This window comes from Crocuta crocuta, unplaced genomic scaffold (assembly GCF_008692635.1).
Source record: "Crocuta crocuta isolate KB4526 unplaced genomic scaffold, BGI_CrCroc_1.0 scaffold64, whole genome shotgun sequence".
NCBI classification, from domain to species: Eukaryota; Metazoa; Chordata; class Mammalia; order Carnivora; family Hyaenidae; genus Crocuta; species Crocuta crocuta.
Genome location: NW_027530640.1, coordinates 15242917 through 15387095, shown reverse-complemented (window position 1 = coordinate 15387095; position 144179 = coordinate 15242917).

Sequence of the window (144179 nt, the reverse complement as noted above, 5' to 3'; positions counted from 1 at the left end):
TCGCTAAGTTTGAATTATTAGTGGTAAAGATTAATCCATAAACATGGCCTAAGCATGTGAAGTGAGAGGTAAAAATTTCCCTCCATCCTCAGTCCCTAAATAACTATCCTTATCAATCCCTTATAGATCTCCTAAGAAAATTTTAATGAATATACAGGCAGATGTATTTATATACTTTTTTACATAAATAAAATCATTTTATAAATGTCCTGCCACTTGTTTTCTTAGGATGGATGTGTTACAATGTCAGAAAATAGAGGTCTATCTTATTTATGAATTCCTAAATTACAGTTGCAGAGGCCCATGATTTATACATTTTTAAGGTCGCTGATAATTGTTTAATTGCTCCTCTCAACCGTGAGTTTAACTTTGAAAAAAGGGATTTTAGAACCTCCTCTAAGTGTAGCCAGAAAGGATGTGGAGTAGTGAGTCAGACAAAGCACGGAAACACTGAAGTGTGAAAGGGAATACAGTTTTGTGTGACAAAAGCCAAAAAGATGTTCGATTCTTCCCCATCTGATAAAATCAAGGCCACTGAGTTCTTAATGGGCCGTATTGAGTCACTGCAATATAGATTCACATTCACCCACATCCTGCCTGCTGGAGTGAGGCATGCCATTGAAAGCTCAGGCTCTCTGTGGCTGAGAATTCAGGAGCTCAGGAGGTACAGAGAGATGGAAACTCTCCCTCTAACTCTCTCTTCCCTTCCAAAAATCCTTCTGAACAAAATGGGAAAACAGTAAGGATGTCTCCATCATCGAAAGGTTAATATGGCACTTAGTGGTTTAGAAAGCACATTTTTCGTCCTGATAGGACTCCGGGAAAGCTGAAACTACAATGCTTCTGGTTACAAAACAGGCTGCCTTTAAACAGTGCCACTTAGCTGAAATAGCTGATTTGACCCCCAAAATAAACCTTTTATTCGTAGCTAGTACAAGCCATTTGTTAAGCAATAATTAGCTTTTCAGTTGGGTATTTGGGAGTCATGGAAACCCAGCTCCAGGAACCAGCAGGGATCTATTAGGGTTTGAATCCTTCAGGATGCTCTCTCTCATTCTTGGGTCAAAACCCACCATGTCAGAGAAGAAGGAACTCCACTTCGCTCAGAGCTTATTGAACATGGGCTCTGAGGAAAGAGATGAGTAAATATTTCTGCTCATCAGTCAAGAAGTCCTAAGTTAGCAAAGCTTTCTAGAAACGTTAGGAAACCCTTATAACTAGAGAACTGGTTTTCTGAAGCCACTTACTGCCCCTCTTGTGCATGTATGCACACCCACGCGCGCGCACACACACACACACGCACGCACACTTGCTCCACAAGTACCAAAGGTCATTCTTAACATTTTCTTGTGGTTTGAGTTCTGTTGCCAAATCAGCAGCAGTAAATGTTGGCACACAGGGGCACGCCACATTCTATGTCCGGTAGCCCTAGGTCTCCGTTGGGAAACACAGTTCCCTCAAGTGATAAGGGCTTTGCCTTGCAATAATGAGTGTTAAAAATAGATGTGTACCAGCAAAAGGAACAGCCATGGGAAGTGGGTTTTGGCATTTCCTTTGGTCATACGTGCATCTGTTACCCGCCAACTGATTTCTAGAATGTGATTACGGATAGCTTACAGTAACCATTTTACACCAAATATGTAATTAATACAAATATGTGACTCTTCAGAGGTACAGATGCAAACTATGAGGAAGAATCGAAGAAACTATCAGGATGATTCAGACCCTAAAACATAATAAATCAGCGTAAGTTATAGGCCTAAATATTCATGGAGTTCACCTCCCTTTGTTCCTCCCTTATTAATCGACATCCTTTCTGTTAGTGATCTCATTCAGAACCATAGAGGTAAGGCCATTACATGCTCGTGACTCCACAGCTCCATCTCCAGGCCTAGACCTTTCCACTGAGCTCAAGACTTCTGTAGCCATCTGCCCTTGACATCTCCAAATGATTGTGTAACTAGCGTCTCAAAACAGAACTTTGTAGGGTTTTCTTCCCCCAAGAACCTATTTCTCTCCTGATTTTCCATCAACAGGGTAAATGCTACCATTATTCACCCAGGTGCTCAAATTCACCCTTGATTCCACTTTTTCCCTCCTATGCAGTCCATCAGCAGGTTGACCTACATTATTCCATAACCAAGACTCCTCTTCTAGCCCAGGCCTCCATTTCTCACCCGGACTGCTAGCATATGCCTACTCTGGCTCCTGACTCCTAACAGCTCATTCTTTCCTGCTAGGATCCTGTCATGTCTCCCCATCATGCTCAGAATTGAGTGCAAATGCTGTGGAAGACCTGTGGTACTATGCAGTTTTCAGCTCCCACCTGTCTGCTCTCTCACTCCAGTGAGGCTCCTGTGGCCTTGTTTCTGTTCCTCAAATATACCAAGCTTGTCTCCTAGGGCATCTGCTGTTTCTTTCTGGAATGTTCTTCACCCAGATCTCCACAGGGCTAGTTCCCTTCATCACTGAGGTCTCATTATGACCACTGCCTCCTTAGGCCTTCCCTGAGGACGCCAATCTACATCACTCCTTTCACCTCTTGGTCCTTATCATATCTGTCACATCACCATTTTTTACTTCCAACATGGTTCCCAACAGCACCTGAAATTAATATTCCTTTTTAACTTTTGTTCTCCATTTAGAAGGTGAATTCTTTGGGGATGAGGGACTTTGGTGAGCTCCTGACTGAATTCCCAGAACCTTGCCTAAGTTGAATGAAACCTTGACTGACTTTGTAGACAGGGACAAAGACTGCCTCTGGCAGAATGAGGCTGTGCCACTCCAAATGAGAAACATCATTATGTATTTGATCTCTGCCTCGGGTAGGAGTTCTTCTTGTTAGAGAAATGAAGGTTCTAGGCAGGGCAACCTGATAAAATGAGGCAGTTGTGTTCTAAACTGAATGCAACTTGCAGCTTCATGTTTCTAGACACATAAAGAACCAGAAAGCTCATGACACATTTGTGTTTTCACTTATTTTGCAAACATTTATTGAAAGCCTGTTAATATGCAAAGACTGGGGTAGGTATTAAGAACTCAGTGGTAAATGAGATAGTAGTAGCCTCTGCTTTTGTGAAACTCATAGTCTGGTGTAGGAGACATGATTTACATTTAACTACACAAGTAAGTGTTTCATTATTTTGTGATGGGAAGTAGGAAGAAAACATTGGACGCCATGACAGGAAGACTTGTGTACTCTGGAGGGTCAAAGAAGGACTCCCTGAGAAAGAACCATCATGCTGGGTTGGCAGTGAGGAAAACTGGCAGAATACCAGGCCAGTCCTTGCCCCTGTCTCATTTTTCTTCTCCTTCCTTGTATTGGCAATGTCTTCACTAGAAAGGAGGGCATTTTCTTAACACAAGCAGCACGAGGTCGAGTGACCCCACTGCACGTAACAGTTGGTCCTGTGTGACCTGCCTTGGGCAGCAAGGGGGAAAGCAGATGACCCACCTGAGCCAGCTTATCTCTGATAAGCTCACCCTTGTCCTTGCACATCCTCACTGAAAATCACTATATAGCCAAGAACTTTTCTAGTCAGGAACAGTGCCTCCATGACCATGGAGGACAATATGGAGGACAATACCTCATTATTCCTCATTGCCTAGTATTTACTCAGAGCTTCATGTGTACCAGCTAATCTCCTAAGCATTTACTTTCCTAACCTCTTTCCATCTTCACCACCATTGTGGTAGCTACAGCCATTCATGTCCCTTTTCAGAAGAGAAAAAAAACAATATACCAAGAATGTCAACAACTCCCCTAAGGTTACATGAGAAAGTGACAAACCCAGAGTTAAAACCCAGGTCTGTTAGTATGTGCTTAGCCACCACTCTTAAGCCATTTCTCTGGTAGAACTCAAGCACTGGAAGCTTCTCTAGAGCAATCTGATTTACTCAAGGAGTTGAATGTGATATGCCTAGGGTCCTGCAATCACTGAGATCGTTTGGAATGGAAGGAGAAGCCTCATTTTTATTCAAGGCTTGGTATTACTTGATTTTCCCGGATGTGCACCCTCCAGAGTAAACTGTTTACTGGTTACATTTTGTACTTTCAAGGCACAGTGTACTTTGAAGATAAGACCTTATTTATTCTCAGAAAATTTATTTGAGTCAGAAACCATTGTGACCACTTTGCAGATAAGGCAACTGAGGCAGAGGAACAACAAACTGACATGGGCCAAATCTCCTAAATTGTACCAGAAGCCAGTGAGAAACTGCAGGTGCCTTCTCCCATGCTTTAGGCTGGTCCTCCAACATCTCTCTCTCTGACCTTCTGTATTCACAACATGAGGGACCTAGGCAAGGGCTTCTCTGTGAACTTCACTTTTCACCGGATTCACATTACCCAGTGTCAGCTGTTATGGTCCCCAGTTAGCTCTGCCTGTCCAACAAGGGGGCTCGTTTTTTTTGGTCAACACTCCTATGAGGAACCACTCTCCCTTGAGAGCCCAAGGTCAGCTCCCCAGCCAGGGGAGTGCAGTCCATGTGGAGCAGTACATGACCCTGCTGCACCCAAAGGGACAGGTGTAGTTTCCCAAAGGAAAATGAAGGTGTCATTAACAAAACCCACCTATGCCTGTCCCAAGGGATGTTCTTCGAGGTACTGGAGAACTTAAGCTTTCTCCAGACCTCGATGCGAGAAGCGCCAGGCATGTGTTTAGTAAGGTGAGCGATCCTGTGGAACAGGAAGGCATGAAAGGGCACTGCAAGGGAACAAAGGGAAATCTGAATTTGAGCATCTTGTTTGGGGTTCAAGGGAAGGCTCTGAGAGCGGAAGCCGACCATCTGGCTATTCTGCCAAATTTTCTTCTAACTCTTTGTTGCTTCTGCTCCAGAGTCTGCACCAGGTGGCTGTGTTCTCTGACTGTAGAGGGAAAGCTTATTTTTGGTTTTGGTTTTGAACTTTTCACACAAAGTTATTTATAAGGAAGATCCCTACTGTTACATCTATCATTAAGGAATGAAGGAAAGAAAAGTCTGGAGTAATTTGAGACCACATAGGTGAGAGGAAACAAATGTGATACATGTCACTTAGCCGGAAAGGCACTGGTGATGTTATGGAAGAAAACAGCAGAGGTCAGTCGCAGAGGTGCCCAGAGGACCAGCTCAGGCCCTCTGACATGTGACATGTCAGTCAGCACAGTGAGTCTTTTTAATGCAATTAATTGCCAACATTTAAAAGTTAAAGTATTTCATATAAGAAAATTTTGCATGGGAACATTAGGCTACAATTGAGGGGCATCTCTTCCCTCTGGACGCCATCTAAGTCCTCTGTCCTCGACATCTCTTTACACCTACTTTCCACTGAGGTTAGTTAGCTGCTAGGCTCTCCAGAGCCATCTCTGGTTGCAACCCCTGTTCTAGATGGTTCTTCTACAAGGAATAGCTGCAGCCACCAGGAATCAATGTAGACGTTTCTCTCAACTTCCATGCTCACCTTGGAAACTGAGCTACTCCTGAGACCGTTGTTAGAACTGGCATTAATTATCCTGTTATGCTTTGTCAGCCCTCACTTTGAGGAAGGGAGCTGACATCAGTCCCCAGACTGGCTGGAGAAAAAAAGATCCATTAGAGATGGTGTTCACATTTCACTTAGTGTTCTGCTGCCAGACCCAAGAGTTTAATACGAACTCTTAAAGGAAGGTGAGTCGGTGTATATGGCATGGAATGAGGTCTGCCAGGTAGAGGACATAGCCAGCTTCTAGGATCTGGCAAAGCCTGGAAGGGGCAAGGTGGAAGAAAAGATGTGGTGCTAAAACTACGAGTCCCACAGGGAACTACAGAATCATACAGAAAAGTAACAAGAAAGATATCTGCAGTATCTTTGCCCAAATGAGGGGCTTAACAGTTCTGTTTCTTGGTGAGCTTAAACAATTTAAGGAAATTAGTAGATGAATTTTAGATTGCAGAATGATTTTTTTTCAATAAATGAGTGCTTTCTTTGTATATTCATTCAACAAACATTTATTGAATACCTACTGTGTGTCAGGCACTGTCTTGGGGTTTAGAAAGGCTGAGCCTGGAGATGAGTGGGAATTTAGCTTTAACTTGTTATTTTTACTTCTTTAGTTTATCGATCTAAATTTTGGTCTATGTTTTCTCTAAATCTCTGTAGCATATTACTGTAAACTCCTAGAATAGTAACTTCAGGGTTTAAGTCAGAGTAGCCTTGGACACAGGTCACAGATTCATAGCGTGGGAGGAAAACCAGTCAAAAGCTTTGAGCACCACCCTGTATACAAATATTTGTTTATAAATTAGATACATGTAATATACATATAGTATGATATATGCTATATAACATATAGTTTATATATCATATCTTGTATAATATAAAATATAATAATTATACTATAATTATGTATGCAACATATAATATATATTAATATATAAGTATTATTTTAGAGTATGTTTATAACATTTACAAAGAAATGGACAATTTGAAAAGAATAAATTTTTAATTTACTTTATTTTTTAAGTTTATTTTTAAATTTTTTTTAATGTTTATTTATTTTTGAGAAAGAGACAGACTCAGAGTGTGAGCGGGGGAGGGTCAGAGAGAGAGGGTGACACAGAATCCTAAGCAGGCTCCAGGCTCTGAGCTGTCAGCACAGAGCCAGTTGCGGGGCACATGAACTGTGAGATCATGACCTGAGCCAAAGTTGGCTGCTTAACCGACTTGAGCCACCCAGGCGCCCCAAAGTTTATTTGTTTTTGAGAGCAAGACAGAGAGAGTGAGTGGGGAAGAGGCAGAGAGAGAGAGGGAGAGAGAGAGAATATCAAGCAGGCTCTGCACGGTCAGCACAGAGTCCAACGTGGAGATCATGACTTGAGATCATGACCTGAGCAGAAGTTGGATGCTTAACCGACTGAGAAACCCAAGTGCCCCATTACTGACTATTTTTTAAAATAGAAGCCCTCATATTTCCCTGCCATCCACAATGAAGGGTCTTGTGCCCTCTCTAGTGTGTAGCACCCCCTGGTGAAGCCTGGATGAAACCACCAGCTCCTAAAAATGTTGTGTGACTATATGGTCAGAGTAACAGCTGTTCACATCCACAGGAATTTGGCTGGTCTTCACTGATCCAGTAAGTGGAGGGTAGGTTGTCAGCTCCAAACCTTCCCAATGCAGACAAGATCCCAAATGATTGTCTGACCCACTTTACTCACAGAGCATTCACTGATCTTCCCAAAAAGTAAAGCTGTTTGTGGGACTCCATTGCTTGCAGCACTTTGGAGGCTGTCCTTGTGTTCAGTCATAAAGCACAGAACCCAGAAATGTCCTTCAAGGCCCTGCGTCTGCAGCCCCCTCACCTCATCTACCCCATGGCCTCCCCCAGGGGCTCCTTCTTCCCCAAAGGCCCTTCACTCATGTTGCCCCTTGGATGTCACTTCCTCAGCGTCCCTTCCTTGACCTTCTCATCCCAAGTCCACTCACCCATTAATATTCTCTCATCATATTTAAAATTTTTCCTTTATAGCAATTATAATAATTTAGAATCACAAATGTATTTGTCTTTTTCTGTTTGATGTGTACCTCCCCAGTAGCCTGTAAGCTCTCCAAAGAGGAGGAAGGTACTTGGGGCATTCATAGGCACTGTGTGTCCTAGTTGAGTGGATGGCATTTAGCATATGCTCAATAATAATTTATTAGAAGAAAAAAGGATAGGAAAGAAGGATGAAATGGATTCCTTTCTAAATATGTAAGCATGTATGCATATATTTTCAGAGAACTGAGAAAGAACAAGGAACTTGTTAATAGATTCTGGCAAAGAAATTCAGTGGGCTTCCTATTAATGCCCTCCAGTGAGACCAACCAGTAAATATGTCTGTTAGTACAGGATAAGAAAAAAAATAGATCAACTAGGGTAGGCCAGCAATTTTTTTAAGTCATCAAAAGAATTAATTCAGGTGTTCTTATGTTCTTGGCTCCTGATAGATACTAAAAAAAAAAAAAAAAAAAAAATTTAAAAAAGCTGTCAAAAGACAGAATGAATGTACAAATGATTCCACAAGGTGTAAGCAGCCAAGAAACATTAAATGCTAAAGTTATAAAAACAATATTCAATGATGATAAAACAGTTAAATAAAAATAGGAAAGAAGGGCTACCCAAATAGTAGAACATTAGAAGTACAATAGTAGTAAATATTTATATAAGGATTCCTTTGTACCAGGTACCACCTCATAAATTTTACATATATTAATTTATTTCATTCTCCTAGCCATCCTTAGAAGATAGGCTCTATTTTTATCCCCATTTTATAGACAAGGGAACTGAGGCACTGTGACTTCACATTGCACCACCAGTCTTGTAGACAGTAAGTGACAGCCTGGGGCACCTGGGTCCCATCCTCCAAAGGTCTCAAGTATTGTGCTGATACTGCTGCTTTTAACGACATGGAAATATGTACACATACTGTGACATCTGTTGTTGCAAAGAGCAAATTTATTTTCACCCATGGCCCATAAGAGCTTGATTCCAGATTTTTATTTGTGTGATATTTTAAAAGGGCTATTAATCTTTGAGGTTGACAGGAGTGTCTTGAAAAGGAAGACCACCCTGACTTCCCAGGGGTCGGTGAATGCCACCCAACATTATAAAGCGAAAGAAATTCATGCACTTAACAAATTTTGATTTTATATCTACTAAGTTGGAGTCACTGCTGGCACCTGGGGATTCAGCAGCTGTACAAATAGGCATCGTCCCTGTCCTCGAGAAGCTTCTGCTTGGGCAGCGGAGAGAGACAGTACACAAGTAAGTCCTCACTGATGACTGTTGTAAGAGCAGTTAGGGAAGAAGGGCCAGGGTGCAAGAGCTGGGGGAGGGCAGGCGTGGTGAGCAGCTGGGACAAGTGATCTCTGGAGCCTTTGTCTCAGCCCTTGGAATATGTCTGCCCCCCAGGCCAGAGGAGATGCCTCTTCACTCAAATCTTGCCCCTTCCCTTCCCCACCAGATGTGCAACTTTGGGCAAGTCCGGGTACATTCCAGTGCCTCCATTTCCATGTCTGTAAGATGTGGATAGTACAGTACTCATCTCATGACTGTAATGTGAGGATCAGATGAGACAATAATTGTGTAACACTAATGAAGTCTGGCTGCTATCACTATTCAGAGAAGTGTAATAGTATTATCAGAACAGAAATCTAAATAGAATAAAATTGGGATGATATCAAAGGGAGTATCGATAGGAGGGAACACTTTAAACATAGATGGATTTTCATACCAAATCACTAAGGGGTTTGCTGAAGCCCGTGTCAGATCTACCAAAACGACTGTCCCTGTATCTCTCTGTGCTCATCCTGGCTCCAAATTCCCAGAGTCACAGAGAGGAGGGTCTATTTTGGCTTCTCCCTGAAATTTAATTGAGTGTTGCTGGTCTTCCAGACACTGCACCCTGACGTTTCAGAGTTTAACAAAGTTACTTGGGGGCTTGTAGGAAGGGTCTTGGATCCCCCTCCACCTTTTGCTGGTTTTTCACGTATTATTAAGTGATGGTCACCGTCATTGTAATCCTAGATCCTTTTAAGTAAACTTGAAATTGAAATGTTCAAGTGTGGTATTTATTATTAGTTTAAACCACAGCAAAGGCATGTTTCCGTTTCGCCGTGGCTCAGTAACATGCTGCCTTGACGTTTATTTTGCCTGTGCCAGGTTTCTGGATGGAAGGCTTGCTTTTCTACATGAAATAGTAAAAGGTAGTAATGGAGGGAAACTCCTTGGAAGGAAACCCCTTCCTTCCAGGGTGGCATCCCAGCACCTTCTTGGGGTTGGCACAGTAGGCAGGGCTGGGGAAATACCCACTGCAGGGACTGCCAGGAGGTCAGGGTAGCAGAGCAGGGGGAGTATATCCCCACGCCTGAACAAAGAGAACTATTTACACCTCTCTGAAGCCATGGAGTCAAGTCTCTCCAGCCTGCTCAGGGGGCCTCCTGAACTTTGAAACTTGGACTGAGTCCAGTCACGAAGTACGGAAAGGCACTTTCTGCTATGCTTGCACGACCACCACTGTTTGGCCTCGCTTTCATCTTGGCTGAGAGACACAAGACAGGTTCTCGTAACTGCTCCCTGTGATTGCCGTGCTCACAAAATTGTTTACATGGAAATTAGGAGGATTTCAGAATCAAAGGGCATGTGGACGGTGTAATCAAGAACATGTCTTCGTGTCCACGGCTCTGTACCCATATGGTAACAATTCCATCTGGATGCTAATTCTAAGTTCCTTCGTGGCGTGTTTCATAGAGCTTGGTGTTATTGTCTGTTTAGGGTGCAGTTAGATCTCCATTTATATGAGACCACATTATTAGCCTTATGAGTAAGGAGAAAGATGGATCCTTTATAGGGGTTACCGAAAACACGCATGCACACATGCGCTGGTCAGATTCAAAAGTCACTAAAGATCTCTAGGAAGCGAATGCCAACTCTGAACCAGTAATCCCGAGTGCCCCACACAGACAGACATCTCCTAATCAGTGGGGCTTATGCCAGCCCGATGCCAGAGAGAAAGGACCAGAATCCACCAGATGCAAAGGATTTTGCCCTGGGAGCTACAGTCTCTCCTCCTCAGGCTCCTTCCCCTTTAAGCAAATCTGCCCTACAAAAGATATGTTTATTTGTATTTTCAGTTAAGTTGACTATTTATCCACATTTCCTGCCGATGAGTCATTTATGCAGTTTACTGAAAGACAAATTGAGAACCAAAGCACTGCAAAATTAAGGATCAAAGACGCAAAACTGACGTAAGCCCCAAATAGGTATGGGTTAAGAATTTAATCAGCAAACCGATCAGTCAGCACACCAGGACAAGATTGCCAGGGAGGCTGTGTTTTCAGGCTTTTTTTTGTTTTAAAATTTTTTTTTTTTTCCTGAAGTCAACACAGACTGCCCCTATGGAGCACCTTTGTTGGTTTTGCTCATCAGATGCTTGTAAATAAAGAATATACCAGTATTTGGTCAAGGAACCAAACCACATTTGCCTATGGTCCATGTGAGGAAAGACCCTGGGCTGCATGTGATGCCTGTGTAAAAGGTGTATAAGTTTTTCTCTGTAAAAGAGGTCCGAGTAGAGGGAGGACCAGAGAAGATTGCTTGGTTTACAGTGTGCAAGGGCAGAGAGAGGCATCAGTCTGTGGGGTGAGGCGGTTAGCTGTGCATCTGGGAAAGCAGACGTGTGATGCCCACATACAGCCTAAGTGGCTGGGGCTCCATTCCACACACAGACACCCGTTTGTCATTTTCTACTCCAGGACGCCCTTGACTGCAAAGCCAGATGATGAGTGTTATTTTCATCTCTTCCTCTGGACACATCTTATCCAGCTTTTTAAAAAATCAGTCAAAGAGGCAGATAATACATATCCACACAATTGCTTCACTAAAATATCTGAAATGATGAAAAACATCAGCAGAGAGCTTAGCAATGGATGCACATAACATGCATTTAGTGAGCAGCATGACCTGTGTTAATCAATCCACAAAACCATCCTGTGAAAGGCTTACCATTAGTACATCCTTTTCATAGATGAAGGAAATTGAGATGTGAGTTGGCCAATGTCCACAGCAAGTAAAGAGTGGTCCATTTTGACTTAAGGTTCAAGTTCTTAGCCACTATTGCTTTATTTCCCTTTGAAGGTGAATCATTTCTGTCTACATATCACTGTCTTATCATCTCTAATCCTTTGTATTTTGGAAAAAAAAAAAAGACAATTCTCCAAATTAAAAGCCTCTTACCACCACCTTAAATCCATAGTCCATAAAGCACACCTTTGATTTATCATTTACATTTTCTTTATAATGAACGTAGGAAAAACTCTGAACTTTTCATTTGACTGGTTGAAAGGCTGACTGATACATGTTCGTAGCATAACAGGTGAAGTTACACAGTCATTTTCCAGCCGCAGTCCTATCTCTGCTCTTGTGACCTCCAGCCTTTAAAGGACTGTCCCCTTGGAAAACCCACAAGGTTCTCTGGAATGCACACAATGCACCAAGTGCACAGCCATGGTTAGCAGGTATGTTCTCCCTGGTCTTAGGTGTTAAAGATGTCTCAGCTTCCCCGAACGGAAGAGACACTTCTGCTCCATTCTGTTTCTCCTTTTACAGAAACTACTTTCAGTTACCCCCTCTGCCCACCTCTTCCTTCAGTCTCATTCTTCTCAGCTTTCCATACTTCAACAAGTGTAATACCATCCAACTGCAGTAAAAATTGCACAAATTTCCAAGGTCAGGTAGTGCTTCTGACTTCACCAAGGGTTACAGAAAAGGATTAGCTTTGGAAGTCAATCCCTGTACTCTCCATTCTCTGTATCAGCTTGGGCCCCCACTGTGCTCCTACTGTCTGCAGACAATGACTAGTCTTGAAAGTGAGATAGCAGAATGACCCACATTAACCTTTATTTTCTAAAGCTCAGCTTAAAATATGTAGAACGGAATCAGTTACAGTGAACTTCCGGTTCGCAATCCAATAACCCGCTCTTCTTAAAGGTATATTCATCCAAAACCACCCCTCCTCAGCAGAGCATTTTTTTAAGCTCTCAGGAGCTCACTCTCTTCAACTCAGTGGGCCCCAGTTTGCCCATCTATAAAAATAAAGGAGTGGATTAAACAATTTATCCAGTCCTCCAGCTCTCAGGCACTTTGATTCTAATCTAGGTTTCCATTTTCCTACACTAGAGTTTCGATCCATCCATCCATTTATTCATTCATTCATTGAAAAGATGTGTATATGGAATGCCTGTTTTGCAGTAGACAGTGTTCTAGGCAGAGGGATCTGGTGATAAGCAGGATGAATAACATTTCTCCCCCATGGGGTTTATAACCTCCTCTCTTTCCTCTACCCCAGATAATATGAAAGTGTAAAGAAAACCCATAGTAGTGTTGACCCAATAATGTTGGATAATCACGTGAAATCTGAGTTCAAATTCTCTTACTACATGTATAACCTTGGGTAATTCACTTAAGCTCTCTGAGCCATTCTTTATATAGAAAAATGGAGACCAAAACCTACATCACGGAGTTGTTATAAAGAATAGAGATGTCTGCAAAGTGCCTATCATATAGTAAGTGCTCACTTATGATAGATGACATTGGTAGCACTGGGAGCAGTAAGAGCTATTAAAGCGCCCTCCATGTTTCCCTTGGGCTACTCTCCTTGTTTTTGTTTAACTGATGAGATTGTTGCCAGACAGAACATGTCCTCTAAATTAATCAGAACTTCCCTGCCTACCTGTGGAAGTGCATGGCCTTGCAATATAATTACCCAATGGGTTGTATCCTGTACGACATTTCTTGCTGTTGTAAAAAATTACCACAAATCTAGTGGCATAAAACAACACAAGTGTATTATCTTATAGTTCCGGAGGACAGAAGTTAGAAATGGATCTCATTGGGCTAAAATCAAGGTGTCAGCAGACCTGCATTCCTTCTACAGGCACTGGGGGGAAATCTGTTACCCTGACTTACCCAATCTCTGGAGACCTCCTTAGCTCACAGTCCCTTCATCCATCTTCAAATCAGCTGTCTACCATCTTCAGATCTCTGACTCTGAGTCCCCGCTACCTCCCTCCTGCATCCTGATGGCCCTTAAAGTGACCGTGGGCCCCCCTAGATAATCCAAGATTTTATTTCCCTATTCTACACTAGCTGATTAGCAGCCTTCCATCTGCAACCTTGATTCTCCTTTGTCATATGACCCAACACATTCCAGACTCTGGAAATCAGACTATGGACACCTGTGGGAGGTAACTATTCTGCCTACTACATCTTCCCTCCAGGTTCTCTCAGCCATCTCCATCTTTGCATTTCTGTTATTATTTCCCTAACTTTACCTCTAGTCCCCACTCTGTAGAAACCATACTAGTATGGAGGGTCCATTAGGAGCTCTCTGGGAAATAGACTCACTGTTAAACCATGAGTCAAGGGGCCTGAGCCCTGGGCAGTTCCTGGGTAGTGAGACAAATCTCCCCTGTTTCAGCCCTCTGGTGTTCCTCCCTACTCAAAACTCCTCATCTCCCACTGCTTCCTGACTAAAGTATGAACACTTACATCATCCTGGCCTGGAAGGACCTAACTCCATCACTGAGTACTCTGGACATCTAGTCTGCAGCACTCGCCACTTATTACAGTTATGCTTTTATGTGGCCAGTATCCTGAAATCCAGTTAAATTCTTAGAGCCAGCTCTTTAACATCAGATAACTTGGATTCAGATCTCAGTCCCACAACTTCTTCTAACTTGGGAATGTTATTTAACCTCTTTGAACTTCTGTGTTCCATCTAGGATAATACCTTTCCCAAAGGGCTTCTACGAGGATCAAATGATTTAATGCACATAAAATCCTAGCTCAGTACCTGGCAGATAAGTGTTTATTTAATAGAAACCATATAGCAGAGATCAGCAAACTTTTTCTGTTAAAAGCCAAATAGTGAACAATTTAGACTTTGTGGACCAGATAGTCTCTGTTGAAAATATTCAGCTTTACCATTATAGTGTGAAAGCAGCCACAGACAAAACAAATGTGCATAGTATGTTTCAATAAAATTTTATTTACAAAACAAGCAGAGGGCCATATTTGGTTTGCAGACCAGTTTGCTGACCCCTGCCTATATAGGCATATATCAGAGGTGCCCAATTAATGGTCCCTGGCTCACTGCTACCAAAATCAGTTAAACAAAGATAAGTGTTAAGAGTTCCAAAATTTTGATACACTATATGTGGCTTTGAACTCAGAGACTCCTAGTCCCTATCCACACTTGACTGACCTTCCAGGCCTTTTTAATGCCACATATTAATTTGTCTATCTGTGTGATAGGCCAACAGTGGCCACAAAGTCTCTGTTTTTCCTCCTATTGAGAGGTGGAATCTAATTCCCCTTGCCGTGAATCTGGGCTGGACTTAGTGATGTGTTTGACTAGTAAATGGTGGCAGAAGTGACATTTTGGGAGTTCTGAGGCTAGATCATAAGAAGACCTGAAGCATATGTCAATATAATTAAAAAAAAAAAAAAAGAAGGAGGAAGAGGAAGAAAGGAAGACAGCCCAGGGATAGCGCCAGCTGATCTCCCGGCCATAAACCAGCATCATGACAGGATCTGATCATGAGTGAAGAAGCCCCAGTGTTGCTATGTCATTGTCTTCCTGATTTCCTGACACACAAATTCTGAGCAAGATAAGTGGCCACTGTAAGTATCTAAGTTTTTAGGTGGTTGGTTCTCTAGCAATAGAAATTCAGCACAACTGGGAATTTCACTGTATGAGCATAGCAATTTTTGTCTGGTTTGCTCACTAGTGTTTCCCAATATTCTAGAACAGTGCCTGGCAATAAGATGTGTTCAATAAGTAATTGCTGAATAAGGGAATAAATGATGAATCCATTCCACCCACTTTGCCTGGCCAACTTCCCTGCAAACTTGAAGCGTCAGCTTAAATATCACTTTCTCCCAAAAGGCTTCCTCAGACTGCCCACCCTTTCCCCATTAGATCAGATTCCTCCATTCTTTGCCTCTTCCTTCATTATGCTAATCCCTGTTACAATTCACATAATGATTCTTTTAAGCACACGCTTAATGACTGTCTCCCTTCTAGAACATGAGCTCTCAGAGAGCTAAGGTGGGGCCTGTCATGTTTCCAACTCTACCTAGCATCCAGCAAGTGCCCAGGACCAATGAGGCACAAAGTAAATATTGTTAAATAAATGACAGAGGCTGCTATACAAAAAGATTTTTTCTAGAAAGTTCTGTGGATTTGTACAGATCCAGCCCCAAAGGCAGCATATATCATCATTGTCCATGAAAAGAATTTTAAAAAAGTTTTCAAAAAGTTTTAAAATATACAGGGGCTTTTCTTCTTGACCTTTACAATTTTTTTTTCTTTTTTTCTTTCTTTCTCTCTCTCTCTCTCTCTCTTTTTTTTTTTTTTTCTCAACTGCCTGACAGAGGTTTCTGCTTTCCCCACACCCCGAGCATCCCCACAGCTGCAGGCTGAGCCCGACTTATTCAGAGACACAGCTTCCTGTCACATGGGGGACTCCGGAATTAGTGGTTCTGCCACAGCTGAGCAGTCACAAGGGCCCGCTCCTCCTCAGGTGGATGCCAAGGTCCAAACTCTCCAACACCAGCTTCTATAGGTTCAGCCCCAGCTACCGAGTTGCGCTCTTCTCAGCAGGAAGAAGAGCAGACTGGTTCTTCACAGGCACCTATAGGGATAGGGTGACAAAGAGAAAGGTGGACTGAGTGCTGTGACAGGGCTTTCCGTGTGGGGGAATGTAGGAGAGAGTCCTGGAGTGCCAGTCGAGAGCCTGAGTGGGGAAAGTGCAGAGACCACTCAGGGTTAAAATAAATGCAATGCTTTGTGTTTATTTCAGTGCGGTTTATCTCCACAACAGATGCGTCGCCATCTGCTGAGGCCAGCTTCCCACCTCCATCAAGGGGATGGGTAAACTGTATCATTGATATTGCGGAGCTAATTTCAGTGTGCAGGTTAACTCTGCCATGGATGGCTTACTCACGTGAGTCAGGCATTTGAGAGCCCTGAGCCTCAGTTTCCTCACACGATGAAATGACCATAATGCCTATCTACTAGTGTTGTTGTTGGGATCTGGGATTCGTAAATAATAGTAATCACAGTATTGACAGATAACACTGAGTGAGCACTTACTATGTACGGACGTTGTATGATAATATGATAAACCCTAGGTACATAAAATTACTGAGTCCTCAAAACTCACTTCTGAGAGAGAGAGAGAGAGAGAGAGAGAGCACGCTTCTTATTCCCGTTTTGTAGTTGAGGAAACTGAGGCTGCAAAAAAATGGCTCCGCTATTTTCCCCGGGCATCTCAGCTGACACAGTGTCCCGGAATCCATACGACTTCCCCTTATCCTCGGGGTTCAGAGCTCAGACTCCACAGCCTGACAGCTCTGCAGCCTAGCAGCCAGATGACCTTCCTCTGTCCACTCATTCCCCAGCCTGGCCAAGCAGCCCTGTGGAGATGATTTCCCGGGCAGCATCGTGCTCATCTCCGGGGTTGCCCCGGCCACATGACTGGGTAGTAATTTATGGGGAGCTCAGTTCAGCAAGAATACAGCCACCTTCATAAAGCCTTCATTTCTACCCCATGGGTATATAAAGGCCCTGTTCTAAACTTGGCTTTTAATACACTTCACTGCTCCCCATACTTCAAGTTGGTCTTCTTCCAGACACAAGAGCTGAATATACTTTTTATACCTGCCCTTGTTATTCCGTCTTTCTGCAGAGGACTGGGAAGTGGGTGGGGCTCCCTGTGGCCAACAGAACTGCCGGGGCTCTCACCCCCAAAGGAATCTCGCCACAGGAGCAGGAGAATTGGGAGGATTATAAAGTAAAATTGTCCCCAGTGGTAAAAATCAGACCAAATAGCCAGTGCCTGCCTGGGTGTCTTCTCAGTAAACAGTCTGAAACCCTGTTTCCCCTGGAATTACCACCTTGTTGAAATTTGCTTTTGGTATTTACCAGATATTTTGAACACCTGGATGCGTTGCAGGAAACAGAACCCCACTAGGACACCCCAAGCTATGCCGGCCCCACCCTACCCAAAGGCCAAATTGCCCGCAGCCTAAAACCCAAGATTTCTCTGGAGCCAGAAAAGAGGTCTTTGGTCAACTTAAAAAGGCAAACGAGAAGGAAACCTCTGGACCAGATGATAATTGCAGATGATTCTGCTTTAAAAACAAACACAAATATTTTTCCTCACCATGCTTAGAAGGATACAGAAACGACGTGGTAGGCGCCATGCTAGGTGGATTTAATCCTTAGGGACTGAATTGCAGAATACACTCTGCCTCATTTGCAGATAAGGAAAGTAAGGCCCAGAGAGGTCAAGGAACTTGCCCACAGTCACAGAGCCTGTGAGGGCAGACAGGACTCAGATGTAGGTCTGTCTCACTCCAACGTCTAGTCTTCCTTTGTGCCTCTGCAACCCGGATTGATCACATCTCTTGGGCCAAGAAGTCCTTTGGCCCCTCCACACTCCTGCCAAGAAGCAGCTTCAAGGATTGTTTGAACAAAGGAGAAGCTGACAGTTTACTAGCAGAAGGATACCATGCACATTTTCTATCTGCCTGTGCAAGAAGGGACAGCTACGGGTGACAAAGGGAACGTTTCAGTCTAATAATTGGGCTTACTGTCTGCATGACAAGTATAACTGGTTTGACTGATGTTGTCGGTGAGCTGTTTCAGGGAGGGATAGGCCCAGTGTAGTGGTGGAAGCAACTAGTTAAATTAACTGAAGCTTCCTCTTTTCAAATTGTCACTGGGGCACCACATAGACAGAACCGAGATGTTCAGCTCTGAGGTTTTACACGTTGGCATAGGCTTTGCCACGTGACCAACTCACTGCCCAGAATCCTAGGTTTGACTTTGAAAGATCAAGTTGGAAGCCTTTTCCTTTATAGGAATGTTCAAAATGTTCAAGGCCACCTCTGTGCTGCTGAAGCGTGCCAGTCGTTCACCGCTCCCTGGGACGTTATATTCCTACCTAATGCCTCAGGCGGTATTTTGGAAACCATTGGATTTAATTTTTTTTTTTTAATTTGAGAGAGAGAGTGTGTGAGTGCACAAGCAGGAGAGAGGGGCAGAGAGAGGGAGAGAGAGAGAATCCCAAGCAGGCTCCATGCTCAATGCAGTGCCTGACACGGGGCTTGATTTCATGACCCTGGGATCATGATCTGACTCGAAGTCAAAACTAGGATGCCCCACCAACTAAGCCACCCTAGTGCCCCATGGATACCACTGGATTTTAAAATATAATTTTTATGTTTTAGCAAGAGTATGACATGAATACATGCTTGGTATACAAGTAAATTCAAATAGGGGCATCTGGTCATGATCTCACAGTTCCTGAGTTTGAGGCCTGCAGTGGGCTCTGTGCTGTCAACTTGGAGCCTGTTTCAGATTCTTTGTCTCTCTCTCTTTCTCTGCCCTTCCTCTACTCATGCTCTGATCCTTCTCTCTCTCTCTTAAAAATAATAAACATTAATTTTTTAAAAATTAAAAATAAATTCAAATAATACAGCAATATATAAAGTAAAAGTTAGTATCTCTTTAACACCTGCATGTCCCATTCCCAACTTTTTCCCCTTTCCCAGAAATAGAGGCTGTGAAAAGGTAAATAAGGAGATAGATGATAGCGTGTTATGTGTATGTGTGTGGGGTTTTTAAAAATTATAGTTGGTATCAGGCTATATAAATTATTCTATACCATGTTGTTTTCATTCAAGAGTCTCTTTTTATTCAGTATGTAGAGCTCTGTTTTATTCTTTTAAGCGGCTATACAGCATTCTGGAATTTACTGAACCATTTCCCTGTTGTTAGACATTTAGGTTGTTTACAGTTTGCTACTACTGCCAACAATGTGGTAATGAACTCACACTCTTACCCTCTATACTCTTCAGAATGTATCTGAGGGCGGATTCCTAGATTGCAGGACTTGCAGTGTATTTTCTTGTCCATTTTCCATTTTGATAGAAAAATGACCAAATTACTTGTCCCTCTCCTCAATAAAAAAATGAAAACAAAAACCATTACCAATTTCGTCCCCAACCAACAATACATAAAAGAAAATGAAAAATCGACAATACCGACACTTCCAGCCACTGCATGAGAGCCAGCTAAAACGGTATTCTTCGTACCAGAACTTCCCTGTAGCTGATAATAGAAGTTATCTCTGGTTCTGCAGAGGCATTTGGTGAGCAGTCCCCTTCCTTACCTTAGCTAGGCTCCACGGCCAGCCTGGGTTCTCTCCGTTCTGCGTTCTCCTGAGCTCTCATCTTTCCACATCATAACTGATGTATTTGTATTCCAGCCCCTCAGCTAGAGAATGACCTCCTCTGGGGAAGAAATGAAGCCTTAGCTCCCTTTGTATCCCCGGCACCTATCACAGCATCTGACATTGGCCAGTACTCTCGGGAGCTGTGGCTTGAATGAATGGCCTTAGGCAGGGAGGGAGAGGAGGAGTGGGAAGAAGAGAGCGGGAAGGAAGGTAGGCTGGTTCTCTGAAAGAGCTGTGAGATAGAGTAAAGCTCTCTATCAAGTGGAGAGACTCCAGCTTGAGAGTCCTGCAGTACCCTAGAAATCTGAACATCTGGAACCAGGGAGAGAATGTCTTTTACTTTTACCCAGCCACATACTTGACAGAGGTGACACAGCCCATCTCCATTCTAAGAGTGGCAAGATAAATGCAGGGTTTTTTGAGACAGAAAAGCCACATTCATTTTGTTGTTTTGAGTTATCTGAACACTTTACTCTCCTTTTCCTGCAGCTGTGTTAGATACCGGCAAAGCTGTGGGCGAGGGGGTGGGGGGTGGGGTGGGGAATGAAGAACAGAGCGGTTTTGGCTTTGACTCCACAGGTCTTTCCCAGGATCTGTTCTCTTAGCACTCAGAGGGTTTCCTATCACCACACTGTCTTCTTTCCCGCTTAGTTTTCTGGGGATCGTGCAAGCTTCCTGCCCACTCCTTCTTGCCTTAACTTTCTCTCCAATGCAGAGGAACCCCCTGAAGGGAATCCCGTCCTCATTATTTAAACAGCAGGAGAACTGCTTTGTCTTTTCCCTGCTGACACGCTGTCTACAGGACTTACAGGATATGCTTTATCAGGGACTCTTGAGCTGACGCAGGCGATCCAGGACATAGGTAAAATTTCCCGAATGCAGTCAAGTTCAAGAAACTGCTAGAGCCGCTCAGGCTGAACTTGCATAAACCATATCCAAGGCCCCTATGACTTAATGATCTCAAGTATAAGAGGAGAATCTGCACATAAAGGCTAACACCCCCACACAAGGGGAGGGAAAGGGAAAAAATGAAAGGAGGGGAGTAGATCCTAAAAGAAGGGCATGGAACTTCTAGTTGAGGACAAGGCAAAGCTGGCACATCTTATTTCATTCACCTGTAATGATGGATCCGCAGGCGGCACCTCCTCTGGGAATCCCTCTGGCATGCTAGTTTAAAAAGCTGCCTTAATGCAAACTAGCTGCCTGTGTGTCTGGAACGCTTGTTTTTCTGTTAATGACCAAATGTTTACTGTATCCACCAGCTGGCTCAGTACCCCAGGCCTCCGAGATGGCTGTAATGAAGCTGCAGCGTTGGTCATCAGCTTCCCTCAGCAATATTTAGTCCTTTCTGTTCATACCTACCAGCCCCTACCCACAGCGGCTTTCTCTTCAATGCACATTCCTCCACCGTGGCTGTTTCTGAATGTGACCTTCATGGTTGGAAGACCCCTATAGGAACTCTCAATATTTGTTTTTCTTGTTGTTTTCCTTTTTCAAATCCATTCATCGGTCAATGGACATTTAGGCTCTTTTTAAAATCAATTTAATTTTTAATTTTTTAAAATTTTATTTAAATCCAAGTTAGTGAATGTATAGTGGAGTAATGATTTCAGGAGTAGAACCCAGTGATTCATCATTTACATATAACACCCGCATTCATCCCAACAAGTGTCCACCTTAGTGCCCATCACGATTTAGTTCATCCCCCACCCACCTCCCTTCTAACAACCCTCAGTTTGTTCTCTGTATTTAACAGTCTCTTATGGTTTGCCTTACTCTCTTCTTCTTTCCTATTTTTCCTTCCCTTCCCCTATGTTCATCTCTCTTGTTTATTAAATTCTACATATGAGTGAAATCATATGATATTTATCTTTCTCTGACTGACTTATTTTGCTTAGTATAATACATTCTAGTTTCATCCACATTGTTGCAAATGGCAAGATTTCATTCTTTTTCACTGCTGAGTAATATTCCATCACACACACACACACACACACACACACACACCCCACATCTTCTATATCCATTCATCAGTCAATGGACATGTAGGCTCTTTCCATACTGTGGCTATTGTTGATAGTGCTGCTATAGACATTGGGTTGCATGTACCCCTTCGAATCAGCATTTTTGCATCCTTTGGATAAATACCTAGGGTAAATACTTAGCAGTGCAACTGCTGGGTCTAGGATAGCTCTATTTTTAATTTTTTGAGGACCTTCCATAGTCTTTTCTAGAGTGGCTGCACCAGTTTGCATTTCTACCAGTGGTGCAAGTGGTCCCCTTTCTCTGCATCCTCACCAACATCCGTTGTCCCTGAGTTGTTAATTTTAGCCATTCTGACAGGTGTGAGGTGATAGTATTTGAAAGCCAATTAGGAAATAAAAGCATTTTCTTATCTGGAATTTTCTGTCTGTCTTCTGTCTCCTGTGCTGCATACCACAAGCACTACCATGGCTCCTATGCAAGGACATCTTTCTAAATGCTATCCCCTACTTTCTGACTTTATAAATATATATATTATTTATATATACATATAATTGATAGAAATATGTAATGTACAATAATATAGCAATTATAATTATCAGCACTTTATGACCTATTTCGTTTCTCCAACTAGTAACACATTTGAACTTCCTCAAAACCAGAAGTTCCTAGCCACAACATTGAAAGACTTGTTATGTGTAACAAGTTCTTTTGGTAACATTTTCACAGCATCCAACTTAAACCAAGTTAAACAATAAAAGGAATATATTAGCTCCTACAATTAAGATAGGTAGGTAGGTAGGTAGGTAGGTAGGTAGATAGATATTTGATAAGTCCACCATTGTGTGGACCTCAGACATGTTTGTATACAGCTCAGCCCCTTTAATCTGCAATTCTGTGAGTTGTGCTGGCTTTGCCTCTAGCTCACTTCACTCATGGTAGCAAAATGACAGCAGCAGTCCTGAGTTTCATATCCATGCTGCACTGCATCTAGGAGAAAGAGCTTCTCTTCCTCACCCCAGCCCTCCACCTCAAGCATCCGACCACAGTCACAGCTTTCTCTACAGGGAAACATGGGTCACATGCCTTCCTCTGAACAAACAGAATGTTCACAGATTTCCTTAAGTCAACCGAGCCTACTCCTCGAACTGGGAATGGATTAGTAGCAAGCTAACCCCATGACTACTATGCCCTGGGGGAGGTGTGAAATGGGGATGAGGAGGCCGGCAGGAATGTCCCCCACACAGAAGGCACTGGAGGGAAAGGGGGAGAGTATCTTATCAGTGTCACAGTCCAGAGGTTTCTTTACTAATAATGTGAGTGAGCTGAGCATGTGACATATTATCTAACAGGTATGACTCAAAAGGTTGAGAATCCCCGTTCTAAACCATCAGCTACTCAACGGCAAGGATTGTTTTCTTTGTTGTTATAGCACATAACAGTTGTGAACTGAATTTACTCCTGGTCTCCCCTACTGCCCAGCTGCCCTCCTGTCTTCTCTCCTCTGTCAGTATCCTCATGTTTCCTCCCCCATCCTCTTTCCTAGACCCACATTCCATCTCCCCAAAGGTTTCCAATAAAGGAAAACAAATCTACTGTCCACCCCCACCACCCTTCTCTGCAGAATGTAGTTTGCGAAAAAGATTATGTTTAAATGTGTGATCAAGTGAAGTGACTTCAGGAAGAGGGTCTCATAGAGAACGATGTGTTTCCTGTGTAAACAGTAGAAGGCACCCATCCATGAACTTAGATGCTATTTGTGAAGCCACATGGCCAAACCTTTGGAGGTGCATAAGGCTTTGATGCAACTGGATTTCATAAAAGACAAAGTTTATTTAGGCTGAAAATGTGCCATTTTTCCTGCTATTTTAGGATGCACATTTCCTACTATTCGTGTAGAGGTGATGAGTTAAAGCTGAGCTACAGGTGTACTTTTTCAGTCCCCCTTGAGACAGGCACTTGACAAAAATCTGTTTGTAGAGTCTGGGGTATAATAAATGGCTTTGGATTTCTTCAACTCAAAGGAAGAAGCGCTGGTCTAAACAGGACTACATTGGGTACCTGGGTGGTTTAGTCTGTCACGTGTCCATCTCTTGATTTCAGCTCAGGTCATAATCCTAGGGTCATGGGATCTAGCCCTGCATCGGGCTCTGTGCTGAGTGTGGAGCCTGCTCAAGGTTCTCTCTTCCTCTGCCCCTCTACCCTGCTCATCCTCTCTTTCTCTTTCTAAAAAGAATTAAAATTAAATAAAACTTTAAAAACAAAAATAAACAGGACTAGACTATGATGTGTAGACATCATAAGCATGGACTGATGGTGGTGCTCTCTCTTCTTTAATCAAAAACAAAACAAATGCTTAACTAAACATACGAAATTTGCACACATGCAGAGATCACAATAACTTCATTTTGGCTTTACAAGTGGCAAAATGCTGAATATATTCAACTGATTTGAATTCTTCTCTCCTCTCCCTCCCCACACCTCTCTTTTAGTGTCCTTGCTTTGCTGGTGGGACTTTAAATATATGCCTACTCTATCTCTTGAAGAATCCAGCCATGGGTCTAGAAGGGAATCAGATAGATACTTTTGCCCCAGTGAGGTTAGCTATTCTAACCTGCTGAGCAAACTTTTCCTGGCAAAAATGAAAACACATAAAAACAGGTAGAAGCCTTAGAGAAGCTTAGTTCTACCAAAAGCAGTGTTGAGGTCACCAGAAGAATCCAGCCTCCCAGACACTAAACACTCCAGCTGCTGCTGTTGTGGTGACCTCATGGTAAGGAAATATTAGGACAACTCAAGAGTCCATGTCCTTCAGCCCCACAGGGGTGGAGACCCTATGCTCCCTCCGAAGCGAATCCTTCACCTTATGTGCACTTGACCCAATCCCCTTTAGCTACTCAAAGACAGTGCTTCAGCAGTCCTTCCTCCCTTGCTCACATCCTCAGAACTTTCTCCTTTATACTGGATCATTCATATCAGCCAACAAGAATGCCAGTTGTCTTATTCTTTCAAACTAATTCCTCCCCTCCCATGAAGTCTTGAATCCAGTCCAGCCATATATCTCCCACTCCCTCAGTCCATCAAAAGAGTCTCTTTGCGGTTATCAGTGACCTCCCATTACTAAATACAGAGGTCATTATTCGGCCTCGACATTGGTTCATAGGACACCAGTCTCTCTTGGTTTTCTTCTTACCTCCCCAGGCTCTCCTCCTCAGTATCCTTTGCTAGTCCCTCATCTTCTCTACAAAGTTGGATTGCCCCAGGGACTCCATTACTTCTCATTTTACACTCCCTCCCTTGATGATCTCATTTAACTCATGACTTTAATCTTATGTTAACAACTCCAAGAATTCTATCTCCAGCCCAGACCTCTCCCCTGCACCTCAAACTCATAATAAAGGCAACTCGACACTTCCATTTGAATGTCTCATAAATATGTTTTTAATTCAGTGTGTCCAAATGAAACTTTATTTTCCCCTTCCACTGACTCCCAGCCCTACCAAATCTGTTCCATCCTCAGTCTTCTCCATCTCAGTTGATGGAACCCCTTTTTGCTCAAGTCTAACCAATCCAGCAGCACATCTATATTGAAAATAGAGCCAGAGTCCAGCCTCTCCAGTTATTAATACCTGGTTCAGACCTCCCCAGGATTACTGCCACCACGTATCCACCTTGCCCCCTGTAGTCTATTTTCAACACAGTAGCCACATCAGTCCACAAAAATGAGATCATAGTCCTCCAGTGGCTCACTCATGGCAAAAGCAAAGGTCCCAAATATTTTGTCCCCCTTTATTTCCTGATTTCTCTCCTACTTCGTTCTCCGCTTAGTTACACTGCAGGTACTCTGGCCTTCCCTCTCTCTCCCAAGTACATGACAATTTTTTCACTCCCTACCAATCTTTGCTGAAATGTCACCTTCTTGATAAATTCTATCTGAGCATTCAACTTCAAAGTGAAACCTGCCCATCTCCCCCGACTCCTAACCTCCCTTATGTTGTTCTATTTTTTCCAAAGCACTTGTCACTTTCTTAACATGCTATATAATTACTTATTTTCAGTGCCTATTATTTATTGTCAGTCTCCTAGCAACCTATAGAGTGTAAGTCTGGGGGCAGGGAAATGTCTGTTTTATTCACTTTATATCCCAGGTGCCTAGTAGACCTAGTACAGTGCTTAGTACTTACTGGGTTCTCAGTAAATTGTAATTGATTTCTATTCTATAATCAACTGTTTTCACTTTATACATTGTGACTATTTTCTATAATTAATACTTTCTTATTAAGTTTTTCATTTTAATTTCAGTATAGTTCATACACAGTGTACTATTAGTTTCAGGTGTATGATTGAGTGATTCAACACTGCCTTACAATACCTAGTGCTCATCACAACACATATACTCCTTAATCTAATTCACCTATTTAGTGTTTTAGTATTCTTTGGGTAAATACCTACTAGTGCAATTACTGGATCATAGGGTACTTCTGTTTTTAACTTTTTGCAGAATCTCCATACTGCTTTCCACAGTGGCTGCGCCAGTTTGCATTCCTACCAACAGTTCATGATAGTTACTTTTTCTCTATATCCTCACCAGCACTTGTTTATTGTGCTTTTAATGTTAGCCATTCTGGCAGGTTGTATCTCATTATAGTTTTGATTTACATACCCCTGATGTGCATGATGAGCATCTTTTCATGTGTCTATTGGCCATGTCTATGTCTCCTTTGGAGAAATGTCTGTTCATATCTTCTGCCATTTTTTAATTTGATTACTTGTTGTTTTGGGTGTTGGCTTGTATAAGTTCTTTATATATTTTAGATACTAACCCTTTATTGAATATGTCATTGGCAAATATCTTCTCCCATTCAGCATGTTGTCCTTTAGTTTTGCTTATTGCTTCCTTCAATGTGCTGAAGTTTTTAATTTTGATGTAGTCCCAATAGTTTATTTTTTCTTTTATTGCCAGGAAGCATATCTAGAAAAATGTTGCTACCGCTGAGGTAATAGAAAGTATTGCCTATATTCTCTTCTCTGATTTTTATAGTTTCAGGTATCACATTTAGGTCTTTAATCCATTTTGATTTTATTTTTGTGTATGGTATAAGAAAGTGGTCCAGTTTCACTGTTTTGCATGTTGCTGTCCAGTTTTCCAAATATCTGTTAAAGAAACTATCTTTTTCCCATTGAATATTCTTGCCTCTTTTATTGAAGATTAATTGACCATATAATGATGGGTTTGTTTCTGGGCTTTCTAACTTGTATTATTGATCAGTGTGTCTATTTTTGTGCCAATACCATACTGTTTTGATTACTACAGCTTTGTAGTATAACGTGAAGTCTGAAATTGTGATGTCTGCACCTTTGTTTTCCTTTTGCAAGATTGTTTTGCTATTTTCAGGATCTTTCGTGGTTCCATAAAAATTTTAGGATTGTTTGTTCTAGTTCTGTGAAAAATGCTGTATTTTGGTATTTTGAAAGAGATTGCATTAAATCTGTAGATTGCTTTGAGTACTACAGACATCTTAACAATGTTTGTTTTTCCAATCCATGTATATGGAACGTCTTCATTTGTTTGTATCATCTTTAAATTCTTTCGTCAGTATTTTATAGTTTTCAGAGTACAAGTCTTTCACATCCTTGTTTATTCCTAGGTATTTTGTTATTTTTAGTAGAATTGTAAATGGGATTACTTTCTTAATTTCTATTTTTGTTTCTTCCTTATTAATGTTTAGAAAAGCAACAGATTTCTGTACATTGATTTTATATCCTGCAACTTCATTGAATTTATTTACCAGTTCTAGTAGGTTATTTTTTTGTGAAGTCTTTATGGTTTTCTATATATAATATCTTGTCCTGCAGAGAGTGAAAGTTTTAGTGCTTTGTTACCAACTTAGATACTTTTCATTCTTTCTTTTTGTCTTATTGCTGTGGCTGGGACTTCCAGTACTATGTTGAATAAAAATGGTACAAGTGGACATCCTTGTCCTGTTTCTGATTTTAGAGGAAAAGCTTTCAGTTTTTCAGTACTGAGTATGACGTTAGCTGTGGGTTTTTTACATATATCCTTTATAATGTTCTAGTATGTTCCCTTTAAACCTCTTTATTGAGGGTTTTTAATCATGAATAGATGTATTTTGTCAAGTACTTTTTCTGCATCTTTTAAAATGATCATATGGTTTTTATTCTTTGTCTTGGTAATGTGATGTATCATATTGATTCCCACATTGGCATCCTGGGAATAAATCCCACTTGATTGTGATGAATGATTTTTAATGTATTGTTAGATTAGGTTTGCTAATACTTTGTTGAGGATTTTTGCATTTGTGTTCATCGGAGATATTGGCCTACAGTTCCCTTTTTTATTTTTTAATGTCTTTATCTGGGTAATGCAGGCCTCATAAGATGAATTTGGAAGTTTTTCTTCCTATTCTATTTTTTGGAATAGTTTGAAAATAGGTATTAACTCTTTTTTAAATGTTTGATAGAATTCACTGTGAAGCCATCTGCTCCTGGGTTTGGTTTGTTAGGAGTTTTTTCATTACTGAGTCAATTTCATGGCTTATAATCAGTCTGTTAAAATCATCTATTCCTGATATATGACTAATAGTCTCATATTTTATTACATTTGATTCTATGTCCCATACTACATGTATGAGTGACATACATAAGACGCGAACTTCATGGCTTTGCCACTGCCGTGACAGTAAAAAATATTCATACTTGCTCTCTAAAAGGAAAGGACTTTCAAGCCCCATCTATTTAGGATGGCCTGAAGCATCACTCCTGTATTGGAATACCAGAAGATAATTAGCAGGGGATAATGAAACTTAGAACAAAACCAACAATCTGTTTCTTTCCAAATTGCAAAATTTGTAGTTCAGGCACTTTAGCAGTAGCATAATGGTTAAGAACCCAAGCTTTGGGGTCAGACTGCCTCATTTCTTTTCCTGGGCCCAGGATTTATGAGGCTTCCATTTTATCAGTTGCAACCCTGTCATTACTCTTTAAATTGTTTTTCCCAAAATAATTGAATGGAGGTGTAGTAGGCAGCATCATGGCTCCCAAAAGATGCCCTCATCCTAATCCTGAAACCTGTGACTTTGTTATTTTCCATGGCAACAGGGGTGTTGCAGATGGAATTAAGCTAGAAAGATTATCCTGGATTATCTGAATGGGTCCAGTGTCATCACATAGGGTGAAAAAAGCAGAAGTGGAAGAAAATGAATCAATCAGAAGAGGCGGAAAGAGCAATGACACATGGGAAAGATTCAACCCACTTTTCCCGGCTATGAAATGAAGGGGTGATGAGCCAAGGGATATGGGTTGCCTCTGATGGCTGAGAAAAACCATAGCCAGAGACCAACAAGGGAACCCAGCCCTAGAACTACATGGAAGTGAAATCCGACAGCCTGAATGAGCCTGGATGTGGATTTTCCCCCTAGTGCATGTCACTGATTGTGTACCATATACGCCAGTGTGTGACGTGACTAAAACAAGTGTGCTCACCCCCGGTTAGACACCATGCTGGAATCTTCACATGTGTCATCTCACTTAAAAACACAGGAGACTAGGGCACATATATAGCAAGACCTTTACAATCAGGATAGAAGGTCAAGAGTTGGATGGTGAAAGGGAAAAAAATTGCACTAGAAATCATGGCTGAGGTTACTCAATTTCACAATTTTACTTTTCACTAAAACCTATTAATTTTTATTATAAAATGATTTTAGTGGCAGCTGAGTGGCTCAGTTGGTTGAGCATCCAACTCTTGATTTCTGCTCAGATCATGATCCCTGGGTCATAGAATCAAATCCCTCATCAGGCTCCACACTGAGCATGGAGCCTGCTTGGGATTCTCTCTCTCTTATTCTCTGTCTCTCTCTCTCCTTTCCTCCCTCCCTCTGTCCCTTTCCCCCACTCACACTTTCTCTCTCTCTCTCTCTCTCTCTCTCAAATTAAAAAAAAAATTTGGGGTGTGGAGGGCACCTGGGTAAATCATGCGGTTAAGTGTCTTACTTAGGCTCAGGTCATGATCTCGCTGTTTGTGAGTCCAAGTTTGTGAGTCCAAGCCCCCTGTCAGGTGGGCTCTGTGCTGACAGCTAGGAGCCTGGAGCCTGCTTGGAAGTCCGTGTCTCTATCTCTCTCTGCCCCTCCTCCACTCATATCATTTCTCTCCCTCCCTTCCTCCCTCTCTCTCAATCTCTCCCTCTCTCTCTCTCTCAAAAATAAGCATTTACATTTTTTTAATTCTCAAAGATATAGAATAGAGAATAATATGACAAAAATCAATTTAATCATCTTACCGTGTTTTATTTAGATTAAAAAAAAAAAAAAAAAGAGCCCAAATGTGCTGTAGGCCTCCAGGTGCCCAGCGAGCTCTCCTCCCTTCCTTCCTTCCTCAGAGCTAACCACCTTCTAGAAGTGGTGGGAATGCTCTCTGTTCAGGTATCCCCAAGCTGACTACATATGCATGTACCCATATGGCATTACACAGTGTTGGTGTTTCAGCCTTACACAAACAGCAATGTGCTGTCCTTTGCATTCTGCAACTTGCCATTTCTACTCCACATTGTTTTCCATGCTTATCTATATTGATATCTGTAGATCTAAGTTATTTGTCTTAGCTGTTCGAACAGCATTCTATTGAATGAATTAACTATGGTTTATTTGCTCATTTACATACTAATAGACATTTAGCATGTCTCCGCATTTTTGCCGTTATAGGCGCTGCCATAATGAGCTCTATTGTTCGCGGATTGCTGTGTGCATGTGGAGACCGGCTCTAGTTTATATATCTGTCACTCACATCTCGGAGAGAACTCCTGCCACAGAGGTCACGTCCGTCTGTGCAGCTTCACACCTCCCTGCATTGCCGGTCGTTCTGGAAAGTACTTGTCCGGATCAACACGCCCACAGCAACACTTCAGAATTTCCCCACATCCTCACAGCAATCGTCATGATCAGACTTCTAAAACATTTCCCTGAGAGTTGTGAAATTGTTCTTTTAATTATAATTTCCTAATTATTAGGAAATAATAAAGAGGGTGACCATCTTTCCATATCTTAACTGGCCAGTTTCTCTCTTCTAGAAATTTCTTATTTGTATCTCTTGTCCATTCTTTTTTCTTAATTGAAAGTTTGTCTGTTTCTGGCTCATTTGTTGCTTACCACATAATCCAGAAATACATTCTTTGCTCATTTATCAATTTACGAGTATCAGGGCACCTGGGTAGCTCAGTTGGTTAAGCCTCTGACTCTTGATTTCAGCTCAGGTCATGATCTCACTGTTGTGAGATGGAGCCCCGTGTCTGTCTTTACGCTGATGGTGCAGAGCCTGCTTGGGATTCTTTCTCACCTTCTCTCTCTGCCCCTCTCCCCCGTGTGTGTGTGTGTGTGGGGGGGGTGCCTACTGTCTCAAAATAAATAAAAATAAATAAAAATTTAAAACATAAGAATTACAAATATCTTCTCCCAGTTGATTTCTTACTTAATTTTATTTTGGGTACCTTAAAAAAAACACGTAGAAACTGACTTTAGCACAGTCAAATGTATCAATCTTTTCTTTTGTGGTGTGTGCTTTTGGGGTCTTGTTGCTGAAACCCTCTCTACCATGAGAAGATTCTTTGAGGTGATTTTGAAGCTACCAAGGAGGGAGAAAGGTGAGAAGGGGGCCAGATTTGTAAGCTTTTCTGTCTCTGCTCCACTCAGAATAGCACCTCATATGTCTGTTTTATATTTGGACACCTGCATAGATTTGCATGGAAGAAATTTCTTGCTGTTAAAAAAAATGTCTAACTTTGAACATTGTTGCTTGCACAGAGATTCCTGTCTACCAAGACGAAAAGAGAAAGATCATGAGTTATGTGAACTCAGAAGAGAAAATAATAAGAAATATAATGAGCCATGTAGCTTTTGTTTGCTGGGAAAAGGAGGACAATGTCAGTGTGCTTAGAGAAGGAAGCTCTTAGTACTAAGTCCTAAGTGCAATGTACCCTATGGACACTGGCGAAGGAGGAACACAAAAAGAGCATAACGAGGGATGTCTGAGTGGCTCAGTCGGTTAAGCGTCCGACTTCGGCTCAGGTCATGATCTCACGGTGTGTGGGTTCGAGCCCCGCGTCAGGCTTGTGCTGACAGCCAGCTCAGAGCCTGGAGCCTGTTTCAGATTCTGTATCTCCCTCTCTCTCTGACCGTCCCCCGCTCATGCTGTCTGTCTGTCTCTTTCTCAGAAATAAAACATCAAAAATTTAAAAAGAGAGAGAGAAAGAGCATAATGAGCATTTTCAGAAGGTTCAGGAAGATTCTCATATGGCCTTGCTAACCAGCAGGAGACAAGGGGTTCATCTCAGAATACAGGGTCCTGTCAGGGCTTTTATGAAACAAGGAAATACACGTATTGTGGCCACAGGCCAAGTCACAGATCTGCTGTGAGCTTCACCTAAGAGCACTCATAGGTGCCTTGCATCTGGTGAAGCAAAGGGTCTAGCAGAGAGAGCCGTTCTCCCCTCACCAGGCATCCACTCTGGTTTTCAGCCTCTGCTCTTTCTTCCCCCTGGTTATGAGTAAGAGAACCTACTGTTCAATGAACTCAAATCCTTCATGTCTTGAAAGACGTGTGTTCAGCAGCCTACAAAGGTGCAATAAGCACACACCCATCACTTCTACCTTCCGGGTGATAAGCCTTTTCCCACCCACAAGTCCACATTTGTGAATTTAGTTCCTATTACTATATGGGAAAATCTGGCTCATTCTTTATTGTGGTGATGTCTGGAGAGCCTTTATTAGCTGGACAATCTGTTTGGAAACACTCATGTCTTCAGAGATATGTTTCTTTTTCTTTAAATTTTTAATGTTTATTTTTGAGAGAGACAGAGCGTGAATGGGGGAGGGGCAGAGACAGGGCTCCGAGCTGTCAGCACAGAGCCCGATGCAGGGCTCGAACTCACTAACAGTGAGTTCATGACCTCAGCTGAGGTCAGCGCTTAATCAACTGAGCCACCCAGTCGCCCTGCCCCTTCAGGAGATATGTTTTTCTATCCGGAGCCAAAGGGTAATGGCAAAAGAAACATTTTACTTTATTATTAACTTGGCTTCTTCTTTAACTCTTTTGCTCCTCCCACACATTTATATTTTTCCCATTTTTTTTCTTTTTTTTTTTGGAGGGATTTGTATTATGGTATCATTATACATTCTCTGTGCTTGGTCTCTATGATTCTGCTCCGCACTTTTTTTTTTTTGTAATCTGCTCAGATTTAAAATAATCTGTTTTCTCAAATAGGGTTAGCGCACATGATAATATGATTCCTGGCATCTTGCCACTGCCCCGTCACCCAGCTCTGTGGATTTAAGGCTTGCTTCTTCAGGAATGTGTGGAACTGTTCTGAAGAAAGATAAAGTAAAGAATTCAAAATGCTTCTCCCAAGAAAGGCATGCAGAGTGATTTTTCATACCTGTACAGTAAAGAGGCTGAGTGAAGCATTTCCTTTGAGCAGTAAGAGTATTAGAATTAAGTACTTCTCAGCCAGATTTTTCTGTCCTCACCCTGGAATAGGTATCACAGGAGCTTCCACTGTGTACTAATCTGTGGACACTTCCCCCCAAAAGTCTTTTCTTTCTCTGGGGCTGGACATTGAACCAAGCAAAACGAACATGAAGATTTCTCTCCAGATTGTAAGAGACCTATAGGCCCAGCTCTAAACCACTGTAGGGCAAACATACATGCAGCCTCACGTGTTTCTTCACAAAATACCGTGTATTTCAACTTCTATGCCATTCGAAGTATAAGGGAACTAGATTCACTCATTACTGTCAAGGTCTTGGTAGGCAGGAAACAGAATTCCACTCATAGGGTTTCATTGAAGAGTCTTTGATAAAGGAATTATTTATATGGTAAATAGAAACAGTAAAGGATGTGGAAGCTTCAGGGACTGCCAGGGAACAGCAAGGAGACATTTCCAGCCCTAGAGCTGGAGAGGAAGGGAAGACAAGGGTGTTGTGGAGCCTATTGAGACCTGGGGACAGGAGGACAGAGCTGCCTGGCAGGAGCTGTGGTCAAAGCAAGTGTGGCCAGATGGTAGTGGAAAGATAAAGAAGGAACAGTCACAAAATAGCCCAGCCCCTCTCCCTTTCTTCTTCTCATCTCTTCTCCCATTGACCAAACCCAATCAGCAAACCTGGCAGGCTCCGGAGCCAAGTTAGGGAGCCCATGGATCAGTCTCCTGGGACACAGAGAAGGGTAGAGAAATGCATAGTAAGAAAGGCATGGTTGCAAGTGGGCAGATGGAAAATGACCAGCCCTGGGGTTAAGAGGGAGCAGGTTTGAAATCTGCTCTAATTCGTCTTTTTTAAGGACAGTCTGATTCGTTTCATGAGACTTGGGGGTGTAAATGGTATAATGTGGGTTTGTGAAAAAGCACCTCAGTCTTGCTGAGACAGAGGAGTAGAGAGCCAGCTAGAGGTCTACTGACCTGTCAGGGTGATAAGTGTTTGAGCTAGAAGGGGCCTTTCAGAAAGCATCTACCACAACCACTGCTCTTTAGAAATAGGAAAAATGAAGTCTGTAATGTTTCTCCCTTCCTTCTTCCCTAACAAGACAAATATCTATTTGACTGCCTACTGTGTGCCAAGTACTTTCTCATGAGAATTCAACAGTGAGCAACACAGACTCCTGTTCTTGTAGAGCTCACCTTCTAATCAACAACAATAACAAAAATATGGGAGAAGTCAAAAGGGACTGTGTGCTACGATGAAAAATAAGGCAAGAGAAAGGGTGAGAGATCCATGGAGGACAAGAGATGGAGCTTCTCTTTTATTCCATAGATGTAGAAGACCTCTTCGGTTGGCATTATTTGAGCTGGGATCTGAAGAAGGTCAGGGTTGCGCCATGTGGACGTCCAGGGCAAGAGCATTCCAGACTGGTACCGGGAACAGGAAGTGTCAGGGCCCCGAGTGGAAGCCCCCTCGGCACAGAGCTCAGGGAGACAAGGAAGATGATAGGGGGTGACGCTGACAAGGCAGCCGTGAGCGAGAGCTGAGGAGCCTTGCAGGCTGTGTGGAACTTGGTTTCATTCCAGGGTGATGGGAAGCCATTGGAGGTATCAAGCCGAGCAGTAACATGGCTTATGTTTTGAAGCAGGGAGGCCACTGGTGAGGCTGTTCACAGTCGTCTGTTCACAGTCATCTGTTGGAGAGAGGGGGGGACTAGCATGGATGTGGTGGAGGTGGTGAAAAGTGGCTGGCTTCTGGATGTATTTGAACAGAGAGCCAATTCAGTTTGCTGCTGGAGGACCTGGAGAATAGTGACACACTGGAATCAACGATGACTCCAAGCTTTCTGGCTTGGGCATCAGGAAAGATGATGCTGACATTGCTGAGCTGGGAGAGGAGAAGGTTTGGTAGAGCAGGGATATAGACAGAAGCCTGGTGGGGGGCTTGGAAGGCATTAAAGTCTTGTTTGAATATCTTTGCTCAAAAATCCCCATATATGTCCACTAATATAGATGTGTGTGTGTGCACGCGTGTGCACATATGAAGCTTAGGACAGGGGTATAAATTTGGAGATAGTACTTAAAGTCAAGAAAAGGTGAAGTCATCTACAGCATAAGTGTAGCTATAAAACAGAACAAAACTTAGCACAGAGCCTGGAACACACTAATAATAATGCTAATGTTTATTATTATTATTATCATTATCATCACTAACACTCAGCACTATATGCCCTCCCATCATCATCATCATCATCATCATCATCATCATCATCACTATGTGCCAGGCATGGTGTTAAGCCTTCCACATACATTGTCTTATTTAATTTTCGGAGACTCTATGAGAAACTCACTATCATCCCCATTGTACATCTAACTAAAGCGAGGCATGCAGAGTTCATCAGCCTGCTGAAGTCACACAGCTAGAATGTGGGAAGCAAGCCCAGACAGTCTGACTCCAGTCAAAGCAGCCAGCCCCAGTGTCCAGAGCAAGTTTGTGGCAGACGATGTCTGATAAGCTTCTCTCTGTAGTACATTGCCTCTGCTGACGAAGTTCTTTCACTTCTGTGCAGTTACTCAAAATGCAGAATCACACTGGAACATAGCAGCATCCAGATAGCAAGCACACCCCCTGCTCAGCCCCAGTTTACAGAGTTAGTGTCATTTCTCCCTTCACTATTATGAAGTTCAACTCTGTTCCGAGGCCAGGGTCCTGAACCACATACCTTCAGTGCCTCACTGGTGCTCAGCACAGAACCTTACCCACAGAAGCTGCTCTTTCATTATGGACTGACTGACTCCATGTCCGCTATGGTTCTAGTAGCTGGTCTTGGGTGGTGAGGCAGAGACTGAAGAAAGAAATGTTACCCTCATGGCTGGGTATGTAAATGAGGGCCAAGAAGAAACCCACCTTTTGGAAGTCACACGAGACAGAAGACTTCCTAGGTATGTCTGTGACACGGTGGGCTGTCTAGGAGAAATCATTGCGACTGAGGACATGAACTGACAGGTGGTCAGTGCCCATGCTAGAGGCTCTGTTTGGTATCAGCCTCCCCTGGGGCATGCCATTCCCTACCCGAGTCAGGCTCCTCTCAAAGAATGATTTTTTTCTGTGTTTCATACCTAAGCAGGCAGCCTAGAATGCATCACTGTGAATCTCTACCGCCAGCCTTCAGATATGTAATGGAACCATAATTGGAACCTTTCAAAGAGACATTTGGGTGAAGAGACTTTCCGTCCTTGTTTGTAAATAAACTGCCATGAGCCATCTGAGAAAGACACAATGATAGCAATGTACCAAAATGCAGAGACACACACCTCAAAACGCCAATCTGTTCCACAGCAGCTGCATGATATATAACTTTGTCAACCTCCATTTCCCAAAGTAATCGGGAGTGTGGGGGAAGGGGAAGAGGTCAGGCTTCAGAACCAGGCAAGCCTGGGTCTGAATTTAGCCCTGATTTTCCCAGGTAGTGACTTTGGGCTGGGTGTTTAATTCCTTAGCACCTTGTCATTCTCATTATATTAAGTAGGGAAAGAGGGAGAATAATTCTTAGTTCATAGAGTTGCTGTGAGGATAGAACAAACAGGCATGGAAAGCACCCAAAACAGGAACTGGGCCATTGTATGGTATAGTATATGGTAGCTCTAGTGCTGTTGATGATAATGTTGATGGTGGTTGCTATGGTGATGATTCTGATGATGGCACGAGTAGACAGCATCCAACATAGGAGAGGCCTGGCCTCTGTGGGCTACAAACTGGAAGTCTGAGAGAGAATTTCTGCTTTACAGAAGAATGTTTCATGAGGTTTAACTAAAATGCTTGCAAAACTAACCACTGAATAAACTGTTTATTAGCAGCAATTAGAATACTCAACATTCGTTCACTGTTCACTTATGTGCCAGGCTGGCACCAAGCAGTGTATTTGTATTTCATTTAATCCTCATGACACTGGTTTTGAAGAACAAAGTATAATTAGTGCCGTGTCAGATTAGAAACCCAAGGCTCCGAAACGTTAAGTGTCTGATCCAAGGTTACACACAAGAACTGAAGGCCTGCCTCTGCAGAGCAGGAACTCAAGCCCAGGGCTATCCAATTCCATATCCATAGCTCATAACCACTGCACCGTATTGCCTGTGTTCTGACCAGATGTACAGTAGCTATTCTAAAAGGAGGGAGGTCAGGGTGCTCTGAGATGGTAGCCAGTATGTAGGGCTTATGCTGTTGGTTCTTATGAGAAATTTGCAGCCGTCGATAGAAGAGTGTTTGGGATACGTGTAAGGGTTTGAGCTGGAGAATACAAATAAGCAAATCAGGGAGATACCTTATTGACCCTGCATGGTAGTTTTGCACTTATGGGCAGGAGGTTTCACTTTGGAAATCCAGATGTTTCACTTTTCTTTGAAAGTGGGATGGTCTAGAAAAACTGGATCATATTCCAGAACGCCTTCAATTAACTGGAGGACTGCTACCTTGAGCTCAGGTATATTTTCTTCAGTTGGCCTAGTGCCCAGCACCCCTTATTTCTTTGGCCTGCACATTTTGCTTGTTTGTACACCTGACCTGACCCTGTAGATATGTGAAGAGTGGCCTGTTGTTGAAGCTCACACATGGAACAGGGCACAGCTCAAGTTGCAATTAACAGAGCAGAGATCCCTGCCCCATAAATGCCAACATTGAAGAAGGTGAGGACCCCAATGTCCTGTGGATCACCTCCATCAAGAGGCCATCTCTGCCCAAGGAAGATCAGCCTGTGGCCATAACAATGGGAATGTGTTCTGACCAGTTACACCATCAATCAAGGCGTCGCGGTCACCCAATGCCTGTGGTCCCTGGCCTACTTGCTGGCTAATGACCATTAGTTCCTTTCTGTCCCTTTCACAGTATTTCTGTTACTCTTTGTTTCTACTGTGGGCTTCCTCCTAAGAGTGTTTGAGAAGGCTATTTTTTTCTTGTTTAAAAATACCTCGTTTTCAACTCTTCACAATAGGTTCCCGAGTTCATGAGTGAGCAGAGCCCTACCAGCCAACAAGATAATATAAAACCTCCTGTAAACATTTTGTTGAAAAGAGGCAGGTGCAAAGAGAAGGAGAAGTAAGACATCATCTTATCTATATTGCACTTTACGATTTTCAGTACATAGTCACATCTCCTCTCTTGTTCGATCCTCAGAATAATCCGGCGAGGTGGGTAGAGTGGGAGTAATGTGTTCATTTTTCAAAGGCTACGGCTCAGAAGTGATGTGCTCTGAAAGGCTTAGTGATCAGTAGAAAGAGAAAGCAGACAAGTGCCCAGGCCTGACCGGGAATGAATCTCCACAGCATAACTCATCCCCTGTGTCACCAGTTAGTTGACCACCTTATCACGGACCTTTGCTCCGAGAGAACTGGAAGTGAAATGCACGGGCCAAGGATCTACTCATTTTACTGCCATTCTTTCTGTCTTTCCTTTTTCCCCTCTTTCCACCAGTGGCTATAGAGCACCCACTCTGCCAGGCACTGTGCCCGCCCCAGGCCATGCCATCGAGTCCATGTGCATAATGCCGAGAGAAGATGGCTCTAATGCTACAAGAGCACCACTTTGTAGTTGCATGGTTTTCATGACTTTCAAAGCCTTTTCACAGCAACCCTGTATGCTGAGTGTGTGACTCTTTCACAGATGGAATTTAGGCCCTGAAAAGCCACACGACATACAGCTAGTCAGCCACAGAGCAGAAACTCAAACCCGGTTCTTAATACTGTGGGCTCAGTGCTCTTTCTACTATTGACACTAGTAGCACCTAATAGTGCCTGGCACATAGTAGCCATTTAAGAAATGTTTGTGAAACATAAATGAACATCACAATGCTTCTCAAAATGACTAAGAAATCTAACATTAACTTTCCTCTTTCAAGGCCAAGAAAACAAGGCCTCACACGAATCTTGCAAACCTATTACTTAGTCAAAGCCAACAATGCCTGAAATTAATCACTATTATTTTCACCTAAAGCAACATATGAAGCTAGAGAGATAGAAAAAACACCTCAGCTGTGGCAGATAACTGCAGATAAAGCTTTTTCTTAGGTTTGTTGACATTCTTCTTTGCCCAAGGACAATCTGTTAAGAAGAAAATATTTTTCCCTATCTACTTCAAACTACATTCCGGACTCGAAGTCCAATATTGGATAGTAAGCGGTGAAGCAAATTGCTTAAACTTCTCAGGCTCTTTTTTCCCTAGGTGAGTTTCCAGATCTACCATGGAGGGTAGGGTCCTAAGAGCCTCCTCCCTGGCTTTTCTTCTCAAAGTGGTGGGAGCAGTTTAGTAGAAAAACTTTGGCTTACTTGGATCATTCATCAGTATAGAATCATGAGCGAGCAATTCAAGAGACAGTTCTGTGGTGTGAACCTTCCCTGTCGGAGGCCTGGCAGTCCACACCCTTTACCTTGGGTGGATCCAAGAGGCTCTGCTGCCTGGCACGGCTCTCTGACCCAGTCCACCCTTCCTTGCAGAAGGTGAAGCCAAAGTCAGTTTTCCTCTGCAAAGGGCAACCTGGATCCTGGCAGGAAACGGAGCTGCTGTCTCATTCCCCGACTTAACAGCCTCCTCTGCCTTCTCCGCCGGTTGGCTCATCTTGTTTTTATCCCATTCAGCTATCTCTCCACCCTCCCAGAATTAATACCTACCACCTTGGACTGGCCATGGAAGTGATAGACAATAAGAGCGTGGAGACTATAAAACAAAGAATACTGCGGGGCGCCTGGCTGGCTTAGTCGGTTAAGCGTCCGACTTTCGCTTGGGTCATGATCTCGCGGTTCGTGGGTTCGAGCCCCGCGTCCGGCTCTGTGCTGACTGCCAGCTCGGAGCCTGGAGCCTGTTTCAGAGTCTGTGTCTCCCTCTCTCTCTGACCCTCCTCTGCTCGCGCTGTCTCTCTCTCTCCCTCTCCTAGAAATAAATAAAAATATTTAAAAAAAAACAAAAAACAAAAAAAAAACAAAGAATACTGAGCTATAGAGAATACAATTCTTATTTTATGTTCAACCCTCTGACCTGATGTCTTTTTATTCTCATTTAAATCAGCCATTGTTTCTTAAAGTGTAATCACTACACCAGAGGTAGAAACATCACCTGTGAATCTGCCAGAAATGCAAATTCTCAAGCCGTGCCCCATACCCACTGATTCTCTTTGGGTGGGGCCCAGCACCTTGTAGTTTAGCCAGCCCTGCAGGTGAGTCTGATGAAAATTCAAGTCTGAGAACCACTGGTTTAAAAGTTTTCCTCTTTCCACTGAGTATCATCCTCTCAGATGGTATAATTCACCTTCATGAATCTCTCTTCTAATATTTATATAAATGGGCAGAGATTTTGTGATCATGCTAACTGATATGAAGCCTTCAAACTATATAACCTTTGAGATCATGTCAGAAGAAATGTCAACCTCTGAAAATTCAGCTAAACGTACTAAGGTGTGATGGAAAGAGCATGGACTATGGTATCAGATAGCCATAAGTTCAAGTCTACCAGATGTTCAAATGCACCTGCTAGCCCTGGGGTTTTAGTCTAATTATTCACACCTTCTATGCATTATCCATAAAATGAAGATGACAGACAAAAGTTACAGGGTTATTATGAAGAATAAGCACATGTGAAGTGACTATGACACATATCAGCCACTCAGGAAACATTCTCTTCTTCCTCTTCACCCCACCACCAGTATAATCACAGTAGATATACACACACCTGTACCTTGGGGTATACTCTATACCAAGAAACACCAGTGTTTTATCAAGGAGGTCAAGGTATATCCTAAAGCCAGTCAAAGACCACGGTATGTCTCAGTCTATTGCCTAATCAAGATGCCCAGCCTCTTTCCTCAGAGTTAGAATGCAGCCAATATAAAAAGGTTATCACTTAGTTCTTTTATTTGATCTAGTCTTATGATGGCTGTCGTCAGAAGAGGGTGGAACCATAAGAGACTCTCAAACAAACTAAGGGTTGCTGGAGGGGCTGACAGGCATTAAGGGGAGCACTTTTCAAGATGAGCATTGAGTAGTATATGTAAGAGATGAATCACTGGGTTCTACTCCTGAAGCCAAGACTACATTGTATGTAAACTAACTTAAGAATTTTTTTAAAAAAGAAGAAAAGAAAAGAGGGTGGAAGTCAGCATGAAGTATAGAGAATGGAGATTTGATGTTTAAGAATTTATTAGCATTCATCCAAAAGTATCCAACAAAACAAAAGTGACAGATACTTTATCTGAGGAACCCTAACGATTTGGACCCTAACGAGGTGGAGGGGCCATTTAAAACTTTTCCACAGTGTGGGCAAAACAGTCCTTAAAAATATCCTATTCCCTTTGTGTTAATTCTGAACTAATAATTCATTGTTTATTCACTTTTTCTATGTTACTGATCCTAAGTTTTTAAATGATGTGTGGACATCGGCACATTGAACCCTCAGAAGTAATTCCTGTTACATCGCCCAACCCAATATCCAATTGAAAAGACTAAGGTTTAGAAGCTAAACCCATTTTTTCTGACATCACCAACACCTGAGATTCCACCCCAGCAGCTGAGCTCTTAACCAGTAAACCTCAGATTCCTAATTCATTTTTCTGGATAGCTCAATATGAGGGAGTGAATCTCCTGAGTAGTGGAGAGCAGCATTCTACCCACTGGCAAGTTTTGTACTCCCACTACAAATCAGTCCGCCACCAGCATTCTCCTTTATAAATCTGTCTCCAGTTAGTATCCGTCTGAGTCAGTGCCTGGGAGCTTGATAAACTCAGGGACAGCTGATTGAATAAAGTTTCTAAAAATAAGAAGTTGAGGCTTAGGTCTTGTCCTGAGATTACCTCACCAAGGAATCTACCCTACCTGAGCTGAGCAGTACAGTTCAATCACAGCTATATAATATTAGACAATTAGAGAAAAACTTAAGATAGTTATGTTAGAAGAAGCAAGCTCAAGGAGATTTAAGTAAAGCGCTGTTTTAGATTTATGGTTAAGCGCTGCCAGAAATTCTAAATTAAGGATGGCAAATAGGTTTTATTTTAAGCAATGGAATCAATCAACTGGTGGTAATAACTGCCTGGGACTCTGCATTAGGAAGGATCCTGAGACCACTTCTGGACTAAATAGTAGAGAATGTCATGATTGATTAGCAATGTCTGCCATGATCACAGGAAGTTGGCATGCAAGTTCTTTTGTCTTATATTTTATCATCCCTTCCCTAAGTGCTAGAATCTCAATTGATATTGACAATTATATTGAATGCAGTACCCAATTACATCTAGGTAGAAAATAATATATCTTGAAAAATATTTAAATTGTATGAAATTATATGGGATGGGGAGGTACTTGCTGGTATATGTGAGAAGTTGAATTTATTTTCAGTACTTTTGTCCCCAGAGATTAGTTTCCACCTTCACATGGTAAAATGCAAAAGGAAAACTTTCTTTCAGCGTAAGAAATGTAGAGGTTCATTTGGGTGCTCAATTTTCTTGCAGACAGAAGTAGATGTTGCTTTTGAGACATGGGTTTATTTATCCCACATAATCACATACTCATAAGTTAAACATTTTCAGTGTGTAAATAGCAGTTTAGGTTTTATTTTAAATATGATAGAAAATGAGTCTCTTTGGGGCACCTTGGTGGCTCAGTAGGTTAAGCGTCCAACTTTAGCTCAGGTCATGATCTCACAGCTCATGAGTTCTCGCCCTGTGTTGGGCTTTATGCCGACAGCTTGGAGCCTGGAGCCTATTTCAGATTCTGTCACCTTTTCTCTCTGCCCCTCCCCCACTCATGCTCTGTCTCTCAGTCTCCCAAAAATAACTAAATGTTAAATTTTTTTTAAAAAATAAAGAAAATGTGTCTCTTTTGTAAAGTAAAAACATAAATAATTTAAGTCTCCCAAAACTGCACTTCAGCTGTCATTATTTGCAGATGATAAAAATGTGTACACATAATTTAATTTATAGATTGAAACTAATAATGAACAGATATACCAATTAACTGAATACAGCAAAATTGATGGATACAAAGTCATTGTACAACAAAATCAATTGTGTTTCTATATATATGCCAGCAACAATTAGGAAATGAAAAATTTAAAATACCGTATGTAATAGCATCAAACAAGCACAACATAAGAACAAATCTAGTGAGGGACGTATAAGACTTCTACACTGAAAACTCAAGACATTACTGAAAGAAATGAAAGGAAACCTAACTATATGAAGAGCTCTTCCATGTTCATTGATTTAAAGATTCAATATTTTTATGCCCAAATTGGTCTATAGATTCAATGCAATCTGAAACAAAAGCACAGGTTTGTTTCTGTGTGTGTGTGTCAGAATGTACATGAAGAATAAATTGACAAGTTGTTAGTCAAGATAAGCTTTAAGAAATAGAAACCGAGAAGACTTGTAGTGTTACCAAATCTTCAGATTTGGTTTAAAGTTAGAGGAATTAAGAAAGCGCAATAATGATATAAGAGCAGGCAAATCAATGGAATTAAATCCAGAGAAGACATCCACATATATGGTTACCAGATACTGGACAGTAATGTCATAACTCTGCAATGAGGAAAGGATGGCCTTTACAATAAATGATGCTGACTCCTTTGAATTGTTATATGGATGAAGGGGAATGAATCATGACCCCTACCTCACACCATTCACAAAACTCACTTTCAGATGTGAAGGGAAAAGTAATTATCTTCTGGAAGATAACATCGGAAAATACCTTCATCACATTAGGGTGAGCAGTGATTTATTAAACAGGACATGAAAAGCACCTACTATGAGAAAATAACTGACAAGTTAAACTACAGTAAAATTAAAAACTTGTGCTCATCAAAAGACATTGTCAAGAAAATGAAAAGGCAGGCTGCAGAGTGGGAACAGGTATTTGCATAATTAAGAAATGATGTGTGTTATACGGTTTTTTAACTTTCATAATCAGTAAGAAAAGTACAATAATCCAATAGAAAAATGGACAAAAAGACTAAGTAGGTAGTTCACAAAAGAGGATATGATAATGGCCAATGTAAGGGCTCAACATCTTATTTATCAGGGAAATGCAAATTAAAACTACAACAAGATAATCCTATACACCCACCAGCATTGTTAAATTAAACAACAAAAACAAAAAATTTGTAATTACAAGTGTTGGTGAGAATGTAGAGCAACCAGAGCTTTTCTGTATTGCTGGCATGTAAATTGGTACAAACACTGAAAATTGTTTGGCATAGTCTACTAAAAATACATTAGCACATTACGATACTGCCAATTTCACTCTTAGGTATACATAAAAAAACAGAAAAGTGCATATATGTGCACTGAAAGACATGTTCAAGAATGTTCACAGCAGCATTATTTGGAATAGCAAAACAAAAAACAAAAAACAAAAAAAAACACCTGGTAGCCACACAAAAATTCATCAAAAAAATGGACAGATACATTGTGGACCATTTATACAATGCAATGCTATACAGCAATAAGAAGAAATCAATGTCTGCTTCATGTAGCAACATGGATGGATTCTGTAGGTAAGCATATGGTTGAGAAAAGAAGCCAGATACAAAACAGCACATACTGCATGATCTGTACAATTCCATTCACATACAATCAAAACAAAATTTATTGTCATAGAACTCAAGAGAAGTTCTTTTTGGGTGGGTTGGGAATCCATTTGGCTTGCTGAAACTCTTCTATATTTTTATTTGGTTGGTGGTTAGGGCAATGACTTCACCTTAAAAACTAGTTTCTGGTGCCAGGAGTCAGAATAGTGGGAACAGTGAGTTTGAAGGGGAACACAGAAGATTCTGGGAGCTAGTGATACTTCAAGAAGCTACATATCTTGATAGGGGGTGGTTACGTGGGGCCCCCGTTTTGCAAACATTTGTCAAGCTACTCACAGCATCTGCCCCTTTCAGTGTGGATTTTTTTTTTACCGCAACAAAACTTACCTTAAAAAGAAAGGGAGAGAAGACAAGACGATCCCTAAATAATATGGACTGACCATCTTCATTGGTGATAACAATAACAAAAAACATTTACTGAGCATGTTAACACATGCCAGGCACTACTTTGTGTGGACACTCTGGCTTTATTCTCTTTTTTTTTTTTTCTCACATGTCCCATGAGGATTGGTCCTGATATATCCCCATTTTATAGATGATGAACCTGGGGTTTAGCAAGCTCGTGGGACTTGCCGAAGGTCTTAGTCAGTTAGCAGCAGAGCTGGGATGCGAGCCTTGACAGTCTGTCAAATGGAAAAATGGAATTCAAATAGTGTTTCTTTAAAAAGGAAGAAAAAGACAAGGATGTGTGTCACTGATGTCTCGTCATATGTACTCTTAGAAAGCTGCCCACCATCCACCTGTTCCACCAATTCACCCTCAGCCTTTCAGGTCCAACAGAAGGATGTTGTGACGTGTGTTTCCTTCACACGTCGTCAGCCTCCAGAACTGGGGAGGGGCAGTGTGTTTGAGTTGGATCTCAGGGAATTGCTGTGGCAAGCTCTGGCTGGATTTCTTGTAACTGGAGGAGTGATGTAATGGTATTTGACCGGGCTGGAAAAACAGGCCTCACCATGAGCAGTGTGTGAAACCTCCCTCTGTCATGCCAGGATTCAGACAGGCCCTTGGCCCATCCCACCATGTGTCTCTGGCACACATGTCCTTCACACCTTCTCTCCTAGCCCCCTGGAGAATGCTCTCTTCTCAGAACCCCCTGACTGAAAATGTTTTGGCCATTCCCAAGCACTGCCTTTCACTGAGAACTTGTAATTGTTCATCAGCTACAAGCATTTCCTGGTCTCAGTTGGAAGGTAAGATGGAGCACTTGGCTTGGAGAGATTCTGTAGAAGTTGTTCACAGACCTGGGGGTGAGGAACTTATTTCTGTCATTTCTCCAAGACTAAAATAAAGCCAAGTAGCAGGAGTCAATGAGGTGCCTGGGGTTAGGAGAGGGTTCTAGTATTTGCAGATCAGAAGCCAGACTCAGGAATATAGACCTTCAGCTCACCTTAGAACAATGAACATGATGTTTAAGCACAAGAAGATCCCAATATCCACTACAAGTTACTGACATGACTGAACAGTTCCTTTCCTCCCACTTTGTTCCAGGATGATTCCACGAGGTTCTTCTTTTCCTAAGAAGGCTTTAATTTGCAGTATAAGTGTATCAATATTTCTAGGAAAACCACCATCAACCAAAGGTTCTCCTCAGGCAGTGATTTTCATTGCGTTCCATTCACCTTGACACATTCTCATTAATTATCCACTCATATTTTTTTATGTTTCAATTTATTGCAATCTTTCTATTAATTGGATATAGTTGACCCACAATGTTACATTAGTTTCAGATGTACTCACTCATGTATTTTTTTTTTATTGATTCATTAACTAGCTTATTCCATCATTCATTTAACTAATGTTTATTGACTGCCTATTGTGTGCTTTGGGAAATTGGCTGTGAGCAAGGGACATTGTTCTTCTCTTCTGCAAGTCACACAGGTAAGCATTCCTAATCCAATTTTTATATATAACTATACTTCTAGACAGCATTTATTGAGTGCCTACTATGTGCTAGGCACTGTTCTAACCATTTTCATATTTGTTATCACATTAATTCTCACAAACCTCAGGAGAAATTTCTCTTCTGTAGATGAGGAAACTGAGACAGAGGAGCTAAAAATAATTTCCCTTCAGCCCCTAGCGAATAGCACACGCAGCTGGCATTTAAGCCAGGCAGGCTTATTCCATAATCTGTGCACTTACCCACTTAATGTGTATATATAGATGAACTGAGAAAAAATCTGGAAGGCTATAACCAATTGGCAGTTGAAGTCCTTTGTTATTTGGAGATGGGGAGAGGGCAGAATGACTGGTAACTTTTATTTTATTTTTGCTGTATATTCCCTATTATCATAGTGCTCTTGCTTGCTCTTGCTCTCTCTCTCTCCCCTGATTCTATTTTACTGGTACAGTGCGAAAGAGTCAGTAAGGTTATAAAAGCATTTTAGAGCAGATCTGTAGGAGTGAGGCAGTTGTAGAGGTGACTGGGGGCCAGGAGCTTGCGTTTGAGTTGAGGTCTGGCCCCTGAAGACATCTTTCCCTCAGGAAGTACCACACAAGAAGGAGATGCATGTTCACCTCAGGATTCTTTCAGTTCCTCTGCCTTGCCCAGAAGCTTTTTTGGTAACATTGCCTAGTATTTGCAAATAGGAATATGCTAAAGTAGGTACGATTTTTAGTGACCATGCCAGCCACCTAAGAACAATGTGTACTCAGGGAACAAACATGTTGCATAATCACCAGCCCAGAGAAGGTTAACTGCACAAAAATACCTGCTCCAGAGTAAGGCTTGGTGTCAGCTCGGCCACTATGACAAGCTACCAGTGACCCGGGCTGCAGATGCTCTTCACCCCAACCACAGCCCCAGTGTGAAGTAAACAATCATGCTATTCTCATTTCAGAGACATGCTCTTCTTCCAATACCAGCAAGTTTGTTTATTTACAACGACAGAGGATGAGAGCTGCTTCATTTGCTCAAAGGGAAAAAGACATAATGCAGTGTTCATGTAGTAGCAGGTATTTTCCCCTTTAGGTCATTTAATCTTCAAAGCAAATATATAAAGTAAACTATGAACATCCCCATTTTACCGATGAGGAAACTGAACTTGAAAAAGGTTAAATCATTCATCATAGAGCAGTTTTCCAGGAAATCTGCTAAAACAAAACAAAACAAAACAAAACAAAACCAGTCTTTAAACAAAGAAAGAGAAGGAGATGTAAAAGAGACCTAAGAAATATGTTGGTACAAAACACATCACCAGCTCACTCATGTGGGTGGTTGAAGATGAAGGGCTTGGGGAGGACACCCATTCTTCTGAGAATTCATCTGCTTTCCATAAAGTGTACCTGAAACACCATTTTCGCACCTAATGAGATATTCAGACCAAAATGCTATCTCCTGTGGCTCAACATAAGTTACATTAGGAAGTTGTGTTTTCCTCTATGGACAACAGAAAGCCATGGAAGGGATTTTGTGGAGGAAGTGACCTGGTCTGATTTGTGCTTAAAGCTCATGCTGGGTGCCCATGAGATACTGGATTGAATGCCTGTTCCCAACTGGACAGGAGGTGATGTTCTTATTTGCTTTTTATTCACTAATAACCTGTCTGTGCCCAGTCAAGTGTCCTCTCCAGAAAGACTAGAGGCTGTGACTATTTTTTCACTACTGTGTCATTGGTGGCTGGAACAGTATCTAATCGAGTTTAGGCTCCTGATAAATATTGATTGAGTGAATGAGTGAGTGAATTAACATAAGAATAAGGCATTGATTGAAGTACCACATGTTGAACATAAAGTATGTTGAGTGCTATGAGAGAAAAGCATAGAGTGGCAGGAACTCTTATCAAAGGAGAATTTGACTAGGCATGAGAGGGTGATAATATAGCCTATTTATCTATTATCTGAGACAAAAATGGAGAGAAGCAGATTCAAAGCATATTGGTGACATAAAATCAATGGGGCTTATGGATGGACTTGATAGGGAGGCTGGGGGAATGCGCTAGGTATGAAGATGAGCTTCGTTTGCTCAGCCCTCCAAACTGAACATCCAATTCAATTCAAGATGAGTAAGTGATGGCCTCCCAAGTTGTTTATTAGCTATTTGTACAGAAAACTGCAGCATAGCAAGCCTGACTTCCCAAATACTGAGATTCTGTCCCTGAAAATAGGATGATAAGAGTGGTTATTTTTATAATATTTACAGGAATCCATTGGTAGCAGTCTCTCTATGATGCTTTCTTCAATACTCCCTCCCTTAATCTCCCAATATTTCTATAAGGTTTCCATGGCTAGGTTTCCATGACACCACAACAGTTTCATCCATTCTGCCAATAAATAAATAAATAAATAAATAAATAAATAAATAAATAAATAACTGGTCAGGAAAGAAAAAAAAAACCTGCACCTGAATGAATGCACCGTCCCTCCACCCCACAAAACACATGCCCACACACACATCATTACTCCTAAACACAGAGCTAGGTACACATATATTTAGAACAATCAATTGCCTTGCCTACTTAGGTTCAAATAGCTTTCATATCTTAAAGACTTTTATAAACCATCTGATTAGTATTTATAAAGAGCAATTTCTAAGTTAAGTGTTCTTCCACTCTGGACTCTAAAAGTGATTCTCTTGAGATGTGTTGCTAAAGGCAGATGCTATTGTTTTACAAATTACACATGAAACTCCTCTCATCTTATCCTCCTCAAAGGCCTGCTGTTATTTTATTATCTTTATTTCAAAAGCTAGTAGCAAAGGAGATTATTTTCAGAGATGTGTATGAAGCATGGATTTTTCCTTTTCCCCTCAACTTCCTTGTTCAGAATTTGTTGGCTAGACGGCCCTCCTGAGCTTGACATGTGATGGGTTTTATGTGAGATTTCCAATTTGTTTAACCTTCTGACTCCCTTCACCCATGTCTCTCACTACCACCTCTATCCTGCCCCCATCCCCCACCTCTCCCAACCATCAATCTCTTCTCTGTATCTATAAGCCTGTTTTTATTTTAGATTCCACGTATAAGCGAGAACACATGTTATTTGACTTATTTTACTTAGCATAATCCCTTTTGGTTGATACATGTTGTCCCATATGGCAAAATTTTCCTTCTTTTTTATGACTAAATAATACTCTGTTGTGGTGTGTGTGTGTGTGTGTGTGTGTGTGTGTGTGTATACAAGAATTTATTTACCCATTCATCCATTGATCTTTTTCTCTGACATGAATATTTTGGCTGAGCACACAGAGTTCACTCACAAGTTTCATATCTACTCGCCAGAGCCAAAGTGTGTCCTTCTGCAACACAGTAGGCTTTTGAATCACTGCCGTGGTGACTGGTAGATGCATGTCTATGTCAGTATTTCCAAGTCATAAAGCTCAGATGACTAAAAAACAGCATGTGGACCCAATTCCTTCCTCCTTCCTCCTCTGACTGTAGCCTGTGGGGTTTTCTTAGGTGGGTACACCTGTAGATGGTGCACAATTCTTGTGAAAACAGTCAAGAGGCTGTGCTGTCTTCTCAGGCTAAATGCTTTGCAAGGCAGTGACCACATGAAACACATCTAAAGCATCAAAATTCTTGGGGATTTAAATAACAGCGTGAGAGTACAGCACCCTCTCTGATACCAGAGGTGTCATTTAGAGGTCTCAGAAATGCCTATGCTCATTGCCATTGTTCTCAGTTTGCAACACCTCCATTTCTATTGATTTTCTCCTTTGTCTTCATAAGTGTGAAGTTTAACTAGCTCTGTAAACACAAGGAAAGCCCAAACCGGGAACTGCACTGGGACAGCCTTATGGGTCTAGCTAGGAAATTTGTACCTTCCTGATGTCTGCAGAGTGACCGTATACCTTTATGTGTTTCAGTTTCATAAAGGGCTTGATGAAGGAGCTCTGTGATGGACAGATCACAAAAGTAAATGAACATGTCATTTAAAAAACTCTCTGGAATTTCCTACCACAGTTATGCTTAGAACCCTGAACAAGAATATGAGACAATTTTAATAGATAAGTGTGTCAAATATAGCACAATGCCCCAGTGGCTTTTTAGCATATGTTTCCTTTTTATTTTTCTTGCATGTAACATGTATTTCTAACATGTATTGGGTAAGGGGAGCCTCTCTGATCTTGCTTAGAACTTTTCATGGTTTGCCCGTTGTATCTGTCTTGCCATAGCTTACAATGCCCTGCATATTACAAGCTCTGCTTTTCCTTGCTTCATCAATTACTTGACCCTTTTTCTCTGTGGTTCAGCCACCTGTCATCCTTTCATTTCCTTGACACCTTCATCTCCGTTCCCACCTCAGAGCCTTTATACATCCAGTTCCAATGCTGAACAACTCACCCCGCAAGCACATGCACACATACGTCCACCAACCACACTCACTCATCAATCACACACCCTCTTCTAGCACCCAGTCATCCTTCATATCTTAATTCAAGCACCACTTTTGCAGGAAAGCCTACCCTGTCCCTCCCAGGTTAGATTAGGTTCTTATCTTATACATTGTCATAGAACCTATTCTTTTCCTTCAGAGCACCTGACTCAGCTGGCAATTATATAACCATTTGAGTAATTCTTTATCAATGGCATTCTCCTCCCTAGATTTTGTAAACCCTGTGCAAACACAGACTGGATCCGTGTTTTGTTCACCATTGTATCCTCAGCCTTGCATATAGAGCCTGGCATATAGTTTACTTATGGTAAATTTCTGATGGATGGATGGATAGATGGATAAGCATAAGTGTATTTATGTGTCTGTCAGGTAACTGGGATATTGCTACTGTAACTTACCAAGTATATTTTCAGTTTTCTTTAATTTAGACTTTTCTGATAAACAGAAAGTAGAAATGACACTACTCTTCATATGAATCAACTTGTTTGCTAATTCTGCTTACGGAATCAGCATTCACTCAGTCACACAAACACCATGAATGATTCATTCGCCTCTGGTTAGCATTCAAGGAAGAAAACTCTATTTATCTGACTTACGAAAATCATATAAATACCATGTCTTGTTAACTATGCATCTTTGTTCATTTCAACTTAATCACAAAATAGCAATCACTTCTCTTTAACATCATTAACAAATCGTAATGTGCCAGGTAAGTTACTCAATCAACACACGTTTAAAAACATTAGCAGTGACCAACTGAGTGTTCTATTACACACCCTGGACACTCAGCAGCAGCCGCCTTCCCTCCCCACCTCCCTGGTGGAATGGCCTGTGGAATTTGGGACAGTTCCAAACAGATAGGATGAAGAGTACAAATACGTATGCTGATGCTTACAGAGAAATGATATGGGAAGGTCCCGTCACCCACTCCTGACTGGTACAATACAGCTGGGAATGCATTTTTGATTGTGTACCAGATAATTCAAATAGTTGCAGAATGGAGAAAGGTTGATAAAAAGCACACAGGGAATCAGAGAGCTTAAAATAGTCAAGATTGCATACCAAGGCTGGGTTGAATTCTGGCTACTAACCGCTCGTGCCCATCCAAAAGCTGGCTTAGGGAGAAATGGCCATAGTAGTATTCTGCTAGTAAAATTACATTTAAATATAGAAACTAAGGCCTTTTCTAATTACCTTATACTTTGGTTTCCAAGTATGTTGTCCAGTCTTGCCTAAAAGTCCAACAATCAAAGGAACCATGGAAAATGAGTTTCGTGATTCATAAAAAATAGGCTATAACATATTCTATAAAGACTCTAGTGGTGAGCTCTAGGGCAACAGACATCAAGTGTCCCTAATGCAAGCCTGATTAAAGTTTACATTTCTTTAAAAATTTTTAAAAATAGAGGGGCACCTAGGTGGCTCAGTCAGTTAAGCGTGAGACTTCAGCTCAGATCATGATCTCTCGGTTCATGGGTTTCAGCCCTGCATCGGGCTCTGTGCTGACAGCTAGCTCAGAGCCTGGAGCCTGTTTCAGATTCTGTGTCTCCCTCTCTCTCTGACCCTCCCCTGCTCACGCTGTCATTCTCTCTCTCTCTCTCTCTCTCTCTCTCTCTCTCAGAAATAAATAAAAAACATTAATTTTTTTTAATTTTAAAATTAGAATAACGAATACTTTAATGCTTGAATTAATCTGCATGGATTTGCCATCATAATAATAATTCTCCTAAATCTGTGGTTTCGAGTATTTTTAAAAATAAAAGTTATACATGCTCATTGAGAAATGTATCTATTTTTGCATGTAAACATAGGGACATCTATATAGATAACTACATTAAGTAGTACAGATATTTATAAATTCAAAAATACCTGTTTTTGTTCCTTCTCCTGATACATATCATATTCTGTTCCCTGGAGAAACTTAGGGATAACACTCTTAATACGTTTACTTTCATTTTTACCCAAATAAGATTCTACCATTGACACTATTCTGAAACCTACTTGATTTTCTTTTAAACTGTATTTTAAATGTTCCACTGAAGGAAGCTGAATGAAGGGTGCACAAGACTTTTTTGACCCTATTGGACCCTTTTTGCAACTCCTTTGAGTCCATTAATAGTTCAGAATAAAATGATTTTTAAAAAGTAATTAGCTTTTTATTTTTTAAGAAATGTATCTTAGTTATATGATGTCACTTTGGTACATTATAACTGCCTCACTTTGTAACTGTGTTACAAATATTTTATTGTTTGTGTATATGATTATTCTTTTCATTACTCTCCTTTTCATGGGTATTTACATTGTTTTCCATTTCTCTGGTGTTACAATAAGGATGCAGTGGATGACTTTTGCCTACTTTTGCCTTTTGCACTTTTGCCTCTAGTTGTAACAAATTCAACAGGCTGAGCACCTCACCTGTTTCCATTTTTCTATGTAGAGAAGTGTATCTAAACTTTACAATCTCAGGTAATTGTGTCCAGTTGTGCCCAGGGAAGTTTTGTATTAGCAGATTCATATTGTTGTAAGAAACATCTAGTCAGAGTGAACATAATTGAATTACTGAAAGGTTTTATCTACTCCCCCAAGTTGTCTTTGTTTTTTGGCCACGGTTTCTCCCGGAGGGGGCACATGTTCACCAAATCTTTCCTCTGTATTCAGAGGACAATGTTTAGGACCCCTGCGTGACTACACAGCCTTCAACCTTAACACACTCAAACAAATGAAGCCATCCGCAAGTTCAACAAAGAAGAAAGGAGTTTCCCCCAAGTTGGTTGAAAACACAGGCAAAAAATAATGAACTTCTAAAAACCAGTCACTTAAAGTGATGCATTTGCCAGGGCTTCTAACTTTGGCACCAAGTCTTTTTGATAACCAATGACAGACTTCATCAGAATTTAATACTTCATCCCTCGCATGAAGTCAGACTTGTCTTGAATGTTAATATTTGCCACCGTAACACATAATCCGTGTTTTTATGTATTAATGTAACAAATTTAGGAGCTCCTACTATTGCTGAGCACTGTCACATAAATATTGGAATATAAAAATAACTAAGGTACCCTCTATACCCCTCAAAAACCACTCTATCCAGACCAGCAGTTTTTAACCACTTTTGCTGCCAGTATGTCCTTTGAGGACCTAATGAAACCATGGAAATAGGAAAATGTGCATGTGTATATATACCCAGAACTTTAAAAATGATCTCAGCTAGTACTCCAAGCTTAGGACCTAACCATTAATCTATGGACCTAATTTAAGATCTCTTGGTCTATTGGAGGTACAAGATGGATAACTAGAAAAGTTCAAGGTTATCCATCTTTAAGGATCCTCTAGTGAAGAATGTAGTCAACACCTTATCATACTTCTCATCTGCGGTGCTTCCTCCTTTCTGTGTTCTCTTGTAGTAAGCTGGCCCATTTCTGTCAAATAAGGCAATATGCTCAGAGAAATGATGTGACCGGCCCAAGGCCACTCAGCTATAAATTGGAAACATTCCAACCAGAATCCAGGTTTATGACATATACTCTGTTTTGCCAAACAGAATAGACTACTAATATGAAATGCCATGAGCATAATTAAAAACACAAAAATCCTAGTGTCCATAACAAGTTGAAAATTACTGGTCAGTCATCAGGATTACCTTTGTGCATGGACATTTTTAAATTTTGAAAAGAATTTCCTCCCTTCCATATCCCCAGTCTCTCTCAATATTTTTCTCTTTCTCACATAGTACTTATTTATTATACAATGAGTTCCCCCTATTAAATTTTGGATTCCTTGAAGACAGGGGTGATGGTTGGTTTATTTTCACTTCCTTGGTACCTAACAAAGTGCCTGCCATAGTCAGCACTCATTGTCTGTTGAGTGAATGAAAGTTTATTACACACACACACACACAAATAAGAGATTAAAGAGACTGGCTTCTACCAAATGTGTTCCTTGGTTCATGTCCTGCCTTCAAAGATTATCTCTAGGAAATGAAATGTGGCATCAGTTCATTGACACATTACACCATTTTTCCAGCATTTTTTGTTCTCCTTCCTCTCCATACCCCTTTTCTTAGCTATCTGCGATATTTGATAAGTGGAACCAAGCTGGGCCGAGTCTAGTTTAAACATTCAACACGAAGCAGTCTTTCACTTCACATAATCAAAAATTTTCCATGTTATAAGCCAAAATACAAGAACCCTTAAGGAATAATTTAATTATTTAAATTAGTTGCAGGGTTTGGATATTTTTTAGCTGAAAGCTTATTGGGAAAAAAAGGAAAAAGCCAGCTGTAACTTACCACCCAACCCAATCCAAATGACAACTTTGGAAGCATTGTGGTTGCTGAAACAGTAAGTGAATGGTTTAACCCCTCTTGGGTCTTAGAAACCATACCCAGCCTTGCCAAGAAGCAGGAGGGGAATAAATCTGAATGTTATTTAGCCACACTGAACTCCTTGAGGGCAGAGTCTATTTTTAATCTATCTTTGTATTCTAAAAATATTGTCTGGCATATAGTGAGCACTCAGGACTTTTTGCTAAATTAAATTGGATTTTTACAAAATTCATACATGTCTGTAATATGGTATACACATTGTATAAATATCCTATGTGGGTGGATATCCTAAAAGGGCAGGCTATGCCCCATATTGTCCCAAACACAAACTATAAGAAGCCCGTAGTACTTATTTGTGTGTGACCACAGCTCAAGTCAGTTATGTTGTAGAATTCTACCTAGTATGTGAAAACCACTCTGAATTCTTTACAATAATGTCTCTGAAACATTTCCCTAAGTCAAAAGATTAATTGACCCTTTAGAGTGTATATGTAATGTATGCTTTTAAACTCAAGCCAAGAAAGGAGACAGTACTACCTTGCTTCAGCCAATAAGTTCTGCTTCACCGTGTAGGCCACCCTCCCAGACACAGGAGGCTCCCTTACACCACTGTGAGCAGAGTATGGTTCAACATAGTGAGTGGTAACCCTGCATGAATGGCCTCTCTCTGTTGTTCATGTTGGCCTTGCTGTACAGTCCTGATCCACAATGGCTGGTAATGGTGGGCCCATAGTAGAGCTACAAGAAGCTAAAAAAGAGTAGAAAAAAAAAAGCCACACAAAAATGGCAGTTTTATGAAGGTTCAATGAATTTTTTAGGAAATGGTTGACAAAACAGAGGCTGAAATCAGCCAGTAATGGAGTTTTTGGAAGTTGAGCAGCAGTATCAAGAATCTAGGAAACATCACTGTAGGCTGAAAGGGTCACCTGCACCTGGGTGCAACCAGGGCCCAAGGTAAGCCAGGACTCAGAGGAATTGGAGGAACAGGGAGAACAATTGTTAAAACACGGTCCCAGGAACATACTGCAACAAGTCTTATTTTCAGACATACATGCATACTCCCACCATGACATTCTTGAGTGTCCTGCTCCTTAGAAGCACCCAGTCATTCCAGGAACAGCAAGGTGGCCCAGGAGAAGGTCCTAACCTCCTTTCTTGTCTAAGTGACTTTTGCAACAAGGAATACCGAACTGGGAGGAAACATTTGGGGTTACTAACACTCAACACACAATAATTCCACTTTCTCTAAAACTACCTCTCCCCATCTGGGGACTGAAATCTGAGGGCTCTAAGGATGGGGGCCAGGCCAAATCCACACCTCCCTGCCTTGTACTATTTGGACCCACCCTGCCTGGATTTAAATGTGGTCACTCTCCACCATCACCTAATTTAGCACCCTGGCACTTAATAAATATTTAACACTATCAAATGTAGTTGCAGGAAGCAGCTTGGAAATGAATTGCCTCGTTTTTAAGCAGCTGCTTGGGAATTGCACGTTTTACAAAACCTTAATTGACTTGTTAGTGAAAACAAATGATTCTATGTGTTACAGGATATTTTTTAGTGTTAGTTTCAAAGTCACATGCCCTAGAAAATAGATCCCTTCCTAAGAAGGAATGACTCAATTTTTTATTAAAATGATGGTGTTATTCATCTGTTCATTCGGCAAATATGTGAGCACCTATTAAGTGTTCAGTACTATTCTAGGCACTGAGAATGCAGCGGTGAACAAGGCAGACAAGCCTTCATGGTGATTACATTCTAAAAAGCAAAAGCACATACACAAATAGATAGCTATATGATGTCACATACTGTAAAGAAAAAGAAAGTAGGGAAAGAGGATCAAGAGTGAGAAGAGATGCTGTTTAACAAACAGAAGACATCCCAGAAAAGGTAACACTCAGATAGGAGACCAAAATAGAATGAGAGAACAATGCATGTGAGTATCTGGGGAGGGTTTCAGGGACACTCGAGAACAAGGGCAAAGGCCATGTGATAGGGACATCCTTGGAAATGTTCAAGAAACACCAAAAACCCAGGAGGTTTGGGTGAGTGAGGAAGAAATGAAACATGAAGTTGAAGAGGTAGCAAGAAGTCACATTTTGCCAGGGTTTACAGGCCTTGCTGAGGACACTGGCTATCATCCCAAGTGGGATGGGAAGTCACTGGAAGCCTTTGAGTAAGGCACGATTGCATGAAACTCTAGATTAATCACCCCAAAGAACTTTCAAACTATCCAAGTAAAAACCTTCTGTTTCCAGTCAAAGGTATTTAGGGAGTCCCTCATGTAATGGTACATCAGAAAGTGTTGGACATAACTCCAACTGTATGCTGAACTGCTGTAAATATAAGACAGTTCCTTGGAAGCCAAAAATATAAGTGAAGAAGGTTAAGTAAACAGTGGAGTGGCATTTGCCACGGGCTTATCAGCTAATTCCTGGTGACTTAAAATCTTTATTTTAAAAGACTTTTTACCTAGAGAATGGAAAGCAAACCCTGAGATAAGAGCAGAACAGTACAATAGATCCTGAGACTCATAGTTGACAACTCATAAGAGAGAAAGAAAGAAAGAAAGAAAGAAAGAAAGAAAGAAAGAAAGAAAGAAAGAAAAGGAAGGAAGGAAGGAAGGAAGGAAGGAAGGAAGGAAAGAAAGAAAGAAAGAAAGAAAGAAAGAAAGAAAGAAAGAAAGAACCATCCTATAGTAGGAGATGGTGGTAATAGATGCCTGTTTGGGTTAAGGGCTTAGGTGGCAATGTAAAAAAAATGTAATTATCTCTGAAAATTCCTAAATATAATACTGCAGTCATGTAGATTTGGGACCATAATTTATAAAACTTTTTGTGGCAAAAAAAAAAGAAAGTTTAAATTGGTATGAAGTTAAGAGTTTCCCCAGAAGCTTGCTTCTACCAATACAAATCCTTCTGGGAATAAGCCACCCCTCACAGATAAAGTGTGTAAAAAATATGAGATCACTATAAAAAAATACCTGCAGAAATAAGCCACAGTGCATGAGAGATGGAGCAACTACAGACTACAAAAAAAGTTACAAACTGTAGAATCAGACAAACCAAAATGTCTAGTAATATACAATGTATCAACTACGGAACATAAGAATATTTAAATAAATGTCTAAATAAATAAAAGATGGCACTGAAGTTGTAACAAAGAAATAAAGAACTATCAAAACTGACCATGCNAAAAAAAAAAAAAAAACTGACCATGCAGATATGAAAACAAACAAACATAATTCCTAGAAATGAAAATATAAAAATTAAAATGAGAAAATCAATGGAGTGATTAAAAAGCAAATTAGACATAACTCAGGAAAAAATTAATGAACTGGGAAGTACAAGATAATATCCAGAAAGAATTACAAAGAAGAAAAAGGGCTATAAAAATAAAGAGCATAAGAGACAGAGGAAATAGTGATGAAGTCTAGATATATATTCATTAGAGTTATAGAAGGACATCATGGAAGAGAAATATTTGAAGAAGAAATGAGTTAGACTTTCCAGAATTGATGAAATTGATGAATATGAGTGTTTGTTCAAATTCAAAGATCCCAAGCATGATTTAAAAGGAGGAAGAAGAGGGTGGGGGAGGAGAATGGACCAGTGAACTAATGAAAAGAAATAACACATGCTTAGACATATAACGGATACCACACAACCAACAGCAAAGGGAAAAGATTTGATTGTGTAGTTTTTAAAAGGCAGGAGAGAACTAGAATCTTTTCTAATAATAATATATGTGCCACTACTTCTAAAGCCATAGTTAAAGGGAAATATACTGCTTATATTAGAAAATATGAAAGGCTATAAATTACCTAGCTAATTATCTACTTTGAGTGTTATGGAAATTTTTAAGGGTAGTAGAAGGAAAGAAATAATAAATATAAGAATAGAAGTTAATAAAATTTAAAAAAACATTCAGTAGGAACGATCAATAAAACCAAAAGTTGGTCCTTTTCAATGGCTAATAAAATTTACAATACAATAAATAAGTCAAACAAGATTGATGAAGGTAAAAATGAAAGAAGGCACCAAAATATTATAATTGCAAACCAGAACATACTTAGCATATGGTATAAACATTAAAAACATAAGAGAGTTTGACTAACACGCTATGTATTATCTGAAATTATAAAGAGCTCTTACAATTCAGTAACAAAAAATCAAACAACCCAATAAAAATTAAAATGGGCATATGCATAAAATACAGAAAAGCTATTTTAAAAACATATCACAAAAGAACAAGTATAGGAAATGATATCCAACGTCATTGGTCATGACAACCACAATAAGATACATATATATTAGAATAAGTAAAACTCTTTAAATTTGAAATGAATCAGTGAATGAAAGGAGAGAAGGAAGGATGGAAAGACAGAAAGGAGGAAAGAAAGAAATTTGATAATACCAAGTATGACAAGTTATGTACAGAAATTGGAATTTCATATATCACTAACAGAAATACAAAATGTATAGCTACTTTGAAGAACACTTTAGCAGTCTCTCAAATAAGTTAAGCATATACTTCTTTTGTGACCTAGGAGTTTCACTTCTCAGTATCTACTCAGGAAAAATAAAATTCTATGTCTCCAGCGTATTTGTACACCATGATTAGAGTAGCCATTATACAAAATAGCCAAAAAGTAGAAACAATGCAAATGTGCATCGACAGGAGAATGATTATTAACATGTAATATAGCTTGGCAATGGAATATTACCCAACAAAGAGAAGAAACTATTAACCTAATAGCATAAATGAATTTTAAAAACATCATGCTAAATGAAAGAAGCAGTGTACAAAAGACTAAATACCAAATGATTCCATTGATATTAAATTCTGGAAAAGATAGGGAAAGAAAAGAAATATATGGCTGCCTCGTGGCAGGGATTGAATAAAAAGGGGTGTAAGAATTATTTTTCAGGTGACCAGAATATTCTAAAGCATAGTTAGTGATATTTCTCTGACTGAACGCATTTACAAAAACTATTTGAACTCACACTTAAAACGGATGAATATATGCCATTTAAGTTACACACAAAAAAACTATAAAGATGCTAAAAATGAAACAAGATGAAAGGAGATTATAAACAACACTATGTCAACAAATATGAAAATGTATGTAAAATAGATTGCGAAAATTGCCAAAACCTAGAAAAAATAGAACACTTAAAGATTCATGGTACTATCATCTTTAATAAAGATCAAACAGTAGTTATAAATCTTCCTTGAATATTACATAGGCTCCAGACAGTTTTACAGGTGAGTTTTACTAAATAGTCAAGAAGGAGACTATTTTAATCTTAAACTATCCAGAAAACAGAAAAAAAAAAGTGTGAGGGGAAGCCCTCTCCAACTACCTTTAAAGTTGGAGTTTATACCTATTAAGCAAGATATAAAAAACGTAACTTACAACTTAGGTTTTGGGCTTATTCCCAAAATGCAAACTTAATTCAAATTTACAAAAATCTATTAATGTAATTCACCATATCATCTAGTGAAAGTAGGGAAAGGGAACATGTGTTCATTATGATAGATCAGAAAAAGGAGTCAATAAAATCTACTACCCATCATGATAAAACCTCTTAGCAAACTAGGAATGGAAAGGAGCAATCTTAACCTGATATGCAGTAACTATAGAAAACCTGGAGCCATTATCATATTCAGTGGAGAAACATTATAAGTACCCTTGTTAAAATAAAAATCAAGACAGTGCCCTGCATCACCACTTGTATNCAAGACAGAAAAGCAAGCAGAGAAAAAAAAAAAAAAATATATATATATATATAAGCACTGAAAAATAAATAAAACACCCAACTGATATAATTATCTACATATTACAGAAATATCTACAGACAAATTCTTAAAATTAACAAGAGAGTTTAGCAATATTACTGATAGAAGATCAATATACCAAAGTCCATAGCAAATCAAGTTGCCAGCCATAAGCAGGTAGACAATTGTTATTTCTAAAAAGATAGCACTAGCGATTAAGCTGCTGAAATACAAGGTATTGAAAAACAATTCCCACAAAAGAGGTGTAAAGCTCTGTGTAGAAAATTATAAGCCGATTGAAAGGATATTTATTAAGTGCTGGCAACGTGCCAGGCACTCTGCTAGGTAGTAGAAATACAAAGGCAGTAAGATGTACTGTTCTCACTCTCCAGTGCCAACAAGCTGGTGACAGAAACTGTGGCCAAGCAAATGGAGGCCACACCTTGGAGCAGTGCAATGGAGGTGTGTGTAGATACGAAAACAGGGATGAATCATGGTTACGTGGATCAGAAAAGAGGCATTCACAGTTGGAGATACTTCAATGCTTGCTCTGCAGATGGGTAGGGATTTTCCAGGAGAGCCAGAAGAGAGAAGGAGCAGGCAATGCTTGCAAAGCAGAAGGAACAGGATGGGAATAGGAAAAGGTAGGGAACAAAGAACTCTGTTCTCCACAACCATAACCAGCTCAACAGGGATTTACTGAAAATGCCATCAGTTGTCCCACTTCTGACCTTCTTGGCTGTCCTATCCATCCCATCTCATCTCTTCCCTCCATATCTGCCTGTCAAAAGTATTTCCTGGACCTGAAGACCCAGCTCATATTGCATTTCTTACTCTCCCATGCCACCCCAGTGTGATTCCTCTCTTCGTCTGTTCTGATAGTAACTTGGACCTCTAATTTTAATGGAATGCCAGCTGCATTCTTCTTTTTTACCAAATAGCAGTTGAAGTATTTCTACTACCTTTGCAAAATATCAAGCTGATAGACTGGGTACTCAACATGCATGTTTTAAATGGACTGTCATTGCTCACTTCTAAAGAGTTGCTCTTTGCAGAAGATTGTGATCTGAAGGAAATCTTCGCTGTTGTTACATGACATCACAGTGAATGGCCTCTGTCTAACTTACGGGGGGGAGGGGGGGGCGACCATCTAGCACCTGACCTCTCAGATCAACTCCTTTGTGCTTTAAAACTATGGATCTCCTCCCCTCCCACTGCTCTTTCTTCTCTCGCCCAAATCCCCTGTGTGCAAATGCAGACAAGTTATTGACTACTGGGCTGCAATCTGCTGGTTAAAATGTTAGTTTGCATATCAGCTTGTTTCCACCTGTGCACCTCAAAGCACCCTCACCTAGACACGCACGGAAATCATTTGATATTTCCTGCTGCTGTACAATCTCTACATCATTTTTTAACTACATAAGTTTGCACAATTCATTGTAAGTAATGCTGTTCCTTTTTAGGTTCAGAGGAGGTATGGAAGTACGGAGTCGTAGGAGGGGCCCTGATTTGCAGGTCCAGGAAAACACTGTTGTGAACTTGAGGGAGATCTCTAAAATCTTTAAATCTCTTTAATTTTTTAGGGCTTCAGTTTCCTCATCTACAAGTAGCTGATAATGTCACTCCGTGACCTATCTCATTTGGCTGCTGTGAGGATCAAATAGGTCAGCTGATTGTGCTAGAATTTTGAGAAGTGTAGAGCTCCATTCCAGTCCCATATGCGATCACTATTACGAAGAGTAACCAACACAACTTGATAAACATTTCCCTTCTCATGAACTTAAACCCTTTGAAGCTAGTGTTATCTTCTTAAGAAGAATCAACTCTGATGAGGCTTGCTCAGAAAGTTCATTGAGGACATCACCATTTTTAGATTGCTAAGATGAATACACATGAGTGCAATTTATCATCTTCCTTCAGCCTCTTTCAGGATCACCCAAAATCTTTTTTTTTAATTGAGATAAAACTGACATATAGCATTATGTAAGTTTAATATACATAACATATTGATTTGATACTTTTATATTGCAACATGATTAACACAGTAGCATTAGCTAATACCTCCATTGCTTCACATAGTTATCATTTCTTTTTTGTGATAGAACATTTAGCAACTTTGAAGTATATAATACAGGATTGTTAACTACAATCACAATGTTGTGCATTACATCTCCAGAACTTACTCATCTTCTAACTGGAAGTTTGTACCCTTTGACCAGTTCTCCTCACCCCCAAACATCTGGTACCACTGTTCTATTCTCCGTTTCTGTAAGTTAGGCTTTTTTAGGTTTCACATATCAGTGATATCATATAGTATTTGTCATTCTATGACTTCTCTCACTTGGCGTAATGGCCTCAAATCCCCTCCATGTTGTTACAAATGGCAGAATTTCCTTTTTTCTTGTGACTTAATAATATTCCATCGTGTGTGTGTGTGTGTGTGTGTGTGTGTGTGTGTCTATCTACATATATACCATATCTTTTTTATCCATTCCTTCACTGATGGACACTCAGGTAGCTTTCATATCTTGACTACTGTAAATAATGCTGCCATAGACATGGGAGTGCAGATATCTTTTCTATACCCTATTTTCATTTCATTTGGATATATAGTCAAAATTGGAATACTAGATCATACAGTAATTCTATTTTTAAATTTGTTAGGGCATCTTCATACTATTTTCCATAGAGGCTACATCAGTTTACATTCCCTCCAACAGTGCACAAGGTTCCCTTTTCTCCATCCCCTTCATCCACACTTATTATCTCTTATCTTTTTGATGATAGCCATTCTAACAGGTGTGAGGTTATATCTCACTGTGGTTTTGATTTTCATTTCATCTCTGGTGATTAGTGATGTTGAATACCTTTTAATGTACCTCTTGGCCATCTTTATGTCTTCTCTAGAATAATGTCTATTCAGTTCCTCTGTCCATTTTGTGATCAAATTTTTTGTTTTTCCATTACTGAATTGTATGAGTTCTTTCTATATTTTGCATTATTAATCCTTTATCAGAGAAGTGGCTTGCAAATATTTTCTGCAATTCAATTGGTTGCCTATTCATTTTGTTGATCATTTATTTTGCTGTGCAGGAGATTTTTAGTTTGATGTAGTCCCTCCTATTGATTTTTGCTTTTGTTGTCTGTGTTTTGGGAACCATATCCAAAAAAAATCACTGCCAAAATCAATGGCAAGCAGCTTTTACCCTATGTTTTCTTCAGGGAGTTTTATAGCTTCAGGCCTTATGTTTAAGACTTTAACCCATTTTAAGCTAATTTTTATGAGTATTAGGATAGGAATCCAATATCATTTTTTCATGTGGTTATCCAGTTTCCCAACACCATTTATTGAAGAAGCTATCCTTTCCCCAGTGAGTATTCTTGGCTCCTTTGACAAATATGTATAGACCATATTCGTGAGGATTTATTTCTGGGCTCTTTGTTCTGTTCTTTTGCTCAGTGCATCTATTTTTATACCAGTGCCATACTGTTTTGATTACTATAGACTTGTAGTATGATTTGAAATCAGGAAGTGTGATGCCTCCAGCTTTGTTCTCTTCCACAGATTTGGTGTAGGAGGAACAGTCCTCAAAATAGTGACAAACCCACAGCTAACATCATACTCAGGTGGTGAAGATCGGGAACAAGACAAGGGTGCCCAATGTCACGACCTTTATTCAACATATTCAGCTGGAGCAATCAGCCAAGAAAAAAGAAATAAGCAACATCCAAATCAGAAAGGAAAAAGTAAGCCTCCTTAATTGCAGATGATACGATCTTAAATATAGACAATCCTAAAGACTCAATCCAGAAAAACCTGTTTAACTATAAACAAATTCAGTAACGTTGTGGGACATAAAATCAACATACCAAAACCAGTTGCATTGCTGTACACTAACAATGAAATACCTGAAAAAGAAATAAAGAAAATAATCCCATTCAAAATAGCATCAAACTCAGTAGAAAACATAATCAAGGAAATGAAAGGTGTGTACAATGAAAACTATAAGACTTTGATGAAAGAAATTTAAGAAGACACAGACAAATGGAAAAATATTTCATGGTCACGGATCAGAAGAATAATATTGTTAAAATGTCCATACTACCCAAAGTTTTAGAGATTCAATGCATTCCCTTTAAATTCCAATGACATTTTCCAAGAAATAGAAAAAACAATCCTGAAACTGGAACCACACAGTACCCCCAAATAATGAAAGCAATCCTGGGAAAGAAGAAACAAAGTCTATTTTTTAAAAGATAACCATTGTTTTAAATTAAATTATATATATATGTATATAATATGTTTATAATATATATTATGCTTATACATATATGTTTATTATGTGCCTATATATTATATATTTATAATTTATATAAAAATTAAATATATATAAATAACATATCCATTATCTGGTGGCACCATTTCCAGTAAAACAAACCACTAGAATACATCATCTTCATATTTCCAGAAAGGTTACATAATAGCTCTAGGTTCCCTATCTGCTAAAGGTTGTCAAGAATCCCTCCTCAACTAACACCTGTCTGACATGCCGAAATCTTTCTTTCATTTCCTGTTAAACACCTATCATTTGGAGCTAAATGTCATCCTCATCTCCCTACTATTAAATTCCCCCATCATACATTTAGACAGTGAAATACTATGAAGCTTTTCAAAATGAGATTTAAGATATATCTTAAATGGTGGAGATATCCATAATATGGTTAAATATTAAATTTTAAAAACTAGCATGTATGAAGCAGTGTTATGGTATGATCTCATTCCTATAACAGAAAATGTGAACTTGTGTTATGACATAGCTAAAGTCTGGATGGAAACAAACTAGGGTCATGATTAAGTGCCTGGACTTTAATGTCAGATCCATTCTCTATTTGACTGGATGATGATAGGCAGGTTGTTCAATCTTTTGCCATCTCATTTTTTTCTTCTTTAGGGGAAGTAACAAAGCAATTGGTTTCCTGAGGTTGTTAGGAAGATTAAATGCATGAAGTGTGTAAAACATTTAGCATAGTGCCTGGCCCACAATAAGTAGTCTTTTATAAATGACATCTATTATTGTGATGAATATTATTATGATAAAAGATACAAAAATGTCATCAGCTATTATCTTTGGGTATAAGACTTAAGAATGAACCTTATACACTTCTTTAGGCCCCATCCCTACCTTAGTCAACCATTGTAATGTGTTAACATGTACTTTTATCCTTTGCCTATTTTTCCATTGGTGTCACTGCCTTTCTCTTGCCGATTTATAGAAACCACTTGTGTTATTCATTTAGAGAGGTCTAGACATTGTAAATATTTTTCCAATAATGGCTTTTGAGTAATGAATGTGTGCATGGTGTCTTCTTTGAACAAGAAGGCTTAATGTTGATGGAGTCAAAATCGTCAGCACTTTGCTAGAGATGTGTGGTTTTGAAATTTGGTTTGAAAAGCTTTTCCTTGCCCTTAGGTCACCAAGATATTTTCCTACATTTTGCTCCATTAACCTTTATAGTGGTACCTTTTCCCCTTTGGTCTTTACTGCAATGTGGAGTCCACATTTGCATGGTATATGAGACAAGGATCCAGTTCTATGTCTGTCTCTGTAGTGAGTCAGTTTTCCCAATGTAAGCTTCTAGGTACTGACTTGTGCTTTTTCATCATATTTAAATTTCCACATATACATATGGGTCAGTATCTGAGCTCTCTGTCCTCTTTAATTGGCCTATTCATCTGTTTTTTGTACCAGTACACCACTATTTTTTGTTACTATGGCTTTGCTATAGTAGGGAGGCCAACCTCCCTCACTCTTCATGCTTTTTAAGCCTGATTTGGCCATTTACAATCTTTATGAACTTTTTTCCATCAACCTGTTAATACACTAACAGATTCATCCAAATAAACTTTAAAGTAAGTTGTTCCCATGTTCCTCAAATACACCTAAGAAGGATTTTTGTTGGGGTTTTATTAAATTTATCAATCAAGTGAAAGAGTTGATGCTTTTATAGTATAATATTAAGTTGTGTCGTTGAAAAGCATAGGATTTTCTTTCTTTATTCAGATCATCTTTTATATCCCTTACTACTATTTTAAAGTTTTCTGTTCTCTCTGTAGATACCTTGTACATTATTTTATTAATATAATTAACTCCTAGATACTTAATACATTTCTTGATAATGGGAGCGATGTATTAGTATTTATTCCATTTCTCATTGGCTGTTGCTAATGCTAAAAAAAAGAAGACTGATCTTACATTCAATAAGCTTAGTTCTCTCACGCATTTTAATAGTCTGTCTTTGGAATCTGTTGGTTTTTCTAGATATAAGATTATATCATATGTAAATGAATACAATGTTATCTCTTACCTTCTTTTTCTATTAGTCAGCTCTCACTCACTTATGCTACAATAACAAACAATCCCCAAATCTCAGTGATGTATAACAACAAAATTTCTCTCTCATACCTGTAACACACTGAATATATGTTGGCTTCAGCTCTGCTTTGTATGTTTTCTTTTTCTGGGATCCAAGATGAAGAGGCAGCTCTAATTAGGACCATACCATTCTTGGAGCACAGGAAAACCTCAAGGGTGCCAGCTAATTCACACAACGATTGGGAAAGCTTCTGCTCAGAACTGGCACACTGTCAAATACATTCATATTCACTGGACAAAACAAATCCCTTGGTCAAGCCTGAGGACAATAGGGTTAAAGTTTCCTCCTCCCAGAGGAAGGCCCTGCAAATTACATGGCAATGGGCAGCGATTGTGCTTTCTGTTGCACGGAAGGGGTTAATGAATAATTGTGAACAAGAATATAACCTATCACCCATCTAACTCTCATTCTTATTGTTTCTTTGTCTTTTCCTCAGCTTTAGCCAAGACCTCTAGTGGTAACAGTGAGCATCCCTGTCTTAATTTCATCTTGGAGAGTATGAATCTTAAGTTTCTCCATCAAATGTAATACTTATTATAAAGAATTTTATCAAGCTAAGGAAATTCTGTGCTATTTCTAGTACTAGGAGTTTTGATCATTAATTTGTGCTGAATCTTATCAAATGTATTTAAAAAATTTTTTTAACATTTATTTGTTACTGAGAAACAAAGAGAGAGCATGATCAGGGAAGGGGCAGAGAGAGAGAGGGAGACACAGAATCTGAAGCAGGCTCCAGGCTCTGAGCTGTCAGTGTCAGCACAGAGCCCAAGGCAGAACTTGAACTCACAAATTGCAAGATCATGACCCGAGCTGAAGTCAGATGCTTAACCGACTGAGGCACCCAGACACCCCATAATGTTGGTTGATTTCATCACACAATTTTCCCCATTAATTTAATACCCTAGCATTCATAATAAATTTTCTCTGTGGAACCATCCTGTATGTCTGAGATAAAGTCTTAATCTTGATGTATTATTTTTAAATTAACAGTAAGTTAGCTAATACATTATTTACAATTTTTGAACCCATATTAATAAGTACAAATGGCCAATTGTTTTCATTTATGTGTTATGCTCACTTACCTTTGGATAAGGCTATGCTAGCCTTATAAAATGATGTGTATAGATTTTGCCCTTTTTCTATTTTTCAAAAGCATGTGTGAAGTAGAGATTAATATTCCTTAAAAATTTGGTAGAAGTTTCCAAAAAATCATCTGGGTCTGGAATTTTTTTTTGAGAAAAAAAGAACTTTATCATTTTAGGTTACTCAATACACACAGGTGTAGTCAAATTCTATATTTCTTTTCTATGTCAGTGTGGTATTTAATCTTTTTTTCTAGGAATTTATCCATTTTAATCAGGCTATAACTGATCATAAAATTCTCCATTATGATGGACAGAAATATACCAGGATGTTTGAAATTAGCTCCAAGAGTAGGATTAAGGATTATTTCTATGTTTTCATATGTTCTATGTTCTTTTTGTTATAGGCCGAATGTTTTACACTAAGATACTGATTTTTTTCTGATTTTATATAATCAGAAACAACTTTGGCTGTTTCCCTTTTAAGTTGAAATTAATCCATAAAATTTACCTGATTTCAAGAGTTATTTTCAAGCACCCGTGCCTCATCAGAAGGAGATGTTTGGTGAATCCTTGGGCAGACTTGCTTTCTCAGGCACTGATTTTATCTCTCAGCAAGGGGAAAGGATTTCCAGGGGAAACCTTAACCTGTGCATGGCCCTGAATCTCCCTGTGCACCTCCAATGTTTTCTAAGTAATAATAATTAATAGGCACTATCTGGCCCTCTTGGATTTATACCAATTTGTTTTATATAAAAAGACATTTTTACCTAGTCAGCCATGGGTACTTTTTCTTTCCTATTTGCAGTTGAACTCTTGGAACGTCCATTGTTTGTTCTGCTTGCTCTTGGACTGCCTTCACTCTCCATTCAAGTAGGGGCTTTATTAAGCAGTGTATATTTCATCTAAGGCCTCGAAAATGTACTTTTTGAGGAAACAGCTTTTCTTGGTATTTTGTGGTAAGTGGTGACTTATTTCTGTTTGGTCTTTAACATGTGTTGTGTGTGGGTCCTGATGATTCAATGAAGCTATTTTCTTTTGAAAAGCTGTCAGAAAACACAAATCAAATCCAGTAATTGAATAGACACAGCCAAACAGGTTCAGCTAGTTCACATGCATTTTAAAACAAATGAAAAAGAGGGAGAGCATGTGTAGGGATACCGTGTTACTATCCTCCCCCTTTCAATTAAGTCTCTTTAGTTATCTAGAAAGAAGTCTACAGTGTGATTGTATACGTGTATGTATATGTATGTACATACATAGGTATATGTAGAATAATATATATTCAGAATGATAGATTCTTTACCCCGTCTTTGTCTTTCAGTCATACTGAAACAATCCTAGGTTCATTAGTACTTTTCCTTGACGTCAATAAAGGAGACCATGGGACCCTGGAGTGAATTAACTTGGGAGGGACTAGCAAGCAGGCAAAAAAAAAAATTTTCATTCACAGAACTCTCTGTCCTCATCTTCAAAAAGAGGAAACCATGGTTTGGGACCATTGCACATGGTAGATATTCCCTCCTCGTCATTAGATGGATGTACGAAAATACTAAGGGGGAAAGAAACTGAAAGCATAGACCCTGGCTCCGCGAACTTTAAGCTGGATGACCTTGGGCAAGGTTCTCAACCTTGGATTTCCAAATACAAAAACAGCACTTAATTCATGTGGTTGTCATGAGGATTAAGGGAAATAATATATGGTAAAGCCCCATACTTGCTATGGTTATGTATATAACTTTGGTTTGTTTCCCCACTAAGCTGTTAGCTTCATCGGGGCAAGAAATTTTGTTTGCTTTGTTTACTATAATATCTCCAGCAGCTAAAATAGTGCCAAAATTATAGTAGGTCCTCAACAAAAGCAACATTTGTTGACTGAATGCTGAATAAAAAGAAAAATCATTTATTTTAGTAGCTATAACATATCTAACAGTAGGTGTTTAATGAATAGTACTACAATGACAGTTATTCCAGGCTGTAGAAATGGTGGTGGTGATGGTGATGGCAGAAGCCTAGGAGTGAAGTACTAAGGTTAATAGCAAGGCTCTGGGAAACAGGCTGCATGTGTTTACTTCTGGAACATAAGTATGGACTCTGACCTGGATCTCAATTTCCTCATCTGTAAGATGGGTATCATAATAGTATCTACTTCGTAGGGTTATTGTGAGAATTAAATTAGCTAATATTTTAAGCATATTTAGGACAGTGCTAGCCATGAGTATCACATCTACTACCTACATAATTAGTAACTGCTATTAAGGGCTTAATTTTAAGGAGGGCATTGGGGGAAACTGCCTCATCAGGAAGATCCTATGTGAAAGAAAAAAAAATCATCAAAAGAATGGAAGATACCATTTTCAATGGCCAGTAAACCAATCTAAGAATTTTTCTACCTAAGAAGTAATTAAAGAATAGTGATAAAAATAAGGGAAAACACATTTGATCCATTAGATTGGCAAGGTGAGACACTGTCAGCACCCAATGTTATCAAGGGGTGAAGCAACAGACCCTTTTGTACATTACTAGTAAGAGTAAAAATTGGGGCATTTCTGGAGGCCTACATTTAGCAATATCTATCAATACTCTTCACAGCCCCTTGGCCAGGAAACCCAAGTTTTGATAATTTAGCCTAAAGAGATAGTCAGACTAGTGTTTTATAATACATGTACTTGAATTATACCCATGTGTTATATGTAATATTAAATGTTAGAATTTGCATCGATATGGCAACAAGTTCAATGAATTATGTTTATCCATATAATGGAGTATTTTTGCAGTCTTCACAAGTGAGATACAATTTTTGGCTTGGAAAGATGTTTATGTTGCGTTGTTATGTAAAAAAAAATCTCATTATGGAATAATGTATGATTACATTTTATCTTATAAGTGTGTGTATGTACACATTGATAAAGGCCTATAAAGATACATCTCAAACGTTTAGAGTTTTTAACTGTGGTTACCTTTGGATTATAGAAGTACAGATGGCTTTCATTTTCTTCTTGACGCTCTATTTTCTGAAAATTTTACACTAAGTATCCATTACTTCCAGAATGGGAAGGAGAAGGCAGTCTAAAGTTGGTATCCACATGGAAGAAAAAAAGAAATTGATCAAGTGTCTGATTAATTTGATCACTGAGGTCAACCAAATTTAAAAATTCTAACTCCAAAGGCACCTCTCGAATCCTGAAACAGCAACCATTTAGTTGCCATTTTTGTGACCATTAGCTTGTGACCGTCAATCATTACTCTGACCCAGATAAGGGTGTGGTGGAATCTCCCTGTGCCCTTGGTGCCAGGAGTCACCTAAAATGATGGTGGAACCATGCATGGTCAAAAGCTGAACTGAGCCAAAATGATTTGAGCATCTCCAGAGATGGCCAAAAAATCAAATATATTCTGCTAAGGCAATAAACTAGCAAAACGGTGCAATATCTTTTCTGCAGTCTCCGCCCTCACTACCATCTCCTCTCCCTTGGAATGTTGTATTTGTTCATTTGTTTGTTTAATCCAGTAGTTTCCCAACTTTGGTGCATCAGAATCACCTGGAAGGCTTGTTAAAACAAGTTGCTGGGCCCCTCCCTGAAGCTGCTGACAGATCTGGGGTGAATTTGCATTTCTAACAAGTTTTCAGTTGCTGCTGATGCTTGTGGTCCAGAGACCACACTTTGGAAACAACAGGAATGACCAGCCTGCCTATTACTAACACAGCCATATGGATTATCCCCTCTTAAAAATCACTTTATTGCTGAAACAAAATTGAAATCATAAGTGAAATTCTAGGTTTATATTGCCCATAGTCTCATCGCCTCTCAAATCAAAGTATTCATTTTTTTCCCCATTCCATTCTGAACTTTGTCTGCACATTCATTTTTTTGGTATTACAGCAATAATAGGTAAACGTATGGAAAATCATAAAAGTGTTCCCATATTATCGGAGGATATGTTCTCCTTATCTCCTCCAGCTAACCACTGACAACCAGTTCCTGAAATACAACTTTCCACAGCTTTCTCTGTGCTCATACAAACATATATGAGAAATCATATAGAGAAGTGGTCAAGAGCTCTGACTGTAATCCAGATTAAAATTCTGGCTCAACTCTTAGCAACTGTGTGTCCACACACATCTCTAGGCCTTAGCATCTTTTTTCTGTAGGATCAGAATAAAAATAATACCTGCAATTGGGTTATGTGGGATTCAAATTAGTTAACACAGGAGAAGCACCGAGCACAGTCCCTGGCATATGATCAGTAACACACATAAACCATGATCGTTCACATACAGAGGTTATTTTTACACACATTTCTCTGCACCTTGTTGTCCTAGTAGCACAGAATTCCCTCAGGTCAGATAGCTCTCTTGCTTTCTAAAAATTGGGTAATTTTTTTTATGATAACGTGGATGAATCCCTACTAGGTGAGCCATTCCCTGGTGATGGGCTTGCTGGTTGGTTCTGGAGTTTTACTACTACAAATGCTGCAGCAACAGCAAGGACGAGCAATCCTTGTCCCCACTGGCACTTGCAGCACCCAGTTCTGCCCTTCCTTTTTTCTGTGCAGTGACTGCCCTCTGCCCCTGACCCCTCCACAGACAGAGATTTCCTGCATGGACCATCTTCACTGTGGGCTCTCTTCCTCAATGCTTTCCCTGTCAGTCTGGCCAAGCCAAGTAGAAGCCCCTCTGAAACCCAAAGAAGACTGGCTAGCTGTGAGCTGCTCCAACCTGAGCCATCAAGACACTGTCCTCTTGAAGTCGTGCTGCTGCCATGATTGCTGCAGTGGGAAGGAAGGCGACACCAGCAGAATTATGCCAAAAAGCCATTTTGACTGTGAAATGGGAACAAAAAACACCCAGGCAATTAGTCTGTGGCTATATAGTACCTGCTTGAATCCACAGCCTTAAGAACCACACTGGCAGCCACAGATCTAGCCTGTTTTAGGAGCTAGCCACTAATAATGACACCTTGTACTGGCAGAGTGACTTATGCATTCTCAGAAGATTCTCTTAGCTCTGTTATATCGTAATGGATTTTTCTGCTGGGTTAAGGTCCCCCATGGCTCAGATCACTTTGGCTGTGATTTAGCTGGGCTCTCAGTGTTTGTTCAAATACTAGAGGCAGCCACCTGTAGGCCAGGTGTCTGGTGTTGTAAGGCAGTTTAAAATGCTCCCTTAAAATACCCATGACCTCATCCAGTTCCCCTGGACATGGAAATTAACAGCTATTGAACCTATATATGCCTGGCATTGTTCAAATGTTATCTGACACTTAATCCTCCTTGAAACCCAGGAATTTATGTCCCCATTATGCAGATGAGGCCACTGAGACTCAGAGAGGTGAAGCAAATTGTCTGAGGTCACTTACCTGGTCAGTAGAGCTAAACTTCAAGCCCAAGTCCATATGACTAAAAGTCTGTGTCCCCCCTGCCCCACACACAATGAAACCATCAAAGCCCAGCCTTTAAAACAAACAAACAAAACTATTTCTGAAACTTGATGAGGAAAAAGCCATTTTCCCTTAGTTGATGAGGATTAAATAGATTTGTGTACCAAGCCTTTCTAAAAGCTCTATTAAATTAGAAGCCAAATTATTTTTTATACTCGCACCCAAGCAGTTAGGTGTAAATGTGATGATGACGTGAGGGGAGTGGGTGACGGTGGTGGTGATGATGTCTTTTATTTGTGGAGCACTCGCTCTGTGCCAAGCGCTGTGTATGCTCAGTGCTTTGTGTTCTTGCCCTGACCCTTTCCATTCTGACAACAAGCCAGGTGTGTAGTGTTGTAAGGCACAAGCCAGCCGCAGATCCCAAGTCCTCACAGTGAGGACACAGCAGTCCTGAGATTTCGCCTCAGGTCCTTCACTCCAGAGCTTCTGCTTTGAATCGCATCTCTGCACTTTGTCTGACATAGGGCCCTGGTACGAGGAAACAGACACTGCAAATATTCCACAAGCTTCCACTGCACTGATAGCCGTTCTCAGATTTACGTATTTCATTCTGCAAGGCTCAGACGTATTTAGACACGTTAAGTTAATCATTACCTGTCACAGTTTCTCTGAGCTGTTCCTTGTCAGCAAGCACATGTAGTCTTCAAGACCCATTCACCCTCTGCTTTTCATCATGATTTTTTTAAATATATACAACCATAATATTAATAGATGGGCTCTACTGCTAGCAGAAGGTCCATTTTTGTGCACTTGAAGATCATATAGGTAGGTGCTCAACCTAAATTAAGAGGACCGTTGCCTCAGGCTTCAATAATTTGTCCTCACAGTCTTGCACACAATTCAGACAAAAGTCAGTCAGGGCTGAGATGACACGGTGTCCTCCAAGGAATTGAAAAAGAGCAGAGCTGAGCTCTGCCCAAGGCCCATATATTCCAGGAATCTGAAGTTTAGATGCCCACCTACACATCACCTCCCCTGACAGGGAGCAGGGCTGCCCACTCGGTTACCTGACTCCTCACCTCACCCTCACAGGTCGTTACTATAGTGATATGTGCCTGCTGTGTACTCGCCAAGTTGGTGGTCATGGCACATACCAGTGGCATGGCGTTTCTGCTTGACTTGACAGCAGGCTTTTGTACAAGTAGAATTGTAAATTCTTGTTAACAAACTTATACACAGTCTCCCCTCTTTTCCTGCTAGAATCAGTGTGACAGCCAGCTGTTGAGTCGAGTAAAACATCACTTTCATTGGGCAATTTGTGAACTGTCCCTTCACTGAGGTGAGGTAGTTTTTCCTTATTCTGCCTGGTGTGTTACATGGTGGAACTTCAAAGGATGGGAAGGCAAGGGAGAGACATCTGCAAGTGTTGAAGACCCAAGTAGACCCAAAAAGATTACTGTCTTTTCTTGAATAAGATGGTGCTTTCAGTCTGCCCCATACCAGCCTTGAATGTCTGCAACACCCCCACATCTCCAATACCAAACTAAAATGGAGAATAGAATTGTGAGCTAAAAGTCTGCCACTGAAATAGAGCAGGGGACTTTTGCAATTCCACCCTGGAGTATAATTTCCTTGAGGGTGGAAACTTTTAAGATTTGGTAATAGCAGTCAAAGAGACAGGAACAATGGTTTATGACTCACACCCAGCCAACAAGGATGGCAAACAGTATAATTTGAGGGGCACCAAAGGGCCTAACATATGACAACATATCAGCTCCTGAAATTCCCACCATTAACTTCACTACCTAAGGGCCTAGTAGATATGCTTATGATGTTTTTAGTATTACTCTTTAATTTTAAAATTAATAAATGTACAAAATTTTAAAGAAAAAACTAATACTACAGAAAGTATACAACAAAAACTAACCTCTTTCCATTCCCTTGAACCTTGATTCCATACTTCAAAAACTACTATTAAAGTTTTGTAATCTGTATGTCCTTCCAGATATACACAAATGTATACTAGATAGATAGATACATAGATACATAGGGATATATATGTATATATGATTGTGCATAAAAGCTCTTCAGAGAAATAATATCATCTTATTCATATTGTCTTTACCTTACTTTTTTACTTACTACATTTTCGGCAGCTTTCAAAATTAGCATTTTTAAATCTTCTACACTCTTCTAAATAGCTGCATAGTAATTCCAAAGTCCCTCTTCCTCTAAATGTGCTATCATTTATAAATATGGTCCCTTCACGATGGGCATCTGGATAATTTTAATTTTTTTGCTATTGTAAATAATATGGAAGTCAACATCGTCAAACATATCTCATTGCATATAGGAGTAGGTATACCCGTAAGATTGTTTTCAAATAGTGGAATTGCTAAAACAAAGAAAATACACATTTTAAACTTGAAAATATTGCCAAATTTCTACTGAAACAATTTATGCTTTTCAGTATAATGCCATTCATACTTAATTCCATTCAATATAATGGCAGCCATTAATCTGCCACATCCTCGCCAACACTGAGTTGTGTCAAATTTTTTAATCTTATTAATTTCATTAAAAATCATTCACTTTTATATTATTTTTGTCAATTTAGTGGCTTATAATTGCTTTGCTTTGTGTTTCTTTTATTATAATGTGGTTGAACCTCTTTTCATGATTATTAGTCACTTGTATTTTTTTTTCTTCCAGCTTCCAGTGGTAATCTTTGCTCATTTCTTTATTTTTTTTTCTTTTTTGTGCTGTGAATGGTACAATCTCTAAAGGTTGTACCTTTGTCATATGTGCAGGATATATTTTCACCCAGCTTATCATTTATCTTTTTACTTTGATGGCATTTCTTACAATTTAGAAGTATTACATTTATGTAGATAAATATACATTGGGGTTTTTTAATGTTTATTTATTTTGAGACAGAGATAGAGAGTGAGCAGGGGAGGCCCAGAGAGAGAGAGAGAGAGAAAGAGAGAGAGACAGAATCCCAAGCAGATTCCACACTGTCAGTGCTGACGCAAGGCTCGAACTCAAGAACTGTGAGATCATGACCTGAGCCAACATCAAGAGTCAGACTTAACTGACTGAGCCACCCAGGCACCCCAGTTTAGTAACTGTTGGAATATATTTGTTCTAGTTAGACATTTGATTATCCCTTTTTCTGATTCCTGGAACCCATTAAAGTTTCGTAACCTGTACGTCCTTCCAAATATTGGGTAATGCATACTAGATACATAGATGCATAGGGATATATATGTATAAATGATGTATATATGATGAAGTATAACTTTTACTCAGTTGTATTTTAGCTAACACCTGTGTGTGCGTGCACACGCACATGTCAATCCTTCCAGCTAGATTAAAAGCAACTTGAAAGCCTAGAGAAATGAAAGATTCTTTTTCATTCCCCACCGCATAGTGTCCAGTATCTAGGAAAGGAGAATTTAGACTTGCATGGGTTGCAAATTAGAACACTGCCAAGAAGAGAACTGTGAGAATCTAGAGACACAGAGGCCCTAACTTACACAATGACCCGAGGGAGAAGAAAGAGATTTCCCAAAGAAGGTATGAATGAGTCCCAAGATTCAGCCCAGTCTCCTTCCACCTTTTGCCAGGAGCAAAGATAGTTCCTAGTGTTTCATGCTCTTGCCTCCACCCACCTTCCCAAAGTTTTGCTTTTACCTAGGGCTTTTGCCTAGAATATTCTTCCCCTCAGTTTTCACATTCCTGACTTCTCTTGTTGTTCACACCTGAGGCAGATTGGATTTTCCATGGTTGACTACATCAATATATATCGTACAATGTGAGGTTGATATTCTTCCATCAAGAGGTGGGGTCTATGTTACTCTCTATTAAAACTAGGCCAGTCTTTGCAATTATCTTAACCAACAATGCAGCGGAAGTGACGCTATGTGACTTTCAGGTGAGGTCATAAAAAATAATAGTGCTTCCACCTGGCCCACTCTAGCTTGGGACACTTGCCCTGGAAACCCAGCCACCACATTCTGAGACCAGGATACCTGGAGAGACCCCATGGAGGTGTGCAAGGAACAGTCCCAATTAAGTACTCAGCCAACAGTGAGCATCACCCACCAGACACGTGCTTGAACAAACCCTGAAATGCTTCCAAGCCCCACCTTTTCAGCCTTCCAGCTGAGCTCCTGACATGGTGAGGCAGAAACAAGCTGTCTCCACTATGCCTTCTCAGAATTCCTGACCCAGAGCATTCCATAAGCATAATAAATTGTTATATTAAGCTACTGAGTTGATGGGGGTAATCCATTATGCAGCCATCATAACTGGAATAAGACATTGGCTCAAATGACTGCAGAGAGGTCTTCCCCAACCTCCCAATCTAAAGCTGTGATCTGCCTACTGTATTTCCTTACTTAATTGTCCTCCACACAGCACTCTCTGTTGGTTTCCTTATTTGTTTGGTCTGTTTGCTTATTGTCTGCCTCCCTCCACTAGAAAGTAAAGTCCAAGTGCACAAAGACCCTAACTCTCTTGTCTATCCCAAAGTCTTCAGCACCTACAACAGCACCTGGTACATACTAGGTGATCAACAATATTTGCTAAATTAATAAATGAATTAATGAAGTGTTCCTAGTCAATTAGATTCTTTCAGTAGACCTTATTTTTGCTATTTGATTTAACAAACCTTTACTGAGAACTTACTCTATTCCTTGGGGATGTGTTGTAGTTTCCTTTTCTGTGGCTATATGTACACTTCAGAGAGTGGTATAAGACAAATAGAAATTAAAATAAGTAATAACCAGGAGGTGAATATCTGAGACTCTGTTAAATCAGGCTTACAAATTTCAGAGAGGGAAGAGATAAAGGGAAGTAAGGCAAATTCTCTGAACATTAAAACAGAAAAAAGAAGAAAAATATCTTGCCAAAGAAAGTGATGGTTATCAGTCACATACACAACCGAATTCTACCATTATGATATAGTTTGTAATTTCTTAAAAAACAGTATCATCCTCTTTGTTTACTCAAAGAACACCAGCATGTTGGTCAGAGAATTCATTAGATGATGTGGGAAAATCCAGCTCTTTGAAATCTAATTTTTTATGGTTGTATAGAACGTTAAACTAAAAACCTTCTCCGTTCCCCTACTCATTTACCACTCTTTGCTCAAAAGGAGTTGGAATCAGTGACCAAACAGAGGAAAGTATGAGAGAACCCATAGTGTATAAATAGAAGTCAGGTTCTTTTAAAAACTTGAATCTAATTGCTCTTCACAATTGTTTGTGAAATAAGTCCAGTTTAGCCAGCTACCTGGAAAGCTTCTTCCTGAGATAGTGAGCCTTAGAACATCTAAAAACATCTTGTTTCCTCTCTTGAATAACACATTTACACCTTTGTTTTTGAAATCAGAGCCACCCTTGCTACCTTACAAATGTTGGAGCCAATTTAGCAGTTCCATTGGCCTTTGAAGAAAGTATTGGAATCTCAGAAAGGAGCAAAGAACTAGAATATTATAAAGAGTTGCTAGGGTAATAGGTATTTTTGTGACATCCTTGGGAAAATGAACACTTAACAGCCCTCAACTTGCAACTTGCTTGTGCCTATTATATCTTACAGCTTACAGTAATGACTTCTTGTCACTAAAAAATGTTCAAAGTTCCTTGGCTAAAAAAAGCATAGGAGATGAGGCATGGCCTATTTGAAGCTAGCTATTCCTCTGGAATAATAATATATAATACATAACAAATAATGCTTTCCAGAGGATGCAGGATTAAAATGAAAGATGCTTAATCGTCTTCTCTTCCCTGCCATCCAATACTTAAATATTACTCCATGGCCCTTCGTTAGGTACCCACTTAAAATACCCTAGTTGATATTACTTACAACTGCCTTCACCTTTCCTTCTTATTTGGTACCAATTCTGGAATTTTTATCATGAATCTCAATTTCACTAAGATTCTTCACAGCCATCTCATTAAGTATCAGTTGAAAGAAGTGAATTCAAAGATTATAAAGTAAAATTACTTACCCATCTCAGTCATTACCTAATGAGTCAAAAGATAGTTGGGAAACTGGCCCAACAACAGGACTTGATCAATCACTAGAGCATATCTTAATAAGACATGTATTATTAATGTAGATACAAGTATAACCATGAGTTAATTTTACTTAGCTATGCAGGATGCCTGAAAATACTCCTGTACCCTTTCTTCATGCCCTGATAGGAAGGCAATTAAATGAGGAGAATATGAAAATTAGTCAAAAAACAGCAATATTTACTAGGCAGCCATTGGGAACTTCTGCTCCATCCTGCATTTCCTATGGTAGGTTAAGCCATGTCTCCGTGTCCTCTTGTGAGTAGGATGTCAAACAGATGGTCCCCGGATAGGAGTTACCAAACCAACTGTTGGCTTCCAACCTGGAACTTGCCTTCCTACAAGACACTAAATGGAAGCTAATTAGGTGTGTTTTACTTGTAAGTTCTAGTTACAAATTATATTTTCTCCCTTCAAAGTTAATGTCCTTTTAGTGTCCAAATACTTTTAATCCAACTATCCCTGACTGTTTTCTAACTTTCCCTTCCAGTCCTTTGCCTGCTCCATTTTTACACAATTATTAGGAAAAGGTTTGTTCCAAGAACAATCAGAAAATAACCCAAACCCAATCAGCCAAATAACCACTGTCATTGTCGTTGTCATCGTCGTCGTCATCATCATCACCATCTTTATAACAGGGTGCCAAAGGCCAGCCTGGTTTTAAAAAAACAAATTACAACAAGCTTAATATTCTTGAGAGTTCTGTCTGTATTAAATTGAACCTGAAAAATGCATACTCTTCTTATTCCCCTTGCCAAACTCCACATTCTAACTCAAGAAAATAGCTTTCAGGAGCTTTTTCTGGAATAACTTAAATGGCAAGTTGAAAATCAAATAGTTCTGACACAACAGTGATTTTGATGGGCTAACTACCAATGTATATACCATATGGATGAAATTCTTCCTGAAATGTATGTGGGTGTGTTTAAGGGTAGAGCCCTTGGGGCAAAACACATTTCAAGCTTTTCAAAAACCCATTATTTGCAAAAAATCATTTGATGATTTGATGCACCTTTTTTTTTTTTTACTAATTCCAAATCTGGCCTATTTCAAAGGCCAAGAGTTCTTGGTCTTTCTAGGCACCTTCCCTCTTTCTTTCCATATAAGCATATTCCTTTGTATCTTCAGAGGGGGAAAATATCCAACTCCAAAAATCTAGACTGTACCCACACCCTCAAGTCTACTAGCAAAGCTGCACAGTAGAAAAAAGAGACACTGAAATTCAGTTCCAGTGGACTGGCTAATGGTGCGCTGCCCTGTTTAAATCCAACAGCCCTCCATCACTATAGGGTGTTTTGTAGCCACACCATCCTGCCAATGTATATGGAGCTTAGGGTCAAGCCTTCTTTCATGGACTGCTATTTTTTTTAAGTTTATTCACTTATTTTGAGAGAGAGAGAGAGAGAGAGAGAGAGAGAGAGAGAGAGAGAAAGTGCAAGCATGCAGGAGGGGCAGACGGAGAGGGAGAGAAAGAATCCCAAGCAGGCTCTGTGCTGTCAGCACAGAGCGGGATGCCGAGCTCAAACCCATGAACCATGAGATCATGACCTGAGCCACCTGAGCTCAATGGGCTGAGCCACCAGGGTGCCCCATCATGGACTGCTATTAAGCCAAGTTTCCCCAATCCCAGAATGTAACCCATCACTGAATTTTGAAGTTAAGTGCAGGAATATAGAGTTATCTTTATGAGCCTTCATCTTGTTGATTTTGATTCATTATTTAGTGTTTTAGGATTATTCTGAATCCTAATTCAGTTAAATGCTCCAGTGGAGCTACATTATACAAGAGGATTTCAGTCTAACGTCAGTGTATTTAGTGTTCAGTCATCTATCAGTGATATTCTAGATAAGGCTCAGAATCCTTCTCAAATAGTGTTCCAACTCCTGCTACCCATCAATCTAGTTGGCATTTGAGATTAAATCTCTTCACTCTGCCTGCTTTAGATGTTCCCTTTTCTCTTTATTAGAATTATTCACAGTGGGCAGTTGGAATTACAGTCTTTAATAACTAACTACGTGTCTCTTGAGCTATATCTATTTTAGAATTTCTGCCTGTGACAAACCTACCCAACTCATTGAAAAGCCATCTTCCCCAAACCTGGGATACACATGTGAGTGCCTAGAATCTCCTCACTTAATGGCACAGCCACCTTCACCAGGTTCTCATCCTTTCACATCACCAACCAGTGGCCTGTTGCTCAGAGTAAAAACAATGGTAACCTCTTGGGGGTTTTACCATGCTTTGACAAAATCAAAATAGATCAATAATTTATCAAAGTATATAGGAAAAAAGCAATAGAAAATTAACTGTGGTTGCAACTGATACCAAACCAGATGGAAAATGTGGAAAATACTGTCCTAGTGACAGATTATATAGACCAAAGGCAAGAGAGCGCTGCTTCTACCATTTTATATTTCAGCTAAGGGTCTCAAACAACCATGTGTTGTGATAATGTATAATACATTTGAAACAGTTCTTGCTTTCTTATGTTCCAATGTCAAAGTGATTTCATTCATCACCTTTAAGAATTTGTATACAGATCATAAATCTAGTAAAGGCAGAGATTTTGCCTTACCTACACCCACAACCCCAGTGGTAGGCGTAGTACCTAATGTGTATTAAATATTCAGTAAGTATTTGAAGAATGAATGAACATGAAATTTAAACAATTACTTCCTATTGTTTCTTCCTGAAAAGTATTAAGTTCTTCCTCTACCAGAGTTTTTACATAAAAGCCATTTGAGTGAGAATGAACAAGTTGCTATATTTATTGAACATGATTTTCTGAATTTGATAAATCGCAAGAATTTAGTTTGAAAGCAAAAGTGGGGGTAACTGATTTCCTATCTTGCATCTCTTCCACCCTTAATCTTAAAACACAGCGCATGTGCACACACAGGCACAGAGGAAGGATAGAGACATTGTAGAGAACATATTATAGTATTTTCTTCAGTAATAGAAGTGGATTTGCACACAGAACTGTGTACACTGCTCCTTTTATCTTTCTTGTACCCAAGAATATTTTTTTGCTAACTGACTGGTGTGTGTTAGGCCTGCCAGTCAGCTCAGGAATCAAAGAGGAGCAAAGTGGCTCCCATAAAAACACAATCATCAGATTAATCTTGCTTGGCTGGGGACCAGTGCAACTAACCAGCCATTGACAATCTCATAACCTTCTGCATTCATCCAAAACAAACAAAACAGTGCCTGATTCTAAAAGGAAGAAGAAGAGAAAATGAAATATTTCGGTCCCATTTACCTTTCAAACAAAAGACAAAATGTAAGCTAGGGCATAATATGAAAAGCATGGGTTTAGTAAGATCACAGTAGCTAAGTCACTTTGGGTACAAAGTGTATATTTTGAGTGTACCTGGTGCTTTCAAATCAGGACATTATAATAACTGAAAATTATAGGGCAGTGATGGAGCTTCGTGGCTAAGAGCACAGCCTTTGAAGTTATGCAGACCTGAGTTTCAGTTCCTGTTTTGTCACTTTCTTTCTGTGTGCCTTGAACACATTATTTAATCTCTGTGTGCCTCAATTTCCTCAGCTGCAAAGAGGATGCTCACAGTTTCTATTTCATGGGGTTGTTGTAAAAATTAAATGAAATGACCCATGTAAAGCACTCACAAAGTGCCTGACGTAGAGAAACACTTAATAAATGTTCATTATTATAGCCATGATTCTTACATTAATCCAAGAGGAATTGATTTGGCAGGAAGGTTGATGGATGGGTTAGAAATAGCCTAGAAGTATCTTATCACTGAGAACATAGTCTTTCTGAGAAATACGCCACCCAGCAAGTCCAAGCACTAACTACAATCCATTTGGAATGAAACAGAGACAAATGTACCATTATAAGGACCAGGATAGAGAATTGCTAATGAGGACTGAGACAGTGGTTTGAGGAAAAGGCAGATGCATCTAGTGTGCTGTGGACAGAACCTCTGGCTTGGTAGTCCCAGACAAGAACGTGCTATGAAAATCTTCCCCATTCCACCCAGAGGCTGAATCAGACACCCGAGAAGCCAAATCAGTCCTGTCTTCCACATGCCTGCCCTTTGATGGCCAACAACCTCGTGCATGGGGAGGTAGGTATTTTACTTGGGAAGTAAAACCCTTTCCAGGACACCCTGTAAGGGAGAGTCAGGAGGTACGCTGCCCTAGGGGATCTCTCCGTGGTGCCTGAAGTTGAATGTCCACATTAGAGGTCCTTCCAGTGGAAGCTTATGCCACGTGCAAGTCCATGTTTCATTAATGTCTTTCACCTGCAGAGACAAGGTGGACAGACCCAGAACTCGTCGAGCTCACAGCGTAGTTAAGTAGATGACTGGATTGTGTGACAGTAGGAGGTGATGGGTGCCCTGGGAAGAATACATGCAGAGTGTTTGTGGAGCTCAAGAAAGAAACCTATAACTAATCTTGGGAGTGAAGAGTCTACTTAGAGAAATTATCTATGATGGGACCTGAAGAATGAATAGGGGTAAAAAGGCAACAGGGACCAGACGGGAGAAGGAAAGAGGGAGGAGCATGGGCAGAGGTCCAGTGGAAGAGTAAGAGCACAGCATACTTGAGGGAGTAAAAAATGGTCTGTGCAGCTGCAGGCAGGGAGCAAGGAGCACATTCATTTTTGTGATGGATTTCCAACATTAATTTTCACTTACTCTATGCCAGGCCCTGTGACAAGCAGACCTATTATGAGTATTAGCTCATTAAATCTGCAGAGCAATCCTGTGAGCTAGGGACTATAGTTCACCTCATTTTATTAATGGGGACATTGCAAATTAGAGAGGTTAGGACTCAGATATGAAGACCTGAGTCAAAGGCCTCACATCCTGTAAGTGAGCTGGGTTTTCTACCCAGGCAGCCTGGCTTGAGCTTTCACACTCTTACCACTGCTCCTCCCCGGGGCACAGGGTCCTGCCCTTGTAGGGCAGCTCACCCCAGAAGTTTTAAGACACAGGGGATTGGAAGGTACTTTTGTGGAGAAGTTCATGTCTATGGTTTGCCTAAAGCTAAATCAAAATAAACCTCCTCCCCCCCAGTCTCCAAATATGTTTCTCAATGATAGAAAGTATGCCCACTACAACTTTGTAGAAGTTGTTTTACTTCTACAAATTTTTAACAAGTTTTACCTCTACAGGCTCCCATTCTTGCAAAGTCTTGGTTGAGACTATTTTGAAATCCTTTGGGTCATCTGAGAAGGCTGTTCCATCTGGGACTCAGGCAAAGTTTCTGAGCGTGCCTGAGGCTGGATTCTCTCCAGATACCAGGGGAAGTGCCCTGCTAGCCATTTGAGACAGAATAAAAGTCACTGTAACTTTTCTACCCACAATAGCCAAATAGAACATTGGTCGCTGTCAAAGTCCAAAAGCACCTAGCCTAATACCTTGCACGTAGTAAACGAGCAATATTAAGAAATATTAGTAATGAATGTGTAGATAGGAGCATGAATAAATAAATGAAGGAAGTTTCTGTTGCTTATTTGTTTCTTGGCTTACTCCTTAACATTGGATGTGATAGTATAAGGAGAAATATTTCTGTCTAGGGCCAGAAGCTGTAAGAACAGAAACAAATCCATGACCACAGAAGTAACACCATCTTAGAGATCTTGGCATACCCGCCTTCACAGAAGCATTACTCACAATGATCCAAAAGTAGAAGCAACCCAAATGTCCATCCATATATGAAGGGATAAGCAAGATGTGGTAAGTACATGGGGCACCTGGGTGGCTCAGCCAGTTAGGCATCTGACTTCGGCTCAAGTCACGATCTCACAGTTCGTGGGTTCTAGCCCCGCGTCAGGCTCTGTGCTGACACCTAGCTCAGAGCCTGGAGACTGTTTTGGATTCTGTGTCTCCCTCTCCCTCCGACGCTCCCCTGCTCATGCTATCTCTCTCTCAGAAATAAATAAAACATTTAAAAAAATTTCAAAATGTGGTAAGTACATACAATAGAATATTACTCAGCCTTGAAAAGGACGGAAATTCTGACACACACATGCTACCTCACAAATGAAGCTTGTGGACCTTATGCTAAGTAACATCGGTCAGTCACCAAAAGACAAATACTCTATGATTGCACTTATATGAGGTGCTACGGGAGACAAATTTACAGAGACAGAAGGTAGGATGGTGGTTACCAGGCATGGGGAGAAGGAGAGAATGCAGAGTTATTGTTTAAAGACATAGAGTTTCAGTTTTGCAAGATGAGAAAGAGTTTTGGAGATGGATGGCAGTGATGGCTGCCCAAGAGTGTGACTGTACTTAGTCCCACTCAGCAATACACTTAGAAATGGTTAAGATGCTAAATTTTATGTTACGTGCATTTTACCACAGTTTTTATATTTTAAAGGCAAAACAGACATTTTCAGACACAAAATAATTAAATGATTATGGCATAATTTTAAGTATTAGCATATGATATGAATTATTGTATTAAATAACATGTGTTTTATATAATATATAACTGTGCTATAATACAGTAATTAGCATAGTAGACACCTACTTTCACACCATATTATAATGCAATGATAATCTAACAATAACAGTAATTGCTATTATAGTTAACATCTATTGAGCACTTACTTACCATGTGCCAAACTTTATTTTAATTATTCTTTGCCTCATATGCTTATAATAATACTGTCAGGCGGCTGCTGTTATTTTCTCCTATTTACAGATTAGGAAACTGAGGTCCATAGATGTTAAATAAGTCTCCAAAGGCACACCGCTGATAGATGCAGCTGTGATCATTCTATGGGAATAGCTGACAGGTGGTAGCTGCCTGTCACATGGCTAGACAAGGATGTTCGATGCACCTGACCAACAGTTTGGATTAGCTGGGCCAGAGGTCCCAGTAATTCACAACCTCACACCAAAATTCTCCAATGACAGCTGATCAGTAATAAGAATAACAGAATGCTCCCAGATGCGTGGTACCAGAATGAGGAGTTTAGATGCATTATTTTGTCCAGCTTTCCCAGTGACAATAGGAGGCAGGTGCCACCATTCTGCCTATTTTACAGATGAGCAGACTGTGGCACAGAGAGGTCAAGAAGCTTTCCCAAGGTCATACAACTAATGAGTGGTGGAGGCAAGATACAAACACATACAGTCTCATCCTGGACCCTGTCTGTTGACCGTAATGCCAAATGAGATGACAGTTTATTAAATTGTGATCTGAGATTTAAAAGTTATGTATTTACTTTGAGAGAGAGAAAGAGAGCATGAGCAAGGGATGGCCAGAGAGAGAGGGAGAAGAGAGAGAATCCCAAGCAACTCTGTACTATCAGCCCAGGGGGCTCAAACCTGCAAATCATGAGATCATGACCTGAGCCAAAACCAAGAGTCAGGTGCTTAACCGACTGAGTCACCCTAGTACCCTGTGATCTGAGATTTAACTTCTTGGTATTACTCATGACAATGATAAGAAGAGTTCATCTTAATGGAGTACTCAGCATAAACCAGGCTCCATGCCTCCCATGTTATTACCTCCTAGGTACCCCAAAGGGACCCCTCCCAGGAAGGGCCTCTTCTTGGTCCTGTTTTATGGGAAGAGAGAGGAGCCTAGATCTCTCCACTAGCAAGAAGTGGAACCAGGATTCAACTTCAGATGGTCTGATCCCAGTTGCACTCTTAGAGATTCCACTCTGATTCCTCAGAGTGTCAGAGCCTCCAGCCCTGCCCCGGAGATTGTTAGAAATGCAGCCTGTTGGACCCTACTCCAGAGAGAATGAATGAGAATCAAGATTTTAACAAGCCTGGGTGATTGATGTGCATACTGAAGCTTGAGAGATGTGGGACTATATTTCACTCCCTGCCTCAAAGGCAGGCCACAGGGATACCCCCAGGAAGCAGTGTAGACCAGATCCTGCCTTCCAATAGCATCCACAGGGCTGGAGGGAGACCAAACAGACCACCAGATAGGCACTTTGAGTCAGAGTCTCAGAGGACAGGTCTTGGGACAGGTCTTGGAAATCTGTATCTAACAAGGCAATTCGTAAGCTCTCTACGGTTTGAGGGCCACTCTTGGCCCTGGTAAGGCTTAGGTGCAGAATCAGAGAAGGGAACACCAGCATCTTTCCTACTTTTCCTATTACCCCAGTCCTTAGGGTCAGAGAGGCAGACTGCAAGAAACTTCTCCAACAGGCTGCACAGCTGGCAGATGAGGAATTGAATTTGTGCCCTCTGTGTGCATTAATTTAGAACATTGAACCTCAGGGGTCCATGCGATGCTACTTAATGGGGCGCACGAAGCTGCAGGCACTCCCGATTGATCGATCCTGGGGGTATTGACCAATCCCTATGGAAACACTTCTTGCTTCCGAGCCTGCCTTGACCTGTCTGCCACACAGTGAAGGCCATTGCCCCAGCACTCTTGGGACAGACTGTTCAAATGTGACAGTGGCAGCCAGGCCCTAGGCAGACACTAACCAATACCATGAGCACATCTGAGCTGGGAACCAGTTCCTGTCTGAGATGCTGGCCTAATGCCTGCCTCCTCAAAATTTCGTACACAAATCATTTGTTAGCAATTCGCTGTCATTACTGAAAGCTGCTGGCCAGCCTCAGTGAAAAAACCTGGGGGAAGAAATGTGGGTAAACTGTTCCCAAGATATGGAGTTTGACAAACAAAATCAGAAGAATGGAGAGGAAAGAAATAAGAGAGGTAACTTGTTTTTTCTAGAGTATTAGCAATTGTAACTAACAGGTACAGGTGCTTTTACATGATGCACTAAGGAATCAACATGTCTCACTAATTCTCCCAACAGCCTTGTGAAGTCAATATTGTTTTAATTATCCCCATTTGACACAGAGAGGTAATCCTGTCACTTTATAGGAAATGAGAGAGAAAGGGACGAAAAGGAAGGAAGGAGAGAGAAGGAAGGGGAAGGAGAGCAGAATTCTTAGTGTTCTTCTGGGAAAGAAGGAAAAATAACTGTGGAAGGCCTAAGAAGAAAGAGATTTCTCTGAGGATCAGGAATAGTGTAAATGGAAACTGACTTTTTACCTTAATTTGGAACAATTGAAATACTCAAGAGATTAATTTGCTTCATGTTTTGTAAACTCAGATAAAAATAAGTTGGCTGAATTTAACCACCCCTAAATAATACACACGCACACACGCACGCACACACGCACACGCACACATACATATGCACACTGTGTTTGTTTTCCAACTTATGACTTCTTGGGAATGAATGGAAAATTTGGCAATCCGATTAGCTGTAGTTTACAATAAAATAGCACTAAATGGGTGTTTTATATTTCATTTGTTTCTCATTCTCCTTGGAAGATTGTCAAGAGTTTAATGAAACTAATACTTTGGGATTTAGATCTCTCTTAACCAGAAACAAGAGCCTTTCCAACACTAACAACTGGAAATAACTCAAGTTCTTTCAGCATGTGGGATGTACCAGGCACTGAGCTAAGTACACTGCCCTACTGAATCCTCTCAACAACCCTGTAATCAAGATATGATTAATAATTCCATTCCACAGATAAGGTAACTGAGGCTCAGGGGTTGCATAACTTGCCTAAATGCTAAATGGAGGAGCTCGAGTGGCACCTGGGTGGCTCAGTCAGTTGGGTGTCCGACTTCAGCTCAGGTCATGATCTTGTGGTTTGCATCGGGCTCTGTGCTGACAGCTCAGAGCCTGGAGACTAATTCAGATTCTGTGTCTCCCTCTCTCTCTACTCCCTTCCCACTCATGCTCTCTGTCTCAAAAATAAATAAAATAAAATAAAAAAACAAACAAACAAACAAACAAACAAATAATGGAGGAGCTAGAATGGGTACCCAGGCAATTGGACTCCAGATCCTCCCTTCCTAAGCACTGTGTTGAACACTAAGCTATAATAATATTGGCACCAAAAAAATTTTTTCTTTAAATTAGCCAGATTGGTTGCTTGGTATTCTGTGGAAATACAAACTATAGTTTGTCTAATTTTAATGATTGTACAGACTATGCCTCTGTACAATCATACCTTTCTTATCAGAGTGGTTTGACCTCCACCCAGGACACTGAGGGAATGTTTGTTATTCCAAAATATTATTAAGGAGTCATTGTTCCACTCATTCATTCAGCCTTCTCCCCCCCAGTGTCCATGGGAAGTGCACATTTCTCACCTGGGTCCATTGGCTGTGGCACATTGCCCCACAGGGCTGCTGCCTTCATTCATTCAGGCAACTCCAAGCACCTGAATGTGCCTGCCGTGTGCCAAGCAACATGCTGAGCGCTCCAGGGGCTATTGATTAATTCTCCCAAAGTCTCTGTGAGGTAGGTGCCAGTATTATCCCCATTTTATGAGTGGGGAAATAAAGATTCCTAGTGGTTAACTGTGGCTGAAATTCTCACCAGGCTTGTCTGTTGACTCTAGAGCTTGCTTTCTCCAGTTCTATATAATGGTGAATGTGAAAAGATAGACACAGTACACACCCTGAATAAGCTGTCACAACAACTGGGGAGATGTACACTAAACCACTAATTACCCAATTAATTATTTCATTACCCAGATGGAAAGTTCTACCTCGTTGAAGTAGAGTCCCCTGTGCATGTGTTGAAATGAAGCAACTGACCTGGGGAAGCAGGAAATCTTCTCTAAGAAAGTGATAGTTCCTTTTAGAGCTGAAGTGAATAGCAGCTTACCAAGAAAGGAGAAAAGGGAAAAACATTTCAGATTGAGTAGAACAGCACATTTGAAGACCCTGACGTATTAAGAAATATTGGCATGGTGGAGAGGAAGACTAACAGGAGATACAAGAATCTATTGAAACAACCATCTACTGTCCCCGTCCTTTCTCTCATACCAAGAGAGAAATCTGTACCCTGTTGAGTATTCTTGTGTTATTCTCTCTACCAAGAGAGAAGATAGCCTCAAGTTAAATCCACCCACTATCAAATTCCTCACTGGGTGCCGGTGTTGCCCAATAGAGTTTCAGCACATTGTTGATAAAGAATAAAACAAGTGTACAAATGCAGGAAATCTGTTTGATCCAAAGTCAAACAATGTACTAGGGAGGAAAGAATCATCTGTAAAAATCAATTTTTCTTATCAGATATATCATAGGTACAGATAGGTTTCATAGCTGATTTCTCCAATAGTTAGCAATAATTTTTTAAAGTATATGAACCAATGAAGAGAGACTAGTCTTTTCAACAAACGATGCTAGAAAAACTGGATACCACATGCGAAACAATAAAGCTTGACTCCCCCTTTACATTATACACAAAATTAACTCAATATGGATCATAGACTTACATTTAAGAACTAAAACTTTAAAACTCTTAGACAAAAACTTAAGTATAAATCTCTGTGACATTAGAATAGACAACAGTTTCTTATATATGGCACCTAAACCACAAGCAATGAAGAAAGTAAACAAATTGAACTTCATTGAACTTCATCAAATTTAAAAATGATTATTACAAATGCTTTACTAAAAATGGTTGGAGTTATCTCAAGGATACTATTAAGAAATTGAAAAACCATTCCCTTATCATGGAAGAAAATATGGATTGATAAATCATATGTATCTGACGAGGAATGTGCATCCAGAATATAAGAAGAGCTCTTACAACTCAATGATAGATGAAGAGCCCAATTGTTAAATGGGAAAAGGATTTAAATAGACATATCTTCACAGTAGATAGACAAATGGCCAGTAAGCACGAGGAAAAATGCTCAGTCCATAATTAGTCACTAGGGACAAGAAAATCAAACCCCCCATGAGATACCCTTTTGCTCTCATTAGGGTGGCCATAATAAAAAAGACATAATAACAGATATTGGGCAAAGATATAGAGATTGAAACATACATTGCTGGTGGGAATGTAAAATGGTGCAGGCACTTCAGAAAATGGTTTTGCAGCTCCTCAGAATGATAAACAAAGAGCTACCATACGACCCACCAACTCAATAGGGTACAGATTACAAGCTATCTACCTAATAGAAATAAACACATATCCATACATAAAAACTTGTACATAGGAGCACTTGCGTGGCTCAGTCAGTTGAGCTTCTGACTCTTGATTTTGGCTCAGGTCATGGTTCCAGGGTCGTGAGATCAAGCCCTATGTCAGGCTCTGTGCTGAGTGTGGAGCCTGCTTAAGATTTTCTCCCCCTCCCTGTCTCCCCCCAGCTCACGCACACTCTCCTTCTCTCTAAAATTTTTTAAGTTTTTTTAATGTTTATTTATTTTTGAGAGAGACAGAGATGGTAAGTAGGGGAAGAATAGAGACAGAGGGAGACACAGAATCTGAAGCAGGCTCCAGGCTCCGTGCTATCAGCCCAGAGCCTGATGCAGCGCTCAAACTCATGAACCATGAGATGATGACCTAAGCCAAAGTCAGATGCTTAACTGACTGAGCCACCCAGGTGCCTCTCTGAAAAAAAATTTTTAAATAAGTAATTAATTTTTTTAATGGATTAGTGGTTGCCTATGTTTGGGACAGGGATAGGGTACTGGGGTGGGAATTGGCTACTGATGGGCATGGGGTTTCTTTTGGGGGTGATGAAAGTGTCCTAAAACTGATTGTGGCGATGGCTGCACAACTCTCTGAATATCCTAAAAACCATTGAATTATATATTTTAAATGGGTGACTTTATGGTATGTAAATTATGTTTCATATATATTTCTTTTAATTCATATGAACTGGAAGTAGTACCACAACCCTCAAATTTACTGGAACAGCATTTTTTCTTTTCTCTTTTTACTCTCAGCTCCTAAGGAAAGGCTCTGATAGAGATGCCTTTCTTCCCACCCACCCCCACCCATAAAATGTACTTCTTCCAAGATGGACGTGTTCAAATGATGGTTAGGCCCTGTCTTCTCAATGTTCTGCATCTTCAGGTCTGCCCAGTCACAATGATCTTCCTCCTAAGGAGTTCTGAAGCCCTGGAGAATCCTGAATTATTCAAAGAAGCTTAACGTATTTTCCCTCTACTGTATTTCCAAGGCTTCCACCCACCTCCTAAAAAGTCTGAACAGAAAGCTTGAAATAAATTTTCTTCTTAGGCCAAGCTAAGCAGAACAACAAAACAGCAACAATAAAAGCAACCTATTCCGAAGAATTCTAGTTATGTGAGGGATTTTTTTTCTGTAGTCGCAACAGAACTTTTAGGCAGACTTTGGCCACAGTGTGAGGAAATTAGGTTACACAAAAGTCATTTTCTTAGAAGCATTTCTGAACAGTGAGCTATTGAGCAAACATGTAAGTTCTCCTTCTATGGACATCCTTTGTTTGTTTGTTTGTTTAAAGATTTTTGTCTGTGAACTCCAAGCTATGGTAGGGTTGGTCTTTCCTTGAGGTAAGAGGGTGAATGTAATTTCTTACAATCCCCCTCCTCCCCTCTTACCTCTATTTAATGGTTTCCCTTCAACTCTTTCAGCTCTCTTGATCCATTCTCTCTTTTACTGTTCATTTTTACCTTAATAACCACCTCATTCTATGCATCATCTCTGAAAATTTCGGGGAATAGCCATGTAAGAGAAATGCGCTTTCTGAATTTAGAACAGTACATTATGTGTATACTTTTCTATTACGTCCCATTTGTGCTGCTCCAACGGCATTGGCCAAGCTCAGTGGCAAACTAAAATGACTGATGTTTTCCATTTGGAAAGGATGGCTTATTTAGCAAATACATAATAGCGTTTGTTTTATTTGCCATTAAACATACTTTGGTGCCTTTGCCTCCCAGACCACTTTGAGTCTTCAGCCTTCCAAGTTTGAGCTGTTTGTCATGGCCAAGAAGATTATAACCTCAATGCTTTTGTTTCAATAATAATAATAAAAAGCCTCTCCTTGACCCTGAAGAACTGACGAGCTTATGAAAAAGGCAGGACAATTATTTTTAATACCAGTACAGTCTCTAGCAGAGAGCAATAATAGCAGGTAATATTTATTAACTCTTGCAATGGCCCAACTACTGTTTAAAGACATTGAGGTAGATGTAGAGAAAATGAATTTATTTAACCCCACCAGTGACCTGATAAGGCAAGTACTATTATTATCCCTATTGTACAGATGAGGGAATTGAGATATAGAGAAATTAAAACTTTGTCCTAGACCACACACCTTGTCAGGGGCAGAACTGGGATTTAAACCCCGGAATCTGGCTCCCAAGCCACAGTGCCTGGTAGCGGGAGCTTAATAAACTTCTTTGAGTGAACAAGTGAAGGATAGAGAGCAACAACGGCAATCTATGACAGAGAAATTCCATCCACTCACTCCACCCGTCTTTTCCAGGCATTTGCCCTCCAGGAAGCCTCCCCAGATTACTAGAATAGAAAGGACATTGTTCTGTGTCCCTCCTCGATGCTCTTTCACCGCCTTCCTAGACCTGGGGAAACCTTGACAGGGGATGTATTTGTAAAGAAAACTGTGTGCTTGCAAAGCAAGCCAGTTCCCGGGAACCCAGACTTCAGTATGTAATACACAAAATGAATCCATTCTTTGACTCATTATGTCCGTAAGAATAAAACAGTAGGATTCTGGTGAAGCAGATAGGGATAGCAAGAATCTACAGGAACCCAGGGTTCTGACCCTGGGTTTTAACTTTAGCTGTTCCTAGCATTTGCGGGAGACCAAGATTGAATGACTAAATTGGACTTGATTAACTCATTTGAAACCCTCTCTTTAGTGCCTCGCTAATTAATCAGAGAAATGAACAAGGCGGCTCTTTGTCAGTTTCCAAACCAGAAGTCAATAGTTTCAGGGCAAAAGCTTTCATCACATCAAAAACTCGGTGGTAGTGGCTGTGTTCTTTGTTTCTCTGAACATACCTTGGTCATTTGGGGAAGAGTGTCAGTATGAGAGCTGAAGGTCCTGACAGAAAGCCTGCACCAACCCTTGGGAAAAAAAAAAAAATGAAGGGGAGTTAAACTGAGCTGAGATCACGTGAGCAGAACAAAAGCCCAGCAACCTTGTCTCACCTATTGGGAAATTTCCACTGAGCCTGGTTTTGAGCCACGCACTGAAAGGGCTAAGTGTGCTACTTTACATACATGAGTTCATTTCATCTTCCCTGCAGTCCTACAAGATTGTTCTGATTAAAGGGAAGTAAAGTCGACTTTTGAACCCATGTCTTTTGAATTCTAAACCCCTTGTGTGAGCCATCACACCTCTCTTAGTCAGTGTACATCTGAGCATGAAGACACAAACTTGCAACAAATATTTCTGAAACCAACTCAACATATTTCAACTGTCTCCTCAGTAGGATGTTATAGGCAGTGGAAACCCCTGGATCCAAACAGGTTTCTCTCAAGAGTCTGATTTTACCACAGTCTGTTCTTTGGGGGTAAGGTATTATTTCTAAGACCCCAGAGTAAATGTGTATAGAAGATAATAAATTGTAGAGAATAACAAATTTAACTAGAGGAAGTGGTAATTATTTTATATTTCTTGTTGTAATGTTTTATTTTAACTCTTTTGCCATATTACACCTGGATAATGAAATTTGGTTATTGATGCTCTGATGCTGAGTTCGAGTCCTGCATTGGACTCTGTGCTGACAGCTTGGACCTGGAGGCTGCTTCCGATTCTGTGTCTCCCTCTCTCTCTCTGTCCCTCCCCCACTCTCACTCTGTGTCTCACTTTCTCAAAAATAGATAAACATTAAAAAAATTAAAAAAGCAAACCAGACAAACAAACAAAAATCTCTTCAGCAATGTCATTTCATTGGATCATTGTAACAACCTTATGAGATAGGTAGACGGGAGACTAGTATTCCCTTTCTACAGAATGAAAACGGAGACTTTGTCTTCCCAGTGCAGCCCAGCTGCTAAGCAGTTGAGTGGGTCCTGGGACCCACCACCTCCGCTTGACTCCCATATCAGTGTTCTTGTCACTATTTCACGTTGCTCCTCAAAGGTCCGTTCATAGACATTTCACACAAACATAAATGTTATCTAAGAGAATAAAAACACTGCGAGGAAACGACACTTGTGGCAGTGCGTAATAGCAAAAATTTAAAAATAGTCCATCAGCAAGTAGACGGATTCATAGTAGGGTAGTGATGCAATGGAATACCACACAAGAGAGAAAATAAATAACCTCTAGCCAAGCGCAATGTATGAATGAATAACAAAAAGTTGAAAGAAAGCGGCACCTGGGTGGCTCAGTAGGTTAAGTGTCCAACTCCTGGTTTCAGCTCAGGGCATGATGTCATGGTTTGAGAGTTCAAGCTTCACATCGGACTCCGCGCTGGTGCAGTCTGCTTGGGATTCTCTCTCTCTCTCCCTTTCTCTCTGCCCCTCCTGCTCACTGTCTCTCTCTCTCTAAATAAATAAGCTTTTTAAAAACAAGTTTTAAGAAAGATGCCATTTGCTGAAGGATACATAGAGTATGACACCTAAACTACGAAAATATGATATTATATGTGGTTAGGGAAAGTATTAAGAAATGTATAGAAATAGTAGTAACTAAATTCAGACTCCTCATTGCCTCTAGAGAGCAGAGTGTGATCAGGGAGTGAGAAGCAGAGACCTATACTTGTACCTGTAGCCGATATCTGCACTTTGTGATATTTTCCTTTGTGCATTGATGCACATCTTAAATATCTTGTAATACCTTTTTCAAAATGAAAATGAAGGAAGCGGCCATTCATTCTGCAAGCCTGGACTGAGGGCAGGTGGCATGCCGGGCACTGTGCTGGGGGTTGGAATACACTGGGGACAGGATGGACATGGCACCTGCCTGCAGACTCTCCCGTCCTGCAGAGGAGACCCAAGCATGTTTCGTGCCCTCAAACACAAGAGCTACGGGAGCTTGGGACAAGGAGGCTAACATAGCTCAGATGACCTAGGAGAGCTTCCAAGAGAACATGGAGCTCAAACTGAAACTTAAGAATGAAAAGTTTTGGCTGTTAGGGAAAGGAAGAATAGCCCACATTAATTCTACTCAAAATATCTGCGTCTGAAGCTAAGTATCAGAGCAAGCAAGGTGGAAAGTAGCACGAGAGAAGGCCAGACGATGAGTAGGAGCCAGATCGGATGGGACCTCACCCTCACTCCTTGCTAACATATTCTTATTATTTTGTTACATGCTGAGCATCTTAACGCATCCCGGAGTCTTTTATACTGCTACGCAAGAGGACTTTTTTTTTATTTTAGTGTAGCTGACAATGTTACATTAATCCTGGTGTACGCCATAGTGAGGCAACAACTGTATACATTCTGTCATGCTCACCTCCTGTGTAGGAACCGTCTCTCACCACACAATTCTGTATGTATTGGGTACCATACCAATGTCTGTACTCCCTCTGCTGTGCCTTTATTCTAACATTCTGTAACACAGGTGGAAGCCTGTATCTCCCACTGCCCTTCATTCATTTTGCCCATCTCCCACACCTTTCCTCTCTGGCCACCGTGAGCTCTCCGTATTTACAGGTATGTCCTTGCTAACATGCTAACTTGATGGAGCACCAGTGATGTGCCTGGTGTGGGGCTCCATGGTAGCAAGTACAAAGTGGGGGTGGGGAGGAGACGCCAGGGAAGCAGAGCATCCTGAAGTGTTTCAGGGACTTCACTCTCTTGCTTGATCCGGAACTGTCCCCATATCCTAAAATGGAAGCAAGTTCAACAAACGAGGGCAGGGAGCAAGTGACATGGAGGCAGAATGTATGTGTGAGCCGGCTGGGGCTACCCCTCCCCTTCCTACGAATGAAGTACTTTGGCAAGTCTCCACATTGTAGGTATTTTACCATTTGTCATAGGTAAGTTACACAACTCGGTTAGTGATTAAATTACCAGCAGAGCTGCTATTTGAGTAAGAGAGGTTCAAGGTTGCTTCTGGCTCCTGTGCTCTGGTTTAAAGGGAATTGAATTAATTCTTTTCTCATCTCCTTGGTTAGAAGAGGGAAACACAAAAATCATGTCCAGTGTGCAGTAGACAGTACAAAATGCAGCATCCAACCTCATTCATCAACCACTAGGGTCTCTGTGTCTAACCTCGGTCCCATGTTTAGATTTATAAAGTGTGAGATCATTGTCAGTTTCATTTATCTCTGTTATTAAATTTACTGGGCCTCCTTCAAATGGCACTATATCTTCTTATCTAATTCAAATAAATGTCTTACTCATGGCCAGAATGCAGATGGTGAAATCTCATTGTTAACTCAGTATTCAAGAAATCTCATTGTTTTACTTTCTTAATAGAATCTTGAACTCATTATTCATGCCTGGGATTCCACTCATTTTCGCCAAACTTCTCTTAAAACTGTTAATTTTAAGTCTTCTCTGCGTCTCACTGTTTCCATAAGGATGGAACATTTTTGTTCTATTCTCTAGCATTTATCTTGATCTGTTTATCTTATGTAAAAAATCATTTGTCACAAATTTGACAATTGTGTTTATTTTCATTAATTATGATTAAATATGCTGGTGAGGTAGTTGCTAAAAACACAGGCTTTGGAATAAATCCAGGGTTTGAATCCCAGTTCTTTTACTTTATGGTGGCTTCACCTCAGTTACCTCATCTGTAAAATGGGTATAATAGCTGCCTCCTAAAAGTGTTGTGAAAATTAAATGAGATTATTTTCAGTGCACTGCCTGGGCCATGTGGCTCATAGTAACCATTTAGATGTAAGTCAAACAGAGGGCACCTGGGTGGCTCAGTCAATTAAGCGTCCAACTTTGGCTCAGGGCATGATATCACGGTTTGCTGGTTCAAGCCCCACATCGGCTCTCTCCTCTCATTGCAAAGCCTAGTTCAGATCCTCTGTCTCCCTCTTTCTCTCTTCCTGCCCTACCTGTGCATGCTCTTTCTCTCAAAAATAAACATTAAAAAAAATAGATTTCAGGGGCCCCTTGGTGGCTCAGTTGGTTAAGTATCCGGCTTTGGCTCAGATCATGATCTCATGATTCATGGGTTCAAGCCCCGCATCAGGCTCTGTGCTGACAGCTCAGAGCCTGGAGCCTGCTTCAGATTCTGTCTCCCTGTCTGTCTGCCCCTCCCCACTCACGCTCTCTCTCTCTCTCTCTCTCTCTCTCTCTCTCTCTCTTACTCAGAAATAAATAAAACATTTTAAAAAATTTTTAAAATAGGTTTTAGTGGGNCAGATTCTGTCTCCCTGTCTGTCTGCCCCTCCCCACTCACGCTCTCTCTCTCTCTCTCTTACTCAGAAATAAATAAAACATTTTTAAAAATTTTAAAAATAGGTTTTAGGGGCGACTGGGTGGCCCAGTCGCTTAAGCGTCCGACTTTGGTTCAGGTCATGATCTCGCAGCTCAGGAGTTCGAGCCCCGTGTCAGGCTCTATGCTGACAGCTCAGAGCCTGGAGCCTGCTTCGGATTCTGTGTCTCCCTCTCTCTCTCTGCCCCTTCCCCAGCTCCTGCTGTCTCTCTGTCTTTCAAAAATAAATAAATGCTAAAAAACTTTTTATAAAATAAAATAAAAACTAGGTTTTAACCAAATAGAATAAGAAAGATACCGTACTCTCTATCTGTCTTGACTAGAAATGCAGTTTATCATTTAAAAGTTTGAACCAACCTTCTGAACTGTGATTTGTGAAATCTTTCTGCTTTAACCCATCCTGTACTTAGAGCATCTGCATCTGAATTCTTGGTGTTTACTCCATCACGTATACAAACCAGTACCTAAATTCAATTTGTTTGGTTTGGTTCCATTTTCCCGGAACCAGCTGCCCCAGGTGAGCCCCTCTCGGGGTGGAGAAGGTGGCAGGGAGCCTGTCGCTAACGGAGCGTCTGGCGTTCCCACCCGCAGCAGCCCCGGCTGCGTGGTGACCAAGAGCAACAGGCTGCGGGGCTGGAGGCAGCGCAGATGCAGACCGGGGTTACCTCCCACCGTCAGCCTGCAGTCAGAGCTGCCACCCCACGCCCCGGGCACCGTCTTACAGCCCAGGCTTCATACCCACTCTAACCGCTGCCTGGAACAGTCTTCCCTCCCCTCTTCCTTCCTCAGACTAAGTCCTGTTCCTCTCTCAGGTCCCAGCTCGCATATCACCGTCTCCAAGAAACGTTCTCTGACTCCACAGGCTGGGTGGGAATCTCTGGGACGTTCTCTAGCTGTCCCTATTACGTGTGGGCAGTCCTCGCTTACCTCGATTTAGTCAAGTAACTAACATCAGTCCCCTGGCGACAGGGTTCAGACTTCATGACCGCAGTAGGTAAACTCTCATTGCATAAAGTAGAAATTTCACCACTTGCTTTTCGGTCTATCAAATCACTTCACGCAAAACAGATTTACACCACGATCAGTGACAAGTTATGTCGCTCCTTCCAAAGTGCGCTGGTGGTGGATCACTGCACATTTGTTACTCGATTCATGCGCAGGCAGCGAAGGCAGCGAAGGCAGTAAGTGTGTTGCCTCCTTGTCTCCCAGCGATAAACCCATGTGACGTTTTACAGACATGGATAATCGAAAGGGGAAATTAGCCAGAAAAGAAGAAAGTGCAGCAAAGAAATGAAACGTGGTTACACTGGAAGTCAAATTCAGAAGGAATGTAAATGGCGTTACAGAAGAAACAGCCAACCAGGGGATGTAAACAGCATGCCCGTGGGATATAATCCAGATATGTGGCCAGAGGAATTTAGGGAAGTCACTTGTATCGACATCAGTGAGTACAGTGGTTGTGACCAAAAGGATGATGATGTCGCAGAAGAAATGGTGCTGGCAAACCGGTTCACATTGAAGGCACTCTTGGTGATACTTCACTTTGACAAAGAACAAAGCAAAAAATGGTAGACACTAATCTAAATTTAGAAAGGAGTTTGGGTGGTTCAGTTGGTTGAGCATCTGACTTCTGCCCAGGTCATAATCTCACTGAGTTCGAGCCCTGCATTGGGCCTCAGTGCTGACAGCTCGGAGCCTGGAGCCTGCTTCCAATTCTATCTCTGTCTCACCACCCCTCCCCTGCTCACTCACTCTCTCACCCTCTCAAATATAAAATAAAACATAAAAAAATTTTTAAAAAGAAAGGAGTTTGTTAATTTGCCCTGAGATGGATAGGGCGTCTGTTTTGTATTATTATATGATGAGAGGACAAGCCCTGTTCAAATGATTCTTGATAAGTTTTCTCACATTAATTCTCAATATTTCTAATGCTTTAAATTACAGTGTACTAGATAAATAACACTGTTACTATCTTCTTTATTTCCGTATACATTTATGACTGACAGAGAGCTATGAAAGGCCATGGAAGAACCATAATGTTTCCCCTCGACAAAGATGATCACTGTGCATGGTTTCAGCTTTCATGGTAATTTTCATGGTCCTGCGGTACTGTGGGAAAGGAGGAGGGCTCCTGCACAGTTAGTTACCACACACACTCGCGCAGATAGAATTTTGCGTTGGGATGGATGGGTGAGTGAGTCAGTGAATAAATGAATGAATGAATCCTAATTGGGCTTCATTCACATCAAATACTAGGATGAAAGAGGGTATTCTTTTTCTCCCCTTGCCAGTGTGATTTGCCATAGTTTCTCCCCCATCTGGATGCTTGGCCCATATTCCAAGGAGTAGATTTGCTCTCTGTGCTGAAATTAATTCTGTAGCCCTAATAATAATAGTCTGGAAGCTTAGGGTAATCTCCCCAACCAGCAGGTCAGTGAAGCAACTTGCAATTGACTCCACCAGGTCCAGACCTAACCCCAGCCAATCCTAGCCAAGGGCACCACTGTGTCACTCTGAGGCTGTGTTCTCTGTTTCAGATACCTCTAATTTTAGCTTATGGTCGTGAGGCAGAAGGATATCTTAAATAAATGAAATTTACTATTGTAATATAAACCTCAGTCTGGCCAATAACATTTTTTATTGAGGTAAAATTGGTAACATTGGCCAATAACTTTTATAACAACTCCTCCCACACCTTCACTAGAACTGTTAATAAATATCCGGATTTTATACTCTTTTTTTTTTTTTCATGCTGAGCAGCAATGATGTGGCCAAGATGTCAACCTTACCATGTCAGTCCTTCAAAAGCCATGAATGGAATCTCAGGATACTTGAAAATCAAACTATTCTTATATCTTCTCAGTGCTTCTGTCATTATAATCTTGTTAGAAATACAACTGGGAAGAGGCAGCCTTGAAGTGGGCAGTATCCACACAGCTTTTGGATGTCAGATGGACGATCTCATTAAGACATTTCCAGGAAATTCCACACACCAACTTATTTATGTTTCTTTTTCTCCTGGGATTCTTCGATAAGAATGTTTTAAAAACTGAACTAACCTCTTTCCAAAAGCTTTTAATAATTCTTTTCTCCATGGGTATACTGGAATTTTCTTCCAAATATGTTGCTCAGGGGGTGTCTGGGCATTTCATTCCTCCCTTTATTTATTTGACAACCATTTATTGAACACCTACTCTGTTCTCAGCTCTGTGCTCTGCACTGGAATCAATGCTTAAATGGTCAGACATGCCCTTCTGGGATTTACAGATTTATGGCAGAAACAGGCCCTCAACAGATAAACCAAGATCAAGGCTTGGAATTAAACTCACACCACGCTCTATGAAGGGAACAGGCAAGAAGGAAGGCGAGATACCAGGAAAGACCTTCCTCAGGGAAGGTGGTCAGGAAAAAGCTCTCAGGAGTTGAGGCCTGGAATAGGAGTTGAGGGAAGAAATTTCCATACAGCGGAAATCACAAGTGGTGAGTTCTGAACAGGAAGCTTGTGAGGGGTGTGCAAGGAAATGTAAGGGAGGAACTGGAAATTCTGTGCCAAGCTGTACATGATGGCAGCCCATTTAAGGCCAGAGTAGCTGGTACCATGATGAGCCAGCCTCCATCTCCTGCCACAGCCTGGTCCTCTCAGGCTGAAGGGGCATCCGCAAGGGAGACTTCCTCAGAGAGCCTCAGCTTCAGCCCATCTGTTTCCTATTTGCAGTAGGGCTGTCCTGATGTAAGAGTCATGTTCAAGGCTCCATCCAGGCCTACAGCTCTGAAATTTTCTGACCCTGACTTGGGGGATCACACTAAGCTTCTTAGCTTCACGCCAGTTTTTCCCCACGTGCTTTCTCTTTTACCAGTTCAATACTGCAGTTCTCTTCATCATCTCCCCACTGATCACAGCAGCAGGCGAGGGCCAGGGGGCCCTCCTGAAGGAATCTTCCTCAGGTTGTGGGAGGGGAGAGAGCAGCCCTGGGTCAGCTCTGCACAGGAGGGAACCTTCTTGGTAGGGGCACAGGAAGTCAGGAAATCTATTTTCCCCATCCTTTTTCTTCAGGGTTTCAAAACAAGCTTGGCCCTTCATTTTTACAGCTCATTATGGCCCATAATTGAGAAAGTCTGTGATTTGAACTAAGCCAGGAAACTACTTACCACATGTCATCATGTCATACAATAAAACTGTAACTATATGTAGAGCAATTTTTAAATAATCCATTGCAGAAGTTTGTCAGCTGTTTAGTCCAGCTATTCACAATATATGTCTTATTAACAAGGTTTGGGAAAAGGAGAGAACAGAGAAGTTGATAAATCCAACAAGTCACTTCTCTCTTAGATTCCTAGCTTCTTTTTTAAGAAAAAAAATTAATTATCTCCTTAATTAATAGGAGATAAATACTGGGAGCACCCCTGTGGCTCAGTGGTTGACCATCCAACTCCGGCTCAGGTCATGATCTCATGGTTCATGGGTTCAAGCCCTGCATCAGACTCTGTGCTGACAGCTCAGAGCCTGAAGCCTGCTTCAGATTCTGTGTTTCCCTCTCTCTGCCCCTCTACAGCTCACACTCTGTCTCTCCTTCAAAAATAAATAAACATTAAAATTTTTTTTAAAAGAAAATAAATACTGCTGTCAACCTCACAGGACTGTTGTGAGGACTGAATAAACTGATGAGTGTCAGCATTATGACCCAGGCTAACTCATAGTTCTGGTTTCTAAATAGTGACTATTATCATTATTTTATGAAGAAACCTAAACTCTTTTTTTTTTAAATAGTTTATTGTCAAATTAGTTTCCACATANAGTTAGCTTTCTGGCTCTTGTTGGTTTTAAAGACCTGTTATGCTCTCTGTATCTATGAGCGCTGCTATATCCAAGAAGACTCTTTGACTTTCCAGGGCCTATCCTTTCAGAGAGTGTTTTTTGAATGGTATCTCTTGGAAACCTAAACTCTTTAAAACAACAACAACAACAACAACAACAACAACTATCCTGTACCTGACTTTGTACCACAGAGACAAATTCTTCCATCCATTAAGATGAATCAAGAGTTTATTCTTCATGCTTGGGTGATTATTTTTGTGCATTTTCCTTAGATTCCTCAGTTTTGTTAATAATTTACAGATGACAGCTGGACCCTTCCTCCATGGATGGCACAGTGCAGTCCCACAGAGGGCAAGTCTGAAGCCACATGGAGTCTGGCAGGTTGCTGGTAAAAATAATCCATAACAGTCGTCTTGGCTTCACTAGAACTCTTGACATATGGTATATGTGGTATTTCTTCCACTTTCTAAGCAAGAGACACTTTGATACTCATTACACTATGAAATAGTTACAATCTAAAGGGCCTAACCTTACACATTGTGAATTTTGACACCAGTAATATAATAATAATAAATCCCTATTTCCTGATTCTTTTTTAAAATTTATGTATTTTTTAAAATTCCAGTGTAATTAACATACAGTGTTAAATTAGTTTCAGGTGTCCAAGATAGTGATGCAACAATTCTATACATTACTCGTTGGGATGAGCACTAGCTGTTATATGTCATTGATGAGTCACTGTATTCTACTCCTAAAGCCAAGACTACACTGTATGTTAACTAACTTGAGAATAAAAAAAATATAAAATAGAGTATGAATTGCCCTCGGAAAAAAAACCAATTCTATACATTACTCAGTGCTCATCTCCTCACTAATATATTTCTTGGGTGCTGACCATGTACTGGCCCCTGTGCTCAGTGTTCTATATGAATTGCCTCATCTACTCCACCATTTGTTAAGTTTGATACCACTCCTATCCTCATTTCAGAGATGAGAACACAGAGATTTGGAGTTACCAAGTGTGTTGCCCAAGGTACTCAGCTAGTTAGCGGCAGACACAGGACAGGAAGCCTCGTCTCTGCCATGCTGACTGTGCTCTCCATGGGAGAAATTTCCACATCCTCTTCAGCTAATTGTGATGAAGAAGAGGACAGCCTCCTGGGGAAAGTCACTGTGCCGCAGCTTCCTCATGGGTCAAACAAGGACAACATTCTGCTTCCTCAAACAGCTAGGATGAGGCTTAAATGAGATAATGAATGAAAAGCACTTCACCAGGAATAACTGGCCTTGCCCTTCAGTAACCTGGCAGAACCCTCTGAAATATCCCACTTAACGTGGTCGGAAAAAATTTCCCTAAATGATTTGGCTTGACAGTCCATACTGTTCCTTACTGGAGTCAAGCTCCTTGCTAGCTCCATCCCCCTGTTTTGACTTGTGCACTTGGACGGTTAATTTTTCATAGTTATTACAGTGTTCCTAATCAGTACATTTGATTCTCATCTAAGAAATATACATATTCCCACAATTCTGTTAATTTCTGGGCTAAAAGATTTAACTCTATAAGTTCTCCAGCATCATATGCTTCTCAGTTCCCAGACTTCCTCTTCATAGAAATGAAATTTTAAAGAGATTGATTAGGCCAGCTTGTCCATCCTTTGAGGTTGTGCCTTGCAGGAGGACAGATTGACATTATACCTCTGTTGTAGTCAAGCCACATGAATTCATTGAACGTCACACACCATCATATTAAATTCTGTCTCTATCTCTCTTTCTCTCTCTTCATTGCCTATCCACCTACCTACATATCTGCCTATCTTTTCACTATCAGTTCTCATCATTATGTGAAAGTCCCTTATGAAAAAGTAAAAATTTTAAAGCGTATTTATTTATTTTGAGAGAGAGCAAGAGAGAGCAGGAGAGGAACAGAAAGAGAAGCAGGGACAGAATCCCAAGCAGGTTCCATGCTGTCTGTGAGAAGCCCAACACGGGGCTCAAACTCACAAACCATGAGATCATGACCTGAGCTGAGATCAAGAGTTGGATGTTTAACTTCATGAGCCATCCAGGTGCCCCTGAAAAAGTATTTAAAAGATGAGCCCTAGAGCCAGACTTCCTGGGAATAAATCCTGGCCCCACTACTTCCTAACTGTGTGACCTTGGACAACTTATATAACTTTTCTGTGCTTAGTTTCCTCATCCATAAAAAAGTGTACTCAGAGAATCTGCATTATAAGTTTATCTGAGAAGTAAATGAGTTCAGCGCTTAAAACAGTACCTGGCACATAGATACTTTGAGATGTTACTATTTATTATTGCAATTCATAGGTGGTAAACTCTGGTTGTGAAAGGTTAAGTAACTTACCCAAGGTCACACAAGGGATGAGTTGCAGAGCTGGGACTGGCTTATTGCAGAGCTGGTGCTCCAGTCATGACACTATACTGCCTCTTGTTTAGCACGTACCATGTGCTCATTACTCAATGAGCATGGCTGAGCATTGTGGGATACTCAAAAGAGACAAAAACACCATCTACCAACGGCTTCACGTCTAAGAACTTTAGTGAAACAGGAACAAGCATATAAGGCATGGATAGAAGGATGGTCATTGCAACAGTATTTGTGATGGCATAAGACCAACATATGTTGCAGTGAACAAGAACCAGAATATAAAAAGGCTGTTACTTTTGGTACAAAATAAAGGAATGTTTTCCTATGTATGATCTTTTGAGCACAGATTTTCAAGGAAAATGTCAAATCGACTTTTGAAATATTGTTGGGGAACAAGCAGGCTGTGGGAATAGTTGCGGAGTGTGGAGGGAGAACGGGTACTTCTGGATTCTGTAGTGCTCACAGTCTCCTGTTCTCTTCTGGGCTCTGGAGATCTTTTCCAACTCAAACCATCAAAGTGCCATTCTGGTCAAGGTCTACCATACCTAGTGACTCAACACCATTTCCAAAAGGAAAGAGATTTCAGACTGCAGAGTCTCAGGGGTGGCCTCTGGGCCAGCCTGGGATGAGGAGGAGATAAAACGTCAGGCTGGGTGGCATCCTCATGACTTAGAGAGTGAATCTCTGCACTCCGGACTCCTACCCCAATTTGGATCTGCCACATGGAACACAAGTACCTGGATAATCAGGCAAAGGATTAGACTTTTTTTTTAATTAAAAAAAATGTGGGCTGCCTAAATTAACACAGCTCAATGTGCACTTCCCTTTGCATGTATGGACAAAACCCTTTTTAAATCTGTATTAAAAAATAGAATTGGCAGTGGCTTTTGCTCCCACTTGAACTTGCCAAAAAGGTTGGAAATGAGCATGCTTCTTCCTGCCTTTCTTGGCCTGGTTCCCTTTTCGAAGTCGGTTGAGATAGAATCCTTCTCTTCCCCAAGTTTCCCTTGAGCAGTAAGTAGACTAAGGGGTGAGGTCCAGGAGAAGGGCCTCTGCCTTTCAAAATCAAGGAGGAGGTGATATAAAATATCAGATGCTGGCAACAAGATTTTGGAGCTTCTGATCAAGTTCCCATGTTGTTGTTTAATCCTTAATCATCCCTCTTGGCCTACTTCCCATTGCTACTGCTTGCATAAAATTGGAAAGGACTAATTGCCTCAATCTGTATTTTCCACAAAGTTATTCTTCATGCAAAATGCACAGGGACTCCCTGTATGATCACTTTGACCTAATAGGTTGTTTTATTTGCTTCCAAGTAGTCTCTTCTATCTTCCCCTCACATTCTAAAATTTTCTTAGTCCCAAATGATGTTCGGCAATATGATAGCTATTTAAACATTTCCTGTGGAGAAACAAGATGTTAGTTGAATTCCATACCCATCTCTCTCAATGGGTTTAATTATCATTGGGGGGGTGCTACCATGAACAGGGGTCTTTATGGAAATTACTGTAACTGTTTTGTTTTTCCTGAAGACTATTTTTCAGGAATAATCATTATTCTTCAAAGCTTCTTCTTTGAAGTAGAAGAAAAAAGAAAAAAGGGAAGGAAGGAAGGATGAAAGGAAGGAAGGAAAGAGGAAGGGAAGGGGAAGGAAGGGAAGGGAAGGTAAAAAGGATGGAAGAGAGGATGGGAGAGACTGAGAAAGAAGAAAGAAAGAAAGAAAGAAAGAAAGAAAGAAAGAAAGAAAGAAAGAAAGAAAGAAAGAAAGAAAGAAAGAAAGAGAAGGGAAGAAAGGGAAGAAAAGAAAGAAGGAATAGAGAGAAGGAAAGAACGTGATTATAGAAGAAAGAAAGATCAGATTGTTTCAATTAATTAAAAATGAAATTTGAGGGTTCTTGTGATCTAAAACATGTCACTTAACTTTAGTATTTTTCAGAATAAAAAATTCACCACACTCTTCAGAAATGAAAGTACAAGATGCACCCAAGTTATTGCATAAACCCAAAATGCTCAAGGCCAATCTCATGCATGTGAAAAAGGCCAAGCCCTAGATGCTCTCCTTTTCTTGCTAAAGAGGCCCTTGCACTAAAATCACTTTCCTTCTAATGTTTAAATTAATTCTGCTTCTCATGAAAACTGCCTTGAAACCCGCAATAACCATAGGAGGAAAAATATCCAATTCCTAATAGCTTGTAGTCTGTTAAATCTTGCCCTACCCTGGGATGAAGAATGGTTTCTTTCTGTTGCTTTCTTTTTGTAGATCTTACTATAGATCCATACATAGAATGAATATATAACATGTACAAGAAAATGTTCGTGTCTAACCCCAAGACATGTTATGATTCTTTCAAGGGAAGAAGGAAGAAGAACATTAGGTTGCACGTGGAGAGGCAATGAGAGGAAACAGTATGTAAGCCAGAGTAGCGTTGGGCCAGGATGGGAGTTCTGACCAGGACTGGGTCAGGTCAGGTATGGGCACAGTATCAGGGGGCATAGCAATCTCTGCAGGAGGCATTTTCCACTCTCATTTCTGAAAACCTGTACATTCCAGCTCTGTCAGATTCACGGGTTCCTGATATAATATTTGGGCTTTGAGTCCCTCACCACATCCATTGCACTGAATTCTTAGAAATCAGACCCCTTTTTCAATCCTGAAAGCGTCCCCAAAAGATAATTCATTGGCCCAGCTTCAACCAGTTATCCACCCCTGAGCCTGAACCAAGAATGTAAACTTGGCTGCATGAGGATCTACTGAAGCAGACTGAAGAGAAATTCTCAGAAGAAGGAAGGATGAAGGGAATCCTGTGACTTGTATGGCCTTGGGGGAAATAATTGGGACTCTGTGAGATTCTGCTCATCAGTAAAATGAATTATACCTCCTACTGTAAGGATCACTGCTCCTTAAACCTTAAACTACTTGTCAAAGGTGCTAGGACTCGAGTTGGCTCTTAGTTTAAGTTGAATCACCAGTGTTATGAGCCTACCAAAAAAGCAAGGTTGATCTTGGATAGTAAAGATATAAATAAATATATGTTAAATGAGGCAAGTGACAGCCTTCCTTTATTAGGTACAAATATGACTCCCATGGAGTATAGCCTTCAGTTTGAGGTGCCTCACTGAAAGAGATATTAGCAAAGTGGGACTGGACATGGTGGGACTTAATAATACAGCATACCATTATAACACAAATTATTTAAAATACACTAGTCTACAGGATCTTAAACAGCCAGATGTTTGCTTATTTGTTTGTTTTTACATAGCAAGATGTCTAGAGAGAGGTAATTCCTGGCGTTGGGTCATTGGTTCAATGATGTTAAAGCTAGCATCTCTGTGATTCTCCTGACCTTTCCTCATGGTTGCAATATGGCTTTCAGAGCTCCAGACATATCATCCATGTTCAAAACAGGGAAAAGGAGAGGAGGAGTGCCACTAGCTTGATTTGACCATAAAATCAGGAAAACAAAAGCCTTCCGAGAAAAGTCAAAGAAGAGTTTTGCTTATATCTCATTCATTAAAACTCTGTCTCATGGCCACCTTTAATGCAAGAGAGACTAGGAAAGTATTTGGCAAAAGGAGGGAAGGAAGAAAGGAACTGATCAATAGCTATAGTTCACCCAAACACCACTATCTGTCACAATTACCATTTATTCCTTTTCCTTTAAAAACATTTTTTAATGTTTATTTTTGAGAGAGAGAGAAGAAAGAAACTAGGGGAGAGGCAAAGAGAGAGGAAGACACAGAATCTGAAGCAGGCTCCAGGCTCAGAGCTGTCATCACAGAGCCCTGGCAGGGCTCAGATTCACAAACTGCGAGATCATGACCTGAGCTGAAGTCGGTTGCTTAACAACTAAGCCACCCTTGCGCCCCCCACCCTTTTCTTTTTAGAAAAAAAATATTTCAGGTATATGTAAAAAAAGAGAATCTGATTGGTCCAGCGTAGTTAAGTATCTATCAGATCCAATCAGCTATGGCTAGGAGACAAACATCATTGTAAAGCATGTCTGTGACCGTGAGCCTCTCAAACTAGATGGTAAGCATCTCTAGTTAAGAGTGAAAATTACAAAAAAAAAAAAGAAAAAGAATCACAACCTCTACCATTCATTTTAGTTAATATCCACTGAATGCCTAGTATGTGTCAGACACTGTGGAAGCACTGGAGATACAGATCCTTGCTCTGGAGATATTATTGTGTCTTTACGATTCTTCAACTATGCGTGGAACATAAAGACATTTATTGAATGAGGGGCCCCCAGGTGGCTCAGCCGGTTAAGTGTCCGACTTCACTTCAGGTCATGACCTTGTGGGTTCACACCCTGGGTCGGACTCTGTGCTGACAGCTCAGAGCCTGAAGCCTGCTTCAGATTCTGTCTCTCTCTCTCTCTGCCCCTCCCCCACTCATGCTCTGTCTTTCTCTGTCACTCAAAAAGAAACATTTAAAAACATAAAAGGGGAGAAAAAAAAGAAATGTGTTGAGTGAATGAACAACAAATAAATGTTAAGGAATCTGGGAGCTGTCCTCTGCAGTCTNCACTCATGCTCTGTCTTTCTCTGTCACTCAAAAAGAAACATTTAAAAACATAAAAGGGGAGAAAAAAAAAGAAATGTGTTGAGTGAATGAACAACAAGTAAATGTTAAGGAATCTGGGAGCTGTCCTCTGCAGTCTTTTCTGTAAACAAGCCCTCAAACTTACTCTGGAAAGCTCTAAAGGGAAGACTGAATGTAAACACGTAAAAGCTACATGGAAATACTTTGGCCCAAACATAACAGAAACTTTCCAGTAATCAGATATATTCAAAGATAGGGTAGTGAACCTACCACCACTGGAGGTATTTAAGTACAGCCTGATTACCTACCCAGCAAACCTGTTGTATAAGGAGTAGAGCCTTAGATAAGGGGTTGGACTAGGTAAGTCCTCCTCCAGTCCTTGACATTTTATAAAATGCAGCATATCACTTAATTATCTCAAGACCCTACTTACTTAAAAAAAAAAAATCCCTCATAATTTTGTGTAAAATTCCTGTCTATCCATCTGGTGATTTTCATATTACAATGCCTGTAATTGCTTACTAACTGGCCACCAAATCTGGCCCTTTCCTATGTCTGTGGTTAGTTTCATAAATCACTTCCCTTCTAGCCTTTTCACCTTACACAACCCTTCACATTATGACAAGATGGACTCAACTTTTAGTTTCATGCAGATGACCTGAGGTATTGCACCACAATACTTGAAAAAACAATGAAGAAATGCTTGCTTCCTACCCCAAGACTACTCTATAAGGAACAAAACTATTCTTCTGAATCCAGCCCCTCCATTGCCACCTATGTGTTTGAAAACTTAGAAGCTTAATGCTTGGAATTAGGCTCTCCATTGCTTTAAAAACACACACTCATTGGGGCGCCTGGGTGGCTCTGTGGGTTGAGCGTCTGACTTTGGCTCAGGTCATGATCTCATGGTTCATGGGTTCAAGCCCCACATTGGGATCTATGCTCACAGCTCAGAGCCTGGAGCCTGCTTCAGATTCTGCACTTCCTTCTCTTTCTGCCCCTCCCCTGCTCATGCGCTCGCTCTCTCTCTCTCTGTCAAAGATAAACATTTAAAAAAAATTTTTTAAGTAAAAACACATGCTTGCTTGGAATCACAGATTTAACAGCACAAAAAGACCTTACAACTCTTAGGTTTTCTCAAATCAGGCATATGGTATTAGGCAGCCCTAAAGAATCACAGAATAGTCCTCTTTAACCTCTGCCGATCTGTCTTGGTTGTGCGTCCTAGATTGTTCTCTGTCTGCTGAAGCAGTCAGTGAGCATTTATCAAGTGCCTGCTAGGAATGTGGCAGTAAGCTAAAGTTAGGGCCTGGCATGATGCGTGAAGAGAGAATCTCTACTCTCCAGGAACTTGCAGTCTCAGTGCGGAGAGGTCACGTGTATACAGAGAATGAAGAGAGTCTGACACACATGAGTGAAAGCCAGAGACTGTCACATAGTAGGCATGAATAAGTGCATCCGTAACAAGAGGGCTCAGGCTGACACCCAGAGCTCTGGTGTGCATGCCTGCATGGATGCTAATGCCACCTGCCGAGAAAAGGAAACATAGAAGGGACAAGACTGAAGGTAGAGGAAGTGGGGAGCAGATCATGAATTTGTCTCGGGCACCCTGGGGGAGTGAGATATTGCTGAGAATCTAAGAGTTGGATATAAGCGTCTAGAACCCAGAGCAAATATCTAGGGTGGAGATACAAATTTGTGAGCCGGTTGCACGTAGGTGAGAAATGACACAGTCTAGAGCCACGGTTGGAGAAATGCCACCTTTAATGTCTGGGTAGAAAAGGATGTATCCACAGCAAAGGCAGACAAGGACAGATGGGTATCACAGAGACGAAGGGGACAAGAGGGGTCAACCAAAGACGTTAGTACTGCCGAGAGCCAAGTGGATGAGGACACAGGGGGCTGTTGGATTTGGTGGGAGGTAGCTGGAACAGAGTTCTGGAGTAGAGGGCAGGGTTTGTGCTGATGAATGAACCAGTGGGGACGGTGGTCAGACATGGGCAGGTGGAAGACAGGCATTCCGGGCAGGGGGCCACAGTGCTACTTAAACCCCAAATGATGAAGTAGCTTTCAGGGAATGATGTGTGTCCGAGCAGAATTCCCCTGCATAGCAACCTTCCAGAAGGGGACATTGCAAAGGAAACGTGAGTCAGGTAGGCCCTGCATGTTTGGCAAAGAACCTGGATTTTTCTCTCTAACCAAAAAGAGTCATTGGTGGTTTCTGAGCCTAGAAGTGACTGTGTATGGTCACACTAGAGGCGCAGTCATTATGGAAGATGCTCTCCTTCTTAGTAACTGGGTGGGGACACACTTCAGCAATACAAATTCAAGCTAAGATTCAGCAGCAAAGGACAGAAACATACATTTAAGTGGACTGATGTGTTGCACTGTCCTGTCCTCAAGGATGGGAAAGGTGTGATTATCACAGCAATGGCCATCACCTCTCCAAAGAGAAGAGCAGGAAACCAGAGTTCCTGACCAAAAATGGGAAAATAGTAACTATTTTCCCCCTGGGGTTTCTGATGTGATGAGTTTTCTAAGGATGGGCTGTGCTGTGTTCAAGTAGTTGAGTTGACATGGTTCCCACAACAGAGGCTACATCACCTCTGCCTTAGGACCTTGGTTACTTTGAGAAGTATGAAGTCTCCGCTTGCTCCAGTAGGCTCTGGGCCCTCTGGAGAGTTTAGAGCCTCTTTGTATTTTAGAAGCAAAACCCTGGGGTCCCGACCCCTCCTCCCTCCTGCCTCCACTTTCTAGCAGGGAAATAGAGAATGGAAGCAAGATCAAGGGGGGTTGGAGTCCTTTCTGAGACTTTGCAGGGGGAAGGGGGTGCTGGAAAAATCACAGAGTTGGTGAGCGGCCAACACAATCGAGAAAAAAGAGGAGGCAACAATGAAGTTGATTCCTGTCTGTGTGCCTCCCATCCTGGCCTCCCACCCAAATGACAATAATGACAACAGCACTTCTTCCTTCGTTGATTTAAGAACTTACTACATGTTTGGGGTGCCTGGGTGGCTCAGCCCATTAAGTGTCTGACTTTTGGTTTCAGCTGAGGTCATGATCTCCCATTTTCTGAGTTCAAGCCCTACTTTAGGCTCTCTGCTGACAGGGCAGAGCTTACTTGGGATTTCTCTCTCCCTCTCCCTCTCTGCCTCTCTCTCAAAATAAATTAATTAATTTTAAAAATTTTACAAACAAAAGAAGCCTGATGCTCAGAACTGACCCAGGCACTAAGGGTACAGCCACCATCCCACAATCATAAAATTTGCCTTCCAGCAGGACACACAGAGATTCAAGCAAGCAGGCACATGGGTTGCTCTGCATTTGCAAGTATGTGCAGCAAAGGACAGACACATGGAACCGAAAAAGGAGGGCACCCATCCTAAGAGCACCTTCCTTGAAGAAATGTTGTGGGAGCTGGGCCTGACGGATAATTAGGACTTCAAATAGTACCAGGAATAGGAAGAGAGTCCGAAGAGGCAGAGGAGGGACCTTGGGCCCGAAAGACACTAACAGCACTAGGAACGAGAAAGAAAGTCCAGGCCACAAAGGCAGGCAGAGGAGATGGTGCTGGGACGTCCCCAGGGACCAAACCACTCAGGGTCTCCCAGCGATAAGGATTTAGGTAGTTATCCTACAAGCAATGGGCAGCCACGGAGCATTTTTAAGCAGGAGGTGGATAATGAAGTCAGATCTGTGTTTGAATCATTATTGTCAACAGCAACAGGGTGAATGGGACTGCTCCTCGCTTTCCATATGTGTTTGAAATTAACAAGGCACTTCCGCTTCCCCGCCTCACCCCACCCCATCCCAAGAACTTGTCCCTCATTCTGTCCCTGTGCTTTTTTCCGGGGTCACTAAATTGCTTGGCTGCTGCGGAAGGAGGAGAAAGAGGCAGCCGGCAAATGTTCCCCTGAAATAGTGGCCAAGAGAAAACAGCTTTAAGACGGCTGGCACCTACTTGGAAGCATGTGAGTCAGATAAGGGCATCTTGGAACTGTTGGGAAGTTAATCCAGCCTGCTTAAGAGTACCCTGCATATGAGGGAAATGCCCAGGATACACATGCAGTAGAAAAAAGCCAGGGATAAAGCAACAGAGGCAGGTCCCAGTGCCCCAGCAGTCTCTGTGTCCTCACACACTTAGAGGTGCACATGAGTGTATTTGCATGGGAAAGAAGCCTGGGTGTCAATACTTACAAAGCTTTTAACAGAAGGAAGTTAGCTCTGCATAGTGGGACTCTGGCAACCCTTTTATTCTTTCTTACGCCTTCCTGGGTTTTCCAAACGTTTCTGTAGTGGCAGTCAGTGAGTGGACAAGAAGACAGCTTCCACTGCCTTCCTAGAGGTCTTGGCTGGGGCTGGGTCCTACCCCTCCTAGCTTTCACATCCCCAGACTCCCTTGCTCAGCATCAATGATGGCCAGGGTAATCTGAGAGGGAGAACTCAGCCTCCACTGACTCGCTTTCTCTCAAGACAACTGCTCTGCTCCTTAATATCTCACATGACAATGTGGAAGCACCAAGGACAGGGCTCACTGGTTCTCCATTCAACCAGTAATCCTTCAGCGGCATTCTCTGTACCAAGGACTGTGATTGAGATAAGAGAAAAATGGGCCAACATTCAGGAGACGGAGCCACTGAGGTGGCTAAGCCTCACTTTGTATGTTTTACCACTCATCCCACGTGGCAAGGAAACCGGTAATTTCACGAAACTAATATTTTATTTATTTTTTAAGTTTATTTATTTATTTTGAGAGACACAGAGATAGTGTGAGTGGGGAAGGGGCAAGAGAGATGGAGAGAGAGAGAATCCCAAGCAGGCTCCACGCTGTCAGCACAGAGCCCAGCACAGAGCCCAACACAAGGCTCCAACTCACAAACCGTGAGATCATGACCTGAGCTGAAACCAAGAGTCACAAGTTTAACCGACTGAGCCACCAAGGTACCCCAAGACTAATCTTTTAATAAGTTTATGTGCCATGGTCAGTTGGATCTAGAGGTCAAGGATAGCTTTCAGGATTGGCCAGAGTAGAAAACAGTCATCCATTAGATATAAGCCCCCAAATATTCTGGTCTACGCCCATGCCATAGCATTTGGAATCTCCATGTAGCTTCTATCCTAAAACAATGCCTGTGACACAGAAAACTTTCAGAAGTGTTTCCTGATGTGTTTGTTAGGAGCCTCCCAATAGAAGATGAAAGAGTCTGAAGCCAAAAGAGGGATTCACATAACTGATAAAACTCCTGTGGGAGGACTAAGTGTCCTTGGCCTGGCCTGGTTCATGTGTCCATTGCTGAACCAGTCACTTTCTCAGGAGGATAGAATCCGTTGATTAGCTAGAGCTGGGTCAAGTACCAATCCCTGGAGTCTTAGGTCAGGGGTCATCCTCCCTCAAAAACTCCAAGTGAGTATGGCATAGAGATTTCCAAGAAAAGAAACGGAAGTGTTGTTATCATCAGGAATGGACAGCCATCAGGCAAAAATAGCAGACGTCCACAATATCGAGGCCCTCACTTAGGACCTTCTCCAGACGTTTGCTTCCAGCCGAGTGTATGGTGTGGTGAGTGGAATGTTAGGCTCACAAGGAAGAGACCAGAGTTCTAGACTCACACACACCAAGTTAAGTCTATTTATGACTTGGCTCATGCCTTTCCCTGCTGTGTTCTTTTGCCTTCCCTCACCCAGCTGTTAGCTTTCCAATCCCATCTCCCCCTTTACACCTTGGCCTAGAGAACATATCCAAGAAGGCTCCCCTCTGACCTCCCCATGAGCACCGTAATACACTAAACATACCATACTCTTGGCAGCTAAAGTATCCTAATTAACTATTTGTGAATATATTCCAGCAAAATAATCACGGTAAGAATCTTGTCTTACTATGCTATGCAGCCCCAGTTGCTGGCACACTCACTGGCCCCAAAGACATATTTATTAAGTATTTACTGAAGTAAACACTTCAGGACTCCATTCCCCCATATCTAAAATGAGGCCATTGGACTGTGTGAGTTACCAGATTCCTTCCAGCTCTGGAAGATCATGGATCAAACTAGCCCTTGTCACTAGAGAGCAAAATCAGGAGGGAATGAGACCTACGGAAGGTTAGCTTTTATCTGGGGGACAGGAATTCAGCATAAATCCTAACCAAGAAGAGATATGCCTGCCCAAACTGGGCAGCCCATGAATTTTGTACGCCTAAGAGGACATAAGGTTAATGTGTGTGTCAAAGAACAACACAGGTGATGTGAAATAGAGCTATTTTATCTCCAGACTGTAAGCTCACCCTGTAGAACATATGGCTACTCATGGACACAGTGCCTAACATGGCTGCTCACAGAGTAAGCACTCAACATTTTTGTTGAACTGAATGCCAGAAATCAACTTCATCTGCTTCTCCACCAAGAGATGGACTGGTATTTACCTGGTAAGGGGAGAACCAAAAAAAAAAAAAAAAAAAAAAAAAATTGGTTTCAAATAACACTCTGGACCAGATGGATTTAACAGATAAATTCANAAGCTCTGTTTGTACCATGCAAACACCCCTGGACTATCCTGACTGATCTCACCATGCCAGCAATTCAGCCTGAACAACCTCTGGAAAGGTTTCTGCCAACCAAGATGGAAGGGGGGAAATGTAAAGAATAAAAACTAAGGTCCCTTAAAATGGCAAAAGCTTAACAGCAGTGGAATAGTCCCGCCAGACTGTGAGCTACTTGAATATCTGCTGGGAAGGCTCGTGCAAGTGTTATCACCAACTTCCTCAGATGCATTGCTATTCTTTCAACATCTGGTAGAGATTGAATTAGAGGCCGATTGAATTTATGGTGAGTGGAAAACCCACTCTGAAAGTAGGACAAGAGAGTTAGTATTTCATCATATTCTTAGGCAGAATGATGTTCCCGAGAGCTTTCCCATTTTTCAAAAACTGTATGTCAGTAGCTTGAGAAGGGGGAGTAGAAGTTAAATTTTTATGAAAATCTCACATTCTAGGATGAAGTTTAATTAAAAGCTTTAAGGATACATTTGCATCAAAATAAATTAATTCTGTTTTATCTAGTACCGATCTTCTAACACTCAAGAGAGAGTTTATTTAAGGGCCATTACCTCATCATTGGTGTTGCTGGTTTGTTTTTTAAACCCCTAGGAGTTTGTGCCAAAAGATGTGTTTTGTCTCATGACCAGAATTTTGGTAATATAAATGTACTATGCTTCATTTAATTTATTCATTTAATTTCTGCTTGGGTGATAGTCATCTGTCTCTTCCCCTCTTCTAACTCAGACTTCCTGACAATTTTAGGCAGAAAATTAAAGTAATATTCTTTGTGAACCTGAATTGGTTTTGCCCAGGTCTTGTTTCAGAAATAAAAGCAAAGAGGAAATAATAGACTCAAGGACCTTGAATTTCACAGATTCCTTCTTTGCAGTCTGGCTTGAAGCCATAATATGAAGTCAGAGATTTTTTTTCTTTTTTAATTTCTCTCTCCTCTTCATCTCTCACATTTAAAGAGTAATCACTTGACTTGTGTCACTGGTTTGTAAGACTTTGTTGTTGCTGCCGAAAATAAATTGGTTCAAGGGTTGGTAATTAAATCATCTGCTTATAGTTTCCCCTTTAAAAATCACACAGAACCAGAAACCTTCCCTCTCCCCTAGTTCTGGGAGGCAGTGTCAAACAGATCTTAGACCCCCCAGCTCTTAAGGTTAAAGGAAACTCTCAAGGTCGTGAAGTCCAGCAAAATGGGGTGAATGGGAGGGGCAGCCATCTGGCTGTAATGCAGCCTCAGTTTTCACATGACTGTTTTATTGGCCTCATTTACACAAATGTTGGCCCTTATTCTTTCTTTTACTTTCTCTATGTCTCTCTCTTTCTCTTTTATTTTTCCTCCATAGTACAAAGCAAAATAACAGTTGCTTGGTAAATTGACCAGGATAAAAATAAGCACATTTGAGGAAGGAAACCAATACCTATCTCCACCCCACCCTATGAAAAAAATTATTGGTAAGAATGTATTTGCTTGTTCCCACAGATGAGGTTAGCCACATGACGTCTGGGTCTCCACTCTATTATATAAAGACGCGGCCTTAAAATTAGCTGGGTATTCCTCCAGTGTTGTTGCATTACTAATGTTGTGCCACTGAGTGATAGAGGGGCCAGAGTGTCACTATTAGGGTAAGGATTTGGGAGAACCAGACCTTATACCTGGCGTTGGCTCTACACAGCTGTTGGCTGGTAATGCCCCTTAAATTCTGTAGGTCTTCATTTCCAAGCATGTAAGCATGGCCTCACAGTTTCATCCACTTGATATTCTGGAGTTTTTGATTTCTTCTAAAATCTTCCCTAAGTGCCAGTATTCTGTGCCTAGTGCTCTTGTGACCTCCAACTTTATCCTTAAAAAAGCAAAAGCTGCATTGATGGAATGTTTTTCACTTTGATCATAGACTTTTACTGTACAACATTTGTAAGAAATGTGTGATAATATTTATAGGTTCTGTCAATTGCCGATTTACAGACATTCCCACTCTGTAAAGGGCAGTTAGTTCCTGCTGCCCGAAGACATGCTTTGTAGGAGGCTGCCTGAAAGGGGGCTCTCTCTAGTCTTCCTGATTTGGGCCTGTCCCCAGCACGTAAGGGGTCTGGCCACCAAGGGAAGAAATGCATTTCCGGGCCCATCCCCTCAGCTTCTGTCATAAGACTTGACATAAAATCTAGAACCAGGCCCTCCAATACAGTAACTACTGTCCCCATGTGGCCCTTGAACACTTGAAATGTGCCAATCAAGATGTGTTATGAGTGTGAAAATGCACACCACCTCTGAAGACTTCGTATGAAAATGTGAATGTAAAATACCTTATAAACCTTTTAATATTGATTCCCTTTTGAAAGGATACTATTTTGGATATATTTGGTTACATAAAAATATATTATTAAAATTCACTTCCCCTGTCCCTTTTTACTTTTTAATGTGCACACTAAAAAATGTTAAAGTATGTGTGGGACTCACCTCTGAACATAAATCTGCACAGAGGTTTCTGCTACTACTGATAGGTAGTGGCTACCGAGATCATTCCAGCAGCTTATCTGGACATGTCAAGTAAGAAGCCCATGGCCATTAAGAAAAAATATCCCAGGGGCGCCTGGGTGGCTTAGTCGGTTAAGCGTCCGACTTTCGCTTAGGTCATGATCTCGCGGTTCGTGGGTTCGGGCCCCGCATCGGGCTCTGTGCTGACTGCCGGCTCAGAGCCTGGAGCCTATTTCAGAGTCTATGCCTCTCTCTCTCTGACCCTCCCCTGCTCACGCTGTCTCTCTCTCTCTCCTAGAAATAAATAAAACATTTAAAAAAAATTTTTTTTTAAAAAAGAAAAAGAAAAAATATCCCATGGGGGAGGAGCCAGGAGTAAGGTATGAGGCCCATTCTGAGCTAGATTCAGATGGCCACATTTCTTTAGGCAGAGAGGAGAGGCCCCACAGCCCCCAAAGGAGAAAAATATTTCTTGAAGCCAAGTTACATAATTTCTGATGTTTTTAAATTTCTCTGCAAAAAGTTCAACAAATTCACACCAAATTCAGCACCAGGAAAGCTGCCAGTTTGGCAGTCCCATACTGAGTTTTCTCTCTGATCGGAGGTACAAAGTTGCTGGACTCTCCAAGTGTTCCTTCCTGCTCTGGTCCTTCTGACCTGCTTGGAGAGGTGACCGTCAAGAATGTAAAACTACAGCAGCGAGTTCGCATGATGCTGTGGGAGGGAGTCTGTACACCCACACAGCTTGATACTGATGCAAAGAGGAAAAAAATTAACTCACCTTCCCAAACATCTTCCTCTCTAAGAGGTCTTTCAGACAGCAGACTGCAGAACTCTTTCATAAAATACGTACTGTAGGGCGGTCGTCTGCTTCCTCCCATCAGGAGCTGTCTCTGACTCTGGGTCAGTTCTCCCCTGACTACCCTCCCTACTAATCTCCCGTGATCCACACTCTGCCACAGCCTCCTACACTGCTCAGTTTCTCAAGCACACCCTGCTGTTCTCTCTGTGTAAAATTCTTTTCGTCAATCCCCTCCCTCCACCTGGGAAAAAAACTCTACGTATTTTTCAAAACTCAGTTACAGCCTGGTTTTCTTTCTGAGGCCTCATCCAATCCTCAGCGCCCTGACGAGCCTTTGGGTCCCATCCACCGGAGGCCTGAATTGCACACTCCACATATATGTATGCCTCCCTTCCAATTTGCAAAATACGTCACGCTATGGACTGAATATTATTCGTGTTTCTGTCAGCCATGCCTGTGTGTAGTTCTGGCCCATTATAGGAATGTGAAAAGTGCTTATGGAGAGAAGGAGGGAACGAATGAATGAACAAATAAATATTTAGTTTTAGTGTTTCAGTATAAAAGACTGGAATTATTTTAACAACCAAATTAAAGGGTTATATCATTCTCCAATGCTCAAGCCAAGTGTCTTCCCCTTTGAACTTCAAAGCCTCTGCATGGGATTTGTTTAATTCCAGAAGACACCCAGAGATTATCTACTTCTCCATGCTTAATTTAAGCTTTATTCTATGTTATTATCAAGAGTCCAGGAGGCACAATGAAGAGGCAATCCAGTGGCGTTTGATGATAGATAAGCTATCTGATGCACTATCAGTCTTCCAGAGGACACGCCTTCACTTCTTGGCATAGGAATTAGGATAAGTGCAGATTCATCCATCTGCATACCATTATGCAGGCCCTTTGTGGTCAATGAAATGTATTTTGCAAAAGATATGGTAGATGAGAGATCTATTTCTATGACCGTGGAAAAACAATACAGTCAGCTAGCCCAAATTGAAATGGGAGCCATTCCATCCATATAAGAGCCCAAAACAAAAACATTAATTCTCTTATTTACTTAATTTCAGGCATATCATGATTTGTCAGTAAAGAAAATTGAGTAACTTTGTTGTTCTCTTTTCTCACCTTTTGTGGTAAATGGTGACCTTGATGTGAGCAAAGATCAAGTCTGTCTTGTTCACCAAACAGTGACTCTTAGCACAAGGAGGTACTCCACAAATATTGTTGACCAAATAGGTGAAAGAATGGCAATTGCATGTGAGGTAGAAAAAGGCATGTTATCAAATTACTCCCCTAACCACTTGATGTTGAGAACAGTGTGGTTTTGGTAAACATGTTCTCTCGTCTGTAAAAAGAAGTTTGATGCGATGATATTGTTGGACTACAGCTCTCTCCCCACACCATTCTTGAACGTAAAATTAAGAGAGACATGTTTTATGTCAAGAGGAAGCCAAATGAATGATGGAAATGATTTTCATTCCAGAAGCAATAATAAAACATGGAAAACCACATTTCTGCAAAGTGACTACATGAAGTCTTCAGAGTCCATTAGATGAGAGAGGAGATGCGGGTACCAGTAGGGAGACAACAGCCCATGGGTGCTATATGTGTGACTGGTTTTGTGTCTGCATTGAGTCGCCCCAGACTGGGAAAACATTGTGCTGAGTTTCTGAGTTGCTCGAACCTCTCAAAAGCATGTTGAAACCAGAACTTGGAGGGGGGAAATGTTTCACAGAATGGAAAGTTACAGTCTTAAGGGGACTTTAGTGCCAGAGTGATGACTGGCTGAAAATAGTGGATTTGCAAAGAGCAGTAGTTTCTGTCAAAATTAACTATCTCCTTACTGGTATTACTCTGAAGTTAGCCTAGTATGGAAAAAAAATTAATAAGAGGAACACACTTTACTCAAGTATGAGTCCCCAAACTAAAGATTTTTTAAATTCCCTAAAGTAACATTGAAAGTTCCAGAAAGCTTTTTTTTAAAGTGTACACCATGATTTTTTGCTATACATAGTGAAATGATTACCGATATCAAGCTAATTAACATATCCATCACCTCACATAATTACCACGTATGTGTGTATGCACCTGCCTGCCCATGGCCAGAATGCTTTAGATCCACTCTCTTGGCAAATGTCAAGGATACAATATATTATGATTAACTATATCACCATGCTGTGCATTCAGTCTCCAGAACTTACCCACTTAATATAAAACTGCAAGTTTATACCCTCTGGCCAATATCTCCCAAATTCTCCCACTCCCCAGTCCTTGGTAACCACAAATCCACTCTATTTCTAGAAGTGTGACATTTTTAGGTTCCATATATAGGTGAGACCATAAGTAATATCCTCCAGGTTTACCCATGTTGTTGCGAATGGCATGACTGACAATAGTTGACTGAATACTCTTTCACTGTGTCTGTGTGCATGTGCACACATACACAGAATATTCCATGCATGATGCACAAAATATTCCATTTTTATATTATGAAATATAAAATGCATAAATATATAAATATATGTATAAAATACATAATATATAAATTTTATATGTGTGTATATATATCATATTTTCTTTATCCATTTATCTATTGATAGACGCAGATTATTTCCATATCTTAGCTACTGTGAATAATGCTGCAATGAATGTGAGCATTCAGATATCTTTTCAAGGTAGTGATTATTTTGAAAAAGTGAGAGAGAGCACATACAGGGAAGGGGATTAGGGGAAGAGAGAGAGGGGAGAGAGAGAAAGAGAGAGAGACATAGGGAGAGAGGAGAGAGACAGAGAGAGAGAGAGAGGGAGGGAGGAAGGAGGGGAGAGAGAGACAGAGAGACAGAGAGAGAGGATCTTAAGCAGTCTCCATGCCCAGCATGGAACTGGACTTGGGGCCCAGTCTCACTACCATGAGATCATGACCTGAGCCAAAATCAAGAGTTAGATAGTTAATCGACTAGCCAAAAATCAAGAGTCAGATGGTTAATCGACTGAGCCATCAAGGTACCCTGGTAATCATTTAATTTCTCTCGGATATACCCAAATGTGGGATTGCTGGATCGTATGGTAGTTATATTATTACTTTTTAAAGGAATCTCCATAGTGTTTTCTACACTGGCCATTCCTATTTCATTCTCATCACAGTGTACAAGGGTTCTTCTTTCTCCATTTCCTCACCAATATTCAGTATCTTATGACTTTTCGGTAATAGGCATTCTAATAAGTGTGAGGTAATATCTCATTGTGGTTTTGATTTGCATTTCCCTTTTTATTAGTGATGGTGGGCACCTTTTCATATACCTATTGAACATTTGTGTATCTTCTTTGGAAAAATGGCAACTTAATTCCTTTGCCCATTTTATAATTAGATTATTTTTTCTCTTTTTGCTATTGAGTTATATGAGTTCTTTATATATCTCAGATATTATCTTCTGATCAGATGTATGATTTGCAAATATTTTCTTCCCTTTCAATCCAAAAGGGTTGTCTTTTCATTGTTGATTATTTCCTTTGCTATGCAGACACTTTTACCCCACTTGTTCTTTTGTATTTTGGTGTTTTGTTTTGCTTAATTTTGTTGTTGTTTCTGGTATCAAACTCAAAAAATCATTTGCCAAGACCGAGGTCAAGGGAACTCCCCTTTGTTTTCCCAAGGGCAGTGTCCTGAAATGTGCACTTTGGGGTATCTGCTCCCAGTCCCACAGCTTTGAGCTGCCTTTCTGCCCTAGCTCATGAGCTATCTGCAGAAGCTCACACTCACCCACAGTGGGGAGAAAGCAGGGAGACTGCCATTGCACAGAGGGGCACCAGAGAATTAGAGTTGTTTATGGACCTGTTAGGGGGTCCACAAGCAAGCTGTTCTGAGTGCTGGCCTCCTGATGGTGTCTATATAGCAGTTAATATGACCCACATCCACTTACTGAGTTCTGAATCCTGGTTGCTAGGATTCCCCACCCCTCTTCCCTGATCCCAGCTCCTCAGATCAGCCATACTTACCTCCCCAGTATCCTGGGTGAGAGAGAAAGAAGTGGAACTCTTGGGGTACATCTTGGGAAGCCGGGTACTTACTCACTAAGCTCTTGCTTTCCTTTGTGAAAGAAATCAGGGTCTGGGAGGTCTTTCTGGCAACAAGCTCTGCCACCTCAGGAGAGGAGTTGTGTGGGTAAGATGAAGCTATTGTTCTTACACTCTTGGATGTGTCTACCCTTGGATTTTTTTGCTGCGGAAGTGTGCTGGAGCTTTTCTGCTGGATCCTGGCCTCCCAACTTCATCCTTGGAGGTTGTCAAATCTATGTTCTATGGAGGATGACTGCTGCAAATTCCTATTCCACCATCTCGATGATGTTACTCCTCAGTGAAAGTCTGAGAAACCTGTAGACATTTTGTGTTTAGGATGCTTCTCCTACCTCCCAGAATATAAATATGTTTCTGTTATCATCACGTTGTCATCATATCAATGTGTATAACCCTAGCACCTGTGAAACATCAGAGATCCTGTAGTGTAATGCTCAAAAGCATGGTCTGTCATACTAGACAGTCAAGCTAAATATTCCATTCATTAGTTTGATACTAGGCAGTCCATTTAACCTCTCTGGAAATGGCAGTAATAATAATATCTACCTGCCTCAGAGAGTTGAGATGAGGGTTAGATAAGATAATGCATGTAAACTGACTGGCATATTGAAAGCCCTCAAAATCAGTGACTACTTTTATTGTCATCATCATCATCATCATCACAAAAATTTGTATGATGTGTGGTCATTTAGGGCAGGACTAAAATGTTTACCTTTCCTGAGAATGAAAAGAATATCATCCTATTATGCAAAACAATAAAAGTAACAAGGTGGTGAGTGGAGGCATGTACATCTATAAAAAAAAATGTAAGACATCAACAACATTAGTTTTTGTAAAAACAATTAACCAGAAGCCATATACTCAAACTATTTACAAGCTTGCTGTTCTCTGATCCTTAACATTGGGTTTTTTCCTTTTATTTATTTATTTATTTATTTATTTATTTTTTACCATTTTTCAAAGTAGCTCTCACACCCAACGTGGAGCTTGAACATATGACCCTGAGGTCAAGAGTCACATGCTCCACTAGCTGAGCCAGCCAGGTACCCTTAACTTTGGAAAATGTCATCATATCACTATTTCTGTCCATATGTTTTCAGCTTCACCTGTGTCACTAAATATACAGTCATTGAAAGTTGTAAACTACAATTCTTTTTACTATATTATGAAATTCAGGTTTTACCCTATTCCGTCAATACAATTAGTTTAAACAAATTAGTTTTTTGACTGTAGAAGGAGAGAAGGAACCAAAGGAAGGGAAGGGGAGGGAAAGGGAGAGAGGAGAAAAGGAAGAAAAGTCTTTCATAGATTTCCTCAAAAAGAAGATATTTGCTAGAAAACAGGTTTACTGTAAAACAAGCTTTGCTTGTGGAAAATGAGCCAGGCTTCATTACTGAGTGACTTTGGAAGGGCTGGCATGTTGTGCCCTGTTAACGTTGTTCTTTGTTCTCAGTAGTGTGTTTCTCAGAACCACAGCACGAGATGAGGGAGCTTCTAATAAATCATGCGCGTTCAGATGGGCTGTCCAGTTACCAAACCATAAACTGTCACTTCTAACTCGGTTTGGCCCAGTTTAACCTTATAACAAGAATTTTAATGTCACAGTAGTGAATGGGCTCCAAGAGGCTCCTCGGGGGCAATCTCTCTCCTCACTTAAGTTTTTATACTTTCGTTACCCTGTGTGTCCACAATGGGATAAGATCCAGATTTCGTGTAATTTTTTTTAACACTTCAAGTATTACACATTGGACTGGAGAGGCTGTATTTCTCAGAAGCTCCAAAATTATTAGATTGCAGACTGCCTGCTTTGGTTTCACTCACTTTCTTTTTTCAGAGAGAGGATGTTAGGGACAAATCTCCAGTTCCCATTTCAGACTCATCAGTTTTCTGGAATGGAGTTTGGGGAAGGGAGTCCACTTATTAATAGTCTCCCAGGTGATTGTAATGCAAGCCATGTTTAGGAACAACTGCTCTGCGACTAAGACCAAGAAAGCCTTGCCTAGATGACCTTCAAGGACCCTACGATTCTGTCTTCTGCACACGATGCCATAAATCTTAACCGAAAGGAAGAACCAACTCTAAATGGGAAGTGGGGAGGGCAGAGGTAAGGCGAGTTCAGGCATTCTACGAGGCATCATCTCCCAATCTCTGCACCTTCTTTAAGTTCCTGTTGAAACACTATCCGTGTGTGTAGAAAGAGTTCAGTCAGTATTTACTGAGCACGTACTAGATGTGCCAGATGAGTGACACAGGGCAGCAGAACAGGCACTTGTTAACTGACTCTAACATATGCTGTGATGAGCACCTCCTGATGGTGTTAACCAAGTACAGTGGGGGCAGGGGGAAAAACGAGTAACTCTGATGGGAAGGAGGAGAGAGTATTTCAGAGCCGGAAACTCACAAGATGGACCACAGAAGCTACTTCATTAAGCAGATAAGTGAAGAGGAGATGTTCAAAGGCAGTGAGACCGTAGGAAGCTTTTGGCATCTTCAGGAAATGAGGAAAATCTCCTTATCTCTGACACAAAGTGGGAGTAATTGGTTATGTCAGCTGAGAGGCCCTAGGAATGGTGACATCTCAGTGGCTAGAACTTGGTTTCTAATATCTTTCTCCAGGAAAGGGAGCCAGGGCTGCTTACAGAGATCACAAATCCTACAGCTGGGGCAGGAACTTAGACCAGAGGAGCCCATCAAAGGGGCATAGGAACCTACTAAAAGAGCTCCCAGCCACCAGCCCAGCCACTCATTTACCCAAAATGAGTAAAATGGAATTGAATCAGAACCCAAAGTATAAAATAAATATTCATTAAGTCCACTGTGATATAAATAGTGATGTAGTGAATAAATAAATGGGGGAAAAGAGTCAAATCCCCCATGTGGAAGAATTCCAGAGTCTCTGTAGATGTTCTCAAGGAGGAGCATAGTTCCCCACCCCTTACGTGTGGGCTGTGTGTAGTGACTTCCTTCCAAAAATACAGTATGGAAAGAAGGAAGAAAGAGGACCTCAGAACTTCAGTATAATCCTGAAAAAAAAAAAAAATCCCAATTGAGAGACATTCTACAAAATGCCTCACCAGTACTCATCAAACTGTAAAAATCATAAATAAAAAAAAATAAGGAAAGGCTGAAAAACTGTCACAGCCAAGAGAAGCCTAAGATGACAAGACAACTAAACAATGTGGCTTCCTGGAGGGGTTCCTGGAGCAGAGAAAGGACAAAAGTGGGTAAAAACTAAGCGGTTCTGTAGAAAGTATGGACTTTGGCTCATACGAATGTATCAACCCACGTTTACAAAAGTGTGAAATGCACCCTACTAATGCAACATATAAGTAATGGTGGAAACCAGATGTGGCATTTTGGAACTGTCTGTACTGACTCTGAACATTTCAGTACTTCTAAACCTACTCTAGCATCTAACGTTTATTTTGAAAATCAGTATGCTTACACCTACCGGTCTGCCTGGTAGGGTTGTGATGAATGTCAAACGACCCGAGGAATGTGAGCATACTTTCTAAACTCCGATGCACATTACAACTATAAATATTTTAGTATTATTTTATTTAAACAAGATTACCTTTACATTCAAGGTTCTTTTTAATTGAAGCTATTAAATTATTTTTTAACATTGAGAATTATTCTCGGTAAGAGGTTTAGACAGAGACTGATTATTCAGGCTGTGACCAGACCGTGAAGAGTGCTGGAAGCTGTGTTAAGGAGTCTGGATCGAATTGTGGAGATAATGAACTATTAAAGGTTTCTTAGCAGAAGGTGTGTATGATTAGATCTGAATGTCAGAACTGGCCGTGGAAGGAGGCAGGACTCATGGCAACCATAGAAATCTGGGCAGAGAGGTTCAAAAGGTTCAGAGCTGGTGCTAGGAGGAATCAAGTGGCCGGATCTGACCCCAGGGATAGGGATCATTTCCCCCTCTGTACCCCAAACCAGTATTCCTCCAAAATAAACTTTCCAAGGACAGTTTTATTTTCAATAAAAGGGAGTCATTCTGAATAAATCAGGTGAATTTTTACATCTTGCTAAAAGCCTTTCAAGTGCATACCTCACACAGACATCTTTGGTCATCCCATATATCTGATTTGGATATGAGAATATTCTACCATGATCACGGCAGTCTAGCACATGTTGGTGGTTAATTACTCAGCCTCAGCTTCCTTCTCTGTAATATGGATAGATAACCCCTGTAATAGCATTGTGGTTCATTGCCTGGCACATAGCAAGTGCATGGTGAATGGAGGCTGTTATTAATGGTAGTAATGGAAGAAGTAACTGGCCTCCTTGACATGCTCAGGAGAATTATTAGAAATAGCGAAATAAATAAATTCCTGCTGCTACTCATCCTGGACCAGTTCATATATTCTCCCTGGTGAGAGGCAACTAGATCATCACTAATGAGTGTTGACAACTGGGGGAATCTGCTCTCAGTGACTTTCCTCCTGAGGCTTGTATATAAAACCACTGTTTTGTTCTCTGTCCACTTCATCTTAGTGCACAGTAAGCATTAGCTCTTCTTAATAGTGTCAGTGTGTGCCGTGCATTCTTCTCCCAGTTTGATCCTGTTCAGTCTCAGGTGTACTGGAGGGCAGTTGCTCCTCCATTTGCAATGCCCTCTTGGGGATCATCAAATTTAATTTTTGTGCACTTAGAGGCGACTTTTTATGTCAGACTATCCCACACATACCCTCCAGATTTCATAAAAGTTTATCCAGCTGTTTCCTGTGATGTGATGACTGGCAAACTGACAGAAACTTAATTTTAGGGGCAGAAGTTGCGAAGACTTTCTGTGCCCTGCTGTTACCTGTTACTAAGCTGTCAGCAGCTTGAGCGGCCGACCTGTCCCACCCATCCATGCGCAGGCTCTGGCCTCTCCCCGGGCCTCGGGCCTCACCAAATGCGGTGATATTCACTACCGGGAGAACCCCTACAAAGTCCATCTCTCTTCCTTGGAGTGCCTGGACAGAGAGGGAGAGCTCCACCAAAACACACTTCCTGATGACACAGGAAGTTTACTCTCCTTGTGAAACTTGAATGCATTCGCCACCTCTAACAGCCCCAAGCATTTTGTTTTAAATAATGTTGTTTTCTTCCCTATTCCACCGTTCCAGGAATCTATCTGCATAGTTTTAAGGCAAGAACTATCTAATAATGAGTAATCTCTCTGGTCTATATTTAGCAGCAAGGAAGTTTTTTTTTTTTTTTCTTTAGATCATCTCAGGGAACTTCTCAGAAACTGTGCAAGTTGGGAAGAGCCAACAGAAGGTAAAGGTCATAATTTTTTTTTCCCTTTCAGAGCTGAGGGATGCACTACCAGGAACCAAGTCTCAGAGAGTAGATGTTAGGGACTCAGTTTCCTCATCAACAAAATGGGCATTAGACTACTAACCCATCAAGGCCATGGTGAGGAATAAGCAAGATATGGTCCATCTCCACTTGTCCACCTCTCAGCCACCATGCTAGTGCCCTCTCTGTTGTGGGACAGCCTCTAGCTCTTTCTTTCCTGTTGGGCTCCTCCCTCTGATCTCCTCATTTGCCCTTGCCCTTCCTAAAGCCCAGATCTGAGATGGCTCTCTCCACCCTGAAATCCTTCTAGACTTCCTTCAGCGTTGGCTAGTATTCTTAGCCTCCTTCAGTTCACTACATCCCATAGTTCTAGAGTTGCTTCCTACTGGTTGCCTGTATAATGATTCAGAATTACCCACTCTGTTTACCATCCAACAGATAGTAACTAATACACAGGTTAAATGAGTTGATGTATGTAAAGTCATTAGATGAATACCTGGAACATGATAAATAGTATTGTATAGGTAGCTATCATTGTTATTATTTTGAAATATGTTAACCATACAGGGAATCTTCATGTATAAAGTAACAAATACCGCTGCCCCTGCTACTCAAATTTATTAAATCATAATATGATGCCATGCTTTTTCCCTATCTTTTGTAAGAATTGATATATTACAGATACTACAGAGTTAAAGCCCCTGCTCTACTCACCCAACCCCCATTCCCTTCCTCCCCTCCACACCCATGGCTACAGTCCCAAACTGGGAGTGAATCATGCTTTTATATTTTTATCTTGAGTTCTAAAATTTTATTTAAGTGTATAATATTGGGCATAGCCTTTTTCAAGTTACACTTTTGATCAACCTTATGTTTTTGAGATGTACACATGTTGTTAAACTTAGTAACTTGTAAGTTAATGTAGACAAAGTTAACTTTGGTCAATTCGTTTGTGTTACTATGTTGTATTTCGTTATCTGAATATTCTTTAATTTAGTCATTCCACTTTTGAAGGACATTCCTATTGCTTCTAATGTTAGAGACAGAAGAAATCTCAGAGGTCATTATGCAGATGATAAATGAAACTAAAGTAAGGAGGTGATTTACCTTAAGTCATACAGAAAATCGTAGAGACAGGACTTTAAAAGACATCATAGCAGCCTGCCATGGGCAGATTTTTTCCTGGCCAACAGACTTTGCCATTTGTTTGGTCCAGATTACTTTAAGCATCTCATCTCCCATTCCATGAGACCCTTTTGGGACTGTCAATGATTCCCTGACTAACTAGCAAGAGAGCCTATGGCTCAGTCTTTGTCAATCACAAGACCCCATTCCTTGGTATACAATGATTGGTTCAGGGAAGATCATGTGACTTAAGCTGAGCCAATAAGAATCCTGTAATTTTGCTGAGCTGAAAAAATATAGGCCCCAGGTTTCCAGAAATTATCTGTCCTGCAGAGTGGGGAAGGTGTAACTCCAGTGGAGAGAAGGAAGCCAGCTCACAGAAGAGAAGTGGAGACAGAGGAGAGGAGAGAGAGACAGATATAGAGAGGTTTAATAAAAATTTTTCTGAGTCCTTAATGCAGCATTCCTAAGCTGTCAATGTGGAAAGCTAATAAATACCTGTTCTTATTTTGTGTTTAACTTAGCCACTTTGACTTGGGTTTCTGTACCTTGAAACAAAGGGTCCTGACTCTAAGTTTACTGTCCTTTCTTCTCTGTCACAACTGCACCCCCTAGATACTCAGTAGGCAGTGAACAGAGGATGATGATCTCAGTGAATCCATAAAAATACCACCAACCTTGGACTTAGGAAATATAGCAAGAATAACCATAGTCAAATTTATAATGTGACACTTCCCTTCTCTTAGATATTTTATTCTGACCTGATATCCATGCATTCAGTGTATATCTATAGCATTCCTGCTATGTGTCTGGTGGAAGATGTATGACAAGAATAGCACAAAGGACAAAGAGAAAAATGGAACATTTTTCTAAGTATTTTATATAAAGTGATACATATAGACTGCCTATTGTAATCCCTAGAGAAAAGACTAATAAAGGAATTGGATGGAAACTTTTTTCTTTTTTTTTTAGTATTTGATTAGCCTAACAGGAAACAGGAAAGAACAAAGAGAGGAATGAAGGGGCATAGACCCATAGAAAACAAATAGCAAGATGGTAGACTTAAAGCCAACGTTAGGAGCACGTAGGTGGCTCAGTTGGTTACGCATCCAACTTCAGCTCAGGTTATCATCTCATAGTTCAGGATTTAAAGCCGAGCATTGGGCTCTGTGGTGACAGCTCAGAGGCTGGAGCCTGCTTTAGGTTCTTTGTCCCCTTCCCTCTCAGCCCCTCCCCTGCTCATCTCTGTCAGTCTCTCTCTCTTTCTCAAAAATAAATACACATTTAAAATTTAAAAAAAAAGAACCTTATCATAATAACTAACTTGAATTTATATAAATAAAATTTTAAATTAAAAAAATTGAAAACCATCACATGTATCAACAATTACCTTAAGAACACATGGACTAACCCTCCAACTAAGAGGCAAAGATTTTTACATTGGATACAAAAGCAGGCCCAAACTCTTTGTTGTCTGTATGACATAAACTTTAAATACAAAGTTAGATTAAAAACAAAAGGATGGGAAAAAGAGACCCTGCAAACTGTGAGCCTGAGAAAGACAGTGTGGCTGTACTATATCAACAATGATTTAATAAGGAATAACATCAGAGATAAAGACAAACTTTTTATAATGACAAAAGGGCCATTTCATCAGGAAGACATAGCAGTTATAAATGTTTGTTACCTTAGAAACAGAGATTCCAGATATACAAAGCAAAAACTAACAAAACTAGAGATGGAATTACACAGACTTACAGTTATAGTTCGTCTTAACATCCCTGTTCCAGTGACTGGCAGGACACGTACGCAAGTAGACAAGAGCAAGTGATGTGTATAGAACACCCAAACACTACCGATCGCCTTGGCCTAAATGACATTTATAAGCCAGGTGAAATCACTGCAGAATGTACATTATTTTTAAGTACACATGGAACATTCACTAGGATACACCATATTTTGAGCTTCAAAATGAGTCTCAATCAATTTTAAAAGATTGAAATAAAAGCATAGTCTCTAACTACATTGAAATTAAGTTGGAATTAACGCAATAACAAATCTCAAAAATGCCCACGTAGTTTAGAACTAAACAATGCATTTTTTAATAGCATATTCATCAAGAAAGGAATTACAAGGGAAATCAGAAAATATTTCAAAATGGTGCCAAAGAAAATACAAAATGTGTCAAAATGTGTGATGCAGCTAAAGCAGCAGTTAGAAGGAAATTTATAAATTTACATGCTTATATTAGAAAAGAAAAAAGGACAAGAATCAGTAATGCCTATTTCTACCTTAGAAACTAGAAAGAGGGCACCTTGGTGTCTCAGCCCATTGTGTGTCCAAAAACTTAGATCAAGCCCCGTGTCAGGCTCTATGCCAAGTGTGGAGTCTGCCTGGGATTCTCCTTTTTTCCCTCTCCCTGGCTAGCTCTCTCTCTCTCTCTCTCTCTCTCTCTCTCTCTTTATCTCTCTCCTAAATAAAAGAAGAAAGAAGGGAAAAAAAGCTTATTTTTTGAAAATATTAATAAAATTGATAAACCCCAAATAAAAAAAAGATTACTGAGAATAGAATGAGAACACAAATTATGAATATCAGGATAGACATTCCTGAGGGCATGTCGATGCAGATCCCACAGACATTAAAGGGGTAATAAGGAAATATAAACAACTTTATGCCAATAAAACCTAACAACTTAGATTAATTGGACAAATTCCTTGGAAGTCATTTGTCTTTCCTTGAGAGACATTCAAAACCTTCCTAATAAGAAGCAAGTAGGTTTTTTGAGGAAAGTAATATGATAATTCTGAAATATTTATAGAGGGGTGTCTGGGTGGCTCAACACCCAACTTCGGCTCCAGTCATGATCTCACAGCTCACCACTATGATCCCCACGTCAGGCTCTGTGCTGACAGCTCAGAGTCTGGAGCCCGCTTCAGATTCTGTGTGTGTGTGTGTGTGTGTGTGTCTCTCTACCCCTCCCCTACTCGTGCTTGCGCTCTCTCTCTCTCTCTCTCTCTCTATCCCTCTCTCTCTCTCTCCTTCTCTCTCTCTCAAAAAAAAAATAAACATTAAAAATTTTTTAAAAATAAAATATTTATAGAAATATAAAGAACCTAGAACAGCCAAAACAATTTTGAACTAGAAGAGCAAGTTTGGAAGACTCACATACCTGATTGCAAGATTAACTATGAATCTACTACAGGAATCGCAGTGGCATAAGGGTAGACAAATAGATGAGTGAATCAGATGCAGAGTCCAGAAACAGACCTATAGATATGTTTTAATTGATTTGTAATAATAAATCCAAGGCATTGTATTGAGAAAAATAAAATCTTTTCGATGATTTGTCCTGGAAAACTGGTCAAGCATATAGGAAAAAAGAAAGACAGAAAGAACCTTAACACCTACCTTATGCCATATACAGAAATTAATTCTAAATGGATCCTAGAACTAAACACAAAATCCTAAACTATAGACATAAACATGAATACTTCTAGGGTAAAAAAGGATAATATATGCATGGGCTTGGGATAAACAAAGACTTCTTAGAGGACACAAAAAGCACTAATCATAAATGATAAATTAGACTTCATGAAGATGTGAAACTTCTGGTCATCGAAAGTTAGGGATACAATATTTGTAATGCATATATGTAATAAAAGATTTGTATTCCAATTTATAAAAACTCATACAAACATCTATGAATTCTCAACAACAAAGAATCCATAGAAATAGGCAAAATATTTGAATGGATACTTTACAAAGAAGTATCTGAGTGGTCAATACCACATGAAAAAGTGCTCAGTATCTTACATTAAAACCACGAGATAAACCATTTTATATTCCCTAGAGCAGCTAAAATAAAAAAGATAATACAAGATTTTTGTGAGCTCATAGAGCAACTGGAATTCTCAGATGTTTCTGATAAGATTGCCAAGTGAAATAGCCCCTTTTTAAATCTTGCAATTTCTTACAAATTTAAAGATACATTTCTTCTGTAACCCAGCAGTTCTACTCCCGGATGCCCACTCAAGAGAAATAAAAGCGTACATCCACACGAAGACCTATACAAGAATATTCATACCAGCTCTATTGCTAACATCCAAAACATGACCACAACTCAGATATCCATCGGCAGAAGCAGATAAGCAAATTGTAGACTGTCATAGAGCAGAATATATGGAATACTTAGCAGTACAAATGAACACAGAACTGATATATTCAACAGCACAGACAAAACTAACCTACTGTGATAGAAATCAGAGGAGTGGTTTTCTATAGCAATTCAAGGATTGACGGGAAAGAGGCATGGCAGAACTTTCTAGGGTGATGAAAGGTTTCCTGACTGGTGTACTGGTTATCAAAGTATGCACATGTGTCAGAACTCATCAGAATGAACACATATTTGGGATCGCTGCATTTCACTATATGTAAAATTTACCTCCATAAAAACAATACTCTCATATTTTAAAAAGAGGGTGTGCCACCAAAGGAAAGTGTGGATATGAATCCCGGGTCTACCACTTATAGGCTAAGTGCCCCCACCTCTCATTTTCCATCAAACAACAGAGATGGTAACCACACTGATCTCCTGGTTGCTGGGAAGATTAAAGAATGTGGCTCCCTAGAAAGCACTTAGCACAGTACCTGGCTTGATCTATGCTTTCTCAAACATGCTCAGTGTTAAAGACCTAGTTCCTTTCTCTTCTTTGAACTCAGCCTCTTAAACCAGCCCTCTCTGCTTTGTTGTTAACTCTTCTCTTGCCTACCATTTGGTTTCTTCGCCTCACATTTTGTTAACCATTATCTGTTTGGTCCTCTCCCCCTTTTCCTGGGCTTCCATATGATCTCAAAGATTGCAAGTTCTTTGAGATGAGAGCCATCTTTGCCCTCCAGCCCTGGGACAGTGTGAGGTATTTCTCTGTGTTACTATTTCATTTGTGAATAGGTAATGCCAATGTTTAATGGAGAATATTCAGTGGTTAGTCTTACATTGTTCAGAAACTAAAAATGATAAAAGAAATTCAGTGATGAGCCAACTCCCAATTTCTCTTTCTTCTACTTGGTTCTCACCCCCCCTCACCACCACCAAAATTAGAGAGGAAAAAATTCTCGTATTTCTCTAAGAAAATATTGTACTTTCTCCCTCTGTGTTACATAAAAGTTAGCTACCATAACACTTGTGTATTTTGTGGGGTTTTTTTTCAGCTAACAACACATCTTGAACTTCTTTGCAAATCACTACTTAGAAATCAATCATAAAATGTCCCACAATTGATACACTATAGGTCATTTCTAATCTTTTGCTGTTACAAACACTGCTGTAATGAGTAACTTTTTACATAGGCCCTTCATATATGTACCGGTACAAATATTGGATAAATTCTTAAAATTGGAATTTCTGGGATGAAGGATATGTGCATCGCTAATTGATGTCAAATCAACCTCCCTAAGAGTTTACCAATTTACACATCCATGAGCAAGGAATGAAGGTGCTTGCTTCCCAAAAGCCTTGCCATTGAATCAGTGATCGAACACTTGGATTTTTGCTAATATCATTAGTAGAACCTGGTGTCTCAATGTGATTTCTCTCATGGTGAAATAGAATCTTACATGTTTAGACGCCATTTACTTTGCCTTCTTTGTGAATTATCTGTTCCCATCCGCTGTCCATTCGTCTGCACAGTTGCTAGTCTTTTGTTGATCAGTTTCAAGTCATTCTTTACATATCAGAGAGGTAAATAAATACTTCCTAATATGAACTACAGTTATGTTTCATCAGCATGTCATTTGTATTGGTCTCTGCTTATGGAGTTCCTGTCTTCCAAAATTGTTTTAAGGTTTATATACTTTAATTTATTAATCTTTTATTTTATGGCTTGTAGATTTTGAGTGGTAGTTTTAAGGGCCTTCATATGTTGTTTGTTTTTAAGTTGGCTGTTTCATTGTGCCGAGTTCCAAAAAGATCAACAATTACAATGTAAAAATGGAAACCCGTGAGAACGCTTCTTGAATTGAGTCTAATTTAATTGGCACATTGTGCATGTTGGGGGACACGCTTAGCTCCACAGTGGACACAGGGAAGGGATTTTTCTAGTCTCTCCCAAGGTTATTATGTTTTCATTACCCCATTGGCTGAAGCATTTACCAGTCAGCCTCCACTGACTAGGGCTCTAACCAGGAACTTGTGCTTCTCACTCTGGATGTGGGCCAGAGACCTCTTCTGTTGAAGTTGCTGCTTTTGTTTCTCTTGTTGCTCTTGCTTTGTTTTATTTTGTTTCCTTTTCTCACAAGTAGGAAAAACAAGCTGTTGTCAGCTGCAGTTTCTCAGAGGCCCTTATTATTGCCTTTGTTTGCCTGTCACAGACGGATAAGATGGTGGAATCAAATAGTTCATTCACTCACTCATCCAACAAATCAATGGAGTATGTATTTGCTGAATGTAAGACAGTCTACTCTGTACTAAGCAGATGTGGTGAAAAAGCAGACAAAATCACCGCCCTCCTTAAGTTTATAGTCTAGCAAAAAAAGATAGATGGCATCATGTGACAAGTGCTAAGTGCCAAGAAAAAGTAGAGGGTGTGGCAGGAATTTATAACTGGGACCCCTGCCCTGGTCTGATGGATCAGGGATGAATCCCCTGAGGAAGTCTCTTGTGAAGTCAACTAGGAAGGACTGAGTAGGAACTAACTGGGCAAAGAGCAGAAAGAGCTTTCCAGTCCAAAGGAACAAATAAGAACAGTGGAGCTGAGGCCAGAAGGAGCCTGGTGCAGCATAGGACATGAAAGAACTGGGAGGCGACTCTTGGAGGAGAACAGTGGCTTGCAAGTTTCACAGGAGCTGCTGTCAGTTGTATTCTCTGGCTCTTGGGATCACCAACCAGGGCAAGAAGGGGAGGCAGGAAGGCTAGGCGGAGGGGGAAGTTGGCCTGTGATGCAGTCATAAGAAGGCTTCAGTCAACCCTGTAGAGCTCTGAACTGGATGGCCCTTCAGTGTTGGAAGAAGGGAGACACTCCATGTCCCAATGTGAGCAGTCAGTGGACATGGGCTACTCCCTGACAGCCAGGGCTGAGAGGTGAGGGCCGTCAGGCTGCAGGGTTCCCAGCAGCTGAAAGAAGAAGTCCTTCTGCCCCAGAAGGGAACCTAGACGCAAAGCACAGCACCCGTCGTTAAGAGTCACATCATTCTGGGTCTTTAGGTTATGGGAAGAATCAGATTTTTATTCCAAGTGCAGGAGGAAGCCACAGGAGAGTTTTAAGCAAGCAAATGAGCTGATGAGTCTTTTTAAAAAGACTAGTCTGGGAGGCACCTGGGTGGCTCAGTCAATTAAGTGTCTGACTTCAGCTCAGGTCATGATCTCACAGTTCATGAGTTCGAGCCATGCATTGGGCTTTGTGCTGACGGCTCAGAGCCTGGAGCATGCCTCAGATTCTGTGTCTCCCCATCTCCCTATCCCTCCCCTGCTCATTCTCAATCTCTCTCTCTCAAAACTAAATTTTAAAAAATTTTTAAATTTTTTTAAAGAGATTAGTCTGGCTGCTTTGTGTATATATTTTAAAATATGATTTCTTTACCTTTTTTAAAGTTTATTTATGTGTTTTGAGAGACAGAGTGAGCAAGCGGGTGAGGGGCAGAGAGGGAGAGGGAGAGAGAGAGAATCCCAAGTAGACTCCACACTGTCAGCACAGAGCCCAATGTGGGGCTCAAACTCACAAACCATGAGATCATGACTTGAGCCAAAGTTAAGAGTCAGACTCTCAAAGGACTGAGCCACCCAGGTGCCCCACTTTGTGTACACATTTTAAGTGGACAAATGTGGAAGAAGAGAAAGCACACAAGAGGCTACTGCTGTGGTGGGGTGGATTTCAAGGGTAGCAGAGGCCACCAGTGGGAGGTGGGAAGCAATGTGGCTGCATTGGGCCATAGGGTCAGCAGGATGTACTGATGGATTGAATGTGGTTGGTGGAGAGAAAAGAGGAATCACAGATGATGCCTAGGTTCTGGATGGAACAATTCATAGCTAGATGGTGGTGCCATCTAATAAGATGAGGGAGACTGGGGAAGGGACACTGTTCTGGGGCATCTCATCCTGTGTCCCAGAAAGTCAGCTCCTATTGTCAGCTGTTCACTCTCTCTGTGCTATTCCTAACCACACAGGGGCACAATAGCTTTTCTACAGGCTATGGCTTTCACTTGAAACACAAGTCACAATCCTTCTCCTTCTTCAATGTCCAGGTGTGGTGCTTTCTGTAAAGCTTTCCTTGACCAGTAAAAATGCTGGTGTCTATATAGATCATGATATTTTATGAGGAAGTTAGAAACTAGGGAAATTAACTGGCCTGCTCACCAATGTACTGGAGTAGACACCAAGTCTCATGAGTGAGTACCTGAAAACCACATTAAACCAAAGGGAGACAGGTAGTCAACAAGGGTAGGCAGAGTGAATGCCAGATCAGTTAGAAGTTTATTATTGAAGGTAAGAGATGATGGTAGAGAAGCCTAGGATAGTAGTTGGATGGAGAAGTGACTGTTTCTAAGAGATTTCTAGGAAATAAAATGGTCAGGACTTGGTGTTGGGTTGGGGTAGAGAGAGTGAGGGAGAGAGAGGTGTCAAGGATAACTGTTTGGATAACCTGATGTCATTCACTAAGCTTGAAAGCACAGGAAGAAGACACAGTTTGGGGGAACAGATCAGGACCTAGGTTTTCATTTCATTTCTGCAGGGGGCTGTCTTGCCTGAACTCACACCTCTGAAATTAGGGGCTCGGCCATGGGAACTCTCAGTGGGTTCGCTAGGTATTCAGCACTTGAAGCTCTCAGGGGACACTGCAAGGCTGGTGTACTAATGGATGTTTGTCACTGATGACTTGGAATACTACCAGGAAACTGGACCTCGGGCTTCATGCTGCACCCTTTTCCTGCGTCCTGCCTTCCAGGTTTCCACTACTGCCTCTCATTAACAGAACCTAATTTGAGGGTCTAGTGTCTGGCAAATGCAGCATCACAGAGCAGAACATGGCACAATGGGACCAAAAGACATTAGATGGCAATCAGAATAATAGGTTCAGGGACTCAACCCTGGGTTAGGAATCGAGAAAACTGGGTTTTCTACCCAGCCCTGCCATCAGCTGGCAATATGACCTTGGACGTGTCACTTCCCATCTCTGAGTCTCTTCCCTTCCTTCAAATGTGTAAACATCTCTTTGATGCTGCAAATACTTAGTTGTGTATCTGTCCTTTAAGAAGACTCCTGTCCTTTCCTGGGATTTGGTGCCCAAACACCCTGTTGCTCATGTAAACTCCTCTTCTACCTCCTTTTCTATTTTACCTTCCTTCGTAATTGAGAAATAACTAACATAGAGTTAAAAGCATAGATCTTAAATGTTCAGTTTGCTGAGTTTCAACAATTATATAAACGTAATTGTATACAATGTAAAAAAAAAACCTTCCCTTCTTCCCAAAAGGTTTACTGTTACCCCTTTCCAACCAAAATCCCATGATCCCAAGGCTATACTCTGATTTCCAGGACTGTAGATTAGTTTGCAAGTCATTGGACTGCATTTAAGTATGCGAATGTACTTGTAAATATTTTTTATTTTGGTAAAATATATACAACATAAAGTTAGCCGTTTTAACAATTGCTAAGTACACAATTCAGTGACACTAATTACACTCAGAATGTGTGCATTCATCACCACTATATATTTTACATCTCTTTATATCACACTGCATTTTGTTTGCCTGTTGATGGGGAGTCAACCCTCAAGGGCTAGAATCATTTCTTATTCCAGTGATCAGCACTTAGTAAATGCTGGTATTTGTTGGTTGGTTAAATTAATGAGTGAATGAGTGAATGAATGAATGTCTAAAGTCTTACTGAATGTGTCTTTCTATCTAGTAACTATCATAGTCACCTAACTCTTCCTTTATTCTTCCTCCATTTCTTAGACATTTATTAAGTATCAACAGGATACCTGCACCGGGCTCTAGAAATTAAAAGAAGACCTAGTCAAAATTCTTGCCCATAAGTCCACAGCCAGCTTAGCTGTGGTTGAACAAGCAAGCAACATGGAATAAAATAATTAATAGTTATTAAAAGAGTGAGTAGGGTGAGTTATGGGGTAAAAATGAGGTCATGCCTTATTCTGCCTTGAGACATTACAGAAGGATTCATAGAGAAGCAAAATCAGCTTTAGTGCTGTTGAGGGGTGGGGTGGGAGTGGGGAGAGTCTAGTGGAACTGCAAGGAAGTATTTAGGGCCAAAGTCATAGTCCCTCATCCTTCTGGATTCCCATTAGCTGCCTTAATCTCTGAATCTCTGAGCCTGTGCTTGGCAAAGAACTAGGACAGTTATGCTAATTTATTTAAGTATGATGAGTTTTACTTGTCCCCCTCCCACTGCACTTCCTCTTCGTTCCGGTCCTTCCTTATTTCTCAGGGCTTCCCTATTTCTCAGTATTTCCTTTGAGTTAGTCTTTTCTTTCTGCATGCATTTTTTAAATGAGTGACTTTTATTTGTGGCTTCTCATAAACTGTCTTCATTTAAGACCTTGGTCTTTTCCCAGAAGAAGCCATCTCAATTTTCAAAATAGTTTTAACATATTTATTGGTCTCTTATTTCAAAAGTAACTGCTGAATGAACCTGTACGTCCTCACTCCTATATTTGCTCACATTCATGAAGCTCAAACAACATACACATTCTCTCTCACCAATCCCCTGCTCTATCCTCTTCTTTCATGTGTGTCTTAATAACTCAGACCACTAAGAAGTAGGTGTTCGTGGTCAGACAGGTGTTACTAGATTATCAATAAGCCATAACTGTCTTATTTAGAGGGATGGATGTTTGGATGGATGCATAGACATTTGGATGGATGGACGGATGGATGGATGGATGGATGGATGGACAGGTAGATGAATGGGAAGACAAACTGATGGATAGACAGATGAATGAGTCAGTCAAGCTTAGATAGATATTTAGGTGGATGGATGGACAGATATAGAGATAGATGAATGATCATGACAATCAAGTTTCTAAATGCTAGCCAAGGCCCCTCTTGGTAACAATCCTTAGCAGGCAACTCAAAATGAGTGTTGGCAATGATGATGACAGTACTAATAATTTGATTATGTAATATGATAAGTGCTACAACAGAAGAATGAAAAAAAAAAAAGTCCCAAGCAAGATGGCGATGAGAGTCCCAAGAGTTAGGCAGAGCTAAGACTTCATGCTTTCCCTCCTTCACTGATTGATTAAACAGACTTTTCTGGAGTTATCTTTTTAGCATCGCTTTAGGTTCACCTCTGCTGTACACTGTGGTGAATATGAAAGAAGAGTCGGCAGTGTCCCTCCTTGCTCTAGGGTAATTCATAGCTTAAAGTAAGAGATTCTTCTCCTTGGTAATCATAAACTAAGTAATTATTAATTAATTTAAAGTAATTTAAAGTAATTCTTTTAAAAGACATGGGGGGAAATTCTGAACTCTAAAAGACAGGAATCATCCAGAAGCGTGTTTCAATAAAGTCCCTTTCATTTGCTACTCAAGATAATATTGAGTAATAATAAGATATTATCCATATTATCTCTCACCCTTCTGCTTATAAGGTTTCTTTCACAAATTGTGTGAGAAGCCCAAACAAGACCATAATGTATTTTAGGAAGCACAGACAGAGAAGTCCATTTCCATCCATTCTCAGTTCAGTAGAGACAGTAGCTGGGAAGGATGGGGGGTGGAGGCAATGTAACATGTCTCTCTCTTTTGTGCTCAAAATGATTTTTTTAAGATTTTATTTTTAAGTAGTCTCTACACCCAACATGGGGCTCAAACCCACAACCCTGAGATCAAGACTCATAGACTCTACTGACTGAGCCATCCAGGTACCTCACACCCAAAATGTTTTATAAAGAAAGATAAAAAGATGTCAAAGAATATCTTATGCTCTCCTTCCTGCCTCTCACTGTAACTAGGGTAAATTAGGAGTGGACTAGACCAAGCATCGCATTACCATGTGGTCCCAAACTCCATCTTTGTCCATATGAAGAAAGGATCATCATGTGGCAACAGCCAGAAGACTTCCAGAGCACACAAAGCAAGGTTGTCTGGGGACCCTGGCTTCTGCCCAAGAAGAAATGTGACCCTAGTTGCAGAAATAGGAATAATTTGAAAGTCCTACAAGCCAGGGGTAAAAAGATGAACCGACCTAATCACCTCCCCTCCTTTACGAATGTGTAGACAGAAATATCAGAGAATCTTACCACAGACAAAAGTAGCAGGAGCTGAAAAGGCACGAAGACCCACCTGCAAGGGAAATTTACTGTTGAGCCAAAAGTGTAGGCAAGCAGAGGCTGTGAGGCAGCTCATTGTGACTGGAACCATTTTCCCCAATACACTCATTAATCCTGTGGATCTCAGTTTAAACATCACCTCCTTCTAGAAACCTACGTAATCATGGGGCGCCTGAGTGGTTCAGTCAATTAAGCATCCAACTTGGGCTGAGGTCATGATCTCACAGTTTGTGGGTTTAAGGCCCCCATCGGGCTCTGTGCTGACAGCTTGGAGCCTGCTTTGGATTCTCTGTCTCCCTCTTTCTCTGCCCCTCCCCTGCTTCCATGTGCACTCTCCCTCTCAAAATAAATAAATATTTTAAAAGGAAAGGAAAGGAAAGAAAAGAAGA